Here is a 144,179-nt window from a genome sequence, read left to right as displayed (position 1 = left end):
CGGTGTGATATATGATAAGAATGCTCTGACAAATAGATTGTTTTCTTCCTTTCGGCTGTTAACACGTGTTTAGAAAGGTACTCGTGGTACACGCGGTTCATTATAATTTGTATCAACGTTAGTGTATTTACAAGAAGGGTAATGAATTTGGCATTCTTCTATATCTCTTGCTGTGGCAAACGTCTACTATGCGGAAGACAGGCGCTACATATCCAGAAGAGTGCACGATTGGCTTTGTTGGTAGAGCGTATTTAAATGTCACTAGAGAGCGCAATAAAAACAAATTGCAGAAATCATACGATTCTGTCTCCTCAATATTAATTGCGCTCTATATTAAAAATGAACTCATGCCGCAAATAAAATTCCTTGCTACAAAACCGGCTACAAGACGCTCTTGAGGATTCCCAGTGTTTTGCAGAAAACATAGGCACAGTTTACCGCTGCCGAACAAACATTCATTGTACACAGTATGTCCGCTCAACTGTTTCCTCCCTGAGCGCCTTTTTACAAGAAAAAAAAAACATAGGGTAACGTATAACTGCTAGCGAAGGATGCGTAAAGAAATCGTAGATATTTACCACTTAAAACGCCTTCCTGTCGATTCCATGGTGGGGAAACACAACCTAGATCATTGGCTCGGGCTCCTGTCGGGCCCGAGCTCCAGTCGGGCCTGCCCAGGCCGGGTAGGGAATATCTTTTATCGGGTTCGGGCCGGGCACGGGTCCCACTTTCAGTTTCCGGACCGGGTTCGGCGGTAAATTTGAACGAGTGGCGGGCTCGGGCCGTGCCTGGGCTGGGAATCACCGCCCGTGCAGTGCTCTAAGTGAGGGTGAGGAGTTATGTGAGGGCGAGCAGGAGGGGACAGAGCAGATCGCGTACAGCATAGGGATGTATTGTATAGTACAGGAAAGGAAGATCAGTGTGAGGAGGAGGGACAGCAGTAGGGGAGAGGATAAAAATAGCACAGCTATATTTAGCATCGCATAGAAAGAGGAAAAAAAAGGAATTGAGGTTGAGCAGGAGTGATGTGATGGTGATGGAAAGGAGGATGTATATGATGGTATAGCAAGGAATGGGACAGGAAGCAAAGGTGAAGAGCAGTGATGCGGGGCTAAGGGAGAAGGAATAGAGGGGAGGCAGCAGCGTTTAGAGAAAACGAGTGTAGGGGGCAGAAGGGTTGGAGGTTGCAGATGCGCTAGGCAAGGTGGCCAGCTGCGCTATTTTCTCTGTATTCACGGCAATAGCGCGTAGCTACCTCAATTCCTTTCCTGCTGCTATTGCAGCACGTAAAACAGCTTGTTCGTGCCCTACGCGAGCGCGCTAACACCAGGGGATCAGGGGGACGAAGAGGAGACGACGCGACGCGGATATGACAGCTGGCAACATGAAAATAATGACATGCATGTCATGTACACACGCCACGCTCATGGTGCGCTCGCGGCCGGTTCGCTAGCTTGACATACACCTAAATTGATATAGCGTGACGTGATTGTGCGACGAACATAAATGACATATAGTAACATGAAAATAACGACATGTATGTCATTTACGACATGGAGCCTGGTGCACTCGCGTCCGGTTCTCTAAGTTGATATCATACGAAGATTGGTATAGCGTGACGTGACTGTATGACGTACATAAATGACAGCCGGTAACATGGAAACAATGAATGACATGCGTGTAATGTACGGCATGCTTTACATGCCACGCTCATGGTGCGCTGGCGGGCATTTCGCAAGCTTGACATGCCGATTTTCTTTTCTTTCTTTTTTTTTTGCTTTTCACTCCACTTTTCAAGCGACGCAATGTGCAGAAGGTCATCTACAGGTGCATAAGCGACGATAAGGGCTCGCAAAGAGAGAGAACATCAGTATTACTTACCATTTTTGTTCGTGACTGTGCCGAGCACGCAGGGTGCCCATCATCTGCTTGGTAATGCACAGCGGCACGCTCCCTTGAGTCGACAGGCCGTCGCGATTATCGCATATCACATCCAGCGGCGAGAACACAGTGAGGCTGCAGGCACAAAACGCGCACACACGACCGACACAGCTGATCACTTGAGAAGTGGCGTTCACAAGGCCTAGCCGGCCTAGCTACGACGATCGCGCCGCCGCGGGAACGACTCCCTCCTCGCGTTTCTTTCTTTTTTTCTGTTTTTTTTCTTCGCGCGCGCATGCGGCGCGAAGCTTTGTCCCATTTCACTTCGGTAGCGCCTCGTCTGGCTTGCTTTTGACCTGGCGGGGGCGGGCCGCAGTAGGCTACAGCCGCCAAGGCCAAAGGGCTTCCTCGCTTCCTCTCCAGCCGTTCGGAGGGTCGCGTATATCTCTTTCTCTGGGCGATCTGTGCAAGGGATTTTTAGTGCGCTGAAGCATGCCACCTCTATCTTTTACTTCTTTCCCCCGCACAGCTGCATACATGCCCGCCAGCATTGAGTGCATTATGGAAAGCTTCGGAAAAAAAAAGAAAAAACATGCCAGAGGAAATGAGATGGGAGTTTTTTGTTCTTGGAACTCCATTCGACGAATGGCGTCAGATAGTGAATCTACCTCCTTTCTTCCACATAATTCCTTAACGAAGTAAAATTGAGGACGCAGAACTTTATTACACCCACCTCATTACACCCTAAGGGAATACTGTCCAGATGAAGGTAGTATTAAGGAGGATTGTAGCCCTTAAAACGCCCAATTCGGCTAGTTTGCGTTTGCAGTGCATGCTCCGCCTGGTTTGGTTTAGTTGCCAAGATGACACTGGTTATGAGAGACGCATTAGAGGACGGATCCAATAATTTTGACCACGTGGGGTTCAACAATGGGAACAGTCATTGCACAGTACACGGGCAACTAGCACACATCCTGCATCGAAATGCGAATGCCGCGGAAGGGATCGAACCCGCGTCTTTCGGGACAGCAGACAAGCAACTTAACAACTGTACCGCCGAGGCGGACAGGAACATGCGGACCACTATAGGCACCCATCACTGACCAGAGGGCCAGATGTAGCTCTTATTTGACGTCTCAGTGTCGCCGCCATCGGTCACCAGGTACATTAAGAAAATTAGACATTCGAAGAACACATGTACGTGCTGAAGCATCTCTTTTCTATGCACCTTTTCAGTGAAGGCTGCTTGGGTGCCGCCATTTTTGCTCTCCGGGGTGTTGTAAGAATGTTGCTCTCCGGGGTGTTGTTTAGCTGCTTCTTGCAATAAGTTTGCCCTGGCGCTGCTGTCGCATACCCGAAACTCCCTGGCACCACTTACCAGCAAATGCACACACTGCCGTGTCACTGAAATCGCGCGGATTTCGCATTTCGGCGCACGCCGCGGTGCTGTACGAATTGCTCGCCCCACCGAAAAAAAAAGGGACACGCGGCGCGCACAACCGTAAATTCGTGCAGGACACGTTCGACCAGCGAGCACTCACCTTGTTTTTGATGGTTTTACATTCCTCAGCCAACAGGACGTCGTTGCTGTCTGGGCGTTGAGCGAGACGCCTCACCTTTACTGTAAGGGTGCTGCGTCAAGGCTAACAAATCAAGAAAACTCCAGTCGAACTCCCTAAACCAGATACCAGAGCGAGAAACAAGAAAGAGCAATGAAAAGGACGAAGCGCGACGTTTATATTCCACTTAAGAGCCTTTAACGGCGCCCACCGATAGCGTACGATGAACGTTTGTTTGACTTGGGTAGACTTTAAAGTGATAGAAGACTGTTGTGTAGCGATTATCTGCCATCTTAATGGCACAAACGAGTGATCTGACCATCATTGTGGTTGTCACCTCTAGCGACTCATGTGTTGCGCTGCCAAGCTCTTGGCACAACAATTGAACAATTCGTGTCCCATATGCTTTCTTTGGCCTAATATATTGTTCGATGCATTCGGTTGTGTCTAACAAAGGCACGAGCCCCTTCGAAAAATTCTTTTTACTGAGCACGTGGATGAACGCCCAATTCTCGGCACGGACGAAAGAAACAGGAGGGAGCTTTGCGCAATGAGGAAGAAAGAAAAAAAGAAAGAAAGCAAGAAAGAAAGAAAGGGAAGAAATAAAGTAAGAAAGAAAGAAGGAAGGAAGGAAGGAAGGAAGGAAGGAAGGAAAGATTGAAAGAAAGAAAGAAAGAAAGAAAGAGAGAGAGAAAGAAAGAAAGAAGAAGGAATCTAGTAAAACTCACCGAAAGAATCTTACACATTCGGATAGACAATTGGTTGAATGACAACATGACCTTGAGCCCATGCCAAATTGGAATCAGGCGTGGTTGCTCCATTTGGTGTGCGCACGTCGACCTAGAAAGTAGAATACAACTTGCCCGATATGAGAAACAATATTGCGCTTTAGTAACATTAGATATAACAAAAGCTTACGACAGTGAGGAGCATGTGAAACTCATACATTCACTCCAGAACTTAGGTCTGCCACAATACTTTGTAGCGTGGATCTATGCATTCTTAAGTGATAGAGAATTTTATTCTCGCCATCCGGTGTGGCTTCTTCAAAATATAAACAAACGAGAGGTCTCCCACAAGGGTCTGTATCGTCACCGCTATTGTTTAATATTCTGCTATGTACCATTCCCATACAACAGGATGTACAGGTGTACGTGTATGCCGATGACATCGCATTGTTTGACACATCAGCAGACATTCACACATTATACCAAATTCTGCAGACATATATGAACAGACTGGAAACGTGGCTGGAGGCCATTAACGTATCACTCAATATCAATAAAAATTCGGCAGATCCCACGTACCCTGGGAGTCGGTGTTATGCGAAGCATGCGGCGGGAAGGTGACTGTGGCGTAATTTTTTTTACTGAGCGACAAGTTACAAAATGACGCTATAGATCTGTATAAATTTCATACGCACATATATATGTTCAAGAGCCGCATATGTGTTATATAACCAGTTGTTTACGGTTCGGTAACACTGCCAACGGCAAAGTGAGTATTACCAGCACCAGAAGCGGTAAGCTGATATGTAGTGCTTATATTTGTCCCTTATGATGGATAACGCACGCACGTTTCACGAGCCCGTATGCATGTGTGGAACAATTTCTTGACAGTTCTTGAACAGGGTCACCATCTCCGTGATCAGTGAGCACCAGCAGCTGGTCATGACTTGTTATAGGATCCGGTCGTTATCGCGGTGACGAGGGGTCCACGTGTAGTGAAATATGAGGTATAGTACAGCTGTTGGAATTCATGGATGCGTCTTGCATTTTGTCGACAAATTGTCTGTCGATAGAGCCGGCGACATCTCGGAACCCGAAGTCACCCTTCGCGTAGGTTAGGTATTGGCCGTCGAGGCTTATAGGCGAGGATAGTGCTACGTAGACCAACATTAGTGGATGGCGCTTGTCGTATTCGTACACTTCCTGGGCGTATGTGGCCTACGTAGTCTAGTCTACAAAGCGGCTGTCAATCAATCTGGCATCATCCTCGGTTAGCATAAGGCCATAGCCCAGCCTCGTAAGAAATGACTGCGTCGTTCTCGCGGACTAAGTGCACTTTACGGTGCGGTGATGTGGATATCAAACGTAACTTTCATTCATGTATTCGTCCGGGGTCGAGCAATGCTTAAATATAGCTTGCGGAATCATAGGAATACAAATGTAATGTATATTAGACTGCTACAAAAGCGGAGCCAACACTGGAGCCACAGACTTTAATCTGATATGATGCCTGTATCGTAGCAGTACACATCGTAGGAGTATCACGTATTGTTCATTGCTTTTCTGTAAAATTAGATAGCAAGCACCACAAGCACAATTGACGCGTTGCATCGATATTACGCCTGCGTAGGCTGTTTTTCCAAACCAGTTTATAGACCTGTCGTGACTCTGTGGTAGAATACCTGACTGCCACGCAGAATGCTTGGGTTCGATTCCTGCTGGGATCGTAATTTTCATTCTTTCCATTCGTTCGGTCAACGCTGCCGATGTTGGTTTTTCTTAACGCTCTCGCATTTAAGCTACCAATGTCTGTTCACCCCGTTCCTGGGTAGATATAAACTGTCAATCACCTGTGGCGCATACCCGTAAACCGCGGCCTGTAATAAACGGGTATGTGCCACACGGGTCCAGTGGAAAGGGTTTGACGACGTACGCGACAGGACTTTCATGTTATCAATGCAATGACCCGACAGTCATATTCGTCAAATCCTCTTACCCTCCCATGCAAATTTTGGTCTACACCAAGTTAAGGAGGCGATTATGAGAGCACCCAGACGTAGGCGGCTAGATAGATAGATAGATAGATAGATAGATACGTAGATAGAAACGCTCAAAGTGCCAGAGGTTCGCTAAGAAATGCTTCGCATTTAAAAGTGCAATCGTAGTGTTCACACAAAGTGTTCCAGTGCAAATTTCTTTTCTTTACCGACAAGACAGCATACCCCAGGTAGAGGCAGTTAGGTATTTAGGGGTCACCTACACCGAAAAACTTAACTCGAGTCCCCATATAGAAAACATGGCTGTTAAGGGAGCACGCGCAGCAGGTATGCTACGCAGGCTGAGCAACAAGCGCGCAGGTTTACGCAGAGCTGTGCTTATTATGATATATTGTATGTAACTTTCGACCGATATTAGAATTCGGCTGCGTTTTGTTTTCTGGTGCTCCAGCCTACAAAGTTCGACCACTCGTTCTTCTAGAACGTGAATCATTACGATTATGCCATGGGCTTCCTAAATTTGTCGCAAACAATATTTTATACGAAGAATCACGACTGCCCTCTCTTATCAAAGGGTTTCATATCATATGCTTTAATACGCGCGAGTACCGCTGGCATGTCAACATTCCAGCCTGTCAGGCTGGCGTATATACGTCATTCGGGAGGTTGACATTCAACTGGACGCGTATTGTGCTGCTGCCTTATTGTGCTGCTTCTCGGTGACATCATGCATAAGAGCGTGTAGGTAACCAATTCCGCAATCTTGAAGTAAATTTATCGCTTCATAAGCCCCGGTGCCCGTAGGCCCAGGTTTACAGACGCAATTCCGACCTTAGATTCTGTCTGCTTTTTCGTTTGCAGTCATCAGTGGCACATGCAGTAAGTACTTCCCGGTGTTTCTATCAAATACACTTTGCTCGAAGTTCAGAAGAAAACGGCCTATCGTGAACGTCTAAAATGATTCGTTCTGGTCGAACATGGTGGGCCTCACATTATATGCAATATTTAGACAGGGCTAATGATTCTGTGTCAGGGCGGATTTTTGCCGCGACCATGGTTCACGAGAATACCATCAACACAAAGAAGTGATTTAATGCGTAGCATAGGGACTGAATGTAAAGATCGATGCCGTAATTGATGCTGCTACCCGTGTCAATGCATAAAATCCATACAAATCACACTCTCGTACTTTCCAGCGGATAAAACGTAAGTGAGCATGCGTGCTATTCGAGCATTGCTTTGGAAGCGTGGTGTATTTTTAGTTAGCTTTGTGAATGAAAGCACGATATAAAATATACATTCTCATCAACGTTGAGAAATACGTCACAGATTCTGACAGCACAGGAACAAATCGTGAAACGGATTCGATGGGGAACCTTAGCAGTTAGGGCTCTCGCAGCAGTTACATACAACGAAATTTTGTGAAATTGTGAAGTTAACGCAAGAGATTTCAAATATTATTGAAGCGAAAAAATTCTACATGCAGGGCGCACACGAATGTAGTAGAAGGATAACTTCAATGCCTTTTCAAATAATGGAGCAGTTTCATTTCTTTTTGCCATTATTACCGAATGCATGCCAAAACTACTCCAAGATCGGTTGAGGTGTTCTTTCAGGGCAAGGGTAGCGACATGAGTGGTAGAGTGTTGATAAATCAGATACATGTGCCCTGTGCGTAATTAAGCTGCAAAAAACTTGGAGGACGCTTGAGCTTCGCTTTCGAGAGTGGATTGCGACACCTTTAACAGACCGTGTTCGTATCGCCTTCCCAAGCACTAGCCTCGTTTCGCTTCTCGCTAAAGATGGAAACCGACCCGCAAGGAAAGTGAACGCCTTGCGGTTCCAATATATATATGCATGCGGCGAAACCGAAGACGGCCAAACGGCGTAGAAATGCTGTTTAAAGGCCAACTCCGGCGATTTTTCGAGGTCGATGGATCTCAGTGAAATTCGCTGGGTACGTTCCTTTGCGCGTTTCCGTCATTCATGCCAAATTACAGGCTTGAGACATGCGCAGATTGTTTGCAAATGAATTTTAAAGATTGTCTGCAAACGCCCTCCTGGCCTCCCACAATTATTGGCAACATTGCGTCTGTGACGTCAATGTTGGCAAGGCGGCGGAAGTGACGCAGCCGAGGGCACCGCTAATTTGGCGCTTAGGCCGCTACAGCGAGCGTCTGCTGTGCACAAGGCGACAGACAGCGTTGGTTTGGCCGGCGCTTCGCTGGTCGTCCCGGCTGTCACACTTTTCATACTCCGCGCCGGCGTGACCGGCATGCCTTGCACGACTTCCGGTTCGTTCGTAACAACGTCTACGTCATACGTAGACAGTACACTCGGCTGGGTTTCGGTTTCGGTGTTGCGCTTTCTTGCTTATTTAAAATTATTCTCGAATTTGCCGAGTATTTCTGCTATCGGGCCCGTAACAGGAGCGTCTCGGGAACATAAAAGCACCATTACTTTGACATGGCCAAAAAATCGCCGGAGTTGGCCTTTAAGCGCGCGGCCTTGGGCCCTTTGCGCCATTTCGCGGGTGGTGTGTCAAGCCACTGAAGAACCTCCGAGATGTGGTAACAGCCAACGCTAAATGGAGTATATAACTTGCTCGCCGTTAGTATGCTAGAGGATGTATGCGTGATGGCGGAGTGGTTAAAAGGCATCAAGCCAGGGAGCAAGGGGTCGCAGGTTCGTATACGTGGTCGCACTCGAACAGAATATTTTTTACTAATGCTTTAGTTGCATCGACCTCGAATTTTCGCTGACACACAATGCTGCTTTTTTGGTCACAACCAAAGACAACACCGACACCGCAATTTCTGCGAAACGACCTCCTGAACGCTCTCGCGTTAAAATAGCATGTTCCATGTCAGAACTTTGCGTTCGGTCGTGAGAAATTACCTCAGCCTATTGACTTCGCATCTTTTATCTCCATATTTCCAGTACAGTTCGTGGAAGATTATCGCATTTCGCGACATTCAATCCCTTCACTTGTTTCCTGTTAGCTCTCGATCTGCATCACACCTAGTCACGTAGCTTCGGTTTGCTTTTACGCCGACAGTGCAACTGCTTGTAATGTTTTTTTCGTGATTTATCGAAGATGTGTCCCGCAAACAGACGCTCAGCGAGAGCTTTCTCACTGCTTCAGAAAAGTTCTACGATCTGTTGAATAGTATAACCCAGTTCAGCGGTAACGCACAGCGTGCCAGTTTCCCAGAGCTACATTGACGTCAAGTGACGGATGTTGCAGGTTTATCTGAGTTTCGGAGTATAGCGAAGAGAGTACGTAAACTAAAGTGTGCGTGGCGATTGGCATGACCAACAAACTATTGGCGCATAGTAAGCCTAGCCCCGCGAGTTCCTTTAGCATAATGATTGTTTGAGTGCATTTAAAGAACATGGGCGAAAGGTGAGTGTTGTTTTTTCTACCGACGTTCTTTTGTTTTCAGCATTTTTAAGCTCACGCCCACATTATTACGTAAAAGCGTGCAGATCACATTTAGATTCGCTGCCATTTGGAGTACATCGTAGGCAAGGAAATCGGTTCTGTCAGTCGGTAATGGTCATAAATGTAGACAATGTGATGAAAAATCGAATATCGATTGGTAGGGCCGCTTATGGACACATCGAGGCATCGGATGACGTCGATAGATGAAAAGCGGCCGTATCGTCGTATCGCTGGGAACGGTCTTCTCGGAAAGCACTGGACGTAAGAGGTTCGGTTTTAATGATCGGTTAATTGACGACTATACTGTCCGTGCTATCGTTATCTTGTGCTGTATGCGTTATAAACACATATTTTACTATTCGTATTTTCCAGGGATGATTCCGACATGAAAAAGGCCATCTTTGTCACCTGCGCCACCTGCTGCCTACTTTTGCTGATCGGGCTTGCCGTGTTCCTTTTGGCGCAATCAGATAACCGTGAGTCGATACGTGTGAAACCTGATACAATCAATGCCTTTCGGTAACTGCATCTCGGATTTCGTATCAACCTTTGACGAGTTGCAGGTAATATTCAAAGCCACTTGCCGCCAGGCGATGTTAGAATAGGTTACCGATATATTTGCGGTGGCTCTGGCTGGTGGTGATCGCTAAGTATGCGTCGCTTGAGAACGCCTCTTTTCCATTGCTTTCCGGCGCGCATTTTTTTAAATTAGCATGCCAGCCCACGACGCTCAGAAGGTTCCTTAACGTTGATATCGATTAGATGAGAAAGGGATTATGTTGCGTTTTGCATTACTGGAGTCAAGCCCTACCTGAAATAATGTGCGGCGAACGAGCGAAACCATTGATGCCAAGGCTACGGAATGTCATAGGAATGTGCGAGAGGTCTTGAGAAGTTTCCGACAGAAAACGTTGAGACTTGCGGCGCGCGATACAGATGTGTAACAGATTGTAGCCGCTCAAACTCAGCCACGTGCACACCAAAAAAAACACATTAGAGGCCATCTACAATTGTTGTATTCAGTGCGTATAACACTGCTATGAATGAACCTTTGACTCTTTGAAAGTGCCGCTAGTCGATCAGTTGCTGTAAGGTATGCTAAGCATCATTCACAGCCGCGCCGGATAGAACGCTGTGTTCGATCCAGAGCGACCGTACCCCATCAAACGCCATTCTTACACAGTGTACCCAGCTTCAAAGCTGTGTGCACATAGTAATGTTCACCGTTTACGGCAAAGGTCAACGCGCCCAACCAATGCACCCAGGAACGAGGCTAAAAATGCACACAGCGAACGCCGGGGCCTCACTTGTACGCTCGTGGCCATTACCCAGGCCATCGGGAAGTCCTGCGTGCAGATCACAGAGGCCACGTTACCCCTGGGACCTAGCATACTTCTAACGTCGCTGGTGCTGATAAGCATGCGAAAACACATCTCGCATCTCGACTAATCTATATGAGTGAAACGGTTCAGGGTACGTTAAACTAAAAGGTTCATAGCACGCTTCGCTTGCAGCGTACGCAATGTATTGTGCACAGCGTACGCCCAACGAGAAGTGTCTGTTATATCCCGTCTAACGAGACATATGACGGTGGTGTAACTTTCGTATTTTGGTAAGTCCTATCTGCAACTCCAAATATCTTCTTCCGAACATCTGGCTCCGCAGAGCCAGAAGTTCGGGAGAACATAGAGCTTTGAAGAGATGAAAAAATGCATCCAATCGCGGGCATTGCAGCGGTGGTAGGACAGTACGACCGCAATACGCCGCATGTCGGCCTCATCTTGACGTTTACTTTTTGTGTGCAGTTGAGGAAGAGGAGGAAGTGGACGTCCCTAAAGCGGGAGGATCTCCGCGCGGTGGTGGCGGTCCCTCAAGTCCACCTTCGAGTCGGCCAAGTGTGACACAGGCACCTGGTGAGTATTTGTCGTCTCAAAATTTGACAGGCGCTTCCCCAATAAAAGGAGTACCCCAGAGCTCTGGTTGTGCCCACTGTTGACGTGTTCAGTCTCAACTGCCTACTAGTGGCCTTAACCAGCAACAAAAATAAACGAACCTAATTAGTTCAGGGAAGCTTGCACATGCCTTAATAAAGCTGCAGAGAACTTTTATATTGCTGGTGCATTTATTTAGGAGGTTAATATGGCTCCAGGCAAGTTTAAGAGCCCGACGTTTCGGGACCGATTCCGTCCCTTCCTCAGGGGTGACTGGTTTGGTCAATGGAAGCTTCTCCCCGACTTGTTCCACCGCGGCTCCGGATTTCCCTTTCCTTCACGTTTCGGAGGCCGTGAACGTAAACCGAGGGCATTGTTCCCAGGGACCGGTTCACATTTGCCGGCGTGTTTTGAATGTGCCACGACTCGAGCAAGAGCCTCCTTCCCAGATTCCTTTCTGTTTCCAGAACAGAAGCGCCGTCGAAGTCGATCTTATGGTCGTGCTTTTCACAGTGCTCTGCAAGAGCGCTGCGTTGCATTTCCATCTCCCTGACGTCGTTCTTATGTTGGCGTATTTTTGTGTGCAGTTGAGGAAGAGGAGGAAGTGGACGTCCTTAAAGCAGGAGGATCTCCGCGCGGTGGTGGCGGTCCCTCAAGTTCACCTTCGAGTCGGCCAAGTATGACACAGGCACCTGGTGAGTATTTGTCGTCTCAAAATTTGACAGGCGCTGATGATGATGGTTTTGCAAACATTTGATTTCTGTTGCCATTTAACTGAAAATTATTGGAAAAATTGCCCGATTTCCCATTTTAACATTCAAATTAAGACTGTGAATGTACGCGCATACGTTACACAAAGCAGATGTACTGTAGCCCTGAAACGTGCTTTACGCTTTGAAAGGCGTATATTTTTAAATACGAAGCCTTGCTTAGCTAACCTAACGCGATTCCGCCGTTTCTATCTACCTATCGATATATCTATCCGCCTACGTCTAGGCGCTCTCCTGGTCGTCTTCATATTTTTTATTCTACCGAAATTGGCATGGCAGGGGATCAGTGTATGAAGAATATGGTTCGCTGGTCATGACAAAAATAACGCAAAATATCCGTCGCGTACGTCATGAAATTCTTTGCCTCAGTCACGTGTGGAACATATCTGCCTACCACAGTTCATGGTATGCGGGTATGCGCCACAGGTGATTCACACTCCCAATCAACACAGTAGCAGCAAACACACATCGAAAATTCCGGCATATCCCGTGCATTGCGGAACACAGCAAGCGGCTTCATTGCACAGGCGGCGGCGCGGCCACATGACCGTACTCAGCGATGCGTAGGCCGCATCACACTACGCCGGCTGCCAGACACCGAATGCACACAGAAGAGCAGCCGCATCGGCAACCTCTGCGTTGCGCATATCAATTAGAATAACGGAGACATGGTGCTCGCCGCTATCTACTTGAGCCCAAAACCGCAAGAGGCGTCAGTCCAGCGGTTCTTATCAACCTACCTTATCGATTACGGAAAAGCGCGGTCGGCGCTCCCTAAAATAACCCTGCCGAGAGGACCATACCTCTCATCATTGCTGGTGACTTCAACATTGATTTTCAAAACCCAAGAACGCCTGGCTCATACACTACAATTAACACGTTTTCGATGTGGACGGGCATCACAAGACTCCGTTCCCACGTCCAAGACAGGACGCATTATAAACCATTTCTTCCTAAGAGGCTTCAGAGTTTCCAACAGCTGTGCGTGTTCCACGTTTTCAACAGCCTCATACTTCCCCAGGCATAGACCCCTCGTCACCGCGATCACGAACGGATCCTATAACAAGTCCTCTCCGGCTGCTGGTGCTCACTGATCACGGTGAAGATGACCTTGTTCAAAAACTGTGAAGAACCCCTTCCACGCACGCACACTGCTTCGTGAAACGTGCGTGTGTTCTCCCACATAACGAACAGCTGTAAACACTGCATATCGGCGTACTGCTTCTGGTGTCGGTAGTAGCCTTGTCGCTGTGGCTGTTGGCACTGTCACGCAAGTGTAAACAACTCTTCATATAACCTACATGCGACTCTTCAACATGAAACATTCCTACATGTTTTAGCGTCATTCCGTGTGGTTTCGCTCTCCAAAAAATTACGCCACAGTCACCTTCCCGCGGCATGCTTCCCATAACATCGATAACCACGCCCCGTGAGATCTGCCGAATATGTTATCCGAATAAATCTTCTAACTCTTACAGGAACACCACCAACGACAGTTGAGCCCACCCTTCCGCTACCTCCTGTGCCGTAGCCTCCTACGGGAACAATTACGTCAAGGCCAGAAACGCCTGCACCATCCCATGCGACAAGGACTCTTACAACTCCAACCGCAAGCAGACCTACGCCAAGTCCGCCGACAAGGCGGCCTGCGTCTCCTAAAACACGCGCGACGCCGCCTACAACACGGCCTGCACCTTATACAACGAGGCCTACGCCTCCTACAATTCGGCCTACACCTGCTACAACGCGGCCGGCGCCTACTACTACAAGGCGGTCTACGCCTACAACAAAGCGACCCACTACTACTATTACTACTACTACTACTACTACTACTACTACTACTACTACTACTACTACTACTACTACTACTACTACAAGGCGGCCGACACCTACCACAAAGGGGCCCACTCCTACTACTACAAAGCGACCTACGACAACGGCAACTCCAACGACAACAACCCCAGGTAAGTCAGAGATTACGCTTTGCACTGTCAGCACGCTCTACGATGCTTTTATAGGCACTTTAAGCTACGAAGATGCTAGCTGCTGTGGTTGCTTGACGGTTGAAATTGACTTCAGAGTTACTCAATAGCACCACGAGTACAAATGAGCAGGTGAAATACGCAGACAAGGCTCGGCACGCAGACGCGATGTGGCATGTGTAGGTTTAAGGGTTTGAAAGATCAGCGGTGATTACGGCTGGCGTTTATAGGGTGATATCTCTTCCGCGTCTATGAGTAAATCCTGAATTTAGATTAGCGCTGCGTCCTGTTAGTTTTCTTTACCTTGTCCTGTGACCTTCTTCCGCTAATTTGTCATGTCTGAAGTCAAATGGCATCAAATAGACCAATTCGCATTTCAAATACGTCTCAGATGTCGCGCTGCTGCTAAGATAGAGTATGCGGATTGGATTTGAGGCAGCATCGATGACGATGTAATTCGAAAACGCCGTTTTGCTGAGATTTATGTGCTCTCTAAAAAACTTCATGTGGTTAAAAAAATATTTGGGGGTTCGCTACGGCGGCGGACCAAAATATATATATCAAACAATCGCGTTCCCATTTGCTAAGCATATACTATGCGCTATTTCATACGCTATTTGCTCTGAACAACGGTGTTTGTAAACATCGATAGCTAATAAAGGAGATCTGTAGCGCCATCATTAGTCCGTTTTTGTTGGTCATGCTTCCATCCCAGATGTGCTTCTGCAGAACTGCCGTGGCAACAATATTAGATGCGAAGTATCTTAAGGCCGAGCTCAATCCGGTGGTGGTGGTGTGCGGCGTCACCACCCTTACTGCGCATGCGCATACCCTCTCCACTTTCCATCTCACCTTCCCCTCTCCACTTTCTCTCGCCACTATCCCCTCCACTTCCCCTCTCCAATTTCTCTCTCAACCTTCCCTCTCCCCTTCCCCTCTCCCCTTCCCCTCCTCCCTTCCCCTCCCCACTTTCCCTCTCCACTGTCCCTCTCCACATTTCCTCTCCACTTACCCTCTCCACTTTTACTCTTTCGACTTTCTCTCTCCCATCCCCCTCTCGCATACCCCTCTCCCTCCCCCTTTCCACTCTTCCTCTGAAACGCGGGCTAGACATGCCGAAATTCTCTCCTGCGCAACGCCGCGATGAGCTCGAGCGCATGCGCGTCCCCTCCCCTTCTCTCTCCTCTCCTACGCTGCCTCCCTCTCGCTCGCCTCTCGACCGCGTTCCCCGCTCGCCCTGTGAGAATTAACGGCCACGCTAGATGGAAGATACGACGCGCGTAGCGTCCCCCTTCGCGTTCCACGACGCGAGGTCGGTAGCATGCCCAACGAACGCCAACGGAACGCGATCGTGCAAGTGCTCCGGCTTCGCATCGCCTCATGGTCCCCTTTAGCGGGAGATGGTGTAATTTTTATTAGCTAGACGAAGCTAGCAATGGGAACGAACGCAGAGCTTCAATGCTAGCAATTAGGAGGGTGATCCGCCTTCAATACGGCATTCAGTTGAAGTACAGAAAATACTCGCTGTCAGCATCACGTGAAACCGGGAATGTTATCTATGGTGAAACATGTTTCTCCGGTATGGAATCACCGCGGCGCTGTATGACTACCTTAACGTCGTTGTGATGATGTTAAGAGCCGCGCAAATAGGACAGCTGCACAAGCTGTAGAAAAATATTGGCGGGCTATGAACTAACAGTAGAGGTTTTACTTGCAATGAAAAAGTGACACGGTCTGTTATGCATGTGCCCCTAAGGCAACTCGAAGGCGAAAGCCATCTTCTCAGACGACTGTGTACTTTTGATCCTCCCTGTGTGTATTCATCATGGCGTCATTATGACGTCAGAACGACGGCATAACGATGTAATGTTCTGTGATTACGATGATGACGCCATCACATGACACGATTGCTTGGTGAAAGGTGGGTCCATCGCGAAGGCAGTGCAAAACCACGTTAGGCGCTGAAAGCTTTCGGAGGGGCGAGGACTAGGACCAACACATCGACTGAGAAGAAGAAGATGGCTTTCGCCTTCAAGTAGCCTTAGGGGAATGCATGAGCGGCCCTGTGAGTCTTTTTAACGCGCTCTGAGCTACTTCCGCACGAATTGGCAGAGGGCACTTTCGTCCCGGTTGTCCGAGGTCAGTAGCACTCCGAGGATACCTCCAACATGACACAGCTAAAGCTATAGCCTTAAAGAGGACGATCCGTTGGCGTTCGCCCCTGCACACTATGCGTGAACTTTATCGTACTTTCCAAGGACGTTGCTCCCAGAGCCTTTACTAAGGAGACATTTCCTGTGAGAACTGCTGCAGGAGCCAGCTTAGCACCAGCTCCTCCCAGTTCTCTTTCGTTGCAGTAGCAGTTATGCCCCAAGTTTATTCGATAACATTTTGCTAAAAGTACGCGTTGAATCTTTATAGGATTCAAACATTTATCAGTAGGAGGGCTATTTTCTGCAAGAAACGCCGAGCTTCATAATAAGTGCTTGTATAATACTTCAACGAACCGCTTCCGGGATGGGACTGACACTTTAAATGCAAACCGCTCGTTGCCTACGGCACGTGGCCGCTGAACGGCCCTGGCAGAATGTAAGCTCAGCAGCTCTTGTCTACAACTTCAAGGTATGTGACTAAATGATCGATTACGAGAGTAGTTTAAGAACAATTGCCGGGGTATCACGCCAAAACTACGGTATGAATATGAGAGGTGTCGTTTTGGAGGGTTCCGCGAAATTCGACCGCCTGGAGTTCGTTAACGTGGACCTAAATCTAAGTACACGTGCCTCTAGCATTTTGCCTCAATCGAAATGCGACCGCTGCGGCGTCGCTTCGATCCCGCAACCTTTGGGTCACCACCGTAGCGCCATAAACACTAGACCACCACGGCGTGTCGACGGCGGTTTGGTAATAGATAACGATACACCCCCGGGAGGAGATGCCTCTTCGTGCCATGGTTCATGCAGAACACCGGCTATAGCGTTTGTTTATTTATGCATCTATTGTTACATAAACCAGCATTCGTTCCAAGAGCAGAATAGCCGGGGGGATATACACGTATATTGCACATTTGTGAATGCAAATACAACACTCAATCTCACAGAAAGCGAACAACGCTGTGTAAGCAGGTGAGCAAAACTAACATCATACCGGTCACCGTTCATGGACGCGCTAAGTACATTGACCGGGCACGTTACCCATTGTGAACGCTCAAGGCGTTTGTGATATCATCAAAAGAGAAGCAACTGAAGCAAGCGAAGAAAAGGAGAGTGACGAAAGTTTTCTATAAAAAAGACAACGCATCCACGACCGACGCAGTAAATCGCTGAGGCAGGCACCGCACAAGGGGCTATTCTGAATACTGTGAAACACTCCGCTCTACAGAAAGCCCGCATGACATAAAAAAAGACATACACATGGGAATGGACTAGTGATCGGAGAAAAAGAAGTCGCGAATGAATTATCTCATAGAAACAAGCGTTGGGCTAGTCTTTTCTTCTGCGATGCCCAAGGTCGCACGATCGAATCCCTGCTGTGGCTGCTGAATGACCATGGCTGCGAATTGCTTGAGGCCCGTGTGGCTATATTTTGGCCCATGTCAAAGAACCCCTGGAGGTGGAAATTATGCGAGCCCGCCATTACGGCCTCTCTCGTAATCATGTCGTGGTTTTGTGATATAAAGCCCCACAAATTATTCTTTCGGAAAACGAAGAAACCACGCCTTGCTGCCTTTCCACCGTGAGGCATGCGTATCGGGGCACAACAAAAGCCTATGGCCACGCCATTTTGTAGTTTTCAGGCTTCTGCGCGGAGTCAAGGAAGCAATTTAAATGCTAGACCTCAGTAAGCTTCTCAGTAGCTCGTATTCAGGGAACGACATTTTTCTTCATGGTTGACCTTCATCATGCTCTTCTAGGCGCACCCGCTAGATGGCGATCGCTCAGTTGGAATACGAGTACTTACAGACAGAGGTCGATCGGCCTCGTAACACTGGGCTCAAGACAAGAGTTCTCCATATGCAGCTCAACTCTAACCAATTCCGATAACATCGATTTCCACAGTGCGTGGAATCCGCCGGGATTTTTTCTCAGCCTTGTTTAGCGGCTCCGCTAACTTCTTTTACAGCGTAAGGAACCTGTTTTGAGCTCACAACAACAGCCGATTTTGGCGGGCATCTTGTCCGTTGCAGCTGTGGCGCACCAAGGTACAAAACAACAACACCAGCTCTAATGTTGCCTCAATCTCGGCACCACTAATGCATTGCTGCGCAAATTGTTTAAAAAGTCAGACGTTATGGATTCATCCCTTTAGAAAAAACACACACAATTGAACGGGCACTTGAGGTTGAACGGCACAAACATAAAGCTTATTGCTGCGAAGCGTAGAAGGGCATGTTATTATTGAGGTGACACATATCACATGGGGCTGCGCGACTGTCTAGCATGTCGCTTCGGTTTTCGTTTTATGCTACGAAGAGGCGATTCTTGACACGAAGCCTCTCGTACCATCTTGTCGGTGTCACTTTGGTCGCAACTTGTACCTTTCACACTCCAAAGCACCCTATCTCGTCGTGTTATTTGGTTGGCCATGTAGCTTTGTAGAATTACTTGAACAGATAGTGTCGTGGAGGCGCTACGATAATATAAGAGGAAGTAAAAGATTGGCAACACCGAGTGCATTTTTCTGCGTGGCTTGAACGTGGTTGGGATATTTTAGCTTTCGGTTCACCGTTTTCCGACATTGGAATTTTGAAATGGCGAGGATGAGGAAAGGGGGCGGGCTTTAGGGGAGGGGTGCACCGGGCGTAGGTGGTTTCACCGTGTGAAGTGATTGCTGTATTAACACAGATATAGCACCCTTCGTATCGCAATAAAATGAGAAACATTACGCGCGATAAACGCGAGAGACCGGAATAGTTACGTACAACGGCATATTCGCAACTTGGAAAAGATAAGGAAGCGCCTTTAAACATTTTGGTAAAGCAACAATGGCATCACGCAATCATAAAGAGCATTGGATGCAAGTATAGAATGAAAAAACGTGAACCATCAGCTTGTGTTTTAAAGTAGAACTATAAAAACTCCTGGAAATCCTTGGCCTTCCGTGCGGCCGCAGTTTCGCTACAGAAAAAAATACCAGTCGCGAGGACGTGTACGATAAGGAAACAACTAGGCATCTAATCAGGTCGCACATAGCTACGGTTGTCCATGGTTGAACGTCTTAACGAAGTGGAAACTCGTGGCGGAAGTGAACTGGCTATGCAGTCGCTTACAGGCTGCAGTTTTCTGGTCATCACAATGGAGGGAGTGCAGCAGCTCCAGCAGGCCACACGCTCTCTCTGCGTCCGAGGAGCCCGGTGAGAGAAGATAGGTCATAAGTGCCTCTAAGAAGAGGTGCGAACGTAGGGAGGTTGAGGGCTTGGAGGCAAGGCTTAGCGGATGTGTCGTGGCCGCAAGATAACGTGAATAGGCGCATCTTGGAGGCGCACGCCAGCTTCCCAGCTCGCGTGCCCGTGGTCTTCGAACGGTCTGGCTCTATGGCGGGTGGGTAGGCGTGAGCCATTATAAGAGATAGCGAGGCTAAGAAGAGAGCTTACCATGGAGTCAGCAAGGAAAGGGAACAACGCTTGGATGCTGTCGGACCGTTAGTATCTGCATTCCCGGAGGCCAGTATGCACACTCCAGGAGGCGGGGAGGAAAATGCGGTGATGTCGCAGCCACGAAAAAGTCGAAGGAACAAACGGAAGGTAAAGATCACTGTCTATAACCATTTCACTGCGAATAGCCAGATAACTTGAGCAACGACACATGCACAAGTCCTGAGAATCCAGAGTGTACTCGTTGTGCCTCTTTGCATCACTTCCTGTCGCTCGCGAGGCAACTCCTGTAAAAAATAATGCGGGTTTGACCCGCCGTGTATGGAGAGACCATAGAAGCAAATAATTATACCTTGTAGTGAAATGTTTAACAACAAAGCAAACGCATGCTTGCATATCAGCGTCAGCACCAGCGCAGCCATGGAGAGTGAGCGTGCCATGTGTGCGCGCTATTTGAGAGAAGAATAAGTTCAGGAGCTCTTGACTAATCTGACTGCCAATAAAATGGATAATTATTGCCTCGGCGACCCTTAATATTTCGGTAAATATTTAATAAATTGTTATTTAAAAATAGTTATGTCGTTAGTTATTTCATTGTTTTTAAAGCGTTCTACGTTTTGTTTGACGACATAATCCTGCAGAAAGGTGTTCACATGTTCTTAACAGAAACCAACTGCATTGCTCTCAGAAAGTTTTCGCATAAGGTGCCGAAAAAAACGGCATGGGGTGGGGTACAGTGCCGAAAAAAAAACCCGGCCGTGAAATGGATAAGGAAGGGATTTGGATGCGGAGACCTAGAGCCCCTTGCAACCAGGAGCAGTTGTGGAAGTAAGAAAATAAAAAAAAAACAAGGGCATCCGTCAAAGAACGTTAGCTTCTATTGTACACACGAGACTGACAAATTGGTCGCGCTCCTTGGAGACTTTGCGAACAAAGGGCGCATTAGAACAACATGGACGCATGGACACATGCAAACAAGATCATTGCCACTGGAGACAAGGAAAACTTCCTGCAGTAATGAATACAAATATGGCCAGAGGTAAATTACTCTTGAAATAAAAAAGGACTGCTCTAAATTCATCAAGGGTTTCTTCTATTAGCCAAATTTGCCAGTGGCAAGTCTTAAAACGCAGAAAAGTCACAACATGCAGGTGTTTATGCCGTAAGGTTAATCAAATAACCCAGGTGTCGAATGAATTGAGTAACCGGGAAGCCAACGTTTTTTTTATAACGTTTGACGCAACCGATATTAGCGGCAAGCGCAAGAAGTTCGCGGCCCAGATGGAGAAGTAATGGTGAAGTAACCTTGAAACATGTTTGACGATCGAGCCCAAATCAATAGAGCCACTATCGCACCGGTCCATAAAGAGACTAGTTGCAGAACTTGGCGTAAGAAGTGTTACTTATTTAGGAGTTTTAAATACATTGATCCCTACAGCTCGCAGGAAGGGCGTCAGACGAGGGTTTTAGTTGCCCCTCCATCTTCAAAGTGACATTGTTTTCTGACATTACGTTTGCTATGTGTTCGGCTTCTTGTTTTTGTGTTCGGAAGAAAAAAGAACACGCGAGTTGCCGAGTTTCTTGCGGCATTTGGTAGCGTAAAGATCAGTGAGACAATCGCAGAGCGTCGTGGCTTCAGCGATGTCTTTTTACCGGCGGACGATCGCAGAAGTGGGAACTTAACTCCGACTGTTTGGAAAAGAAGCTAATGAGGAAATATTTGCCCACGATTAACGGTATTGCCTAATCCGAAATGGGAGCGCAGCTGTACGCGTGTTGTCATTTGACGATATATTAAGGAAAAGAATTTGAGAAAGACATCTATGTACGTACCGTTACAGGCTTTACTCTTTATTTCTTCATTGAACCACTGTATTTTAGGAATGTATCTTTTAAATGCGAAGCATTTCTTAGCGAACCTAAGACAATTCTAGAGTATCTATCTATCTATCTATCTATCTATCCATCTATCTATCTATCTATCTATCTATCTATCTATCTATCTATCTATCTATCTATCTATCTATCTATCTATCTATCTATCTATCTATCTATCTATCTATCTATCTATCTATCTATCTATCTATCTATCTATCTATCTATCTATCTATCTATCTATCTATCTATCTATCTATCTATCTATCTATCTATCTATCTATCTATCTAGCCGCCTATGTCTAGGTGCTCTCGTGATCACCTCCTTAACGTGGTGTAGAACAAAGTCGGCATGCAAGGGTAACAGGATTTGGCGAACATGAGTGTCTGGTCATAACATGAATAACGTGAAAAGCCTGTGGCGTACGTCGTCAAACCTTTTCCTCCGGATATGTGCGGCACATACCCGTTAATTACCACGGGCCGCAGCATACGGGTATGCGCCACAGGTGATTGATATCTACCCAGGAACGCCGAAAACAGACACTAGAAATTTAAATGCGAGAACTTTAAGAAAAATCCACATCGGCAGAGTTGACCCCACGAAGGCAAAGAATAAAAGTTAGGATTCCAGTAGGAATCGAAGCCAAGCATTCTGCGTGGCAGTCAGGTGTTCTACCACAGAGCCACGCCAGGTCTAGAAACGGCTTTGAAAATGCACCTATGTAGGCTTAATGTTGGTGCAACGGGAATTGTGGTTGTCGTGATGGCTATTTATTTTAATGACAAAGTAATAAACACTACATATCTACTCCTACGATACAGGCGTCATGTAAGGTTAACGTCTGTGGTTCCAATGTTGGATCCGCTTTTATAGCAGTTTAATAAACATGACATTTGTATACCTATTATTTAGGAAACTATATTCTAGCCTTGGTCGCCCCCGGCGGAATACGCTAACGAGTGTTACGTATGATATTCACACCATCGCGCCGTGGAGTGCACTTCGTTTCGACAATAATGACGTATGTGCTCTAACGTAAGTGCTGACGGTATGTCAGACCATAGCGAATTGGTTTCTTGGTTTCCTTTTCACCCAGTTATCATTTAAACGCAAGTGATGTCGAGGTGCGTGGTAAGCCCACTATGTGCACACAACTACTACACTTACAAAAAGACGTCGATCTACCTCATAACGCTTCCCTCAAAGCCAAAAATACAACATAGAACTACTCCCCGACTGCTTCGCATTAAAGCGATTCCCACTAGGCGTGGGATCTGGCGAATTTTTTCAGTTCTTTGCATTTGCTTGTTTCTTGATTTGTGCTTTGTTTTGTTTCTCCTTGGGCGGAGCCAGCTGTAGTTACAGACAACTTTCTATTATAGGTATATTTCATATTCCTTATTTTATTCAGCTTTTTATTGCATGCCTCAATTGTTCTTTGTTTTTTTTCTTTTTTTCCCATTTAGGCGGTGCGAACTCGCCGGCTGGACTCGTGATATTACCCGGGTTATTTTTTAGCAATCAAAATATACGCGATATCTGTCAAATACTGGGGCCTGTTTCTATGACTTCGCTTGCAAAACAACCTCATCAAAAAAGAGAAAAGAATAAAACTATAGATTGCTCAATTTCAATAGCTACCCCCTTTTATTTAATATTCAGGTACCAACTTTGATACAGTCGTCTTAACAAGTGCTGTTTGGATGTTAATTAAATTAAATATACGTTCCAGCAGAATACGAAAGCATCGCATGCCTAGATCCAGGTGCAAATCAAGGAAGCCATGGCTGTTGAAATAATCCGGAATAGGCTAACCTGCTGCAATTTATAGTGACATAGTAGCTTTATATTTTAAATTAAACCCGAAAAGTTTCTTATCCGAAGCAGTACTGCTTCGATGCAGCCGTGTATAAAAACTAGAAGTTCATATGCTTTGAATTATGTCATAAGTGCGATGGACGGAAGCAGCATCGATTTAAATTCGGACTATAACAAAGAAGGCGCGCGTGTTGGCATCCTGACCTTTTTAGCAAAACATCTAGACCGCAGCTGCCTCGAATCCAGCATTGACTTGGCAGCAAGACATCATCCTTCGAACTTCGATGCAGAGATTTTACTTTACAATACGGAATACAGAATCGGGGACTTTTTTTAACACGAAAGTGTTTTATGCCGGGGTCCACCAAGACTTCAGTGACGTATTTCCGTCACGGAAATGACGTCGAAAAAAATATACACGATCAGATGGCAAAGAAAAAAAGTCCCGTCAACGGGCATCGAACCCACGACCGCTCGGTCCGCTACAACAGATGCCGGGCACGCTATCCACTGCGCAACGGTCACAGACATGAAGGCTTTACAAACGCGCCTTTTATATCTACCACTCTCCCGGTCGGCGGGGGGGGTGTTGCCCTCTGGGAGCAGTAAAGTAAAGTAATTCGTCATTACTGTGGCCTCCGCGATTAGCACCTGCAACGCGTTACACGCCCCTCCCATTCGGCGCGTGTTTAATAAAGTTCTTTGTCAATGCGTTAAGACACCGCGAGGTGGCGACCTTAGCCAAGCGTCGTAAAAGCGTCGGCCTCGCTCATAGCTCTGCGACGCGCGCCTGCCTCACCTGGCTGTAACACCGCGTTCCCCACTCACGCACTCGCCCCTATACTCGCGGACAACTTTTCTTGGCAATGAAGCGAAGGCTACAGAGCCACAACGCACGTATCCTGCCCGTAATGAATGTCGTCCCACAATTGCGTTCGTATTTTCTGCGTGAGATATATAAAATACTCCTTCATATTCTACATGTAGCTTTTTGAGACGGAATGCAGCGCACGCAAGCGAGATATTTGCATTTCTTTTATTTTATACGTTGTCACTTTGCGTTTTTGCGTGCGTGATAAAAGTCACGCCAATTACCCGCACGTTAGACGCTGGCAGCGTTTGCGTCGAAATGCAACGCTAGACATCACTTTCGACGGCGTTACGAGACGCTCGCCAAACCGGACTACTTCGCATAGCAGTACATGTGCAGACGCTCTACCCCCGTGCTTTCCCTTCATTGCCAAGAAAAGTTGTCCGTGAGTATAGAAAAATCGCGGCCGGGATACCGGGGCGGCACGACGCGCTTTGTGTTTCCCTCTAGTCCGGTCGTGATGTTCAATCACATTTTACATGCCGCGGGATGGCGACCAAGTTCTGCGTCCAATATGCGAAGCTCTTCTGGCTATCACACCTAGTCCTCCGTTTACGCTTTCACAGTTAACTACTACAGCTAACACAAGGGTTTGTTTATTCATTTAGGAGGGACGTTAGTCGTCAGGATGGAGATGTATCACCGATCATCAAAGTGGGAACGTCCTTGTTAAACAGTGCTATAGCTGCCAGACGTCAACATGCTGTCACTAATCCCGTTAATCGGGTTGGCGATCGCCGGGCGGATTCTAAGGGCTGGCGTCACGGCCCTCCGAAAACGCACCACGAAAGCGCGGACAATTTAGGGTTGGTCCTTTGGTGCGCCAGCGAACGCCGGTTGTTGTCCAAAGACCGAGTCAGAGCCGAGAGTCGATAACACAAACGAAAACGAAATATATTCTCAGTTAAGGCAATACAAATAACACTAACACGTGCACACTCGGCTGGTACCAGTTACAACTTCACAATATAATTCAGATGGTGTTTACACAACGGGAGCTAAACGAACAGATCACACGCTACAAATGCAGTCGCATGCATTACAACTATTCAATGACCGTTAAAGTCTTGAATATACAATGGCGTATCCAGTCCGCAATACTTGGACGGTAATCGAATGCTTCTCTTCAAGGAAACACTCACGCCAGCTCCAGCGTTGATCGTCGTAGCTCAACCGTCGTCGTGACTTGTCACGGCTCACACGGTGTCGTCATCGGATTCTTCCAAATCGACGATCGACTGACCGCACACCATCATAAACACGTCTTCTTTGGCTAACGGAGCCACACGTCGCATAACTTCACCATCACCGGGCCACTCCTTCACTGACCTGTCTCACTGACTTCACTACTTCTCGACTGACTCCCTCACTGACTGCACTACTACCGATTGCACGCTTTTATCCCTTCTCCCCCGGGTTCTAGAAGCGTCGGGATGTTTCTTCTGCGTGCAGTACAGCTAAGCCTGGGGAAAGGGCGAGAGCTTTCTCGTAGGTTCGAATCGCGGCGGCATCACGCATTTGAGCCACGCACACGCAGTACAAACCTGTCTTCACACATATCAAACGAAACGTCTTTGAGAGGGTAATAACTTGAACGCCGTCACTTGGCCTAGTGACGTGATCACTAGTGACTCGCGTGACGTCATCACGCCTGACACCCACGCAAGCACTCTCTAACCTGCATTCATGCATATCAAATGAAACGTCTTCGAGAGGGTAATAACTTGAACGCTGTCACTCGACCTAGTGACGCGATCACTAGTGACTCACGTGACGTCATCACGCCTAACACCCACGCAGGCACTCTCTAACCTGCCTTCATGCATATCAAACGAAACGTCTTCGAGAGGGTAATAACTTGATCGCTGTCACTCGGCCTAGTGACGGGATCACTAGTGACTCGCGTGATGTCATCACGCCTGACATTCACGCAAGCACTCTCTAACCTACCTTCATGCATATCAAACGAAACGTCGTTGAGAGAGTAATCACTTGAAGGCCGTCGCAGGCAGCGTCTGCTAGTAGAAAACTGACTGATCGCGCTGCACAGCCGTTCACCGGCCAACCCGTATATTTAGGCACCGGATCGCGCGTTTCGAATTCAGTCAAGGGCGTCTTCACATGGCTTTCGCTTGACTTGACGCTTTTCTTGACTCGAGTAGATGCGATGGAAACAACAGTACCTTCAACCAGTAGTGGGGTACAACCCAACATCAGCGTCCCACCACTCGTTGAAGGCAACGCTTCTTCTTCATTCAATAAATAAGAATAATAAAGGCGAAATAACAATTAAGCATTTCCAAACCATACTCAATTACGCAACATTCACCCGAAACCGTCACCACTATGCGACCCATTTACTCCAGCTCGTCGTGTGGGAAGATGTGGGCGGCTTTCTTGTTGCTTCTCGTATTTCGAAGTATGCCTTGGAAACGCCGGCAGCCAGGCCGCACTACAGTGAACGAACAGGCGTTCACCACCAAACAGGCACGCTTATTCCAAGCCCACTAACCTATAAAAAACGGCGTGGCTTAGAAGGTAGAAAGAAAGGCATGAGTCAGGCACAGCGTTCAACGGCGCATCAGCAAATGGTCACCTGCAATTAGCAATAGTATGTATCTCAAGTACGAGGACTGCCCTCTATTACAACGGATTTGTTTCACAGGATAACCAGATGAAATATTATTTGAGCCGAAGGAGTGGTTGACAAATCCTTTTGCAGCATGTTTTGAAACAGGCAGACCGTGCGTCTTATACTTGATTATGTATATACAGTGTTATGACTTACCTGGCATGTTATCGCAATTGCCGAAGCAAAGATGATGCCCGGTTAAAACACCCACCCGACCTTAAGAAACAATTGTTGTTCTTATAACGTCGAGCTTGTTAAATCGGTTATGAAATGGGTGATGAAAGAGAACCGGGGCAAGTCCGTGGAAAACGAAATTTATCATTATACAGGCAAAGCAGTTTTCATAAACACGCAGCCGTACTTGTGCTGCTGAGCAGTGTTTCACATATCAAGGCAGTCGAGGGCAGCTTGTACGAAAGTGTAATTGTGCCTATCATAAGCGGCACAGTCCACACGCTGGATGTGCTGCATAGAGTGCCCCGCGGCCTCAACCAGCAGAGCACGGCGATGTTCTTTCTTGGAGATCCCTCCCGGTGTCGTGAGGAGATCATCCCTCCGCTCGATTAGAAAGCCCTTCACACCTGCCTTGAACTTTGAGAAAAGCTCCTCAATTGGATTGAAGAATGGGCTGTATGGCGGTAGCCACTTGACTGTGTGGTCGCTTGCCGCGAGGACAGCCTGTTCGGCGCGGCGGTGCGCTGGTGCGTTGTCAAACAGGAACACTGCCTGCATTCCCGGTTCCTGCTGAGAAACTTTTCTCGACACTTCTGCGAGAAAGTCGTTGAAGACAGCCCAGTGGGCCTTGTCCGCAATTGTCCAATGGACAAGGCCGTTCGCCGACATGCAGGCTATAACATTTACATGCGCCCCCTTTGCGCTAGTTGACAAACGGCACGCTGGAGCACCTCGTTTCGCCCTTCCGAAACTGCGCGAGCACCATACGTTGAAGTTGGTCTCGTCGATGTAGTTGATATGCATGAATGCAGGTTAGAGAGTGCTTGCGTGGGTGTCAGGCGTGATGACGTCACGCGAGTCACTAGTGCCCACGTCACTAGGCCGAGTGACGGCGTTCAAGTTATTACCCTCTCAACGACGTTTCATTTGATATGCATGAAGACAGGTTAGGACAGCGCGTACGTGGGTGTTAGGCGTGATGACGTCACGCGAGTCACTAGTGATCACGTCACTAGGCCAAGTGACGGCGTTCAAGTTATTACCCTCTCAAAGACGTTTCGTTTGATATGTGTGAAGACAGGTTTGTACTGCGTGTGCGTGGCTCAAATGCGTGATGACGTCACGCGAGTCACTAGTGATCACATCACTAGGCCGAGTGACAGCCTTCGAGTTATTACCCTCTCGAAGACGTTTCGTTTGATATGCATGAAGACAGGTTAGGACAGCGCGCGCGTGGGTGTTAGGCGTGATGACGTCACGCGAGTCACTAGCGATCACGTCACTAGGCCAAGTGACGGCGTTCAAGTTATTACCCTCTCAAAGACGTTTCGTTTGATATGTATGAAGACAGGTTTGTACTGCGTGTGCGTGGCTCAAATGCGTGATGACGTCACGCGAGTCACTAGTGATCACATCACTAGGCCGAGTGACGGCCTTCAAGTTATTACCCTCTCAATGACGTTTCGTTCGATATGCATGAAGACAGGTCAGGACAGGGCGTGCGTGGGTGTTAGGCGTGATGACGTCACGCGAATCACTAGTGATCAAGTCACCAGGCCGAGTGACAGCGTTCAAGTTATTACCCTCTCAAAGGCGTTTCGTTTGATATGTATGAAGACAGGTTTGTACTGCGCGTGCGTGGCTCAAATGCGTGATGACGTCACGCGAGTCACTAGTGATCACATCACTAGGCCGAGTGACAGCGTTCAAGTTATTACCCTCTCGAAGACGTTTCGTTTGATAAGCATGAATGCAGGTTAGAGAGTGTTTGCGTGGGTGTCAGGCGTGATGACGTCACGCGAGTCACTAGTGATCAGGTCACTAGGCCGAGTGACGGCGTTCAAGTTGTTACTCTCTCAACGACGTTTCGTTTGATATGCATGAAGGCAGGTTAGAGAGTGCTTGCGTGTGTGTTAGGCGTGATAACGTCACGCGAGTCACTAGTGATCAGGTCACTAGCTGAGTAACAGCGTTCAAGTTATTACCTTCTCAAAGACGTTTCGTTCGATATGTATGAAGACTGGATTGTACTGCGCGTGCGTGGCTCAAATGCGTGATGACGTCACGCGAGTCACTAGTGATCACATCACTAGGCCGAGTGACAGCGTTCAAGTTATTACCCTCTCAACGACGTTTCGTTTGATATGCATGAAGGCAGGTTAGAGAGTGCTTGCGTGAATGTCAGGCGTGATGACATCACGCGAGTCACTAGTGATCCCGTCACTAGGCCGAGTGACAGCGTTCAAGTTATTACCCTCTCGAAGACGTTTCGTTTGATATGCATGAAGGCAGGTTAGAGAGTGCCTGCGTGGGTGTTAGGCGTGATGACGTCACGGGAGTCACTAGTGATGCCCTCACTAGGCCGAGTGACAGCGTTCAAGTTATTACCCTCTCGAAGACGTTTCGTTTGATATGCATGAATGCAGGTTAGAGAGTGCTTGCGTGGGTGTCAGGCGTGATGACGTCACGCGAGTCACTAGTGCTCACGTCACTAGCCCGAGTGACGGCGTTCAAGTTATTACCCTCTGAAGGACGTTTCGTTTGATATGCATGAAGACAGGTTAGGACAGCGCGTGCGTGGCTCAAATGCGTGATGACGTCACGCGAGTCACTAGTGATCACATCACTAGGCCGGGTGACAGCGTTCGAGTTATTACCCTCTCGAAGACGTTTCGTTTGATATGCATGAAGGCAGGTTAGAGAGTGCTTGCGTGAATGTCAGGCGTGATGACGTCACGCGAGTCAATAGTGATCAGGTCACTAGGCCGAGTGACGGCGTTCAAATTATTACCCTCTCAACGGCGTTTCGTTTCATTTGCATGAAGACACGTTAGGACAGCGCGTGCGTGGGTGTTAGGCGTGATGACGTCATGCGAGTCACTAGTGATCACGTCACTAGGCCGAGTGACGGCGTTGAAGTTATTACCCTATCAAAGACGTTTCGTTTGATATGCATGAAGGCAGGTTAGAGAGTGCTTGCGTGGTTTTAGGCGTGATGACGTCACGCGAGTCACTAGTGATCACATCACTAGGCCAAGTGACAGGGTTCAAGTCATTACTCTCTCAAAGACGTTTCGTTTGATATGCATGACGGAAGGTTAAGACAGCGCGTGCGTGGGTGACATGCGTGATGACGTCACCTGAGTCACTAGTGACCAGATCATAGGCCTGGGCAATAGGTATGAAGTTATTACTGCGTGGACGGCCTTTCCTTTGATATACATGTCGAAGGTGTGAATAGTGCGTACGCGGGTGATAGGCGTGATGAAGTCGCGCGAGTCACATTGTGTCACTAGTGACTCATTCATTGTTTATTCTACGCATCTTGATAATATTTCCTCTTAAATTCACTCCGAAGCTATTCACTCCATGGATTCCCGAAAATTCTGGGTCGCTTTAAGGTCGCGATGTCGTCAGGATTAAATTCGCTGGCGTCTGGATTAAATCGGCTGGCGGTTGGATTAATTTCAGTGGCACTTGGATTAAAATGAATGGCACCTGGATTAATTTGAGTGGCGGCTGGATTAAATTGACTGGCGCCTAGATTGATTTGGCTGGCGCTTGGATTAAATTGAGCGGGAAAACCTGTAGAAACATCCAGGCCTTGCCGGGCGTTTGATCGCGTTGACGGCGTCTGGCTCGAGTGGGTGAGGAGGATGCGGCGCGCCGGCGTCTTTTGATGCTTGTTTTTTCGTCTTTTGCGCTTCTTGGGCGAGCGGTTCGCGCCGTTCTGTCTCGTAGCCGCGGCCTCGCGCGCGGAAACTCACTTGTGGAAACTCACTTATATCAACCTACAGTAAACATTTAGTGACTTCTGTAAGGGCATGCTTTACTTTCGTGTTATTCCGATTTTATGACGGAGGCATCAACCATATTTTTAGGGGCGAAGCTCCTTAAAGCGGCACCCGTTCGTCCCCGTCGTAGTGCGTAACCAGTCTTAACGCTAGTACCAGATCTTGACCTCCAAGGTGGTGCCGGTGGCAGATTTCACCTGTGCGTCGTTGAAAAATAAAAAATTCGCAGCGTGCGCGTTAACTAAAAGCCGGCTTCTTCTGTCTCTCATTCCCATTAGCAGCCATTGTTTACCTCCAAGGTAGTGCCTGGTGAGATTTCTCCTGTGCGTCATTAAACAATAAAAATTTTGTTCAAAACGCCGTTGATTGATGAAACATCTGGCGTCTTTCGTTGGTATACCAACGAAAGACGCCAGATGTTTCTCCTCTCCTAGTCTTGATAAAGCCGCGACAGTGATCGAAATGTTTGCGTATGTGTTTGAGCCAGCACTGGAATTATTCAGTGCCATTCCGGTCAAGTTGATCTTGAAGGACGGTACGGTACCGGTTTTCTGCAAGGCCCGGACGGTGGCTTTCGCTTTGCGAGACGCCGTTACGCAAGAGTTACAGTCCTTCGTAGAAAGCGGAGTGCTAGTCCCCATTCAGCAGAGCGACTGGGCAATGCCCCTGGTAGTAGTTCCGAAACCAAATGGTAAGGTCCGCATCTGCGGTGATTACAAAGTGACCGTGAATCTTCGCCTCCGGACTGACCAGTTCAAGGATTGAGGAATTAAACTGAAAGATCGGTAACTTATCTGGGTCATGTTATTGAAGAAGAGGGGTCAGGCCTTCGAACGAGAAGAGGCACTGGCGGTGTTGTTCGGGGTAAGCAAGTTCTACAAATATTTGTTCGGCAGAAAGTTTTCTGTATACTCAGACCACTAACCATTGCTTGGCATATTTGGACAGAACAAGCTGGTTCTTGCTATGTTAGCGGCACGCGTGCAGCGTTGGGCCTTATTACTGGCTGCATACAACTACCAGTGGCAACCTTGACAGTGACGTGGACGCACTGTCAAGGTTGCCGCTTCCAGAGCAGGGGGAGGAACCGGAGGAAGTGCACTTTTCCGTCTTTGATGAAGTTCCGCTGTCCGCCAGACAGATCAGGATTGCAACGCTGAAAGACAAAGTGATGTCTAAGGTCCTGTTATTCACAACAAACGGGTGGCCATCAAATGTAGCACACGAGACGGTAATGGCATAATTTAGGCGACGCAGTGAACTTTCTGTGGAACAGGAGTGTGTAACGTGGGGAAATCGGGTAATTATGCCAGTGTCCTTGCGACAAAATATTCTTCAATGCTGCATGAAGGTCACCTAGGCATCCCACGAATGAAAATGTTATCCCGAAGCCATGTATGGTGGCCCGGCTTAACTCAAGAGATTGAGCAAAAAGTGACTGCGTGTGTCACGTGTCAGCTGGCCCAAAATTCAGGATCCAGAGTTCCGCTGTTATCTTGGGGATGGCCTGCACGCAGGTGGCAGCGAGTACATCTCGACTTTGCATATCGTGACCAACACCCAGGCAGTACACAACGTCGGGCTAATATTGGTTTTACGGAGGCTGTGCGCGGCCCCACCTCGGGCCAGCATTGCTAGCCTGGCGCCGATATCGGCGGAGCCGTTGACTTTTGCCGGCGAAATTGGGCCGATTTTGCCGCCTTTCAGCCGATGCTGGGCTTTCACCGCAACATTGTGCCGAGTTTCCCGCCGTTGTGCCGTCTTTCCACCGATATCCGCCTAGCCGGTTTCTTTCACCGGCGACATTGGGCCGTGTTTTCCGGCGTTCTGCCGTCTTTCCGCCGATATCGGCTTAGCCGATTTCTTTCACCAGTGTACGATTCCGGTAGCTGACAGATGCTAGGCGCGTCTACACAAGTGACTCTGAGCCATGATGACCGAACGAATGCTCATTGCTTCATTCCCCTCAACCATATATAGAAAGCATGGCGCGTAGCGCCCTCTACATCTCTCCCCCGAGATATGCACACAACAAAAACACGACACATCACAAGTCAAGTCTTTTCGGAGTCTTAACTCGGCGACCAAATCTGGTGACTTGCGCTCCGCATTCATTGGAGACTTGTGGCGTGGAGTTCGCTCGTAGTTAAGTCCGAATAGGGCACTAGATGCACCCTATTACGCACAAGCACCGCGGTTGGTGTTTCCACGACGTACGAGCGGGGCTTCGAGGCTGGGCTGAGAACGCACGCCGTTTCCTTGATATCTCGAACCCACACCGTGTCCCCCGGCTCCAGCGGAGGAAGGACGGTCGCAGCACGACGGCGATCAAAGTCTTTCTTCTGTCGCCTTCTTACGTCCTCGTCTTGGCACTTGACAACGTCAGGCGCAGGCCACTTCGGTTCCAGGCAATCCGCTGGCTTGAGAAGCCTGGTTCGCAGGCTGCGGCCCATGAGTAGCTGCGCTGGGCTAAACCCTGTGACGCCTGCAGTGTCTCTCTAAGACAGAAGTGCCAGAAAAGGATCATCTGCTTTCTCGAACATTTCTTTGACCGTGCGCACCATCCTTTCTACTTCCCCGTTAGACTGCGGGTAGTTTGGACTCGAGGTGATGTGCTGGAAGCCATAGTGCTTCGCAAAAGCTGCAAATGCGTGTGAAGCGAACTGCGGTCCATTGTCGCTTCGTACAACTGCGGGGATGCCGAAACGAGCGAAAATGCTTTTGATAGCATTGATAACCGCCTCAGAGTTCGTGCTTCGCATGTAGATGACTTCAGGGTAGCGAGAACGATAATCAACTACTAAGTAGGTAGTTGTGTCCTCTGTGACTAAATAAGTCCATTTCCTACTTCTTGCCATGGTTGCGCTGGAGTTTTCGTTACAACCAATGGCTCACTTCGTTGCGCTCGTGTGGCTGCGCACTGCCTGCAGCGACTGACTCTGTCCCGTATTTGCTGCGAAAGTCCGTACCACCACACGGAATCCTGTGCTCTCAGCCGGCATCGGTTAATTCCCTGGTGGCCTTCATGGATAAGTTCGAGCGTATCCTTTTGCAGCGAAGTCGGGATGACAAAGCGATTGCCTTTTAGCAGGACGCCGTTGCACAAAGAGAGATCGCCTCGATGGTTCCAGTATTTCTTGATGTGCTTCGGAAGCCTGTCTCGACGAGGCCAGCCCTGGGTGCAGTATTTGACGAGCTGGTTGCATTCACCATCCTGTTCTTGGTGCATGCGGACATCATCTGCAGTAACCAGCTTCGTGTCAGTGATCGCTGCAACTTGGAATTCGAGAACTCTTCTACCACATCCACTAGGCTGATCGACGGCTTCTCGTCTGGAGCCCTTGAAAGAGTATCCGCAGTGGCTAGCTGTTTGCCCGGAACGTAGACCACGTTGAATTGGTATCGCATAAGTTTGATACGGAACCGTTGAATACGTGGAGGCATCGTGTCCAAGTCAGCGTTTCCAAGCAGTGTCACCAGTGGCTGGTGGTCGGTTTCCACCGTGAAGTGTAGGCCTCGCACGTACTGGTCAAAGCGGTGCACTGCCCATGCTACCGCCAACGCTTGTTTTTCTGTTTGGCTGTAGCGTTGTTCTGCATCGGTTAACGACCGTGATGCAAGCGCTACCGCGCGTCGCTCCCCCGATGGTTGTTCTTGCAGAAGAACAGTTCCCAATCCAAATGAGCTCGCGTCGCATGAGACAATGGTATTACGACCGGGATGATACTTCGCCACGCAGAGGTCCGAGGTGAGCATCTCCTTGACCCGATTAAAAGCGGTCTCTTGAAGCGGTCCCCATTGCCATGCATTTTGCTCGCCCAGCAAGGCGCGAATAGGGGCGGTTGCCTGCGAAAGGTTGGGCAGAAAGCGACCAATATGATTAACCATGCCGAGGAAGCGTCTAACACCAGCAACGTCCTTGGGTGGCTCCAAGTTGCGTTGGGCTTCGAGTTTGCTGGGACTCGGCGAGATACCGTCGGCATCGATGATCACACCAAGAAACTCTACTTTGTCTTGACCGAAGCAGCATTTCGACTTGTTGAGTTTAATTCCGGCTCTCCTCAGACGTTCAAGAACCCCCACAAGTCGCTTGTCGTGCTCTTCTCGGTCTTTTCCAAAAACCAGGATGTCGTCGATCATGTTGACGACATTGGGTTGTCCTTCGAGAATGCGAGCCATTTCTCGCTGAAAGTACTCCGGTGCCGAGGTCAGGCCGAAAGGTAGACGACAGTAGCAGTAGCGTCCGAATGGCGTGATGAATGTGGTGTACTCTTGGCATTCTTGGGACAATCGCACGTGGTGAAATCCTGCTGTCGCGTCGAGTTTAGGGAACACCTTTGCGTCGCCCAGTTGCCCGAGAACCCATTCGACCGTTGGAAGCACGTGCCTTTCACGGAGAACTTCCTTGTTGAGCTTTGTCAAGTCCACACATATTCGGATGCCGCCTGATGCCTTCGGTACTGCGACCAGACCTGCACACCACAGCGTCGGCTTCGTAATGCGCCTGATGACGCCTTGTTTTTCCATCTGGTCCAGCTCTTGCTTCACCTGGTCGTACAGAGGAATGGGAATTCTGCGAGGTACACTGAGCACAAATGGCTTGGCATTTGGCTTGAGCCTAATAGTGTACTCCTCCCCTACGGTACCAAGTCCCTCGAAGATATCATGGCTAAGGGTGCCGTCGCTTGAAGAGCTGGCTCGCTTTTCAGGTCGCTGTGCGGCGTCGATGAATTTCACCCCTCCTAATGCGAGTATAGCAGGGTAGCCTAGCAGAGACGTAGACTGCGAAGGCATGACATACACTGGCTGTACGCAGGTGCGGCTCTTCCACTCCAACGTAGCTCTGAATTGGCCAGACACATTTAAAGGATAATTTCCAGGACCTGTTAGATGAGCCTCCGGTTTTTCGAGTTGAGACGGTACTCCCGGAAAAGTGCTTGGAACGACGGCAACTTCCGCTCCTGAGTCGACTTTGAACTTGAGCGGGACGCCGTTCACGTGAACCCAAACGAACTTGGCGTTTGCTTCACGACTGGTCTTGACAGCATGCATCTCGATGGCATGTGACTGTCGGCTGTGCGAACGCTGCTTGGCTAAGCAAACTGCTTCAAAGTGCCCTTTCTTTTTGCAAAAATTGCAAACGGCTTTCTTGGCAGGACAAAATTCCCGCTGATGCACTTCATGTCCACAGAAGTGACACGATCCGTGCGTCGCATCAGAAAAAGGGGTTTCTCTTGATGCTGACGTTCGCTTATGGTATTGCCTTTTCGCTGGATTGTGCTTCGCTGCATCAACGGCAACTGGTCCAGATAACTGGTCTGCGCGTTCACGTTTTTCTCTTTCGGCATCTTTGTGCAGCCGTGCATGCAGGAGCGCTTTGTCCAGCGTCAAGTCAGAGGTGCGGCAGAGTTGTTCTGATAACCTGCTGTCCAACAAGCCGACGATAAATCGGTCTCGAACGAGCCTGTCCTCGACGGACGCTGAGCCATAGTTGCATCTTTTGACCATGTTTCGCAACGCAGAATAAAAAGCATCGACGCTTTCGTCTGCTTGCTGCGGCCGCTTGTGAAAACGATAACTCTCATGAACTTCGTTTAGCGGGTGAACAAAATGCGAGGTGAACTTGCTCTTCACAACGCTGTACGACAGAGCTTCTTCGGCCGTCTAGTTGAAAGACGCTAGCACGCGTCGAGCTTGAACACCCATGCAGTAAAGAAGCGTTCGTACCCGAACCTCGTCGGTGGCTCGGTGCATTCCTGTAGCATAGGCATAGTCCTCGAACTGCTCAATCCGGGGTTTTCCGGGCGTGGGTTCGAATCCCACTTCTGACACCATGTACGATTCCGGTAGCTGACAGACGCTAGGCGCGTCTACACAAGTGACTCTGAGCCATGATGACCGAACGAATGCTCATTGCTTTATTCCCCTCAACCATATATAGAAAGCATGGCGCGTAGCGCCCTCTACAACCAGCAACATTGGGCCGAGTTTGCCGGCGTTTTGCTGTTCTTCCGCCGACATCGGCCTAGCCCATGGCTCTCACCGGCAACATTGGGCCGAGTTAGCCGCCGTTTTGCCGTACTTTCGCCGACATCGGCCGGCCCGATGGTTTTCACCGGCAACATTCGGCCGAGCATGCCGTCATTCTGCCGTGCTTCAGGTGACATCGGCGGAGCCGATGGCTTATCGGCGATGTTGGAACTTTCTTGTCTCCCTTCAGACAGTTATACATGCCCTGTTGAGAACCGTCCTCCTGCGTCACGGCGCTCCAAAAGTCCTCGTCACCGACAGAGGTACGGCTTTTACGGCAGAGCTAACGCAAACCATCTTGAAATAGAACCACACAAGTCACCGACGGACTTCACCCGCAGGCGAATGGCCTCACCGAGCGGCTAAATGAAACCCTCGCCGACATGCTGGCAATGTACTGTACGTCGAACACATGACACGGGACACCATAATATCTTCCGCACATAACCTTAAGTTAACACGGCAGTGTAAGAAACGGCGCACATTTGACGCCGTTCAAACTAGTTCACGGAAGCCCCTCAACGACGCTTCTGTACTTCTGTTTTGTAAATGTTTTTGCCACTGGTCGGCCGACTTCACTAATGTATGCAGCACCTAAATTCACCCAAACATTCCCGCACGAATGCTTTTAGCGGAAGGAGTTTTATGTGAATACTAATTCTGTGCATAAAGCGAGCCTGTCATCATATTTATAGCGCTATATCTTTTTAGCCGCTGAATGTGTGGTGCGAGCGCTCATATACTACACGGACCGTTTCCGATCTCTGTGTTTCCACATATTTACTCACGCGCGTGTTTGGGTCAAGCGTAACACGCGCATTTGCTTCAGTGATGTCACATAATTTTACTATATGAAAGTAGTAAAAAGCTCAACAAGGCGTGTTGCTGAGCTAGTTGGTTCATTACTTGAGAAAAATAGATATGGTGCAAAAAAGACCGGGCGAAGTGACGACACGTTTTGTCGTTTGAATGTTTCCAAATCAACTAGCCCACTGACCATCTTTAACGAACTGACAAACACGTGCTTGCCACGTGTTTGACAGTTCGTATTTGCACTTCGTTGCCGTCCATTTTGTGACATACATATCTTTTTCAAGTAAAAATCACGCTCAACGATTGCTTCCCACGTGCTTTCAGAAACAGTCGCATAAAACTATTATTATTGCACGTGAAATACGATGAAAAATGCTGCTCCAATGAGGTGTACGCAAAGTTTTCATGTAGCGACATGTGGCAACAAGTGATGCATTGAAAATTCGACGAACGCCTTTCTCAAACGGCATGCCCATAGACATGCTGGGGGGATCGCACACCGTTGTGCTAGGCTCAGCCGTGCTTTCCCTTTCCCTCGTTCAGCGTCATTGTCGCGAAACGTGCTTGACCAGGCACGGTATTGTAGCTGCGGGAGCAGGTTTTGTTCCCTCCGACCAGCAAAATTCTTCAATAAGTGCGGTGTGTGGACATAAGTGGTGGAAAGTCAAAATCGTGCACGAGACGAATATGCGGCAGTATTCCGGCATTGTTTTCGGCAGAGATCACCGCAGCGAGAAACGAGTGGCTCCCTGCTTCCATGTTGAACTCGCTCACCTCATATAAGGCCACGTGTTCACAACTGTTACGTTTCGTCAGTTTTTTGTTCTCTTCTTATCGCGTATTTTCTATTGACCATCGTGTTTTGTGTATTCTGATATGGTGCGCTTGCATTTTTTTATTTTTTATTTGCTCGTGTTTTTAGCGATCCAACGGGTACACGTGAGTGGTTTTTATGCACCATTCTTTTCTGTTACAATCTTACCTTTAGATTAGGAATGCGTACGTGTCTGTCTTGTTTAGATGTAGAGTTCATGGGATCTTGTGGTACCGCTCGCAACGTTTTTCGCGTCGCGTGCAGCAGTTTATCCATCTTTTTGGCCCTTAAGTTATCATTGAAAAAATTGCAATTTCCGCTTAAAGGATAACGCGAATTTAGTTGCCAGTCATGTGTTGGGAATGCCTACCGTTCCTTGGTGAAATTAATAAACGTCGGGGTGGGGGGGGGGGGTGCTCCTGTGCTCGTAATTAGCTCACGCGTATACACAATCTTCTAGTCTAGTTGCCACTCTTAACTCGCTTTTTCGGCAAGCCGCCTAACATTATCTTTCTTTTCTTCGGGTCCGTCATTAATCCTACTTTAATGCTGCTTTCGTTTACATCTCCAGAATTTTTTTCGTGATTCGGCACCGGCGTTACTGAAAAGCGCGATATCGTCCGCAAAACGTAAGTAGCTAAGATATTCTTCGTTAATCCTTATTCTTATTTTTGCGCGTTCTAGTTCTTTCAATATTTATAGTGAATGTGCCGCGCATAACGTTTAGGAGATTGTAACTTTCGCATAGGCGTGCGCACTGGCCGGCCCCTGTAGTCACCTGAGAAGAGGTGGGCGCAAGGTCTGCCAAACACATTGACTTAATAGGGAGGGGGGGGGCGCCACGATGAACATTAGGCCCCCTCCCCCCACCCCCCTCTGAAGTGGAACCCTGCTCACGCCTATGATTTTGCGCCTGATCCCATTCTCGATTAGGACTGTGCTGTTTTTTTTGAGGAATACGGTGGCTGTGGGGTTGTCTTAGATGTTGGCTACGGTATCTGTAGATGTTTAGATATGCCTTTATGGCATAATTATTTCGGAACTGCTGGCGTGTGTTCATATCTGTGAATAAATTTGTGTTTATCACCTTGCAAACGTGTTGCTCCTTAATTTCTCAGGCGCATGCACAGTTGGTGCAGCAGACCTTTCATCAATTTAGTTGCGTTAGAGACAATATTGACTTTCGTTCTCGGCCTTGCGCGGTTCGACAGAATTGTGGGTCTTAATCGCACACTAAGACGTCAGTGGAGCAGTCGTTCTAATTAGGAAGCATTTTTCGAATATGGCACCAATGGTAGTTGATGAATGCCGTTGGGCCGCGAATAGTATATTTTAGCGCTGCTGACTTACAGTACAGAAACCACAGTTATACCGGACTGCCGTGGTTGGCACGCAGCCATTTTACTTTATAACACGTGTATCAGCCTGCCTGAACAAGTTATTTTACGCATCGAGCAACCATCGCCGGTGTCACCATATAAACTAGCTACGTGCGGACCACGACGGTACAGTACTACCGTACTTAACGCACGGGAAGCCACCACTGCTAAAACATAATAATGGGTGTAAACGGTCACGCCAGCGGCTACCCGACGTCGGCGGGGCCGACACCATGCCAGCATCGGCTAGCATACATAGGCCCAATGACGGCTTGCCATCATTGGCTGAATAACGGCAAGCCCGTCTCGGATCGACGCTGGCTAGCCCACGTCAGCCCGGAGTCGGTAAGCCCGCATCGGCCCAACGGCGGCTAGCCAACGTCGGGCCGATGCGGGTGAAAGTAGCGCGAGTGTGATTTGCCGACGTGGGGCCAATATTGCTGCCGTCATTCGCCGACGTTGGGCCAAGATCGGTCCAAAGGTGGCGTGCTGCCTGGGCAGTGGTTTCTTGTGTTGGTGGACGCTCATTTGATATTGCTGGAAGTTTTTGCTATGAAATCAACTAACAGTGAAAAAAAGACGGTGGAAAAGCTGCGTAGTGTGTTTGCTGTCTATGGTTACCGGAAGAAATAGTCACGGACATTGGTACATGGTTTACTTCGCTCTGCTTTGAGAGTTTTTTGAAACGTAATAGAATCCGCCATACAAAGACCCCTCTTTACCATCCTGCCTCAAATGGCACTGCTGACAGAAAGTGATTGAGTGACAGAGTCACGCCGCTTCCTAGTCATTAGGGCGCGGCTTCCGCAAGGCAGCGGCTACGCGTGCAACGGACTAGTTACATAAACATAACAAAAGAAGCGCGCGTTGCAATATATTCTGTTCGTTTAGAAAATATGGAGCCAATTCGGAGCGATATGGGCTGTTGTATGGAAAAGCAGTAAGCCGCTACCGACCTACCCCACCCGAGAGTACTGGGAAGCTTACGTGCCGGTAAGCTTGGTACCACCTCCAAGACCAACAGGCATTGGTGGCTAGAGCACGAGCCACCGCGGAAGCTACAGGGATCCCGGACTACGGATCCCTCCTAGTGTTTGTGGGGGGCGTGCCCACCCGGCTCACCCCAAGTATAACTCTAAGTGTAAATAGGTAAATAAATGTTTTCCACCGCCACCACCCCGGAATAGTCATAGAGGTGGAAACGAGAGGTCTGTCCAATTATGTTTTATGAAGGTGTGGTTGGTTGGTTGAAAAAACTTTATTTGGGTCCTGCAAGGCGCGCGTCAGCGCGCAGCGGGCGACTCCCACGTCGGGACCGTCAGACCAAGCCTGCCGGCCGCTCCGCGGGCCTGCTGGACGGCCCAGAGCTGGTCAGCCAGGAGGGAGCTGCGGAGGGCCGCCTCCCACCTGGCCGAAGCAGTATCGGGGTTAGTGTGCGTTGCCTTGCACTCCCAGAGCATATGCGCTAGCGTGGCTACGTCTCCGCATGCGGGGCAAGCGTCATTGGGGAATACCTCGGGACGCGCCTGCCACATACAACGAAATAATGAAGGTGTGGTTGTTCAGAAAAAATAGACATGGGTAAAAATAGAGTATGTACTTTGTGCTGCACCTGAGGAGAAGGGTTACCTGTCCCAGTGTCGCTGCAATTCAGCGAAACCAGCAAGTGATGGGGACTACTTGCGGGTTTTAAGGAATGTAGATACCAAAAGGTACGGATGAATATTTCGAGGACCCCCGCGTAGAGGCAGGAGACCTCTGTGTGACGACATAAAGAATAACCTTAGAGCAACATCACGTTGACTACCAAAGTGGTGACCTTATTACACCGACGCACCCTCTGCTACATTTAAAGGGCCCCTCACCAGGCCACATAGCAAATTTTAGTTAGACGCTGGAAGTTGTTGTGTGCCGCATGAAGAGCAGTATGCCGCAAGAATTTTTCAAATCGGTTCATTACGAGCTGAGAAAAACAATAATTTGTAGCGGCGCGAAACCATGATGCGAGGAGGCGAGTTTCAAACCCTTGCCACTCGCCCCGTGTAGCCTTCGCAAGCCAAATCCCTTCCCTGACCTCTTCACTTGACACATACGCATGAACACGTCATGCGCATGCATGGTCACGTGCGCATGACGTGCCCGAGCCAGCCCGAGCACGCGAGCGGCGTTGCACGGCCGCTACCTTTGTTTTTATGTAGCGGCGGTGGGCGTTTTGTCGACGTTCTCTGTGGTGTACTGCCTGTTTTTGCGGGACGGGCATGAAAGTTGAGACATTTGTACGGGCACGAGAGTGGCGGTATCATGAGCGAGTGCCGCATTAACGTTTACTTGGACACGGTAGAATAAATGAGCATAATGAGTGCTCGAACGCGCCAGAACATTGCTTTCGTTTCCAGGGCTGGCGTCTGCTCGATGCGCTAACCGCAGGGACACGAACGCATGGGAAAAGGAGGCACATTAGCCCCGCATCTCGCTGCAATTCACGAAAAAAAATGAAGAAGACGCACACATTCCCTTTGTGTGTCTCATTATTTCTTTCAAGTTTTATTAATCTATTCAAGCAACAAATTACACAAACTACACATGTCGTGTCAAATAATTATCGCAGTGTCACGTGCTACTGTTGGCGACGTCAGAGCACAGTCGTCTACGTAGAGGAGCGACGTCACAGCACTACCATCTACGTAGGGCCATTTTCTCATGTACGTCATCCCCTCATTCTCTAAAGCGCGCGCCCGCGAGAGGAAGGGCAAGCAGCGTTCGCCTTGAAATTTGACCCTTTTCTGCGGCGCGTAGCGTTGCAAATTTTGGCAGACGTGATCGTGAACGCCCAGTGTATGCATTGCGCTCGTTAGCTCAAAATTGTCAAACCTGGTGAGGGGCCCTTTAACACGTGTCCCACTGCTTCGCGGCACCAGTTTTACCGAAACACGCACCTGCTTCTCCCGGCAGCGAGAACACGTCGTCGTAGCTATGGGCGTGGGGGAAATACGGTCATGAGGGTCAGCTTGGACGCCAGGAAGAGCAGGTGCAAAGCCATTTCGTTTATGGTAATTGGCATCAGCACGTAAATGTTTTCATGCTACGCATCGTCGCAGTCATCATAATCGCCGTAGACATTGCTAACGTCACGCCTTTTACATATCTTATTTGAAGTTTTTTTGCTAGTGGTTTTCGCGATAAGTCTGGAAGGGAGCCATGCATCTTTTCTAGTCATCACAATTCAAATAAAATTGATAGTCCGACCCGAAAGTCGCGGAATCGAATGTCGGCCGCGGCGGCCGCATTCGATTCCGGAAAATGCTCGACACTCGTGTACTTACATTTAAGTGCGCGTTAAAAAACCCTAGGGGTTCTCTTATGGCGTCTCTTATGCAGGTAAAACTTGATCTCGCAAAACCAGATGTGACAAAGTTCTCGATCTAGCGAAGAAATTTCCATTCGCTAGCAAAACCTCATAGGGCTGACTGCTATCATCAAGCCAAATTAACGAACTACATTGGCCGGCAAACCTTCAATAACATATTTTGCCTGAAATACCTGAGTAAAAAAAGCGTGATTTCCATCAAAATTTGCAGAGCCGGATACATCTTCGAGCGTGCACTCTAATGCTATGGAACTAAAACATCTTCGAGCCCTACTGACGGTCTTGTAGTTTTAGTTTGACGAGGCCGTACGCCTCGCCCATGCATGCAGCAATGGATGCGGCAGTCGATAACGCTCTTACGTACTAGATGTTACTGCGGGTGGCAGTCGTTGGTTTCGTCATTTCATACCACTAGTCGTCTCCTTGCAACTTTCTGGCTCGGCCTGCTCGCGCAGTCACTGCATTCGTTCTCCATGCCTCGGCATATCGTTCGCCTGTCATTGCTTGACGTACCTATCTTTCTGGCCTGCATCGCCCGCACATGCTGCGCCCTATGTCTAGCCGACATGGGAGGCTTCATGTTAGGGCCGCCCTCGCGAACGTTTTACATGCGCAGGTGTAGGTAGGTGGCAAGAACCATGTCTTGGTAGCTTTTGGGTGTAGCACGGAGCAGGAATTCTTGATGAGGAAAAAGTGCGTTCGCACGGGCGTCCTAATAAATAAAGCCGCGCAATCGGGCACAGCACTGACGCGCCCCCTGTCGTTCGAGTCCGCCAGCGGAGAGGAAAAAATCGCGCACTCCGACGAAGCTCGCTGATTCAAGGTCATTCGGCGCCGATTCGCCGTTCGCGCTTTACGCCCATGTGGGGATGTTTCTTATGCGTTCTCGCCGGCTCCATAATTTTCGGTAAATAATGAAAAAAATGGCACAACATATAGGAAAATTACTTGAGCGAAATATCTTGTAGAACGCAAAATCTATAATTTTTGGTAACGTCAACTCGATTGGTAGGTATAACTTTAAACACGAACGCCTTAGATGCCTCATCAAACGCGAAAATTTACCGTCAGCGTCCCGCGTCCGCGGCGTCAACACGAGTTATGTAAAAGATCATCATCCCGTGATGATGTCACATATGCCAAAATCTCTGACGTCATGACGTGACGTCATCATATGACATCATCTCTTTACGTTGCCTCCGTGGTCGGCGGTCCGGTCACGAATGTTGTGCAAAACCAGCTGACGAGCAGAAATCTTGTAATGCCTCCGACCAACTCCGGATAGTGTGCTGGGCCATGGGGGTCGCCGAATCGCAAAGACTTTCGGCCACCTAGAGCGGCCCGAGGGCCCATCGGCTTCCTCTTCCCTGAACCCATCCCCCCCCCTCACCTGACCCAATTCATGGCGTTAATAAAGTTGTATCCTTCTCCTCCTCCGATCCTGGAAGCAGTGCAAAACCGCGTTAGGTGCAGAAAGCTTCTGAACGGGGTTGGGGCAGGACAGACCCATCAACTTAAGAAGAAGATGGCTTTCGCCTTCGAGTCGTCTTGCTCTAATGCATAAGGGACCCTGTGAGTTTTTTCAACGAATGTTGGTACTTACTCTCAGAGAAGTGCTTCTCGCAAACGTAGTCGCGAGGCGTGAGCTCTCGATCTTCCCTTCGTATGGTAGAGTGTACTAGAATATTTTGAGTGGCGCAACCGAAGGCGGCGCCCCTTGCAAACCGGTGTCCACTCTTTTGAAGAAAGTAGCGGCGGCGCTGGCGGCGCATAATTTTTAGGGAGCTATATGACCGGCCGTTTTAGGGTGATGTCAGCCTTTGACCCACTACATGCCGCCAACGCACCACCGCCCGCCAAAACAGTGTTGCCAGACAGCAACGACGCGATGGGAGCGGCGGCTGGCCCCAATATGGCGGCGCACAGAAAACTATGCATCTTGGTGCCCGCACTGCGTCTACTCACGGTTGCGTTTAGTTCTCGACAATATGGCGTCGTGCGTTGCGGTAGCGTGTTAAATGCTGCCGGTGAAGCCCTGGATGCTGCGTTCCGCTCTGCACTAACCAAAACAGAAGGGGCGTGCGAATGTTCCGTTTCCCAGCGAGCCCTGGCCGACGACAACTCTGGCTGGATCAAGTGAAACGGGACGGCTGGGAGAGTGCGTCCCGTATTTGCTCTCTGAATACTGCGTATTTCGTTGACTATTTTTTGCTGCAGCACATGTTATATGTCTTTCACGGTGTTCGCGAATGCGTAGATAACCGAAGTTATCGTTGCTGCGTCCACGCATTGCGAGTAGGAAGCCTACAAACGGGACGCGTCCGCGCGTTCGTACGGAGACGCGCTCGCTAGTCTGAGCTGTTGCCTCCCTAGCGTGAGTTCGCGTCAGCGTAACCTCAGTATTATGTCGCCATAGGGCCCCTTATGCCTTTGCCGAAGATGACAAGAAATAGAGAGCCTTCTCATTTCGCTCGATTATATTGATCCTTACCCCGGAAGCTTTCTGCACCTAACGTGCTTTTGCATTGCCTCCGCGATCATAGGCTTGCAACTTTTTATTTTCAACTCTCGTTGTTAAGCATTGCCTCCGAGATGGGCACACGTTTCACCAAGCGACGATGGCGTGTGATGACGTCATCGTGTGAGGTCATGCGATGTACTCATCATGAAACGTTATGATCACGTCACAAATTTCGGAGCTCTATGACTTCATGATGATGTCACACGATCGGCTCCTTGATGACATAGGTTGACATTCAGGTCATGCGACTTTCGATGCGCCGTCGGCTCGCATGCATTCACCTATCCAGCAAGTAACCTCTGGCCTACCTTTATTCCGTTTTCTTGAATAATTTTTGTTGACACCGCCGCCGACAGTGTGTGGCAATATCATCATACGTGTTACGTCACAGTGATTCTCATGATGATGTCATACTTTGGTGTCATACACCATGGTATTGCTAATTGATGTATCACTCGTGTTGACGCCGACGCTGGACGCCAACGACGGGTACATTTCGCGTGGGATGCATCTAAGGCTTTAGCCTGGAAAAGGGCATTTGAATACACGGCAAGTCACTGCTAACCGTGCAGATCACGAGTAACGCTTGTGGAGAGCAAGAGTGCTTCGCGTAGCTGGAGGGGGCGGCGGCTGGCCCCAATATGGCGGCGCACAGAAAACTATGCTGAATTTGGTGGAAGCTGGCAACAGCGTGTCCCATTGCACGCTGGTTTTGGCTGAGTTTCTTGAAGGCACTTATTAAGATGTCTCCACCCCAAAAACGGCCGGTCATGTAGGCTCCCTAATAATCTTGAACACGGCCGGGGACGCGACACGCGCAAATGAGGAACGCGCGCGTCTCCCGTCTTCCCCGGCCGCGCCGAGGAAAGTTGGCATGTTCTGAATCGCTTGCATTCGCGTCTGCGAGTTGCGCCGCGCATCAGTGACCTAAATGCAATAAAAAAAAGAACAGCGTTTACATCACTGCCACGCGCCCGGGTACAATACTGTGCACGCCCGCATGAACCAAGGCCACAAGATATCCCTTTTTAAAGCTCCACTATCACATCCTCACAGATTCGTACGAAGCGGTAACTGAACTAACGGCGCCAACGACTGAAGATGCTGTAGCCAACGACACCAGAAGAAAGCTCAAAAGAATTCAAGACATCGGGACAAATGTTGAAATTCTCTGGATACCGGGGCACACTTGCACGGACGGGGGAAACGCAGCCGCTCATGCGGTCGCCGCTCAAGCGGGTGGGCTTGATCAGATATACAATTCCCCACACCATAGTTCCTCGCCACACCCGGAAGACCAAAATCCCTATATTAAGATCTGGGCAGAAGGCTCTCCTAGCAGAGCACTGATGCATTACATTCGCACTAAAATGAAAGCAGACAGCAAAAACTGACTATTAGAAGCTACACCGAGGCGCATACTAAATGACAAGGTGGGTTTACTCGTCAACAAGAAATCTTTTTAAACAATGTTATGGCTAACTCTGCATACACACCACACATACTAGACAAATGGCAGCAAGCTACCCGACCATCGAGTGAAAATATTTCTACGCGATGCACACACTGTCAGAGGCTGTGCCGAGCAGATTTAGAACATCTCATTTGGACATGCGCAGCTTTCTCAAAAGGCAGACGTCACATTGAACACCTGCTGCACGCCGCCATGACAGCTCTAGGTAACTTAATAAAGTCTGACCATGAAGCCCAAAAAGCTCTCGCAACATACGGTAGTCAAAGTGGCCTGTTTCGAGTTGTGTAGGAGAGGTCGACTGATTCGTGCGAGGACGTGACGTTAACATGACATCACCCTTTAATCCCCTTACCCCTTTCCCTCCTTATCCCCAACAGCGACCAAGAGTCGTTATTTTATTTCAATAAATGTCACATTCATTCATTCATTCAATTTTGTGTGTCTCGATGGGCGGAGAAAGCGCGCATCAAGGTACCCTACTCCCAATCATAAAGACAACCTGTGTGGTAAAGAAATATGTGCCGACTTGACAAGTCCCTTGGTGCCGATTGCGCTGTGTGTGAATATCAGTTTGAGTCTCACTTCATCGAGAGAGACTACGTGCATGTAAATAATTAACGGAGCGGAAGTTCGAGTGCCGAGAGAAAAGCCACCTATTCGACCTGAAGCGGTGCCGACAATTTTACCGAATGCACCGTCACATCTCTCCAAGGAAACACCGGCGCCGCGGCCTCGGACAAAACGGCGTCAGGTTGCGTCTGACGATCACAGTGAAAGGAAACGACGTCGCATCGAGCAGGGCAATGCATCGTCGTCCGACGAATGTTTAACAGTCGCTACTGCGAACGAAGGCGGTGAAGTGTAAAGTGAAACGGCGGGTGCTGTCGTAGGCTTTGCTTCTGAGCAAGCCGCCTCCGTTGACGAGCTGCACAATTTCGCCGTCATTCACGTCGTGGATAGTGCTTGAATTCCCTGAGCTTAACGGTGTATACGTTGCGTGCAAGTTGAAGCAATGCTTAGAGCAAATTTCAAGAAACGGCAGGTTCATAACAGCGTTTTCTAGAACTACATTATTGTCGCGCTTCACCACAGCACGACACAGTACAATCACTCGGTGCGTCATAAAAAAAACAATAAAAAAATAAGCCGTGTATCTGTGTACGAACGGTACGAACACAACCGATGAGCGAAGCTCCTTAGAAATGGAACGCAAACGACCATGTACGTTTTGAAACTGTTTAACTCCGCCGCGCGCCTTGTTTTTTGTGCAACGCGCGCCGAACGCCGCGCGCGCCTTTCTTTATTTTTTTCTCGTCGCGCTTAGCGTTTTATTGTCTTTTTGCGCCAGCGCCGCATCTATGTTGCAGAGAAACTCGAGTCTGCCAGGGGCTCGCACGGAGGATATTAGTTGTAGCCGGCACGTTAATGTAGTTCAGTTGCAATGGAGCGCTCTTTTTGTTCTATCTCGCCGCCTCTGAAACGCACCGCCAAGCAGCCGCCGGCGATGCCGGGGACGCTTTCAAGAGTAGTCGACTGCAGCGCCGCCGCTATTTTCTACACAAAATGGGCCGCTCCACGGCAGCCGGTTGCGCCACTCAAAATATTCTAGTACACTCTACGTACGGCACGAGCCCACGCTTCCAACCTCACCGGGTAGCTAGAAACTTTGAAGGCTGCGTACCCATTCCTTGCACGATGCGTATCCACTCTTGCAGTTCGGCACGACACATTTCCGCCCGATCCTAAAGGAGCACTTGTGGAAATCTTTAATGTACTGTCCTTTCTTAACGGAGCAATACCCCTTTCTACGTGCCTTTGCTGCGGCATGAGAAGCGCGCGAAAAGTTCGAGAAGTCAGCGCCGCCGCCACAACGTGGAATCAAGCCACTGAGCGCGCTAAAGAGACAGAAAGCCTCTAAATCGCGAAGGAATGCGCGACATCTTGCCCGCGCGAATTGGGAACTGTCCCTCCCAAGGCCATCTACGCAAACGTGCGCACAACGTGCGAGCTAGGAGTGAGGCGCTTATGCCTGCGGCAGACGTTCTCTCCTCAGGGGACACAACTAGCAGCTCGTTTCAAGCGCTGTACGTCCTATAATTCGGGCAGTATCTATTAATAACTGCAGTTAAAATAGCTGTCACATCTGTAAATTGATGTGACAGAGAGAAATCTGACAAATTTTACAATGTGCCAGGCGGTATCACGATTTTTATCTGTCGCGTCAATGGACCAGAACACAGCGAATTCCATGCGCATCGCCATATTTGCATCGCGCGTCGCGCCATCTATCGCACACGTGACAAAACAACACGCGCGGGCTGCCACGCCAGCAGACGCTACACAGAGCAAACGTGAAACTTCCGAAACTCAGCCCGTCGGAGAGCGTGTTTCGCGTCTTTTCTAGCCTGGACATTTTCGCTGATTTTATTGGAACATCAAGAACATCTTCCTCATGCAAGTCCACAATGTATACAGTATGTGCTGAGTGGGCTGCGGAAGCAACCTCGTCAGATACGTACGCTGTTACATTTGTAAAAAAAAACGTTCTCGCTGTAGTACGCGTTAACCGTAATTGCAGTGCAGCTCACGAAAGAGTGAAATGATGTTTTGTTGCCCCATATTACAAGTTGTGCGCAAATTTTTGTGAAAGCTCATCATTTCAGCATGCATCGCGTAATAATTAGAGTACGCTTTACGGGTAGTTTCGTGGAACGTAATTTTTGTTTCATGGGTGCTCTTACAATAATGTGTCTTGCTCATAAAAGCGTGCTATCAGAGAGTATAAACTGAAGTATCGTTCAGCGATCCCTTTTGGAAGCTACCTGCGCTATTTTATTCTTGTAACGATGGTGCTTTACGAGCGAAACTGTGCTACTCTTAGTTAAGCCGGTTAGCTACGCCTGCGACGTAGAGGACACTGGCGCGAGTACTGTTTACTTACGTGCCAATATATGTATTATGTGCAGCTGGGTGCCTCGTGTCGAAATAAATTTGGGGACATCAAACACTGAAATGAAAGCACGAAATACTGGCCAGCTGTTGAGGAGCACCGTGCCATTTATTACCTTTTGAAGACGAAATCTCGAAGGCGTGGATGCCATCAAAAGCACTAAAGCTTAATACTACGTTGAAACTGGCAAAGCATGCTGATTGCTTGTGCTTGAAAGCACTACCTTGCACTAGATTTTCGTCAAAGGAAACGCTCAAAGGTATGAAGTGCACCCCCACACAAAGCTCACGCCTGCCTTCAACCCAGATGCGTGTCACACAAATTAGGTTCGCAAAATGAAATAGGTGGGCATCACACTGCAGAATACACGCTGTTAGTGTACTTACTCGCGCATTTTCACTCGGCTCCTAGTTTTTTTGCTTGAATCACAGTTATCCACTCGCGGCGAAGCTGAAAACACCGCACCGGCACTATTTCCGTGGCGCGTCGTAATTGTCGCAGACAACGCTAATATCCTCTTGTTGCGCAGCTTGTTTTGGCATCCAAAGACGACGCAGTAGTGCCCAGACGAGCTCTTATACGCAGAAGCGGCGTGAACGGGTACTTTTTCGCACTTTAAAGCCTCAGAACTGCAGCTTGCCCTGTTTACTTGGTGCAGCCCGCGCGCGCCTTGGCAGCCCCGGTCAGCCCGGCGTCTGGGTGCGAGAGTATCCGCTCGGCTCGCCAGCAGCCTGGGTGCGAGACAGGCGTGCTCTGGTGTACAGAAGAGCACGTAAACGATGGCAACGCGACGGCGGCGTCATCTGTCGTGCTGCGGCGAAAACCAGGTTTCCACCGTGACGCTATTGCGTCACCCTCGCGTGCTGCGGCGGCCGAGCAGTTTCTCCTCCTCAAATATTTTTATTGCGATAGCAATTATATGGACAGTCTCGGCTGGATTTCGCCGTCGCCGTCGCCGTCATGTACCGTATATGTATAAGTATGTGTATATATATATATAAAAGCCCCAAAGAAAAATGATTCAGAAAAATGCTTCCGAAGCGCGGAATCGAACTAGGGACCTCTTCCTCCGCAGCGAGTGGCGCTAGCCACTACGCCACGAAACGCAGATCCTCCACGTAGGTAACGGTAAGCGTTATATACACACCCTTTACCGCTGGACGGACTCGGAGATGGCTGCGCTTATAAGTGTTTCTTCATTACCAGCGAGATGGCGTTAGGAGCGCGACAGGCGCATTTAAAAGTCGTCGGCAAGCTCGCTCGCTTCTTATACTTGCGCAGGGAGAACTTTGCCCTTCCGCTGTCTGCTCGCGCGGTTTTCTTGTGCTGAGTGGAAGAGGGATGTTTCACGCTTTCACCGTGATGTCCGCGCTCATGTTACGGAGCGCACGAAAGCCACTCGAGCTGAAGGGACGCCGCTAAACGAACAAACAGAAGATGAGCGCGAACTATCAAGTGTCACAGCTCGACACTTGAGGCACGCTAGTTTCCTTCGCTGCTTCGGCCGCCTTTGCAACAGGAGCGTTGTTCAAACTGAGAGTATCCATTGGCGAGCCTCACTTCATATAGCATTAGTTTCTTGCTGTCGCATTCATTGCTTCGGCCTTGCGGCGAAACTGTGACGTTTTTTCTTCGTGGGCTGTAGCAACTTTACAATTTCACATCTCGATGAGACAAAAAAGCTCTTTCTAGATCCGAGCGTCCGTTTCTTTCTAATTCGAGTGTCCCAATTACTTCGTTGGATCGAGTTTCAGCTGCAATCATAGCAAGGTTTTGGGACGTCAAATCCGAGAAAATAATACAAGCTGTAGTCTGTTTCGTGTCATGTTACCATCTACATTGATGTCTAAACTCCTATAAATCAAAAGGTACGGCTTGTAGCCTACCATGTTACAGCAGTAAGACGTGTTTAGAATCAAATATGAGCGATTTAGAGTGTTCTACTCTACTATGGGACAGTTGTTACCTTGATACCGAACGCTACCTGAAGCGGTTGGGCAGCGCTGACGGAGCGAACTAGAACACAATTTCACTCATTGGTCTTCATTTTCAGCCGCACCGGTGGCTCAAGCTTCTTTGGCATGTATTAAATGAAAGTACGCACTGCATCGCAAAACGTATCCCATAGTAGCAAGAAAGAAGGCTAGTTTCTTCGAGAAATGCCAAATTTTATTTGAAACTCTTTATTGCTGTCGTAACAAACGGCTACAGGTATGTTACTACCACTAGAAACGGTATCCGCTTGTCGCGCTTGGAACGGGGCCCCTTGCTGACACAGGGAAATTTTGCTTCATAACCGCAGCTAGTTATAGAAAATATGTGGCGTTTTTGATGTCTTTACTTCTCTCTTGTTGTCCGTGTTTGCACGCCCTTTCTCTTTAACGAGAAATTATGTGCAGCTGGAACAAATGGACATACAACGAAGACACTGAAAGGACATATACTGTTTCTGCGTCTTCCTTTTGGCATCACTTCTTCGGGCTATGTATATATACTTCAGTCAACCGCGACTATATCGAACACGGGTGAGTAAAACTATGCTTTTTATCAGACAATTTTCGACTGTGCCTAACATCAGCGCAAATAATATTTACTGCGAAATTGAACAAAAAGTACACCATCTCCCAATAAGGGAACCATCTGGGGATGCGAAGCAGCTCATGGGTCGACCTAAAGTTCCGTGACTGCTGAGAGAGTGCAAGAGGGAGAGGCCACAGCGTCTTACCCAGCCCCTTACACAGGCCCGAACACGCTAGCTCGTGCCAGCAGACATGATTCTCGAGCGGACGTTCGCCAAGGGACGGACACATCCCTGAGCAAAAGTAGCTTCGCATCTCAAAATTCAGCCCCGTAGACTTCGAGAAAGCCGTCGAAACAGCGAAGCTGATGCCCCCTTCGTCAGGCTCTTGTATTTCCATGGCTTTGTTTGCAGGTATTTTTGTATATTTCAAAGTTTTAACGCGACAGCTTTAAAGAGCTTGTTTCACGGAAACCGCCACCAAGCACTGGGTTGCGCGCTGTGCGCGGTGGCGGCTCTGAACCGACGCAGGCGTTCGGCGACGCATTCGCATCGGCGCTTTGCTCACATCAGCATCACTAGATTTCAACGCAGGATGTATACCGAGTTTTGAATGTGCTGGCTGGAATCCCATGCTGAGTTCGCAGTTGTTAGCTGCACGAGAAAAGCCAATGTTGCATTGCTCTGTCAGTGTCGTCGGTCGCTTAGAACTTGTTGTGTGTGCAGCCTTTGTTTGTGCGCGGGTTGGACAGTGAGAGACCAAACTGTGAGGAGTGGCGCCTGGGAAGGCTTGTGTGCCCCATTGTTGTGGATACTACGACTCTCTTCTGACAACTACGACTGTGACCGTGAGTGTTGCTTTCCGCAGTCTTTTCATGCTCTTTAAGTGTGCTTACAATCCGATTGGCATAAGAAAGAAAGCTAGCTTCTTGCTGATCATTTACGGGGTTAATATCACACGATGAACACAGTCTCCGGATAGTATCATTATGCGGCATCTTAAGCTTCATCGAATTTCTGAAGAATCTGTATGCATGAGGGGAAATGGTGAACAAAGGGCTAGAAAAAACGAACAAATCTGGGGGATAACGGCTGGCATTATTCAAAACGAGATCAACTTGACTCTTCCAGAATTTCAGCACCTCCAAATGCCATTCTCGCAACTCGCATGCAAAATGTTCGCCGCTTACTTGCTCTAGTAACGTCGACACCAATCTCAGTAGATGACGGGCTTTCAGAAGGCGCCGCGCTGATATCCTTGCGAGTCTGTTCGATGATCTCTAGCACTCTCTTCAAATCTCTTACGTCACATATCTTTTCAGGAACTAGCACATCACCACAATTTCTCACGACAGTTTCACCAAAAAATACTTGAATGCGAAGGTCAGTAGACACAATTACCGAAGTGCGGATGGTTGGAGCAGAATGGAGAGCCAAGTCCTAATAGTAAACCTTGGAGTCCTTGTGGATTACAGTCCAGAAGTCTGAATGCTCAAATCCTGGCAAGGCTTTGAGCAAGTCCGCAAAACTACTGAGCTTATTTTCGGTTTCCTCTTCTGCTTGCGTTTGCAGCGAAAGCATTATTGCATTGTGCAAACAAGCGGCTTCCAATCGCGCTCTTTTCACATCCGGTGCTTCCCGAACGCATGGTTGCGGACGCGATAAGCAGGCAGGGCAGTTGGGAAACAAGCTCGGCACTGCAGTTTGCTTCAGACGACTGTTCTTCAGGGTGACTTCGACAACTTTTCCTGTCTTGACGTCTGTGTAAGATGTTGTCTTCAAGTAATCCGATGGCAAGAAATGCTTTTCACAGAGCTGAAACAAAATAAAAAGGTGTTAGAAACATGAGCTCGACCAAAACGCAGAACAAGCGTGCCGACAAGTGCGGAATTCCCATCTAGCGTGCAACCATCAACGGATACTTTGGACACTATGCTAACGAAATCGATATATCTGAAAACCCTGATAAACAACACAGAGAAGGAATGCTTACCACTGTGTACTTCGTTGGCAAGAAGTCCTTCCGGGGAACAGCTCTGGTCCACGCTGCCCGCATAATTGGGTCTGAAGGAAATCTGTGCGTTCGTACACTTGGCCCTCCGTCATAATTTGACGTGCAGTTTGGTTCACAGCAACAGCCGGGCATCGTTGCGCTTCAGTGGATGACCATGGGAATGATTAACCACACGCACGCGACAGATAGCAAGCGCGTATGTGATGCAGCATGCTCTACCACGGCTGCTCTGGAAAGACGCGCGCGTTCCTTCTACGGAACGCGCGCGTCTTTTCAGTCTGGCCGTGGCTCTACATGCGGCCGCTGTAGTGTTGCAGCCAAGGAGAAAACTTTTTTTCGCAACGCGGCGCGCGTTTGTTGCGTTCACGACGCGGCGCGCGTCGCTTTGACTGCCTCCCCCCTCCCCCATCTACCGCTGTCATCTCACTGTCGTGTCGTATTGACGATTGGAGGAGCTGATTCGGAGGCCTTGATATTTTTTCGAAGTGGCTTTGGGCTACCGGTCCGGCGCGATGCGCTTTGCGTTTCCCTCTAGTCCGGCCGTGGTGATCAATCACATTTTAGATGCGAAGTATCTTAAGGCGGAGCTCAATCCGGTAGTGGTGGTGGTGGTGTGCGGCGTGACCACCCTTACTGCGCATGCGCATACCCTCCCCGCACACCTCCTCTCCACTCCCCCTCACCATTCCCCCTATCCTCCACCCTCTCCCCTTTCGTCTCTCCACTTCTCCTCTCCCATACCCCTCTCCACTTCCCCTCCCCCTTTCCACTGGTCCTCTGAAACGCGGGCTAGACATGCCGAAATTCTCTCCTGCGCAACGCCGCGGTGAGCTCGAGCGCATGCGCATCCTCTCCCCTTCTCTCTCCTCTCCTACGCTGCCCCCCTCTCGCCCGCCTGTCGACCGCGTTCCCCGCTCGCCCTGTGAGAATTAACGGCCAGGCTAGATGGAAGATACGACGCGCGTAGCGTCCCTCTTGGCGTTCCACGACGCGAGGTCGTAGCATGCCCAACGAACGCCAACGGAACGCGATCGTGCAAGTCAGAGCCGTATATTCCTTCGGAGAATTCGGCGGAGGGGCGGAGCCAACAACCATCCAAATTTAGCGGCGGCGCTGTCCGCCATTTTGTGCCGCGGCACTGTAAGCTCGCGTTGGCGTGCGCCCGCAACGCTCCGTCTCTGGCGAACCCTTTCTTCAGCGAGTTAAAGGGCTGATATACTCCAGCGTAACGTCGACGCGCGCGCACGCTCGGCACAGTGACGCTACGCTAACAAACGTGCAGCACTCTATAGGCCAATGCGCGATGACGCGCCCAGCGTCCGTCAACGCGCCCCGGCTGCAGCCGGCGCGAGATGCGACATGCTGCATTCCACGCCGGCGACGTTATTCAGACTGAACTACGTCTGTGTCTCTACGTGAAGAAGGGACGCCGAGTGCGCTCAATTGCGCATGAGTCAAGGCGACGTAGTGCGTCGCGCAAGTGGGAGTATAAAGTGCTCTGTTTTCGCGTCAACGTAACGTGACGAACCTAGCGTCGCCAACTCCCGCCGCCGCGGGCTGACGCGAACGCACGTCGGAGTATAACAGCCTTTAGAGCAGCCTACTGCGCTGCAAGCCCCCATTGCGACGTCCGCGCAGGTCCACGATGTTCCACGCAGCCGACACGTGCACGAACAGCAGCAAAGACACACCAGGTCGGTCACAGACATAGGTCGGCACTGTAAGAGAATACTCACTCACACTCACTCACCCCAATATTTTCAGCCTTCGCACTCACTCACGTTCATACTCACGCCTACTCACACTCATAGGCACTCACTCACGTTCATACTCACGCCTACTCACACTCATAGGCACTCACTCACGTTCATACTCACGCCTACTCACACTCATAGGCACTCACTCACGTTCATACTCACGCCTACTCACACTCATAGGCACTCACTCACGTTCATACTCACGCCTACTCACACTCATAGGCCACTCACTCACGCTACTCACCTCTAGCACTACCTCACGCCTACTCACACTCATAGGCACTCACCTCACGTTCATACTCACGCCCACTCACACTCATAAGCATTCACTCACGTTCGTACTCACGCCTACTCACGCTCATAAACACTCACTCACGTTCATACTCACGCCTACTCACACTCATAGGCTCTCACTCACGTTCATACTCACGCCTACTCACACTCATAGACACTCACTCACGTTCATACTCACGCTTACTCACACTCATATGCTCTCACTCACGTTCATACTCACGCTTACTCACACTCATATGCTCTCACTCACGTTCATACTCACGCCCACTCACACTTATAAGCATTCACTCACGTTCATACTCACGCCCACTCACACTCATAGACACTCACTCACGTTCATACTCACGCCTACTCACACTCATAGGCTCTCACTCACGTTCATACTCACGCCCACTCAGACTCATAGGCACTCACTCACGTTCATACTCACGCCTACTCACACTCATAAGCATTCACTCACGTTCATACTGACACCTACTCACACTCATAGGCATTCGCTCACGTTCATACTCACACCTGCTCACACTCATAGACACTCACTCACGTTCATACTGACGCCTACTCACACTCATAGACACTCACTCACGTTCATACTCACGCCTACTCACACTCATAGGCACTCACTCAGTTCATACTCAAGCCTAGTCACACTCATAGACACACCCATTCACGTTCATACTCACACCTACTCGCACTCATAGGCACTCACTCACGTTCATACTCACGCCTACTCACACTCATGAGTGCTCACTCACGTTCACACTCACGTCCACTCACACTCATGACTACTCACTCATACTCACACTCACAACGTTCAAATGAGTGTGAGTGAGTGAGTGAGTGCACTCATGAGTGAGTGTGCCGAGCTATGGATCTTTTTTGTAGTCGTTGAGTGAGACCGTTTGGGACGAACTGGTGACGTTGAGTCCCAGCGAACGTGGAAGTTCTCAATATTGTTAGGGTGGAGTCCGCGTGCGTTCACTTGGAGAAAAATCTGATGCTTCTAAGTCCACGTGAATCCGGCTGAGGAAACCTCTATTTAGCCTGAAGGTGAGTGAGCTTGGCTGAATAGTGTTTTAGCGAGTTTGAGACCAAGTGAGCCCATAAGAAGCAGCATATTTTTTGAGTGAACGAGTGAGTGTGTGCCATAAACTTTGCCGACCCCTGACACACATTCCTTGGTGCTTTTAACTTACCTTCATACTAACCTCAACTCTCACTCCTGAGTACTTACATTCAAAGTCATGCCGACTACCACTCAAAGACACACACCATGGTTCCTCAATCACTCAGTTTTATTTACCTACCCACACTAACCGATACGTCCATAATAAGGTCTACTCCCACTAATGGCGCTAACTCATGTTGATACAGTCATACTCAATTACAGGCATACTCACAGTCATACATTCGCACTTATATCCATATCTACTCACGCTCACAGGTCGTGTTCACACTCAATTATCACTCTCCCAGAACTCATGTTCACACTCGCGTATACTCACACACATCGGTAATCACTCATCCTCATACTCTCGTCTACTCTCATTCATCGGCTCTCACTTTCATACTCACACTACTCGCACATTTAGGTACACACTCACTTTCATACTTACTCCACTCACCCTCATTGGTGCTCACCCACTTGCATACTCTTTTATATTCACACTCATCGGGGCTCACTTACGTTCATTCTCATTTCCACTCACAGCCGTCGATACACACATTCACCGGCACTCACTCACGTTCATACTCATGTATACTCACACTCATCAGCACTCACTCACGTTCGTACTCACTTCTACTCACACTCATGAGTACCCACTCACGTTCATACTATGCCTACTCACACTAATCAGTACTCACTCACGCTCACTATCGCCTACTCGCACTCACTGGTACTCACTCACGTTCATAGGTCTACTCACGCTCACGAGCACTCAGTCACTGTTATACTCACGCCAACTCACACTCATCGGTAGTCACTCACGTTCATAGTCGCGTCCTCTTACCTTCGTCGATACTTACATTCATACTCACGTCTATTCACTTTCATGAGAGCTCACCCACGTTCACACTCACGTCTACTCACAGTCATCGGTAATCACTCACGTTATACTCATGGCAACATACAGTCGATACTCACATTCATTCTCAGGTCCGCTCACTCTCGCCAATACTTACTCACATACAGCTCCCTTCTACTCACACTCAAGAGTACTCACTCACGCTCATACTCACGCCTACTCACACTACTCGCACTCATTGGTACTCACTCCCGTTTATACTCACGTCTACTCACACTCATGAGTACTCACTCACGTTCACACTCACGCCTACTCACACTCATGAGTGCTTACTCACGTTCACGTCCACTCACACTCACGAGTACTCACTTTCATACGCCTACTCACAATCATGAGCACTCACTCACGTTCATACTTATACCTACTCACACTCATGAGTGCTCACTCACGTTCATACTCATGACTACTCACTCTCATGAGCACTCACTCATGTTCATACCTATTCCTTAAGTTTCAGCGCAAGGAGACACAAACACGAGCAAGAAGGGACGAGGACATACCTACTCACACTAATTACTCACTCGCGTTCAAACTCACGACTACTGACACTCATGAGCACTCACTCACGTACATACTCACGCCTACTCACCCTCATGAGCGCTCACTGACGTTAACACTCACGTCCACTCACACTCATGAGCACTCACTCACGTTCATATTCATTCCTACTCGCACTCATGAGTACTCACTCACGTCCACTCCCACTCATGAGCACTCACTCACGTTCATACTCATACCTACTCACACTCATGAGTACTCACACACGTTCATACTCACATCTACTCACCCTCGTGAGTGCTCACTCACGTTCACACTCACGTCCACTCTCACTCATGAGTCCTCACTCACGTTCACACTCACGTCCACTCTCACTCATGAGTCCTCACTCACGTTCACACTCACGCCAACTCACACTCATGAGTACTCACTCACGTTCACACTCACGCCAACTCACCCTCGTGAATGCTCACTCACGTTCACACTCACGTCCACTCACACTCATGAGCACTCACTCACGTTCATACTCACGTCCACTCACACTCATGAGCACTCACTCACGTTCATACTCACGCCTACTCACCCTCATGAGTGCTCACTCACGTTCACACTCACGTCCACTCACACTCATGAGCACTCACTCACGTTCATACTCACAACTACTCACACTCATGAGTACTCACTCACGTTCATACTCACGCCTACTCACCCTCATGAGTCCTCATTCACGTTCACACTCACATCTACTCACACTCATGAGTACGCACTCACGTTCACACTCACGCCTACTCACACTCATGAGTGCTCACTCACGTTCACACTGACGTCCACTCACACTCATGAGCACTCACTCATACTCACACTCACAACGTTCAAATGAGTGTGAGTGAGTGTGAGTGAGTGCACTCATGAGTGAGTGTGCCGAGCTATGGTCACAGAGGAAGCATAAATGCCGACAGCGACGTCACGGCTACAGCATCACGAGAAACCTCGGCACGAAATGGCGTCGGCGGCGCGGAAGCGCGCTGTTGGCAGACTGGCGGCGAGATCAAAAGAGCGCCGAACTCTCCCTCTGGTGCAAGTGCTCCGGCTTCGCATCGGCTCATGGTCCCCTTTAGCGGGAGATGTGTAATTTTAACGCGATAGCGTTAAAGAGCTCGTATCGCAGAAATTCCGCCGTCGGCGTCGGCGCCGGCACCGTTGGTTGTGAGCGAAAGATCACCATCTTGTCCGTGACCGAAAGATCGAAAAAGCTGCAAATAAAATAAATAATAAAAATTTGGGTCCGAGTGACAATCGAACCCAGGCCGTCTGCGTGGCAAGCAGGTGTTCTACCACACAGCCACGCCTCTGCTTGGAGCTGCACTGAAAGTAACTTTGATGCTTCCCAAAAATACGCGTCCTCTATACAGGTGGCACAGTAAGACATGTAATATGGCAGTAATATTGCGTGGTACAAGCGTACATTGCCATCGGGCGTCACACCATGTCAATATCATAACGACTTGGTGGTTTAAAGACAGCCACCCATTACAAAAGGCACACACATTACTGCGCGTATTCCCTTAAGACCACGTAGTGGGTGCATCGCAGCTTCGAAAAAGGTTCTCGCGCATAATTGCTCCTGGTTTAAAGCATGCTACCCATTACATAAGGCACACACCTCATTGCGCGCATTCTGTTAAACACTCGTAGTGTTCGAAGTGCGCACTAGGGGCAGGATATTGCTATCGCGTTCAACTCTTAAAGGCGAAGCTTAAGCGTCCCCCAATTTTTAACATGTCGCGGGATGGCGACCAAGTTGCGCATTCAATAAGCGACGCTCTTCTAGCTATCACACCTCGTTCTCTGGTTACGCTTTCACCGTTAACTATACTACAGCTACCACAAGGGTTTGTTTAATCATTTAACATGGACGTTAGTCGTCAGGATGGAGATGTACCACCAATCAGCAAAGTGGGTGCATCCACGTTTAACGGTGCTATAGCTGGCAGACATCAATATACATTGTGCAAACTCTCTTATATCAATGTACAGTGAACATTCAGTTACTTCTGTAAAGGCACGCTTTAACTTCGTGTTATTCCGATTCCTATGACGGTTTTTTGGAGTATCTGAATGCTCTCTGGGGAAATGAACTGTGAACGTCTCCTTTAGATGGACACACCGAGAATAGCTCTCCGGAAGTTGCATCTTTGCCTCTTTCAGAAGTCTCACGAGCATTGCCTGGCCTAAACTCCGCGGCGTCCTCCAGCCTTAAAGGCGACAACGCCACTAACTGTATAGGATATACGTGGAACCTTAGACCTAGTAGATTCTGCATAGATAAATAACACAGATAAGTAATACATATCGATGAGTTAGTACACTTTTTTACTCTCGTTTTTACAAGAGTGAATCGACAAATAAAAGTAGAGGTAAAGGCGAGAACGAAACCAATGTAAAAGGCGTCGGATTATTTAATTCTTGCAACGGACGAACTCTTTACAGCGGAGACGACGCAGCTCTCCAGAAGAAAGGCGAGCCCTCTTCCACAATTTTTGTATATTTTTCTTACTGCCATAACAATTATATCAACACTCTCGACCTTTTTTCACCGTTACCGTACTGTTCCGTATCAAGTCCAAATCGACAACATCGCTGCGCGCATCGTATGTTGTACCAACCCGCGACTAAAAGCTCGCGAGCCCTGGCGAGGTACACTGCTGAAGCAGAGATGAAATAAGCTGGCCTTCTCTGTCGCATGGAGGGCGCATGCGATAACATTCACCCGCGTGCAATGACTGCCGTCAATTGCTCTTCAACCAGAAAGGAAATGCCCCGCCCGTCTTTCGCTGGGCGATGGAGCATGAAGGGACGCCGGGGTAATGGGGGGCGGCGTGGCTCGAGCAGCAACTGTGAACTCTGACTACGCGGTTGCTATGTCGGCGGACATGAACTAACGGCTTCTATACCCTTCTACGCGCTGTAATTTCACCGCTTCGTGCTGTGTCCACTGATACGAGAAATTGGACGAAAACCGCTTCTCTCCCGGGAGCGGCCATATTCCCATGCACCAGCGTTTTACAGAGTTACGCGAGATCGGACCAAAAAGAGTTGGCTGCTAACCTTAGTTCGTATAACATTACGGCATGTTGCTGTCGCAATCACTGCTTCGCCTTTGGGTGAAACAGATTTTTTCGAAAATTGAAAGGACACAATTTCTGCCCACCATCTCTGGAATCTACGCCTCCGCCCCCCCCCCTCCCCCTGCGCCACGCCCCCGCCGATCCGCTCAACCCCGCGCCGTTCGCACGCCGCCGCCGGAGGTGGAAACACCGGCGCACCGCCGCCGGCGATTTTGCGACCGGCGCACAGGTCTACGTCAATGATTATTAGCCGAATGCACGTACGTCTGCAAATTTTAGTGATCACGAAAACATACAACAGTCATCGGCGTGCGCAACGCTGTGTTCAGATTGAAATATACGAATGCATATTACTGACTTAAATGGACACTGATCACATCATTCATTCTGAGTATATGGACACGAACTAGGATGAAAGCCGCCAAACGTCCATGATTTGAAGATTTTGAACAATTATCGGAGCACCAAGTAGATTATTCTGGGGCCTGCATTCAGGTTGTATTGCTTAGCAACAGCGCAATTAAACGGCGTGTTCCCATAATAACAATTGTTGTGGTCTCTTGCGTCCTGTGATATTGAGGGACGCAGCAGTGGAGAGTTGCGGAATATCTGATAACATAGGTTTCTTTAACCTGGTCCTAAATCTAAGCACATGGGCCTCTAGCGTTTAGCCTCCATCGAAGCGCGGCTCCCGGTAGCCGAAATTCGGTATCGAGACCTTCTCGTTCAGCAGTCTAGCACCATAACCACTGGACCACCACGGCGGGTCAGCGTCATGTTCACAGCGTTAATAGTGACAGTTCGCGTGCTCGAAACCGTGTTGCTGCCGCGGGGCTAATTTTACTCCTTCTAATTTTAACACGAAAGTGTTTTATGCCGGGGTCCGCCAAGACTTCAGTGACGTATTTCCGTCACGGAATTGACGTCGAAAAAATATACAAGATCAGATGGCAAAGAAAAAGAGTTCCGTCAACGGGCATCGAACCCACGACCACTCGGTGTGCAACAACAGATGCCGGGTACGCTATGAACTGCGCCACGGTCACATACCCTAGAGGCTTTACAAACGCGCCTTTTATATCTACCACTCTCCCGGTCGGCGGTGTGGTGTTGCCCTCTGGGAGCGGTAATGTAATGTAATTCGTCAGTACTGTGGCATCCGCGATTAGCACCTGCAACGCGTTACAGGTCCCTCCCATTCGGTGTGTTTTCAATAGAAGTTCAATTTTGCCAATGCCTTAACACACCGCGAGGTGGCGACATTAGCCAAGCGTCGTTAGAGCTACTGTATATGCTACCTTTAGGTAGCAGAGTTGCGCCTCTGATAGAACTCGCCGCTCGCGCCACCATTCGCCCAGCGCGCTCACGTGCGCAAAAAGCATCCGTTTTAGGGAAAGCCAACTTCACGGCCGCGTGGTTGCTGGCGATCGCCGCGCAACCACCGCTGTATCAAGCGAAATCAAGCCGTCCGACGAAGCGCAACACGGTCCGGCTGAGTTCGAATTGGTTGTCGTTGTTGTGTTCTGCTAAAAATCGAACGGGACAAAACGCCAAAAATATGCGCGAGTGAGTGTGTGAAGGAGGCTATGTGTGTGAATATGATCCTTACAGGTTTATCAAAACAGCATGATTCATTCCGAGCACTGTGCGGCATAAAATTTGAAGCATGACCGAGTGTTTATTATATGCCACATCTACCTAGACGTACGCGAAATTCTCGTTAGCTTGCGCTATTTGTAACTCACAGTGATAATTTTAGCACTGGTCTTCCCGAGCTATTCACACAATATTTTGAAGCGCTGCATCAAAACCTACGTGAAACGAAAAATTAGGCTGGATTTAATCGGTACAGAATCGTGACCGTCGCACTTTTTCTATTTGCCATTTAAAACAAAAATATTACTGGCGATAGTGTTCCATCTCAACCTGTTTCATTTCCACCTGTTCCATCTCAAATTATTGTTTCTCCGAGCTTCCGATTCTTTTTTTTTCTTCGAATCTAAAGTCACTGCGCCAGCGACGCGTTATGAACGAACGAGAAAGTACACGGAGCCGCTGGTCCGAGACGACAGCAGCAACAACAGCAGCCGTGTCGGCTCCTACATTCCAGAGAGGTGGCTTTCCTGCTTAGCGTGGATGCCACGGAGGGCAAGATCGCGGACCTATGCGCAACTCTGCTACCTAAAGGTAGCACTAAGCGTCGTAAAACCGTCGGCATCGCTCATAGCTCTGCGACGCGCGCCTGCCTCATCGGGCTGTAACACCAAGTTCCTTGCTCACGCGCTCGCCCCTAGAAAAATCTCGGCCGGGCTACCGGGGCGAAAGACGCGCTTTGCGTTTCCCTCAGGTCCGGCCGTGGTGTTCGATCACGTTTTAACATTCCGCGGGATGGCGACCAAGTTCTGCGTCCAATATGCGACGCTCTTCTGGCTATTCCACCTAGTTCTCTGACTACGCTTTCACCTTTAATTACTACAGCTACCACGAGGGTTTGTTTAATCATTTAGCAGGGACGTTAGTCGTCGAGATGGAGATGTAGCACCAATCATAAAAGCGGGCACATCCACGTTAAACGGTGCTATAGCTGCCAGACATCAATATGTATTGTGCAAACTCTCTTATATCAATGTACAGTAAACATTCAGCTGTTTCTATAATGGTACGCTTTACTTTCGTGTTATTCCGATTCCTATGACGGATGGATCAACCATGTTTTTCTTACTACTGCGACGCACCGCTGTGTTTTGATTCTCGATGTTTTCTAACCGAATGTTTCAGATCGAAATTGATGCATGAAGGCTTCCGATCAGTTAGTAAACATAATCGGCACACTATTTTTCCTGCATACGCACATGTAATGTTTCCTTTTTGTAGCAGCACATTGGATCAGCCTGGTCAATACCGCCTGAAGCAAAGAAAGCTTTCCATGAACGTTCTGGGGTGGTTACAACCTAAGATAGAAATAGTCATTCAGGAAACTGCTACTACTGACCTAAACCTCTATAAAAAAGTCGTGCGAGATGGTTTCATTTCAAGAGTGTGGCCATTCCCTCTGATAATGCAGCTACTATGTGTTTTAGGAAATAGTTTTCTGGTTTCCTTTTAAGATTCTCGTTTGGCTGATCACTGCTGATCTTATTATCTCTGGGAAAATTGCCGGACGCACAGGCTTCCGAACCAGAACCAGCGACACAGTTGTATATCTATACCGCAAAATCAGCTATGCACATCATCCTGCTTGATATACTTGAAGCTAAGTAACAGCTTAGATTAAAGACATAAACCGTCAGTGGTGGTCGTCCATGACGTTTCACAACATCTAGTGTGAGTATTATAGCTTTTGTAAACGAGGAGAAGGAATGGCATCACTCCCCAGGGTATCGAAGGGGGTTGTTTGACATAGCAAGTGTGCAGATTAATGAATGAGGCGGCTCCATTGGACATTTCCACTGTACTGCAATGTGTAGAAGTTACTCGAATTAGGTTACGTTATTAAAGACGATAGTCTTTCTTGGGATACTTAATCGGAGAAATTTTGGTCTGTCTGTCTTTCTCTTTGTCGGCACGTCACTCGATTCAGCCACTCGGCCAAAGTTGAACCACTTGCCCAAGGGCCACCAATCTTGAACTGGTACGGCTGTTCATACTTGTGTACGCTGTCGGTCAAGAAGTAAATATCACGTATATCTGAGGCGCAACATCACTAGGTAAGTATTAGGTGGTGTGTTCCTTTAATAGAAAATGCATACGTACGTAATTCTAGATACCCTAGTTTCTTAACCTGCGCTAAAGGGGGTCGAGCGCCGCCTCCGGATAATAAAGTTCTTTGCTTGCCTGCCTGCCTGCCTGCTGAAGATGCGACTGCGCTGAAACTTGCCTTCCACCGTGCCCTCTGCACGAGCTCATTGTTGTGTTTCGGTTTCGGTTCTGAATTTCACTGTACGAATGCCATGGGGCGCCGCTCTAGCATTCCTGTTTTACCCAGGCGACGTGTAAATAAAAGAGTCTGTGGAGAGTACTCGTTGAGTGCGAACGTTTCTTCTGCTTCAGCGCTTCGCGCCAAACCGCGGGGGCTGGCTGGCGTCCCCGCCGGTCGCGTTGGACACCGCCGGTCTTCGCCTGCTGCTGCGCCGGGACTACCAGCCCGCAACGCAGCACTCATGTTTCCCGACGTATTGCTAGATGGCGTCCATATCTCACGCAGCGCCACTTCTATCGTATTTAGACGACATTTGCAGCGAAGCACACAGCTACGCGGCCAATTTTTTTAGGGGCGAAGCGCCTTAAGGCGGCACCCGTTCGTCCCTTGTAGTTGTCGTAGTCGTAGTGCGTAACCAGTCGTAACGCTAGTACCAGATCTTGACCTCCAAGGTGGTGCCGGTGCGAGATTTTTCCTGTGTGTTGTTCAACAATAAAAAATTCGCAGCATGCGCGATAACTAAAAGCCGAGTTCTTCTGTCTCTCATTCCCCATTAGCAGCCATTGGCATGTTCCAGTAGGAAACGTTAGTAGAAGTAGAAGTGTAAGTGTTAGCTAAAAGCCGACTTCTTCTGTCTCTCATTCCCATTAGCAGTCATTGTTTACCTCCAAGGTAGTGCCTGGTGAGATTTCTCCTGTGCGTGATTAAACAATAAATTTTTTTTTTCAAAACGCCGTTGATTGATGAAATAAACGAACGAAAGATGCCGCATGTTTTCTAAAAGCAAAGCGAAAGAACGCCAGATGTTTCTAAAGCAAAACGAAAAGACGCCAGCTGCTTAACGAAAGACGCCAGATGTTTTCTAAAGCAATGGTTTTCTAAGCAATGAAAATTCACAGCGTACATGTAAAATTAAAGTGAGCTGCAAGTCGTCATAACTCATCGAAGCTTTAGTATAAACGCGCCCGATCTCACGTCGGTGATGATGTACTGGGCAGAATTCACGGAAGATTCACGGTTTACCGATGAACCTCCGCAGCTTCGCCCACACATCATCATTCACTCCGTGGATATGCTGTGATTTTTAAACTACCTTACCACTGTCCCATAGTAGTGGGGCCATTACTGATAACTAGAACCTTGCTTCCATGTTGAAGAAGTTACTCGAAAACGCTCGCACGTTTACAGGGCCGCTCACCAGGTCTGAGCATCTTAACGCGATAGCGTTATAGAGCTCGTGTCGCAGAAATTCCGGTGACGGCGTCGATGGTTGTGAGCGAAAAGCAATCATCTTGTCCGTGACCAAAAAGTCGAAAGATATGCAAATAAAACAAAATTCGCCAGATCCCACGTACCGTGCGAATCGATGTTATCCGAAGCATGTGCGGGATGGTGACTCTGGCGTAATTTTTCACATTGAGCGAAACGTTACGGAATGACGCTAGATAAATGTAGAAGTGGTATACGCACACTCATATGTTGAAAAGTCGCATATGTATTATATAACCAGTTGTTTACACTTGCGTAACGATGCCAGCAGCAATACGGGCGTTACCAACACCAGCCGCGGTTAGCTGATATCAAGTGCTTATATTCTTCAATACTGGTTAGCCCGAATCCGAACAGGAGAAAGAAGGAACACAGATGAACAGGGCAGGCGTTACTCGCCACTGAGATTCGTTTAGGAAAGTTTCCCCAGATATATGGTACGCAGCCGAGTGGCATGCGCAGGCGCACTGCACGTGCGGTATACAGTCACAGTTGCAGTTGTTACAGTTGCGTTACAGCGGTTATGCTTATACTTGTCCGTTATGACGGAGAACGCACGCACGTTTCACGAACCTGTGTGTATGTGTAGGAGGGTTCTTGACAGTCCTTCAACAAGGTAAGCATCACCGTGATCACTGAGCACTAGCAGCTGCACCGGATTTGTTATCGTATCCGTTCGTGATCGCGCTACGAGGGGTCTAAGTGTAGTGATGTCCGAGGTATAGTGCAGATGATTGCAGTTGCGGACCACGTGGACGAGTGGATGGTAGTTGAGCGTCTTCCAATGGTGTTCTGTCTTAAGCTCTGTCACTTTCTTTGCGTCGGCCACGGTGGTGTAGCGGTTACGGTGCTCAGCTGCTGACCCGAAGGTCGCGGGTTCGTGGTAGTGACGTAGAAGAAGCAATGTCCCTATGTAGTAGTCGGTGCGTTGTCATGGCTCCTCTAGGAGCCATGTCAACGGCATGGTGTCGTTATTGGTGTTGCGTTGCCGCCCCAAGTGGCACGTGACACTGCAAGATTATTCGAGGCAACATATGTAATTCGTTTAAACTGTTGCTTGAATTGGTGAATTGGACAAATAAGCCTATACGCAGCTTTCCTTTCACTGCGAACACAATGCCGAGCTGAATATGACGTCACTGAGGGGAGGACGTCATGTCGGGTACACTGAGAACTTCATTATGATAAACACAAACAGTAAAATTTCGCATATAGGACAACCATCATGCCTACAGATGAATTCTTAGAGCGGTTTTTCCATAGATAATTACATAGATAATAAATAAACACGAAAATACTTCTTCAGCCGTAAGTACATAGCATATTCACGCACCAAGAAGAAGCACTGGGGCCAGGATAGAAAGCTGGTCCACTTAAGTTCCGAATCGAGACTTCGCAGACAGCATATTCTACAACTGTTTACTCCTCATTGGGCAAACGAATCAGTTCTTGCCTTCTCGAATACTCCGAAAACGTGTCCGTCCTGAAATAAAGCATTTGAAAACTAAGAATTCCAACGATACAAATTACGCAGTCGCATGAGGCAAACGTAGTTTCGTCGTCTCGGCTCAGTACAAGCTGCGATACATTAAGCAGTTTTAGAATAGCGTATACGCGAAGTTAGCGTTCGCGGCCCGCTATTTCCGTCACTTAACGGGAGCCCACAAGCGGTTAGCGTACGACGCATGCGCATTTGCACGAAAAGCCAGCACAAAGCTTTGCGTACGCTATTCTAAAATTGCCCATTGAGTCTCAGAAACGCGTATTTAAACTATGGCGAGTGATAAACAGGCAAAAAAAGCAAAACACACTTCCATCACGCAGTCATGTCAAAGACGCAACAGTTAAACTATGAGTCTCAAGTGCCTTAGCATGGAGGAAGGAATACTAAGGAGAGGCCCTATCCTATTTCAATGCATTGCGAAAAGTGTGGCGGAAGTGACGTCAGATTTATGGGGCAAACAAACCGGTATGGGGCAAACAAAACAGCAGACGCCCCGCGGCGTGCTCTCCGCGGTGGTTAGCTTCTGCGCAGATTTGTAGTCCCGGCGTAAACTTAGCGCGTATTGTACGGTTGGCACGCAGTAAAATGTTGTAAGCAGACGTTTACAAGGCTGTTCGTGCGTGGCAAGCCCGAGCGCGGCGTGCTGAGATTCTTCGTGAAGCGTTTTTATGCAACAGTACAGAATACCGGTACGTGCCGTGATCAAAAACGTTCAGCCCCTGCATCATCGTATTCGAACTCACCTAACAGTGCCTTACGCGTTCTGCTGGGCGTTAGGCCTTCCCTTTCTCGTAGCCCGATTTCCCGATCTGTTGCCGGATTAGCGGTTCTTTGTTCGTGTATATGGAGTGAGCGTAGTAGCTATTCGGCGCAACGCCAACCTATAGTTGACGTAACTTCACGTCGAAAAGAGGACACCGCTGTATTGTATACGTGATCATGCACGTAAAGTTTGTAATTCCAGTACGCACACAACAACAAGCACTCAGCGAGCGCACACCGCACAATACATACATCACGTAGTCCGATAACAACAACATAAGTTTATTGCCCTTTCGTTGAACGACACAGCCTCTAAAAACGTACGATGCCTTCGGCGCATGTTATGTACGGCGCGTCAGACGCCAAAAACAAAAGTGCACGTGTGTTCTGAGTTGACACAATGAGTAAGAAGCAACAGAGCGCACATCCGAGAACTTCGCATGCAAATACCATGCATTAGTGATCAGCAATGAAGCGAACGGGTACGTACACATGAAAAGTGACACCCGGTACTTTCCGCAGTGCACGCGATTTGCACCGGGTATACGCAACCATACGCAACAGCTGGGCATTGCGTAGCTTTCCTAAAGAACGCACACAAGGAGCAGCATGCGTGAATCGACTGCGCCGCGGCGCCGCTTGCACGGCGAAAAAAAAAAAAGCTCGAATCGCGCATGCGCTTGCAAACGACACAGCGGAAATCGCGAAATGTTTCGAGCTCCTTCGCTAGGAGGCGATGCGGGTGTTTGCGATGTGGAGGCTTCACGAATGTGACGTCAGGGCCTCTCCTTATGTTTCCTTCCTCCATGTGCCTTAGTTTCACTGCTTCCAGGAACAGCGATATTACCTGCAACATCGTGCTCCTCACGATTCAGCCATTTTTAAAACAGCAACTGTGTTGTCCAACTGCAACTCGTATATGTGTGGCTGCGAACGCAAGCCGCATGCTCACCTTTAGTATTTCGGAACATGGAAGGATATTTCGGAACTCGGCCGGTCTTGAAGTATCCGTGCACCGTTGCATGATGTGCGAATGGTGCGTGCCGTTAACCGCCACCTCGGCAAGAGTGCACAACACGCAAACACCGTAAAAACTGCACACGCCGGCCAAAGCTCGCTTCATGTAACGTAATATCACGAAACTTCATATCAAGGCAGGTGACTAGGACGGGCGGCGGCGGAGCACGGCTGACTTAACGACCACTCCGATAAATCTCAAGAGCGCAAAATGACCCGCCAACCACAACGGGAGACTTGCAGGTGTCACCCAAGCATAGCCTGCCTGCACGGTCAGCCTGGCGCCCGCGCTCCACTCGCTTCGTGCTACAACGGAACTATCGAGGAATTCAAAACTAGCATCGCGCCGCGTGCGCGGCCGGCGCGGGGCGCACGGCTTTGTCGTCCCGGAGGCCGGCCCGCCAGGCTGCCATTGGCTGCTTTAATTTTGCAATCTTCATCGACCCTAGCGCCAATTCTGCCTTCAGTTAGTGCCCCTTTTAAGCGGCCGCTCAACTAGCAAAATATTCAAGATGGTGGCGATGGCGTAATTATTTGGGACGCTCGAGCGGCAGTCTTTCCGGGTATTGGCCAAAGCTTGCGGCTCTACTTCAGTGCTCCAAATGTTTCTTAATATATTAAAACAAAACTCTGAAAAATTCGTGACCAATTACACTATGCGAATGTGGATGGCGAGCGAAGCGAAGTGGATGGCGGCGATTGCATTCCCGCCGCTGTTCGCGCCGTTGGTGGTCCTACGCTTCCTATTCCTCGGGCGTGCTTGGGACACGCGGCCGTCAACGTAGGAGCGAGAATGACCCCCCCCCCCCCCCCCCCCCGGCAGACGCGCACACGATTTGCTGCGAGAGTGAAGCTTCGTCACAAATGTGTACAGCTCACTCGCTATCATCCCACAGGGCGTTGAAGTCCTGCGTAGTTGTGGTCATGCCGGTAGCCAGGGTGCGGGAGGCGGGGGATTTTTATGACACATGGTGTTTTATCGAACACAAATAATGGAAATAGGCGTTTTTCTCACATAGTCAAGGCTTTCAGAAAGTGCCCCCCCCCCCAGAAAAAAATTCCTGGCTACGGGCCTGGTTGTAGCAGTTGTTTCCTCTGACCATGGCTGATATCCAATGCAGTGGATTGGCCGAGTAGTTGACGGATTTTGCCCCTATGTTTTCTAGGGTAGCATTCCTACATGTTATAGTCAATTAATATATTTATTTGAGTTGGTAATTATTCGCAAAGAAATACCTAAAGTCGGGATTGTTTAAGACGATTTTGTTTCAGTCTCGAAGGACAAATTCCTCAATGGTAGAAGAAAACATCTCTGCGGGTGCATCTCATGGTAGTGACCTCAAACGAAGGAATAGTAGTTGTGACTTCTGACTCGTCGTCGTTGCCTTCCTCTATGATGGTCTTGCCTACATCCATAATGAGGTCGAACACACGATAGAGCAATTTCTTTATTTTCAGTGGTCCAGTGGACAATAGTGGGGCTCATCCAATTTCAGTGGCACATATCTGCTCTTTCTGCGGCACAACCCTGCTAGGGGTGCGGAACGTCTGCAGATCTTGCCCCCGTTGTGCGGAGGTAGCTAATTACAGCACATGCTCAGGCGATGCCCCTCGTTACTGGGCAGCGGTCACGCCAACCAAACCTAGCGATCAAGCGAATTAATCAAAAGCCCCAACAACGGCGATCAGCTTTGGTCCGTCCAGAGAGCCCACGATGCGGCGGCCGAGCTTAGCCTGCCCGTCCCAACGTGGTAGGAGCCCAAAGCGCGCTAGTCGCCACTCTCGGGACTACCAATAATGTTTCGCCAACCAAACCTGCTAGAGGTTTTCTATTGAGTAGGTAATTATTGACTATAAAACTGTTCACCAACTTAACATACGTTGACATTTCTTGTTACTCTAAGGGTCGATGCGACCGCTACTCCACCTGCAGTTTTCGCTCAGCCTTGGTAGCTACTGTTGCTTCCTTTTTTTTTTACAGTAAAGGCTTTTCATGATGATGTCAATTTTCTGTTGAGTAGGTAAGTTTTCTCTCCGTTACGGATAGCTTAAATATGCACAGCTTTCCCGTAGAACACTTCGCACTCTCTGAGGTGTTCTTTTGTCTCACAACAATAATCGTCATGTGGCTTCTTGCGTTTCCTTTCATAAAACGTCACGCAATATCCACTAAGTGAATGATGGTAGAGGACCTTGCTCGGAGATGATCGGGTAACCCTCTATCGTCATATAAAGACGTGACCACGTTCTTGTATATGTACACATTATATACAAAATGTTTATTAATTTACGAGCGGCGACAAGCGACCGCGCTGCGTAGGGTGCGCGAGGCTGCGCCGCCACTGGAGTAGCGGTAGCGAAGTGCACTGAGTGAGCTCCCGGCGAAGAGAAAGGAAGCGCGCCAAACCAAGCGCTCTGTCCGGGCGCGGCCCTCTAGCGGTCACCTATCTAACGAGAGCACGCGCCGAGTATGCAGCGGAATGTGCTGCGCCGCCTGAACGGCGGCGCGCCATCTGGTGAGCACGCTTGAATCACCGGAGAGAGCACAGCAGCGTACACTCAAGCCAAAAGAGAGCAATGGGCGTATAGGGGTTCCTCCTTTGAGGGAGCAAGTGCACTGCCACTCCTAAAAGGAGCAACGGCAAGGGGACGAACCGTTGCTCTCCTTTCAGTTGCTCCTTCAGGGGATGAACGGTTAGTCCCCCCATTTGCTCCTTGAGGACTAACTGTTACTCCTTCCTGATGCTCTTCAACGGAGCAAGGGATGCTCCTTCCCGTTACTCCTTAGTTTGTTCTTCGACCAAAAAAAATTCGTTTTTGATTGACTTATAGCGCATATTGAGGTTTATAGAGATATTTGTTTGGGTGTACAGATGATATACAGATATCTCATTCATAAATAAATTTAAGAAAATTTGCAACAAACACACAGGATTCGAACTCGCGACCACTTAATCGCGACGCGCGTATGCTAACCACTAAGCGACCACACGCTACGGCCCCGTCTGAAAGGAAACGGGGTTATGTAGGTACCCCCGGGTCGTTGCGCGTTCTGACACGTTATTGAAATGAGCATAGGCGTGCAGAAGCAGTGGTGATGTTCGAAAGAGAATCGAAAGCAACAGTGTAAACATCTGAAAACGTCAGGGTAATGAGTCTCTCGCTAAAACACAGGCTCTGCCAGAGCTCCCATTTGCGCTAGCTAAAAGGCCAGTAATTTCTTTTTTTTTTCTTTCTTGGGCGGAGGTGTGTTTTTTCTTTGTTATTATTAATATCGTTATTGATAATATTATATTTTTTTTGTCTTTGCGGAAGAGTCACCTCCCCTTGAAAAGACAACACAGCTCGAGCTGATAAGGTCCATTTGCTCTGAGATTAAACACAAAGTCTAACTACCGGACCCGATTGCGGTAGCTGTCCCCCCGCCAAAATCAGCCAGCGTTAGCTCGCTGTCAGTCTTTCTGCGCATCGCGATAAAAGTGTTCGTTGCGTGATCTCTTCTGCAACACTGCAGTCGGGGCTTTTGCGGATTTGTATTGGAGACGGCCGTTCAGCATAAAACCGCAGATGTAAAGTCTATCCACTGTGTACTTCTCTCAACCGCTTCTTTGTCGTGAAGTATATACGGAGTCTCGCGAACCTTCGTTTTTATTGCCTAATTCTCACGATATATTTATGCCAAATGTTATACGCAAACACGCCATTTAACTCGCGACGACAGCAGCTTCAGGTGCTGGCATTCTAGTGCAACCATGCCTTTTATTACGAAATTTAGCTTGTATTAAGGGCTTTTAGCTTTACGTTACCTTGATATGAGTTGCCAGAAGGAATCTGCGGATGCGTGGGCCTTTACAGAACGTGAACTACTCGCCGGATTGGCTTTTCATTTACGGCCCTATCTCGCAAATCCACCTTCGTTCGCGGCTACTCGCGATACCCGCTTTGCCAAGGCTGCAGCCGCCGAGTAAAAATAAGCCGAAGTGCGAGCGCCAATTGCGATCACTTTGTTTCAGCGGCTAGAGTCACTAGACTGAGCTATAAATAGAATTCCGAAGCCGTAAAAACGTGAGAAGCCTTAACATAAATACCCCGAGAGGCTGAATAGGTGACGCCATCTAGCGGGAACGAGATGAACCAGGCAAGCAAAAAATGGTTACTGAAGAAACATCGTGCGTTCTACTTCTGGTGTAAATGCCTTGCCGCGGCATAATTACGAAAGAGTTATCTTTTTAATCATTTTTCCCTCAAAAACACTAGGGGAAAACAAACGTGCCCATACTATGGTTGCACGAGGCGTCACAAGATGGTGACACCATCGTCGGATAACCCGGTATTCTACACCCCTTTGGGTAATTTGCGTATACCGGGGTACTGTACACGCTAAAAACCCCTCGTGATTTTGCCGCAGTGGTGATACAAACTTATCTAAATTGAATATAATGAAATGCAGTTATCATCACCATTACATGCTTTATTCAAACGTATCTGTTTACGTACTTACGTAAACGTTTACGTACGGGGAGCTAAAACTTTTCTAAAACATGTGTTCCGGTAACACGGTAACGTTAAATAGTATACGTAAAAGCAAATGTCCCTATTAGCGTGTGTATCTCTCTGTTCAGTTTAAAAAAAGTAGTTTCCTTACGCTTGCCCGCAAGAAAATTTGGTCCATGCATCGACCGATACAGGGTGCGTCCTGCAGGAGAGCAACGGTTGCGCGCCGAGAGCAAATGTTAACGTTCGTCCTTCTGTTGCTCCCTTCCAACCTAGCACTAAACGGTTACTCCCCCAACTTGAGAGATGTCAGCCATCTTGTTCCAGTTGGTCTTTTTGTGGAGTAACAGTTGGCCTTTAGGACTAAAACCCGCAGTTACTCTCATTTTTTTCATTTTTGGCTTAGAGTGTAGAGTTACTGCATATGCGACCTTTAGGTAGCAGAGTTGCGCATCTGTGTTCAAAACGCCGCTACAACCATGCGTTGCGGGGAAGCTGGCGCTGGGGCCCATTTTTGTATTTCTCGATGGAGCCGCTGCAGCGAACTGGATTGACTCTAGTCATTCACATTAAAGTAAATCACCAGTCTTCGACACGCCAAACATGTCGACCGGTGACCCGGTAGGCATGTCGCCTGCAAAAACGGAGTCAGTCTTCGCGACATAGCCGTGGTTGCTAGCCAGACCTATGCGCAACTCTGCTACCCAAACGTAGCATATACAGTAACTCTAACGCAGCGCTCCTCTATCGTCTTTCGACGACATTTGCAGCGAAGCACGCAAATACGCGGCCAATTTTTTATGTGCCATGAGACCTCGCATGAATCGCGGCTTAATAATAATTCTTCTTAGGGTTTTACGACAAAAAACCAGGATATGTTTATCTGGAACGCCATAGGGGGACGTTTCGGACGCTTCGACAACCTGGGTCCTTTTAAAGACAGCCCCGTCTCTTCACTCTTTCCAAGCACAACTAAAAAATTGCTTCATATCAATTCATAATGCAATAGTCATTTGTAGTCATTATTTTCATATATGTTCTTATTCTCACTTATACATATTACAGAATGAATTCCTGTTCCTTTATTTACATCGCATTATCGTGTCAGTCATGTTTTTATTCTTTAGTAACGGTGACCATTGCCTATGAAAGCACATTCTGTCTTGAGAAGTTTTCTTGTGTTTTTGATGACTAAATATTCCCTTCTCATGCTGTTGCCATTTAGAGTTTTTGACGGTATAATGCCGTTAGGGACCCTTTAACAATTTTGTTGGGTTCCTAAAAGTGTAAATACATGTAGCACAAAAATAATGAAATAAACTTCAAACTTGAAACTTCAAACTTCAAACGAGTAACCCAAATAAAAATAGGCGGGCCTCGATCATTGCGCTTTCATCGAAAAGGGGCCGCCGTGGCTGGGTTAGCAGTCGATTACATTAACCACGAGACCACCGCGAGGGGTTGCCCACCCAATAGGTACACGGTTTAGAGTACGATATACTCAACCGCGATAGAGCCGTAAGCTGTCCCTATTATGAAAAGTGTTATAACTAAATTAGCAACAACGCGATTGAAAGTACTACAAGCACTCTATTGGAATGGCCTGCATGCGCCTTTCCCAAACATCCAAATCTGAGTTTGACGCGGCCGCAAAGTGAAAAAGAATATTCTAGCCTTCGCTCTCAATTGGAAGAGTTAGGGTATTGTCCCACAACATTCATCATCACCCACATATCACCCACCTACATACCACCACGTTCCCAGAACTTTCTGGTAAGGAACAGCATACCCTTTTAGAGCAGCACATAGAATTCTAAGAGGATATTGGCGCCCGCCTAGTTTTAGGAGCTGGCTCGCCAAGCTTCTTATGCTCGCACCTTGTCAAACGCGCCGTATCCGCTAGTTCTCATTGCTCCCGCTAGAGACGCAGCTGTGCTCTCTCCGGTGATTCAAGCGCACTCACTAAATGGCGCGCCGCCGCACATTCCGCTGCACACTCGGCGCGTGCTCTCGTTAGACAGGTGACCGTTAGAGGGCCGCGCCCGTATACAGCGCTTGCTCTCGGCGCGATTCCTTTCTCTTCGCCGAGAAAGTTTCTCTTCTGTAACCTCCCTTCTAAAGTATTCTAACACGTTATAAAACCTCTGAATTCATGGTCAATTCCCCGCAGTGGGTGTGAGCCATAGTAGTAGGCGAACAAGAACAAGAACAAGCTGACTCAGTGCACTTCGCTACCGCTACTCCAGAGGCGGCGACAGCGGCGAGGGTTCGCGCAGCCTGAGCAGCGCAGTCGCTTGTCGCCGCTCGTAAATAATGAACATTGTGTTTATCCCTTCAGTCACGAATTATGATTTATGATGCACTGTGTGCAAATACATCAAATTTGCATGGCATAATTTCAAGGCACTTAGTGTTACATTTCAAGAAAAAACATGAAGGAATGTGTTGTTTTGTGTCAGTTTCAGCAATAATGTTAATTATCGTGTAATAAATATCTAATTATTCTTCAATCAGTCAGCTTCAATTCTTGCATAAAAGAAACCAACTAGCCCGCTCCCACACCTCACCAACTATTAGGCCCAAAATGCATGCACAGTTTGTTTTTGGGTTGTATGCTTTTCGGGCGAAGAAAAAAAATGCTCTTGACGTCGGTCCTGGAACGTCGCACGTCGAACGATCGTCGAACATGGTAGTGTCTCCAGCAAAGTGATCATCTGCAGCAATAAGCTGCATACGAAGTTAAATAACTGCTAGTGGTCCACTCAGGAAGCTGCTCGAATGTGCACACTAAGTTTCAGGCCATTTGAAGAAACACGCGGTCCGTGATGCGAGTCCGAAGTTGAAGTGTGCATTTGTGCACACCGTGACTGAAAGGGTTATGATGTGTATATATACAACAACGTGGTCACGTCTTTATATAACGTAGAGGGTTACCCGATCATCTCTGAGCAAGCTCCTCTAACATCATTCACTTGGTGGTTATGGCGTGACTTTTTACGAAAGGAAACGCGAGAAGCCACATGACGATTATTGTTGCGAGACAAAAGAACACCTCAGAGAGGGCTAAGTGTTCTACGGGGAAGCTGTGTATAATTAAGCTATCCGTAACTCAGAGAAAACTTACCTACTCAACACAAAACTGACATAATCATGGAAAGCCTTTACTTTCAAATTAAAGTAAGCAACAGTAGCTACCAAGGCTGAGCGAAAACTGCAGGTGGAGTAGTGGTCGAATCGACCCTTAGAGTAACAAGAAATGTCAACGTATGTTAACTTGGCGAACAGTTCTATAGTCAATAATTTCTTAATAGAAAACCCCTAGTATGGTTCGTTGGCAAAACTGAGAATGGCGAGAGTAGTCCTGAGAGTGGCGACTAGCGCGCGTTGGGCTCCTACCACGTTGGGACGGGCAGGCTAATCTCAGCCGCCGCATCGTGGGCTCTCTGGACGGACGAAAGCTGATCCCCGTTGTTGGGGCTTCTGATTAATTGGCTTGATCGCTAGGCTTGGTTGGCTTTATCGCTGCCCAGTAACGAGGGGCATCGCCTGAGCATGTGCTGTAATTAGCTACCTCCGCACAACGGGGGCAAGATCTGCAGACGTTTCGCACCCCTAGCAGGGTTGTTACACAGAAATAGCAGCGCCCCGCCACGGTGGTCTAGTGGTTATGGCGCTCGACTGCTGACCCGAAGGTCGCGGGATCGAATCCCGGCCGGGGCGGCTGCATTTTCGATGGAGGCGAAAATGTCTGAGGCCCGTGTACTTAGATTTAGGTGCACGTTAAAGAAACTCAGGTGGTCAAAATTTCCGGAGCCCTCCACTACGGCGTCTCTCATAATCATATGGTGGTTTTGGGACGTTAAACCCCAGATATTATTATTATTATTATTATTAGAAATAGCAGCTATGTGCCACTTAAATATGGCGAACCCCCCACTGTCCACTGGAGCACTCAAAATGAAGAAATTGCTCTATCGAGTGTTCGACCTCATTATGGACGTAGCCAAGACCATCATAGAGCAAGACGACGACAACGAATCACAAGTCACAACTACTATTCTTTCCTTTGAGGCCACTGCTATGAGATGCACCCGCAGAGATGTTTTCTTCTCCCATTGAGGAATTTCTCAATTTCTCAATTTTTCCAAATAATTACGCCATTGCCACCATCTTGAATATTTTGCTAGTTCAGCGGCCGCTTAAAGGTGCAGTAACTGAAGACGGAATTGGCGCTAGGGTCGATGAAGATTCAAACTGAAGCAGCCAATGGCAGCCTGGCGGGCCCGCCTCCGCGCCGACAACGCCGTGCGCCCCGCGCCGGCCGCGCGCGCGCCGCGACGCTAGTTTTGAATTCCTCGAAAGTTCCATTGTAGCACGAAGCGAGTGGAGCGCGGGCGCCAGGCTGGCCGTGCAGGCAGGCTATGCTTGGGTGACACCTGCATGTCCCCCGTTGTGGTTGGCGGGTCATTTTTCGCTCTTGAGACTTATCGGAGTGTTCGCTATGTCAGCTGTGTTCCGCCGCCGCCCGTCCCCAGTCACCTGCCTTGAAATGAAGTTTCGTTATGTTACGTTACATGAAGCGAGCTTTGGCCGGCCTCTGCAGTTTCTGCGGTGTTTGCGTGTTGTGCGCTCTTGCCGCCGTGGTGGTTAACGGCACGCACCATTCGCGCACCATGCAACGGTGCACGGATGCTTCGAGACCGGCCGAGTTCCGCAATATTCTTCCATTTTTCCGAAAAAACTAAAAGGTGAGCATGCGGCTTGCGTTCGCAGCCACACATATACACGTTGCAGTTGGACAAAAACAGTTGCTGTTCTTTTAAAATGTGGCTGAATCGTGAACACCACGATGTTGCAGTTAATATCGCTGTTCCTGGAAGCAGTGAAATATAAAGCACTTGAGACTCATCGTATAACTGTTGCGTCTATGACATGACTGCGTTATGGAAGTGCGTTTTGCTTTTTTTTGCCTGTTTATCACTCGCCATAGTTCAAATTCGCGTTTCTGAGGCTCAATAGGCAATTTTAGAATAGCGTACGCAAAACCTCGTGCTGGCTTTTCGTGCACATGCGCATGCGTCGTATGCTAACCGCTTGTGGGCTCCCGTTAAGTGACGGAAATAGCGGGCCGCAAACGCTAACTTTTTGTGTACGCTATTTTAAAACTGCTTAATATTTTGCAGCTTGCACTGAGCCGAGACGACGAAAGTACGTTTGCCTCATGCGACTGCGTAATTTGTATCGTTGGAATTCTTAGTTTTCAATTGCTTTATTTCATGACGGAAACGTTTTCGGAGTATTCGAGAAGGCAAAAATTGATGCGTTTGCCCCAGGAGGGTTAAACAGTTGTAGAATATGCTCTCTGCGAAGTCTCTATCCGCAACTCAAGTGGACCAGCTTTCTATCCTTGCTCTAGTGCTTCTTCTCGGTGCGTGAATATGCTATGTACTTACGGCGGAAGAAGTACTTTTCGTGTTTATTTATTATCTCTGTAATTATCTATGGAAAAACCGCTCTAACAATTCATCTGTAGGCATGATGCTTGTCCTATATGCGAAATTTTACTGTTTGTGTTTATCACAATGAAGTGCTCAAAGCACCCGACATGCCGTCATACCCTCAGTGACGTTATATTCAGCTAGGCATTGTGTTCGCGGTGAAAAAAAAAAGCTGCGTATAGGCTTATTTCACCAATTCACCAGTTCAAGCAACAGTTTGCACGAATTACATATGTCGCCTAGAATAACTTGGCAGTGTCCCGTGCCACTGTGGGCGGCGACGAAACACCAATAACACCACCATGCCGTTGACATGGCTCCTAGAGGAGCCATGACAACGCACCGACTGCTACATAGGGACATTGCTTCTTCTACGTCACTACCACGAACCCGCGACCTTCGGGTCAGCAGCTGAGCACCGTAACGGCTACACCACCGTGGCCGACGCAAAGAAAGTGACAGAGCTTAAGACAGAACACCATTGGAAGACGCTCAACTACCATCCACTCGTCCACGTGGTCCGCAACTGCAATCATCTGCACTATACCTCGGACATCACTACACTTAGACCCCTCGTAGCGCGATCACGAACGGATACGATAACAAGTCCGGTGCAGCTGCTGGTGCTCAGGGATCACGGTGATGCTTACCTTGTTCAAGGACTGTCAAGAACCCTCCTACACATACACACAGGTTCGTGAAACGTGCGTGCGTTCTCCGTCATAACGGACATCTATAAACATAAATGTAACGCAACTGTAACAACTGCAACTGTGACTGTATACCGTACGTGCAGTGCGCCTGCGCGTGCCACTCGGCTGCGTACCATATATCTGGGGAAACTTTCCTAAACGAAGCTCAGTGGCGAGTAACGCCTGCCCTGTCCATCTGTGTTCCTTCTTTCTCCTGTTAGGATTCGGGCTAACCAGTATTGAAGAATATAAGCACTAGATATCAGCTAACCACGTCTGGTGTTGGTTACGACCGTGTTTCTGTTGGCATCGTTACGCAACTGTAAACAGCTGGTTATATAATACATATGCGACTCTTCAACATATGAGTGTGCGCATACCACTTCTACATTTATCTAGCGTCATTCCGTAACGTTTCGCTCAATGTGAAAAATTACGCCACAGTCACCATCCCGCGCATGCTTCGGATAACATCGATTCCCACGGTACGTGGGATCTGGCGAATTTTGTTTTATTTGCATCTCTTTCGACTTTTCGGTTACGGACAAGGTGATGTTTTTTCGCTCACAAGCATCGACGCCGTCACCGGAATTTCTGCGAAACGAGCCCTATAACCGTATCGCGTTAAAATGCTCAAACCTGGTGAGGGGCCCTTGTTTTAAACGTGCGAGCGTTTTCGAGTAACTTCTTCAACATGAAAGCAAGGTTCTAGTGATATATAATGGCCCCACTACTATGGGACAGTGGTAAGGTAGTTTAAGAATAACGTAACCTATTTGAAGCAAGTTCTACTCAAAGACATGGATTCGAAACTGATCATTGCCAATGGAGCCGCCTCGTTCACGTAATCTGCACACTTGCTATGTGAAACAACCCCCTTCGATACACTGGGGAGTCTTGTCATTCCTTCTCCTCGTTTACAAAAGCTATGATACTCACACTAGATGTTGTAAAACGTCCTGGACGACCACCACTCGCGGTTTATGTCTTCTATCTAAGTTGGTACTTATCTACAAGTATATCAAGCAGGATGATGTGCATAGCTGATTTTGTGGTACACTCACAGATGTAGAGAGAGTACTGCAAGAGTAGAGAGACTGTATTACTCTCGCCAGAGTTCTTTAACGCCGTGCGGGAGTAGTGGAGAGTTAGCCGCGGAACTTAGTCTTTCCTTGAAGCAGAGTAAAAGAGACCGGGAACTTTATGCTACTCAGATAGAGTTCCCAATCCACGGAACTCCCGCCCTGAAGTAGCGTGAACAGGGTCGGGAACTCCCTTCTAAGCAGACAGAGTACAAACTAGAGTGAGCTTCTGGCCGACGCCGCACAGCGATATATAACTGTCTCTTAACCATAATCCTCCAGACGTAGACGCCACAGATGTCACTTTAATGTGCAGGTTAATCGGATAGCTTTCAGTAATAACAAAAGAAAGTGTTTCTTTTGGTTTCTGAAACGCCGACAGAGACAGCTTCGAAGCCTCGAACATTGGCAACTTCTAACGCATCGCCAACTTACATTACGACACAAACTAATTGCCACTAGAATAAAGTAGACACTAAAGCATTATTGGAATAAAAAAAAGAGCCGTGAAAAAAAAAAGCGTCTGGAAGGAGGTATCGAACCTGCCACCTTCAGATTCTCAGCCGAGGTATCTACCACTACGCCACGCTCCATTTTTCTTCTTCTATTTCCGGTTGTACATCACTTTTTATGGCGATAGTTATGTGTTGGAGCATAACTAATATTACTCGTATATGGAACAATCGAGAGTGCGTACCGTAATGATATAACGTGAATCACTGTTGTGGCGCCACGAAGTGCGCCAAAAAGGCAAGAAACGCCAAGAAAGAATAACGCGCTCAATTTTGTATTTTCAGACCTTGTTTTGGGGTCCTTTAAAAAGACAGGGCGTGCAGACACGGACAGAAGAGAATAGTCAAGACACCACAAATGCCGCTACACAACGAAAAAGCGCACAGCTGCGGAAAAGAAGGCAGGCACAAATACTTATCTGCACAATCCCTGGCAAGAGGCGATACCAATCAATCATGTGCGTGTGGTTGCCTACGTGAGATATAAGTGTTCACTCTCATGACTTCTCTCTTGTGCCCATGTTTTCACGTCCTGGGTTTTTAACATGACTATCTACCATCTAGCTCAGCTATCTGTTATTCTAAGTTTTTCATTGTCTTTACTTCTGCATTTATTTATCGATTTACTCGAGTAAAAATAAAAGCAAAAAACTGTAGCAACGCATCGGTATATATATATTACTTATCTATTTTATTTATCTACGCAGAGTGTACTAAGTCCAAGACGCCCCGAATATGCTATACAGCGAGTGGCGTCGTCGCCCTTTAAGGCTAGAGATGTCCACAGTCCATTTCGCCAGAGAGCATTCCGTTACTCAAAAAAATTCGGCAGATCTCACGTACCGTGGGAGTCGATATTATGCGAAGCATGCGGCGGGTAGGTGACTGTGGCGTAAGTTTTTTACATAGCGACACGTTATAAAATGACGCTAAAAAGATTTGTATAAATTTTATGCGCGCACATATATATGTTGAAGAGCCGCATATGTGTTACATAACCAGCTATTTACGGTTGGTTAACGCTTCCAATGGCAACGTGGGTATTACCAACACCGGAAGCGGTAAGCTGATATGTAGTGCTCATACGTGTCCCGAAAAGGCACGCATGTTTCACGAACCCGTGTGCATGTGTGCAAGAAGTTCTTGACAGTTCTTGAACAAGGGCATCACCACCGTGATCAGTGAGAACCAGCAGCTGGTCATGAATTGTTATAAGATCCGGTCTTGATCGTGGTGACGAGGGGTCCATGTGTAGTGAAGTATGTGGTACAGTAGAGCTATTGGAATTCGTGGATGCCTCTGTCATTGTGTCGACAAATTGTCTGTCGACAGAGCCGGCGACGTGTCGGAACCTGAAGCCACCCTTCGCGTTGGTGAGGTTATAGGCCGTCGAGGCTGGTAGGCCTGGATAGTGGTACGTAGACCAACATCAGTGGATGGTGTTTGTCGTATTCGTAGACTATACCTGGGCGTAAGTGGCCTACGTAGCCTCGTCTACCAAGCGGCTGTCAGTCAATCTGGCATCGTCCTCGGTCAGCATGAGGCCATCGCACAGCCTCGTAAGAAATGAAGATCGTAAGAAATGCTGCGTCGTTCTGGCGTTCCAAGTGTACTTTACGGTGCGATGATGTGAATATCATACGTAACTTTCGTTGTTGTATTCCTCCGGGGTCGAGCAATGCTTCAATATAGCTTGCTGAATAATAGAAATGCAAACATATAGTTTATTAGACTGCTATAAAAGCGGAGCCAACACTCGAACTACAGACGTTAATCTGATATGACGCCTGTATCGTAGGAGTACACATCGTAGGAGTATCATGCAATGTTTATTGCTTTCTTGTAAAATTATATAGCCAGCACCACAGCCACAACTGACGTTGCACCGTTATTACGCCTGCGTAGGCTGTTTTTCCAAACCACTTTACAGACCTGGCGTGGCTCAGTGGTAGAATACCTGGTAGAATACCTGATACGTGTCCCGAGAACGTACACACGTTTCACGAACCCGTGTTCATGCGTGGAAGAAGTTCTTGACAGTTCTTGAACAATTAAGGGCATCATCACCGTAATCAGTGAGCACCAGCAGCTGGTCATGACTTGTTATAGGATCCGGTCCTGATGGTGGTGACGAGGGGTCCATGTGTAGTGAGGTAAGTGGTATAGTAGAGCTGTTGAAACTCGTGGATGCCTCAGTCATTTCGTCGACAAAATGTCGACTTGCTACCCTGTAGTGATTGATGGGAACGTCATACCTTCTGTAACTCACCGCAAGTTTCTCGCAGTTATCGTCGACCGTGATTAATCTTGGTCGAAGCACATCTTTGCACTAAGAAAAAACTAGACAGCTTTGTCCATGTCATTTGCCATATGTCTGAAAAAACGTGGGGCCATCGAAGTCATCTGTACTACAGTTATACCAGGCATTTTTTGTTGGATACCTCCGCCACTGTGCTGATGTTCTTTCTCGTGTTCGCACATCTGCTGACCGTACACTGAGGGTGCTCAGGCACGGGCCCACAGAATTTGCGTAGCAGTACCTCGATGTACTTCTACATGGGGTGCTATTACAGAAGCACGTGCTTGTCCAGCTCGCGTTCATCTTCAACACGAGCCACTGCGAGTACATCTGAGGTTATTGACAAGCCACCGAGACCATCCACTGAGAGACATTATTAACACATGGCCCAATGCTGCACACTCGGAACCTGTGGTGTCGCAACAAGATCTGCTGCCCTCGAAGTATGCACCACAGGCGACTCCCAGAATACATCTCTGGACGATGCCTAAGCCAATCGTGCGACTCTCGATTCCGGGGATACCAAAGAAGTAAAAAATACCAACCGCTGGACATAAGCATTTAGCTTTATTGTACATTACCTATATGTACGGATATACGGTGCATATTTTGCTGATGGGTCTGTCTCGCAGACCTCCTCAGCAGCAGCTTTCACGGCACCTCACATGGACATCAGGAAACCCTTCAAGAGAGCGCATCGGACATCATCTACTGCGGCAGAGCTCACCGGCGTCCGACAAGCTGCCCCCTACATAGTACAACACAGTCCCGCGAAATGGACATTATTTTGCGACTCAAAGCCGGCACTTCAACTTATCAGCAATTACGTGAAGCAAGGAACCGTATACAATCTTCTGGTGTGCGACATAATGAATATGTTAATTGAGGCGTCTCAATCTGGGCATACCATTGCATTGCAATGGATTCTCAGTCATTGTGGCATATCTGGGAACGAGCAAGCTGATGCAGAAGCTAAAATAGCGCACACTAACGGCGAAATCATATCAATTCAATTTTACCGACATGATATCAACGGCTTGCTGTCTAAGTCTATGAAAACATATATGACACGCTTATGGAATGACCCTAATTATCGCCAAGAGCGTCTTTAGAGACTTGACTATGGTCGTACTTTTCGGCTTCCATTCCAGTTGAGAAGAGACCACGAAAAATTACTACATAGATTGCGGCTGGGTGTTGCATATACACGAAGATACCCTTGCAAGATTGGGCAGGACAGGAAGCCTAACTGCAGTGTGTGTCACGCGTCTGAGACTGTTCACCACATCCTGTGCGTGTGCCCTCAATACGCGACCAAAAGACAATCACTCAAGTGCGTCGTAGGTCGTCTGGACTCCCGACCATTTTCGGAGGAGAAGCTTTTGTGTGCTTTTGAACATGCAGACCAGGCCCAACGAAGTTTAAAGTGCCTCTTGAGATTTCTCAGCGATACATCTTTAGATGCTCGTCTTTAGAGCATGGTGCGGTATAAAGACTTTCGCGCGTGTCCTGTCCCCGTGCAAGACAGTGTGTACAGTGACTCATTGTGCCATACCATAGTCACCTATCATCACACCTCCTTTTTTCTCTTTCTTTCTCCTTTCCCCTTAGCCCCGTGAGAAGTGGCAGGTTAGAAACCCGCTTTTAAGGGCGACCTCTCCTCCTTCTTGTCATTAAACATCTCCTTTTTCTTCGTCATCTACCGAGGAGCAGCGAGAACAGACATTGGTAATTTATATGCGAGAGCGTTAAGTAAAACAGACAGCGGCCACGTTGAGCCCACCAATGGAAATAATAACAATTTGGATCACAGCAGGAATTGAACGCAATAATTCTGCGTGACGAACAGGTATTCTACCACAGAGCGACGCCAGGTTTATGAACTAGTTTGAAAAACACTCTGTGCAGGTGTGATGTCGGTGCTGCGTCAGTTGCGGTTGTGGTGCTGGCCCTCTAATTTTAAAAGAGATAAATAAACACTACATATGTACTGCTATGATACAGGCGTCATATCAGATTAACGTGTGTGGTTCTAGTGTTGGCTCCGCTTTTATACCAGTCTAATAAACAATTTGCTTGTATTCATATGATTCAGCAAGCTATATTGAAGCATTGTTCGACCCCGGAGGAATACACTGAAGAAAGTTGCGTATAATATTTAGATGACTGCACCATAAAGTGCTCTGAGTTTTGACAATACTGACCTATGCAGTCCAACGTGAGGGCTGATGTTACGTCGGACTATAAATAACCCTTTAAACCCTAAATCTAGGTACACCGACGGCAAGCATTTTCGCCTCCATCGAAAATGAAGCCGCCGCAGCCGGCATGCGATCCCGCGACCTTCGGGTCTGACTACACCATGAGCTTTGCATGCTTACAAGGAATACCGTAACTAATTTTGACAAAGAACAAAAGACCTAAAGCTACTTTATTTGAATTCTGTAGACTAGAAAAGAGGTGTGGCTCCTTTTCTAGACTAATCTTGATAACCACCAGCACAAACTTCAAATAAGAGCTGCAAACGGCGTGACGTTGGAAATGCGAACGGCGAATATGATGACTGTGACAACGCGTAGCATGACAACGTTGACGCGTCCGATTACAAATATCGTAAACGAAATGGTTTTCCACAAGCCCTTTCTGGCGTCCAAGCTGACCCTCACAGCCGGATTTATCCGACTCCGATAGCTACGACGACGTGTTCTCGCTGCCGGGAGACGCAGCTGCGTGTTTCGGCAGAACTGGTGCCGCAAAGCGGTGACGCACGTGCTAAATTTTGCAGACGCAATGTCGATTTGCTAATGTCACCGCTTTCGTACCTCACGTCATGTTGCTCTCACGTGGTTCCTTATGTCGCCACACAAAGGCCTCCTACCTCTGCGCGGGAGTCCTAGAAACATTCATCCGATCCATTTGGTGTCTCAGTCCTTTAAACCCGCAAGTATTCCCCATCGCATGCTGGCACGCCTGAATTCCAGCGACATTGGGACAGCTAACCCTTTTCACAAGTAGAGTGTATTGTACATATTCTAAATCGCCTCCATTTTTTTCCTGAACAACCGAAATTTGATAGAACATAACTGTAAATACTTTCATAACTGTCGTTTCCACCTCCACGGCATCTTCGGGACGGCATACTGCTCTTAAATACAACGACCCATGGTGCTCTAAATCACCTCTGTATTGTATAAACACACAGAATATACGGTGCAGTTATTCATTGCAGCTCTGTTCGAAACAAAGCTTACCCCTCTTGTCCAGTACGGTGTGTTGTGTTCTAGATCCTCTCACTCTCTTCTAAACGATACTCATGCTACTGTTTTCGTGAACACTGTACATGGTGCTATGAATCCAACACACTTTTTTAAACACGCGGTGCGTCATGAATGTAGTGTTTACTTCATATTATCGCAGAGAATTAGTGATAATTTTGTGATTGTTACTCTTTATTTGCGATAACTTGGTGATAAAAACAGCAACGCTCCCGCCAACATTAACACTCTTCGCCCGCATTCAGATGAGGGGAAAAAAATGGCCGGATCGTACACATACCTGTAGATGGTAATAGACGTAAAGAAACTTTTTACGTCAACTTATATTGCAGTACTCACGATTCTAGCTGTTTTTCATAACCGCAACGCCTTGTTGCACTGCATCACATCCTCGAGTGAGCACACTTTTGCGGTCGGCACCAAGGTTCATGGAACAGCGAAGACGCGCTTGTTCCGCGCGACGCTTCTTTGGGCCGGAGTGTCGTCCACTCTGAGCGCTCTGTCTGAACCCATTTTGCCGGTGCGCCGTAACGCGCTTATTCTAATTCTCGCGCTTAGCAGAAGCTATCGTTACCGGAGTATTGCGCTTGTTTCCCTTTCACCAAGAACATTTTACTGGCTACACACCGCGATGGTCTAGTCATTATGGTGTTCAACTGCTGACCCGATGGTCGCGCGGTGAATTCACGGCCGCGGCTTTAGCATCTCCCTATTTTCCCTCACTGCGGTGGTCTGGTGGTTATGGCACTCGACAGCTGACCCGACGGTAGCGGGATTGAGTCCCGGCCGCGGCGGCTGCATTTCAATGGAGGCGAAATGATAGAAGCCCGTGTACATAGATTTAGGTGCAAATTAAAGGGATGCTTAAGCACTTAAAAAAAAGTTTGGAGCCTATAAGGACATTTATAACCCTGCTGAATGCGAAGAGCGTAGTGAGTTCTCAAAAGTGAACGCAAATAGCCCTTTTTGGCGAAAAACAAAAGCTGTGGCCACAGGGCTTTTTGAGATGCTTAACGAACGCGGTGACATCATCCTCGGTATACCGCGTTATCTGCAACCGCAGCACTGCTGAAGCGTGGCCTCCTCGATTAGTTCATGCAACAGCACGTCACGAGTCAGCCACGGAGGCCACGGTTAAAGATGCGAGCAACGCTTGTTCAGGTAGCGCTCAGCTGTTTGTCGTTATTCCCAATACCGTAATTCAGCTGCAGAACTGTCAGCTTCACTATATTTACTTGAGCCTTCGTCACATAAACAGCGCTCTGGCAGTGAGCGGCGGAAACATTCTGTCGGAGTGCGACATGGCTCCGCCAAAGGGACCGAAGATGACGTATTCATGTTAAATATACAGGGCGTGCAAACATGGGCACAAGAGTCTTGACTTCTTTCTTGTGTCCGTGTTTGTACGCCCTGTCTCTTTAATATGAATACTTACCAACTAGATCAGCTCTCTGTTATCTTAAGATGGCGTAGGTTTCCACGCCAAAACTTTCGCAACTCGCGAGGGCGAAGCAAGACGAACTTTTCTTTCGCGCATTCTAATGATCCTGCTGCAACAACCGCGGAAGGGATTACGACATCGTCGACAATTTTGTCGGTCCTTGCTAACCACGAAGTTTCACCAAATTGTAAAACCTATTAACCTTACATTTAAGAACACCAGATAGTCAAAATTTCCGGAGCCCTCCACTACGCCGTGCCTCAAAATCTTATAGTGATTTCGCTTTCTGACATACCTATTGCCCCCGCCACGGCGGTCTAGTGGTTATGGCGCTCGATAGCTGACCTGAAGGTCGTGGTATCGAATCCCGGCCGCGGCGGCTGCATTTTCGATGGAGGCGAAAATGTCTGAAGCCAGTGTACTTAGATTTAGGTGCACATTAAAGTACCCCAGGTGCAGTGCTGGGCAGTATCGAAGATACATGTATCTTAGATACTATCTTCGATACACTTTGGGTATCTTGTATCTGTATCGTGATACGTCTCGCAAGATGAGTATCTGTATCTGTATTTCCGATGCATTCAATAATGTATCGTGTATCTTAAGATACAAGATACTCCTATAGGAACACCACCCTACGAAACAATAATCGCTGGCTCAACTCCGCTTCTCAAACTGGTACTGGTGCCACTAAACCGTCTGAATAAAACTAAGGGCAGTGACATATTTTTATCTTTCTCGAAAGAGTCCACCTGTGAGGGCAGGCGATGAGGAGTGCGCGTCCGTTTTGGTTGAGCAGAGTAACATGACAGCGCTCGCGCAGTCTCGACAGAGCAAGCGCGCGAACGTCTATGCTTAGCTCACGTGCCTTTCGTTTTCTCGATTATTTTTTCTTTTTACTTCTGCCAGTGCCATGACACTTACCCTTATCCACTTTCCAGCGCCGCGTACCACAACGCGTGCGGCGATTATCGCGCAAATTTTGATGCCGCTCTCCTGCGCGGTGCTTCGTTACGAAATCTGAAGCATAGGGTTGCTTTGCGTCTCGTGGCTTTCACGCATCCGCGATTTCAAGGATTTTGTGGATGTAAGTTCGACTTACATGCGATTGACTTATGTGCAAATAAGATCCTAACTATAGCACCATTAGTACCGATGCTAGATCTAATAGAGCAAGCGTTTACCTAACAGAAGATATCTTCGTGTACCCTATCTTTTTCTGCCTGCTGTCGACCGAGTCCCGGCCGCGGCGGTCGCATTTTCGATTGAGGCGAAAATACTTGAGTACCGTGTACTTCGATTTAGGTGCACGTTAAAGAACTCCAGGCGGCCAAAATTTCCGGAGCCCTTCACTACGGCGTTCTTCATAATCGTATCGTGGTTTTGGGATGTTACACCCTAACAATTATTATTATTATCTTCCTGCTATCTTTATTCAAAGAGTTTTTGAACTCATAATTTGATTGTTAACACAAGTGCTTTCTTAGTTGTCCTTCTCTTGCATCCCGTACATTACATATAGGGCTCCGAAATTTTTTTTTCCGGTCTGGTCACAGCAGTATGTCTCTTGTAACGTGCTGCCAAAATAAGCTCTCTGCTTTATTCTTACCTTGAACTGTCTGCTTTATGTCTGCTACTGTTTACACATTTATATATCACTTGAGTTTACTGTTCTGCCAAGGCGATTTTGAAAACAAATATGTGATTATGTGGGCGCACACTGAGTATACAGTACCAAACATCCTGCTTACTGCTTAGTAAAACAGTGAAATTGAGTTGGCACTATAATAATGGAAATAATTAGGAGCCATCTTAAAGTCGTTAGGAAGGGGATTCGAGAAACATTGCTATACTAAATTATCCGTTTTTTTTTTCATGAGCGCCCTAACGATCCGTTTCAGTCAATTTTTCATAGGCACTAAATCTTTTTATTGTCTTATGTTAACAGGTAAATTGACGATAATTCATGTTCAATTGCCATAGCTATTAGGGGTGCCGCCTCCATCGTGTTTCAATACTTATTCACAATGAATGTTTGATACAGAACGGCTTTTCTATTTTATTTACGTATATTTGTTTTTCGTTTTCAGGCCTCCCTAATATTTTTTGCTATTACTAATCGCCAGATAATTGGAGCTATAAGTGGCAATAGCGTGAATAGCAGCGGTGTCCTGCGAAGATTTGTGCAACTGTACTGCCACGCACTCTTATTTCTTTATTTTGGTGTGATCGGGTTTAAACCACAAAAGAAATATTAGCAGCGCTCGGCTCAAGCTGCGCCGTGATGTTTCGAAATTTTCGCGGTTATTTCAGATTGATCCTTTAAGATTACGCGCAAATCCCAGCCGCGGCGGCCATATTTCGATGGAGGCGAAATGCTAGAGGCCGGTGTACTTAGATTTAGGTGCACGCTAAAGAACCCCAGGTGGTCGAAGTTTCCGGAGCCCTCCGCTACAGCGTCCATCTTAATCATATCGTGGTTTGTGATGCGAAAGCGCAACAATTGTTATTAAAATTATGCGCAGGACGCGACCACTCTAGTTCATTCGGGAGCCTACGCGAGCACCAGCGGTAACGCTGGAAGGTTCGATTGCTGATGTATAAAAGACTACGCGTTCCGCCGATGACCACAATACCGAAGGCCGGCGACTTGTCGCTATCAATGTACAGCGTGCTTTGCTTGTACTTTGAGTTACTTGGTTTTCTGGGCACAAGCTTGCCCAGTGAGCAGCTTAGTCTCTACCAGAGTGACTGTCGCCTTCTTCATCGTCACCAACACGTGACAATACAATAGGTATTAGGCATTTATGGGGTGCAGATGTTCTCTCGTTGAAGAAAATTGTTAAAAGATTGCACGTTAATGAGTACATTGATAACGAACACTTTACGCCAGCAGATAGGTAGAATATGAAAAGTCACTGCAGTTTTATGAGCTCTACATATACACAATGCGTCACGAGCAATCTCGCTAGCAGCGTTGTTGCTGCTGTACACCGGTGATTCGGTGTTGCGTGAACGGTATTTAACAGAAAAGGTAAAACTCCACACTGGTATTTGCGCCATCGTGCGAAGGCTTCTTATTGAAGTTATTGTGATTAGATGGCGACCCGCTAACTGGTCGGCAAGCTGAGCAGCGACTCCCATCAATTACAAAAATGCGAAGCAAGAGCCGCTGTCAGTGAAGGGCTGCCCTGTTAAGCAGCCACAACCCAATAACAAACCCCAATAAGTTCTGTCGGAAGTAAACTAATGCACTTTGAGCAAGAAGGACAAAACTTTTGAGAGTACTAACAGACATTTCATTAGGATGAAACAAAATTGGTCACATTAAAGAAATTTTCAAGAAAACCTTTTCGTGCATAGGCGGTCGCTACTACGTTATGGGGGTCTATAAAAACAAATTGGCGAATGTATCGAAGTATCTTAAGATACAATTGACAAGTATCGTATCGGATACAATTATTGCGGTAGTATCTTGTATCTGTATCTCCAATACTTTTTGCCTGAGTATCTTGTATCGTATCGCGATACAATTTCAAAGTATCTTTGCCCAGCCCTGCCCAGGTGGTTGAAATTTCCGGAGGATTCCACTACCCCCGATATTAATATTAACATACCTATCGTCACGTAGTTGTGCCAGATAGCCTTGCAGTTGCGATCGTCCTAATGCCGAACAATTCTCGCCGAATGCGGATTAAACCCCACCAGCGATTCCGTGGGTGACGACAATGCAATAATACCTAAAGCAGCGCTGGAGGAAATCACGGTCGCCCCGATCTCACGCAACATCCACCTCGTCCACAACGAAGGGCGAAGAACGGCGAGGGCCAAGTCCCCACTGAAACAACTCGGCAATAACGGCGCACCCGCACGCTTCGTCGATGCGGCCGCGCACAAGGACGGCAAGAAATACGCACTCGCACTCACTCGGATCGGTAACCAACTGCGCTACTGTCATAACCGCGAAACCAGAAATTGCAGAACAAGTCGCCATAGCCCTCTCCCTAATCGACGATCGATGTGGGGAGGTGTACAGTGACTCGAAAACCGCAATCAAGGCATTTCAAAGAAGTCGCATCCCTAATCAAGTGGCCCGTATTCTTAATCTTCGTGAGAATAGCGTGTTTCACACCTGCGCAATTTACTGGTTCCCCGCACACGTCGGCTCGATCGAGGGAGTTGCCCTCAACCACAACGAGTCCGCCCACGAAGCGGCGCGCGCGTTAACTGACCGCACCACTCACCTTACGGGCGACGACCCGACAACCGACTTCGACGGGGCACACAAAGATTCTCCAAGCACGTACAACGAGGTCACCAAATATTATTACATGGCCAAAAGAGAGTTTCCAGCTCCTCATCCCAAACTCAATAGAGTTCAGGTGGTCTCGCTACGATTATTACAGACACACTTGTACCCGTCACTCGCATACTTTAACGAAATCTACCCGCATAAGTACCCTGAAGCTTCCTGCACCGCATGTGGTCAGGAGGTCGCTACCCTAGCTCACATGCTCTTGGAGTGCGGGTCGCTAGGCCCGACCTACAGCAAGCCCAGATGGGAAGCAATGCTGCACAGCCCGAAGTCGCAAGACCAAATCCTGGCCGTCCGATACGCCCGTGACAAGGCCCACAGGCTAGACCTCTCGGCCCCACGTGGGAATAGCAGGGTGGGCGCGGGGGACGCTCTTCCCCACGTCTGTAACGGACCACAACAAAGTTGTTATCTCTCTCTCTCTCTCACGTGGTTCTTACCATGATGAAGGCGGAAATCAGACCAATCAGGCTAAGACAACGTTTTTAGGAGCGAAGCTCCTTAGGGTGTGGGCCGTTCCCCACTCTGTAGTAGTATGTAGCCACCTCGCCCGATCGGCAACGGAGCGAGGACCCTGCCGTACGAGAGTTAAATCACACTAAAGGACATGCTCTGCGGGCGATATACTCTAGTGAGCTTTCAACTTTTTGTCTTAACGTACATGATAAAGAAATTAGTTCTACGAAAAACGCAAAGCACACCTTGAGCAAGATGTTTGGTTTTGGGACGCTAAATGAGACCATGAGGCGATGCGAAGCCGGAGCACTTGCACGATCGCGTTCCGTTGGCTTTCGTTTGGCATGCTACCGATCTAGAGTCCTGGAACGCGAAGAGGAACGCTACGCGCGTCGTGTCTTCCCTCTAGCCTTGCCGTTAATTCTCACAGGGCGAGCGGGGAACGCGGTCGCTCTTGGCGCGCTTTCTCTTTCGCTCGGGAGCGGGCACTTTCCCTGCATTTCACCGATCACAAAGCGGTGATAACGAAGGGAACACGTAAAGCAACAGTACAATAAAAGTTTGATGTTTAATATATACACGGTCTTTCACACTTTTTGTGTCATGTACTGGGCGAATTTCGCGGAAGAGTTTCACGGTTTGCCGATGATTCCCTCCGGAGCTTAGCCCCACTCTTCATCATTCACCCCGTGGATACGCTGATTTTTTTCGAACGAGCGTGTGCCCAGCAAAACCAAGTAACACGCACTGTACAACAACAACAACGGCGAGCACATATAGACGTTGGTCGTATATTGTGAGCTTCGCTGAAACGCGTCGCCTTTTACACATGCAGAATCGACCATCCCAGAGCTGCCGTTGGCGCCCGCGTGAGTTCCAGCATAAGCTCCACTACTCGCTTAGCGCACGTTACCTTATCAGAAAAGTCTAAAACAATCACGGATGTTCCGAGACATTTCGGCGTGGCCTGCGTCGTGCGGTGTTCCCGCGTGTAATAGGCCGGTCACATGAAAATAAAAAAAATGAAACGCTCGTGTTGAACTATTGGTCATGGTGGTGACATGTTGTTACGAATTGTTAACCCACTGTTTTCCCGTATTGCGCTAGCATGAATCCCGTCCTATTCCATGATGCCTTATTCTACATTTCAAGCAGCTTAATGCAATGAAAAAAAAAAAACTGCTGGAAAAAGCTATTCCTGCGTAGGACATTTCTTACATGAAATAACGCCCTACTGATACATTGATACATACTGTATACATCATCTCAGTCAGCTTGTTTGTGCCCGCAGAAGTTCGCGTATTGAAAAAAAAAAAGAAACTGCTACAAAACACTGGAATATTTACTGGTTTAGTGTCTCCCTGATTTAAACGTCGTAGGAGGAGCAACTGTGAACTTAGATTCTGAGGGCGCTGTGATGATCGCTAACGCGCATGCTATCACGGCAGGCGCCAGCGAACGGCTCGCATAAACTTCAGCGCGCTGCGCTCTCAACACGAAGAGACTGCGAAATTCGCATCTCTCCCTGGAGCGGCCGTATTCTCTTACACCAGCGTTTTGCAGAGTAACGCGAGACAAGATCCTAAACAATTAGCTGCCACTCTTACTAAGTAAACATTGAGTAACGAAAGATGGAGAACATATTTGTGTGACCGGTACTGCTCTTGATCACAACCTTGATGCGTTCTTAACCAACTTTTCGTGTGCGCGCTATCTTGAAGTGAACTTTTGAAGCTGTGACCAAAAACCAAAAGAAAGGTTACAAAGAAATGGGAATGATTTCAACAAAATTGAAGGTCATGTAGAAGATGGACGAGCTAGCTCAAATAAAATACACCGCAATCTGAGACATACAGGCGTAAGTTTAATAAGCAAAGTAGTGAGGCAGAGTGGTGTCAATGTCGACCATGGTGCCCGATGAGATTGTCAATACCGTGCTGCTCCAGGACGAAGCAAGAGATTTAAGCAACCTCCACAGAATGTGAGTAGGTTCCTCGTCGTCTTTAATGTAGGTCTGTATAAGTACTGCGATGTCTGTCCACTACAGCGACTCTCTCACAATCGCGGCACTAGCCACCATATTCCTTTTCCACGTAGCAGCAAAAGCACCGGAAACGCGTATCTTTCTATGAAATAGAAACAAATGAGTGAAATAGAGAGAGATTGCTACAGTTATGTGCATTAACCAAATAACGAGAACTGTCAAAGCGTTCATTTTGTGTATTTCTTATTTTACAATGACCGAGGGTCCAGAAGGTCACAGAAAACGAAACGCTAAATAAATAAATCTGTTGGTGACCCTAATCTTTGACTAGCGTGCCTGGTAATAGCACTCGTACGGCGGCGTTCATATAAGCTGATGTATTTCTGGAGTTAAGCTTGTGTTTCGCGCACTGCCTTAGCGGATCTCAGATTCCAAGTAGAAAGCAGCGTGGTTGATATGTTCTGCCCCAGGGGCTCAACGCCCCCAGATGCTCGCAATAGTTTGGGGTACTGCGTCAATTCAATTTTAATAACTATACTACATCGAATTGGCCCTCTCCTTATGTTAATGTATCCTCCGATATCTTATGTATCCAAATATCCTTCACATGAACCAGAACCAAAAATTTGTATTTCTTAACGCAGCTGCTATGGCTTACACATTTTGGTGTTGGGGCGGCGGAGGCATAATTCGCGAAAATCACGCTGTCGGCGAGTGTACAGAAATATGATATAAAAACACGGAAGTTGTAGGTGCCTTGTCTCCAATGTAGCTGGTTATCCTACCCGGTAGAAAGAGCATTCAATAATGCCTGCACAACTTTTGGGCCTGGAAACCGGAGCGCCTGTGGTTGCCTTCTTTTATAGGATGTACCTTCTTTTCATTCGACACTTCGGCTCCATGTATGTAGTGCTGCATGGATACCTTTCAAGGTTATGGAACAAACACATCACTTACAATATCGACGCTGTGAAGAAATAATGTAGGAAACGTCATTGATCCCAGCGTAATAGGAATTGGTATAACACGAAAGTAAATTCCATAAAGAATTAGTTTATTGTTTTCTGTACAATTACATAAGGGAGCATTCACAATGTCTATTGGTGTTTGGCAGCTATTGTCCTCGACATCTTCAGTTGTTATTCAGCCCTCGTGTGTGTCCGTTGCCATTGGTCCTCCTTTCGGGGCGCGTGGCCCACATAGCGAAAATCTATTCAGTTATAAACTCGCCCAGCGTGCCGTTTTAATTCAGTTGTCCTGTACTATTCACTTCCCTATGAAGTTAAAAAAATAGTGCGCCTAAGTTGTTCTTAATGTGTTGCACTGTCCACAAGATTTTGGAGCTTTTTGTGCACCGCACGTCGTTTTTCACTGCCCCCGTGATCCGCCCACCTTTGGTCAAACGACTATTTCATGGGATGAATTCATAGTGGCGTCACAATGACGTCACAATAAGGTCACATATTGTGTCGATATGTGATGCCATGATGACGTCATCACATGGTTTTGATTATATTTTTTACTCGTCTTGACGCCGCTGGCGCTGTCGGTCACTGTGCGCGTTCGTTGAGGCATCTAAGGCTTTCGAATAAATGCTCTGAATCGTAACAGACTTTTTAATAAAAACAAGCATTTGGTACAAGTTTTAGGATGGTATATGGACGTAAAGTTCGTTAAAGACAGCTGACCAGTCTCCTAAAGAAGAGTACATCATTGCATAATTCGTGAAAAGTTTTAACGGCAGAGTTGTTTGGCTTCAAGTGGCGCCATTGTCGCCAGCGCAAAACTCGGCGGGAATGCGTCACAGAAAGCGGGTATGACATGCAGCTGCTATAGAATACCATAGAAATACATAGTAGAGTATAGCAAGAGGGTGGGAAAGGAAAGTGAGGGGGAGTGATGAAAAGGTGAGAGGGAAGAAGAAAAACAGGAGAGGGTAAAGCATGACATAGCCTTGTATGGTGCAGTTTAGCAAGGGGATTGGAAAGAAAGGGAAGCGAGGACTGTTGACGTACAGGTGAGGAGCAGGGAACGAAGGAGGCTATTGATTAAACCATAGCATAACCATGTACAGTATAGTACAGCAAAGGGTGGGAAAGAGAACTGAGCGTGCGGAGTAGGGAGAGAAGGAGCAAGGACTGCATAGAAAGAGATGAAGAAAGAAACAAAGAAGGGGACCACGAAGGTGTAGAAAGATATAAAGAAAGAAGGAAAAGGACGAACATGAAAACACAACTCAATCTTTGTACACCACGCGCTAGCGCTTGTTCGCCAGCTCCGCCGCCGGCTCAGATTTCGCAGGCAAGGAACTGGCTTTAATTATTTTTTTAGGATGAACGCATTTTCAACACGCATTTCTGCGGTCTGGGTTTCAATGCATATAACGCTCCTAGAGGAAAGAACTCATTCTTTCAAATAGTCTCCCCTGTATTCTAAGCGATGTCAAAATTTTTTCTTAGCAATTTCAGTGAGCAATGAGTGTGAACTTTTCATATATGAACGAAATGTTGCCGGCAACTACGCTTAGCGAAACAACTGAAGCAATGATGGTTGCAGCATCGTAAATATAAAATAGAAAAAATAATAACTATTCGTTAATAAGAAATTATTCTTGTTATACAAAAATGAACCCCTATTTGACAAACTAAAAGTAATTTTCCTGAATTTACGTGCTGAAACTACAATCTCAATATCTGAGATTACTATTGAGAACACGCTACAATACATTTTTGACCACCTAGGATTGCTTATTGCGCAATAGAAGTGAGATATGCGAGCGTAATTAGTGTGTTTCACAAAATACCTCTTAGAATAAAAACAGCGCTAAACGCGGGACGAGAAGAGGACACATAGCCGGCGCAATTCTCGTCCCGTGTTTAGCACTGTTTTTATTCTTCGTTTACTATGCAGCACCAACAACCCCAATCAAGCACATTGTTGAGCTATTTCTAGATGTTATCTGAAATCTAGAGCGAAACTCGCAGTTTCATTCATACAAAAGAGAAGCGAATCTCGTCTGAAATCAAACATAAGCGCTAAACGCCAACCAATAAAACACGATGGCGTGAAGTCATCGAACAATCAGTTATCCGGTCTAGTAAAGCTAACCTAAAGATACCTATGTAAATGCGCATTTCTTTGGTTTTTTAGCTTACTCATTAAGAGAATATATATGATGGCATAATCGCACTATTTCAATTTAGGTTGAAGAAGTAAGAATATTTGCACAGCGTGAGACAGTGACAAATCGATATTACGGTATGCAACTCGCACTAATAATAATATAAGGCACGGGTGTCCCGGAAAAAGGTTTAAACGTAAACAGTTACCATATCGAGACAGTTCTGCTTCTGTGTGTTCACAAAAAGGTAAAATACGGCATTACAATATATAGCGTGACCTTTCGTCTGTCTCTAGAGTCCGCCAGAAACCGGAATGCGTTGCTCTGGGTGTACGAAAAAAAAGTCACAGTTTCGCCGCAACGGCGAAGCAATGAATGCGAGAGCAATAAATTGGAATGTAACGCGCAGAACAGAAAGCAGCTCGAAATTACCAGCGCGCCGCTCCAGCCCAAATGACGCACGAAAAGTGCGCAAACTATCATGCATCACAGTTCGACACTTGAAGCGCACTGCTCAAGCATAAAGCAGGACGTACGAAACGAACGAACAGGTACACACAGGAAGAGCGCGAACTGTCACAGTTGTTACTTATTTCTGTTTGAACAGCGCGCTCCTTTCGCAAACGCGGCCGCTGCAGGGAGCGAAGGGACCTTCGTACGCTCTGTGACTTCAGCGCGGACATCGCGGGGAAAGCACTAGACATTAGTGATGCAGAACTATCGGTAAATTGACTATCGATAGTATCGATAGTTTCTTTGAAACTATCGATGGTGTAAACAAACTATTCATAATACTACTATCGACAAACTATCGATAGTCCAACTGGTTGTACCATCGGTAATATTACTAGCGATATTACTGCCAGGCGCGTTAATTGCTTTATTCTGATGTATTCGGGTTTCACCCACAGACTGTTAGCAGCGTTTGACGCAGACCACGCGATTGTTTAGGATATTCGCGATTGTTTGAGATCATTTTGTTAAGATTATGCACCAGACGCGAATATTCAAGTTTATTGGAGAGCTTACGCGGGCACCAGCGATAACGCTGGAAGGTTCGATGACTGATGTATAAAAGACGAAGCGTTCCACCGATTATCAGATTACTCGACGGCCGGCAACTGTTCTCGCCGCAATTAGTGCTCAGCGTGTATCACTTGCATATTGAGTTAAGTTCGACCAAATAAAGAGCTTCATATTTCACAGTCTTGCTGCAGCATTCTTCACCGTCACAACCACGTGACAAACTATCCATAGAGGTGCGGATAACAATGCTGTTGCGGGCTGGCCGAATTGCCCAAAATATTCGCGATAGCCTACCATTAGCTTCGCTTAACTTATGAGCAAATTGTTGTCGAGAGAAATTATTTCTGCTGTGAAAATGGCGGCACATTTCGATCAATAAATTCATATTCAAAAGCAACCAGTTACAACTTACAATTAAGAAACTTAGTTTGTGATAATTTTTGTTTTGAAATCATACAATGCATGCTATGTAAGTTTGAAGCCGCTCAGTTCCACCCCAAGTACCGGCTTCCTTTCCGCTACAGCTGAATATTTTGACTTTATGATCATGTCAGCGAAGCACTCTGGTGAAGAACACAAGCATGTCAACTTTCTTGCCCTTCAGCCTGCTCCTCCGGCTCCACTATGTACCACGCGCGCGGGGAACCAAGTTTATTCTGCAATGAGTTCGCGCTGTTGATTTTATACTATCGATAGTACTTACTATCGATAGAGCTATCGATAGTATTTTTTACCATCGATAGTTCGATAGTGACTCAGCTATCGATAGTATCGATAGTACCATCGATAGTTCTGCATCACTACTAGACATACAATCCCCCTCTCCACCCCCCCGGTCACCCCCTTTTTTCTTCGAAATAAGCGCAGGGAGGCGACCACGCCCTGTAGGGCACAGAGCAACGGCGTTCACCGGAGCGGGACGACGATCTTTCAATACGCCACGTGCGCACGTCGCACCATCTATGTGGTGACTAAGAAAGCATGAAGAAGTAAATGGTCTATATAAATAGCTCGCCGTCAGCAGGCTGAAAGACGGTGCTGTTCGTGGCCTAACCGTCTAGCGCCGGGCTCTGCGAAGCGAGAGGTCCTCATTCGATTCCGCGCGTCGAAAAGTGTTTCTCAATTATTCTTCTTGGTGTCTTATATATATATATATATATATATATATATATATATATATATATATATATATATATATATATATATATATATATATATATCATCAGCCTGTATACGCCCAATGCAGGGCAAAGGCCTCTCTCTTGTTCCGCCAATGAACCCGACCCTGTGATTTCTGCTGCAACGTTATACCTATAAGCTTCTTAATCTCATCTACCCACCTAATTTTTTGTCTTCCCCTCACGCGTTTGCCACCTCTTGGAATCCAGTCAGTTACCCTTAATTACCACCGGTTATCTTGCCGACGTGCTACGTGCCCGGCCCATATCCATTTCTTCTTACTGATTTCAACTACGATATCCTTAACCCCCTTTGTTCCCTGGCCCATTCTGCTCTCTTCCTGTCTCTTATGGTTACACCTATCATTTTCCTTTCCATCGCTCGCTGCGTCGTCCTCAATTTAGGTTGAACCCTCTTTGTAACTCTCCAGGTTTCTGCTCCGTAGGTAAGTACCGGTAAGATGCAGCTGTTATATACCTTCCTCTTGAGGGATAGTGGTAGGCTACCATTCATGATTTGATAATGCTTGCCAAATGAGCCCAATCCCATCCTTATGCTTCTAGTTATTTCACTCTCATGGTTCGGCGCCGCGGTTACTACCTGTCCTAAGTAGACGTACTCCTTTACAACTTCCAGTGTCTCGCCACCTATCGCAAAGCCCTCTTCTCGGCCAAGATTGTGCCACATCACTTTAGTTTTATGCATATTATGCATATGTGTGTGTTTGTATATATATATATATATATATATATATATATATATATATAGTTGAAGGAGTGGTTGCCTTTGGTTGCCGTATAAGTATGAGAGGTGGCACTTCAAGAAAACTTCATTTATTACGTCGACGTTTCGGTCAGAGCCTGACCTTTCTCAAGACGAAATGTTCGTGCATATTTCCGTGTTTATATGGACATCAAATGAGAGGGGAAGGAGGTGACAGAGAGAGAGAAGGAGCGGGAGGGAGAAAAAGTTTGCTTAGGGCCCATCAGGAGCGAGGAGTAACACGCCACCGCCGGCAGCGGAGTGCTTCGCGACAGAGCTTATACTTATGCGGCGGCTATTACTCATCGTTAAAATTCGTCGCTCTATTCTGTCCCGTAGTGCTGGACGAAGAGCCGGCTCGAGTTAAAAACAGCCGGTGTGCGATTCAAACAGGCTGACCGGAGAAAAAAAGGAAAAAAAGGAAAAAAAAAGGGGGGGGGGGTTAAGTGGGTGTCGGTGAGCACTGTTGACGCCGCGTATTGTACTTTTGGGCCATGCCGAAGGAGTCTTGTATACCATCTGACTTGTTGCCGAGCCTGCTCGTTTGTCTGATAAACGACGCCCGCTTCCAAAGCGAGAACGAACACGTTGAGTGACATTAGCGACTTCCGGTCAAGGATCTACAGAACGGGAAAAAAAAAAAAAAAATAGAGGTAGGAGCAAGAAGGAAGAGGGAGGGCGGGCTTCCACTTAGATTGAAAGATTGCTGCTCTTTCCAAGCGCTGTACAATACAAAGCAGGGGAAGGTAAAAGACGGCACACATGAAAGGGTGAAAAACACTGCAGGTACGATCACCGAAGGCATTGGCTTACACATGCATCTTTGCTGCGTATTTTGTTGGGTTGATGTTAGTTTCATTTAAAGTACTATTTGCGCTTTAAGGCACGTAAAACAGGAAGAGCACCCGGATGTTCATTTATTCCATGTTCAACGGTGTTGAATTTGTGTATTAAGTATGCTTCACGCTGTTCACGTTCTCTCTGAGAGCGGAAAGTTCCTTGGAGTAGTGTTACTTTAATGGAATCGAAACTGTGACCTTCTGACTTAATATGTTTGGAAAGGGGAAGGTTCGGTAGTGTGTTCACATGCGAGCGGTGGTTGTTGAATCTGATTCGAAAAGGTGTATCAGTTTGTCCAACGTATTGTTTAGCGCAGATTCCACATTCTAACAGGTAGACAACGTTTGGGGAGTCGCAGTTAAGGTCACCATGTATGGTGTGTGTAAAATTACCATGCGTACTTTCAGCTATCGTCGTTGTTTGCATGTGCTTGCACACCTGACATCTACTTTTCCCGCAGGGATGGCAGCCAACTTGTCCTGTTCTTTTTGTTTTAGAGTGTACTACATAGTCCCTCACATTTTTCGGGCGTCTGTATACCACCCGCGGCGGGACAGTGAAGAGCTTTTTGAGGCGGTCGCTTTGTTCAATGATATTGAAATGCTTTTTGAGAATTTTGTTAACATTCGGCGCGTTACTAGTGAATGTAAGAATTAGGTTGCTTCGTTCCCCTTTACTTTCTTTTTTCTGATTGTGTAGGATTTGGTGGCGGTTCAGATTCGCTGCTTTTTTATTGCGTCGTCGATGATTGGAGGTGGATAATGCTGCTTTATAAGGACGTTACGTAGACGGTCCGTGTTCTCTTTGAAGTCCTTTGTCTCAGAGCATATTCTCCTAAATCGGTGTGCCTGGGAGTATGGGATGCTGGTTTTGCAATGCCGCGGATGACAGCTCTTGAAGTGGAGGTATTGTTGCGCGTCTGTAGGCTTCCTGTAAACACTAGTTACCAGTTTACCCCCTTCCACCCTTACGTTAACATCAAGAAAGTTAATTTCAGTTCTGAACTGAAATTAACTTTCTTGATGTTAACGTAAGGGTGGAAGGGGGTAAACTGGTAACTAGTGTTTACAGGAAGCCTACAGACGCGCAACAATACCTCCACTTCAAGAGCTGTCATCCGCGGCATTGCAAAACCAGCATCCCATACTCCCAGGCACACCGATTTAGGAGAATATGCTCTGAGACAAAGGACTTCAAAGAGAACACGGACCGTCTACGTAACGTCCTTATAAAGCAGCATTATCCACCTCCAATCATCGACGACGCAATAAAAAAGCAGCGAATCTGAACCGCCACCAAATCCTACACAATCAGAAAAAAGAAAGTAAAGGGGAACGAAGCAACCTAATTCTTACATTCACTAGTAACGCGCCGAATGTTAACAAAATTCTCAAAAAGCATTTCAATATCATTGAACAAAGCGACCGCCTCAAAAAGCTCTTCACTGTCCCGCCGCGGGTGGTATACAGACGCCCGAAAAATGTGAGGGACTATGTAGTACACTCTAAAACAAAAAGAACAGGACAAGTTGGCTGCCATCCCTGCGGGAAAAGTAGATGTCAGGTGTGCAAGCACATGCAAACAACGACGATAGCTGAAAGTACGCATGGTAATTTTACACACACCATACATGGTGACCTTAACTGCGACTCCCCAAACGTTGTCTACCTGTTAGAATGTGGAATCTGCGCTAAACAATACGTTGGACAAACTGATACACCTTTTCGAATCAGATTCAACAACCACCGCTCGCATGTGAACACACTACCGAACCTTCCCCTTTCCAAACATATTAAGTCAGAAGGTCACAGTTTCGATTCCATTAAAGTAACACTACTCCAAGGAACTTTCCGCTCTCAGAGAGAACGTGAACAGCGTGAAGCATACTTAATACACAAATTCAACACCGTTGAACATGGAATAAATGAACATCCGGGTGCTCTTCCTGTTTTACGTGCCTTAAAGCGCAAATAGTACTTTAAATGAAACTAACATCAACCCAACAAAATACGCAGCAAAGATGCATGTGTAAGCCAATGCCTTCGGTGATCGTACCTGCAGTGTTTTTCACCCTTTCATGTGTGCCGTCTTTTACCTTCCCCTGCTTTGTATTGTACAGCGCTTGGAAAGAGCAGCAATCTTTCAATCTAAGTGGAAGCCCGCCCTCCCTCTTCCTTCTTGCTCCTACCTCTATTTTTTTTTTCCCCCGTTCTGTAGATCCTTGACCGGAAGTCGCTAATGTCACTCAACGTGTTCGTTCTCGCTTTGGAAGCGGGCGTCGTTTATCAGACAAACGAGCAGGCTCGGCAACAAGTCAGATGGTATACAAGACTCCTTCGGCATGGCCCAAAAGTACAATACGCGGCGTCAACAGTGCTCACCGACACCCACTTAACCCCCCCCCCCTTTTTTTTTCCTTTTTTTCCTTTTTTTCTCCGGTCAGCCTGTTTGAATCGCACACCGGCTGTTTTTAACTCGAGCCGGCTCTTCGTCCAGCACTACGGGACAGAATAGAGCGACGAATTTTAACGATGAGTAATAGCCGCCGCATAAGTATAAGCTCTGTCGCGAAGCACTCCGCTGCCGGCGGTGGCGTGGTACTCCTCGCTCCTGATGGGCCCTAAGCAAACTTTTTCTCCCTCCCGCTCCTTCTCTCTCTCTGTCACCTCCTTCCCCTCTCATTTGATGTCCATACAAACACGGAAATATGCACGAACATTTCGTCTTGAGAAAGGTCAGGCTCTGACCGAAACGTCGACGTAATAAATGAAGTTTTCTTGAAGTGCCACCTCTCATATATATATATATATATATATATATATATATATATATATATATATATATATATATATATATATATATATATATATATATATATATATATATATATATATGTGTATATTATAAAGAGGTTTATTAGCGGCGACGATACTCGACGATACAGCGACAGTCAAGGCGGGGCCGACTCTCAGCGCGAGCTGCGTTCTCTTCGAGCCGAAGAGGGCGACCCACTAGAAGGTACTCGAGAGGACGACCCATTACCAAGTTCGAACGCTTCGCTACAATTACCCCCGGGTAGGAAAAGGGAGCCACCTGGCGACCAAGCAACTAGTCACTATGAGGGGGTCGTGGTAGGGCTTCAGGTGCTCCACGTTGACAATGTCGCGTCCTCGACGGCGCATGTCCGAAGACGGTTCTATGGGTTCGATGAGGTAGTTGACCGGGGATGTGTATTCGACGACATGGTAGGGGCCTTCGTATTTGGGCAGTAGTTTGGTAGAGAGGCCAGTTGCAGTGGTAGGGACAGAGAGCCAAACGAGCGCTCCAGGGAGGAACGTGGGCGCAGAAGTGGTGTTGTCACCGCGAATGCTCTTCTGCCGCTCTTGGTTATGCGTAGTAAAGGTCTTGGAGAGCCCACGACACTCCTCAGCAAGTCTGGCTGTGGCAGAAATAGGCGCACATTCAGAGCGATCCGGCTTGTATGGAAGTATCGTGTCCATGGTGTGCGACGGGTGCCTTCCGTACAGTAAGAAGAAGGGTGAAAAACCAGTAGTGCTCTGAGGGGCGGTGTTATAGGCGTAGGTGACGAAGGGCAGAATGGCATCCCAATTGGTGTGATCGGCGGCGACGTACATCGAGAGCATGTCGCCGAGCGTGCGGTTAAAGCGTTCGGTTAGGCCATTCGTCTGCGGGTGGTAAGCAGTAGTTTTGCGGTGAACACCATGGCACTCTTTGAGAATGGCTTCCACGACTTCCGACAAGAAGACACGGCCTCGATCGCTGAGAAGCTCTTGGGGTGGTCCGTGACGCAGTATGAATCGGTGTAGTAGGAAGGAGGCAGCATCGCGCGCTGTAGCCGCTGGGAGGGCGGCGGTTTCGGCGTATCGCGTTAGATGGTCAACAGCGACGATGGCCCAGCGGTTACCAGCCGAAGTCAGAGGAAGTGGTCCGTACAAATCTATGCCCACGCGCCCAAACGGACGGTTAGGGCAAGGTAATGGTTGTAGACCTGGTAGCGACACGTGCGTTGCAGCTTTTCGGCGTTGGCAATCGAGGCAGGAGCGAACGAACTTCTGCACGTAGCGGTACATCCCTCGCCAGAAGTATCGTTGTCGAATGCGGTGGTAAGTTTTGGATACTCCAGAGTGCGCGCATTGCGGGTCAGAGTGGAAGGCCTCGCATATTTCAGAACACAGACTGCGGGGTATCACTAGTAGCCACTGGCGGCCGTCGACGTCCTAATTGCGTCGGTGCAGTAAGTCGTCGCGAACGGCGAAATGGTGGGCTTGACGACGCAACGCGCGAGTGGATGGTGTTGCGGACGGATCAGTGAGCAAGTCGATCAGCGAGGTGATCCATTTATCCTTGCGCTGTTCGGTAGCGATGGTGTGAACGTCGATTGAAGCAACAGCTATGTGAGATACTGAGCAAGGGGCATTGTCGTCAGGCAAGGGAGAGCGCGAGAGGGCGTCGGCGTCAGCATGCTGGCGTCCGTTGCGGTACAGCACTCGGATGTCGTAGTCTTGCAGGCGAAGTGCCCAGCGGGCGAGACGGCCTGAGGGATCCTTGAGTGACGACAGCCAGCTTAGTGCATGATGGTCGGTGACGACATCAAATGGGTGGCCATACAAATAAGGTCGAAACTTTGTAAGGGCCCAGATGATCGCCAGGCACTCTTTTTCCGTGACCGTGTAATTGGTCTCGGCTCTGGTAAGCGTACGGCTTGCGTATGCCACGACATATTCGGGGAACCCTGGTTTGCGCTGCGCAAGGACAGCGCCGAGGCCTACACCGCTGGCATCCGTGTGTACCTCCGTTGGGGCCGTAGGATCGTAGTGGCGTAGTATGGGAGGATACGTCAACAAACGACGGAGCTTTGCGAACGCGTCGTCACACTCGGACGACCACGACTTTAGGGGTCCGTTACCTCCAAGGAGCTTCGTCAGCGGTGGTATGATGGTGGCAAAGTTTCGTATGAAGCGTCGAAAGTACGAACACAGTCCTACGAAACTGCGCAGTTCTTTGACGGACGTAGGTTTGGGAAATTCGGCCACGGCCCGAAGCTTGGTCGGATCGGGAAGGATTCCGTTCTTGGACACGACGTAGCCGAGGATTGTCAGCTGCCGTGCTGCAAAGCGGCACTTCTTCAGATTCAGTTGGAGGCCGGCGTTGCGCAAACGCGTCAAAACATGCCGCAGACGTTGGAGATGCGTGGAGAAGTCCGGAGCGAAAACCACGACGTCGTCCAGGTAACACAAGCACGTGTGCCATTTCAAGTTGCGCAGAACGGTGTCCATCATGCGCTCGAAGGTCGCGGGCGCATTACACAGACCAAACGGCATGACCTTGAACTCGTACAAGCCGTCGGGCGTGACAAAGGCTGTCTTCGGTCGAGCGTCATCCGCCATGGGCACTTGCCAGTACCCCGAGCGCAGATCAAGAGATGAAAAGAATTGGACTCCTTGCAGGCTGTCAATCGCGTCGTCGATTCGCGGCAGCGGATAAACATCCTTGCGAGTGATCGTGTTTAGCCGTCGGTAGTCCACACAGAACCGCACGGAACCGTCCTTCTTCGCAACGAGAATAACGGGAGACGCCCATGGGCTGTCCGAGGGCCGAATAACGTCGCGTCGAAGCATATCGTCGACCTGCTCATTAATGACCCGACGTTCTGCGGGAGACACGCGATATGGACGTTGCCGCAGTGGTGGTTGGGCGCCGGTGTCGATGCGATGCGTAACAGCGGAAGTGCGGCGAAGAGAAGTTTGCCCGATATCAAAAGAAGAACGACATTCTTCCAGCAGGCACAGAAGTTGGGAACGCTGGACCGATGTGAGGTTGTCAGCAACACATCAGCAGGTGACGAATCGGACGTGGAAACAGCACTGAGCGTACGGGAACTGGGACAGTGCGTGTCGTTGGGTGCGTCCATAAATTGTGCGTCTTCGAGGGGTTCCACTCTGCCGAGACATTCCCCTCGCACCAACGTAACAATGAACGGGGATGGGTTGGTCACAAAAATATCCGTGTCGCCCTGAGTGATTTCCACGGTCGCAAACGGCACCAGCAAGCCTTTCCTAGTGAAAACGCGGTCACATGGAGAAAGGAGTGCAACGGCGTCGCAGAGACTGGTGCAATAGACTGACACAGCCGTTGACGAATTTGCAGGAACTGTGATGTCGTCTTTGACGAATACCTTGGTCGCAGCCGATGAACTGTCTGCCGGCGTCAAATCTGAGAATGGTGAGAGCTCTATTTCGGCTGGTGCGCAATGAATGACGGCGTCGTGGCGGGCGAGAAAATCCCATCCCAGGATGACGTCGTGAGAGCATGAAGAAATTATAATGAATTCGACGGCGTACAGAGCGTCCTGAATGATGACGCGGGCGGTGCATACCGCCGTCGGGTGAATACTTTGGGCGCTGGCTGTACGGAGGGAGAGCCCGGAAAGTGGCGTCGTCACTTTTCGTAGCAGGCGGCTTAGTTTAGCGTCCATAACGGATACGGGGGCTCCAGTATCGATAAGGGCAGAGGCGCGAACACCGTCCACAAAAACGTCTATCACGTTCGATGGGCTTCGCTGAGGGCTTTCGCAGTTCGATTGCGTCGCAGCCCTTGCCTCGTGGACTGCGACGACTAGTTTTCCTGATCGCGTGGGACCGGATGTGGCCGCATCGGTGACAGCGAGCGGCGTCGTGGTGACTGTGAACGGCGGGTAGATGCAGCTGGGCGAGACGTCGGCGACGGAGGCGTAGGTGGGTCGTAATATGGGCGGTTCGACTGGCTGGTGGCAGGCGACACGTCTCTAGGCGGCTGCACGCGATTGCAATAGCGCGCCACGTGGCCGGCGTAACCACATGCGAAGGATATGGGGCGATTGTCAGGTGTTCGCCATCGGTTCGCTGGGGCAAGGCCCGCCCATGGTGCAGTACGGGATTGACGGGGCGGCAACTGATAGGACTGCATGGTGGGCTGCAGTCGTGGCCTGTCCGTGACGTCGGCATAGGTTACCGGTACATCCGCTTCAAAAGAGTGAGGTCGAGCGGAGGCTTCGGCGTAAATGTGTTGGGCAGCCGTAGCGATTGGTGGGGGCGTTCTTGCGACAACTTGGGCGTAGCTCAAAGGTGCAGGAGCCGGATGATGCTGGTGGTACTCGGGCATGACCTCCGCGATTTCCTGCTCGATTGCTCGACGGAGGGGAGGCAGAAGGGTGCGCGACGGCTGTTGAGCGTACCGAGGGCGAGCAAAGTCCAGCAGAGAGAACTGGCGCGCGATTTCCTCGCGCACGAATGTCTTCATCTCTGCGAGCAACGCGGAGTGGTCGGGTACGGTCGACAAGCCAGCGAGCTCGGCGTCGCGTGATGGAGAGCGACGGGTCATCGAACACTGCCGGCGCAGCTCCTCATAGCTTTGGCAGAGCGTTATGACCTCTGCCACTGCACTGGGGTTCTTGGCGAGGAGCATGGTGAAGGCGTCGTCGTCGATGCCTTTCATGATGTGCCTGATCCTGTCACACTCGGACATGGTGGCGTCGGCTTTCTTACAGAAATCGAGGACGTCTTCAATGTAACTGGTGAAGGATTCGCCGGCCTGCTGAGCGCGTTCACGTAAGCGCTGTTCGGCCTGCAGCTTAAGGGGTATTCAGACGGGGGAGGAATGCTCGGGAGAGACGGGGGGATTGCGTATCACGTGACCGCGACGTCACGGATTAGCGAGTGGGCGTGACCCCCCCGCGCCTCCTCGGAGGAGACGGGGACGTTTTCCCCGAAAGGACAAACGATCCCCCTGCGGTGGGGGATGTGGCGGAATTTCGGGCTCTTGTTTGGCCACATTGTTGCACTTGCTCCTGCAGAGAGCGGCTAGAGCGGCAGTGGGTGTCCAGTCTGCAGCTGGATGGTCGTCTGCAGCTCGTCGTCAGCAGCTCGTCAAACGGGTGGTGCAAGCCACCAGAGTTGTCTAGTAACACTGGTCTCCCCCTCCGTTTGCCTCGTCCGTGTGAGTGGGGGGCATTTGTGGAGACTTCTCCTCGCGAGCTGACGTCACTAGGCTCCGCCTTTACCCCCCGAGCATTTCTCCCCCGTCTGAATACCCCTTTACGAACGGCAGGGCGGCCAAACACGTTGATAATGGCGGTCTTGAATTCGGACCACGTCGTAAAATCGGATGCGTGGTTGTTGTACCACAGGCCCGCCACACCCGCGACGTAGAAAACCAGCTTAGTCAATTTTCCTGCTTCGTCCCATTTATTGGGGACACTCACGCGCTCGTAAATCGCGAGCCAGTCCTCCACGTCGGTACCATCGGCGCCAGTGAAGAAGGGAGGGACGCGAATACGAGGGACACCAGGACATGAGGTCGGTGCGGGCGGGGGCGTTTGCTGGGAGCCGTCTTGAGGCATGGTAGGCGGCAGGGTACGGGATCGAAGAGCCAGGGGCATCGAATGAGGGCCGAGGTTGTTGTGAAGGCCCAGCACTCTCCACCAAATTATAAAGATGTTTATTAGCGGCGACGATACTCGACGATACAGCGACAGTCAAGGCGGGGCCGACTCTCAGCGCGGGCTGCGTTCTCTTCGAGCCGAAGAGGGCGACCCACTAGAAGGTGCTCGAGAGGACGACCCATTACCAAGTTCGAACGCTTCGCTACAATATATATATATATATATATACGGTGCATGACGGCGGCTAGGGGCACGGCAGAAGTCAGCCGAGACTGTCCATATAATTGCTATCGCCATAAGAGCGTGTTGCGCCTCACCGGGATTAATTTATTCGGTGCAATTAGAAATTCTTTAGGGCCCGTCTTTTTTTTTCTCTGCCGCATCATGTCACGTAACACGACCGAGTGAAAGAAATTAACGAGTGTGTCATCGGGTATCGTCAATGCCGAAAGAAAGAGCGACGTACGCGGCTCAGGAGAGATTATTGGCGCGTCTTGAAGCAAGGAATGCCAGCGTGGCCAGGACAGGATATCGATTCCGGGCGCTTCCGAGGGAGTGAGACACGGAGCAGGGTGGTGGCCTTGGAGCGTAATGCAGCGTCGATTCGGACAGAGTTTGTTAAACGATCCCTGATAGGCACTTCACGCATAGCGCCGGGCTCCTGAACAAAAAAAAAAACGACCGCTTGTCCCGACTCACACGTTGCCGTCAAAAGTTCCTTTTCGCGTTGTGAACCAAGACAGAATCAGACATATTGACTTCTAGACAGCGCCAAAGAAGGTACAAATTCTTGCCTGCTGCGAGGTTGTCACCGCGTCCTGCACACCCTCACGCTCTTAATATTGCCACGGCCTTTCTTATTATCATTTTGCTGCATTCAGTTTTTGCCCGCAAAGACTGTCAGCAACGCTTAGCGCAAACCGCGCCTCATTGTTCGAGAAGCTTCACGAGTATTGTAGATCATTTTGTTAAGATTGCGCGCGAGACGCGAACACTCGAGCTTATTCTAGAGATTGCGCAACGACCAGCGATATCGCTGGAAAGTTCGATAGCGCCTGCATAAAAGCCGACGCGCTTCACCGCTTGTCAGTTGATCGACGGTCGACGCTCTATTCGCCGCTATCAGTGTATTGCTTTTCAGTTTCCCGGCCACAAGTTCGGCCAAATAAAGAGTTTCATCTCTGACGTGCTGAGTGCTGCCTTCGTCAACGTCACGACCACGTGACATCTGGTGGAGGTGCTGGATGTGGACGCCAATACGTCGACGGGGACTTAGTGAGAAGCTTCTTCGACGATACTTCGGACCGTACAGAGTACTTCGACGCCTCGGCGCACTCGACTACGAGGTTGTCCCTGAAGGCATTACGAACTCTCAGCGGCGCCGTGCACGACCTGAAGTCGTCCATGTCGTGCGCCTCAAACCATATTACGCCCGTTAGCGAATCTGAGGACTGTGATTTTGCTTTGTTATTGTACTTTCTTGCTTGTGCTTATTGTTTATTGTACTTTGTTTTTGTTATTTATTGTTGCATGCATTGGCCTGTTCTGTTTTAAGCATCGGGACGATGCTTTTTCAGAGGGGGCATTGTCACGGGCGTTTCTTATTATCATTTTGCTGTATTCAGTTTTTGCCCGCGAAGACTGTCAGCAACGCTTAGCGCAAACCGCGCCTCATTGTTCGAGAAGCTTCACGAGTATTGTAGATCATTTTGTTAAGATTGCGCGCGAGACGCGAACACTCGAGCTTATTCTAGAGATTGCGCAACAACCAGCGATATCGCTGGAAAGTTCGATGGCGCCTGCATAAAAGCCGACGCGCTTCACCGCTTGTCAGTTGATCGACGGTCGACGCTCTATTCGCCGCTATCAGTGTATTGCTTTTCAGTTTCCCGGCCACAAGTTCGGCCAAATAAAGAGTTTCATCTCTGACGTGCTGAGTGCTGCCTTCGTCAACGTCACGACCACGTGACATCTGGTGGAGGTGCTGGATATGGACGCCAATACGTCGACGGGGACTTAGTGAGAAGCTTCTTCGACGATACTTCGGACCGTACAGAGTACTTCGACGCCTCGGCGCACTCGACTACGAGGTTGTCCCTGACGGCATTACGAACTCTCAGCGGCGCCGTGCACGACCTGAAGTCGTCCATGTCGTACGCCTCAAACCATATTACGCCCGTTAGCGAATCTGAGGACTGTGATTTTGCTTTGTTATTGTACTTTCTTGCTTGTGCTTATTGTTTATTGTACTTTGTTCTTGTTATTTATTGATGCATGCATTGGCCTGTTCTGTTTTAAGCATCGGGACGATGCTTTTTCAGAGGGGGGCATTGCCACGGGCGTTTCTTATTATCATTTTGCTGTATTCAGTTTTTGCCCACAAAGACTGTCAGCAACGCTTAGCGCAAACCGCGCCTCATTGTTCGAGAAGCTTCACGAGTATTGTAGATCATTTTGTTAAGATTGCGCGCGAGACGCGAACACTCGAGCTTATTCTAGAGATTGCGCAACAACCAGCGATATCGCTGGAAAGTTCGATAGCGCCTGTATAAAAGCCGACGCGCTTCACCGCTTGTCAGTTGATCGACGGTCGACGCTCTATTCGCCGCTATCAGTGTATTGCTTTTCAGTTTCCCGGCCACAAGTTCGGCCAAATAAAGAGTTTCATCTCTGACGTGCTGAGTGCTGCCTTCGTCAACGTCACGACCACGTGACATCTGGTGGAGGTGCTGGATATGGACGCCAATACGTCGACGGGGACTTAGTGAGAAGCTTCTTCGACGATACTTCGGACCGTACAGAGTACTTCGACGCCTCGGCGCACTCGACTACGAGGTTGTCCCTGACGGCATTACGAACTCTCAGCGGCGCCGTGCACGACCTGAAGTCGTCCATGTCGTACGCCTCAAACCATATTACGCCCGTTAGCGAATCTGAGGACTGTGATTTTGCTTTGTTATTGTACTTTCTTGCTTGTGCTTATTGTTTATTGTACTTTGTTCTTGTTATTTATTGATGCATGCATTGGCCTGTTCTGTTTTAAGCATCGGGACGATGCTTTTTCAGAGGGGGGCATTGCCACGGGCGTTTCTTATTATCATTTTGCTGTATTCAGTTTTTGCCCACAAAGACTGTCAGCAACGCTTAGCGCAAACCGCGCCTCATTGTTCGAGAAGCTTCACGAGTATTGTAGATCATTTTGTTAAGATTGCGCGCGAGACGCGAACACTCGAGCTTATTCTAGAGATTGCGCAACAACCAGCGATATCGCTGGAAAGTTCGATAGCGCCTGTATAAAAGCCGACGCGCTTCACCGCTTGTCAGTTGATCGACGGTCGACGCTCTATTCGCCGCTATCATTGTATTGCTTTTCAGTTTCCCGGCCACAAGTTCGGCCAAATAAAGAGTTTCATCTCTGACGTGCTGAGCGCTGCCTTCGTCAACGTCACGACCACGTGACAATATGTTACTACCTAAAGGACCACTTATATCCAGGAAACTAGAACGAAAGTGCCCGTTTCCTGGCTATAGCTAGTACTTAACGCGGCATCTTATTAAGCGTGTACAGCGACTTATTCTGAGCGGCGTAAGTATTTTTTTCTGTTGATGATTGTTGACATGTCTATACATGTCAAAGCCCATAAAGCTTAGCAGTGCCTCCTACCCGGAAACGGTAAACAGCAGACATTAACGATTAAAAAAATTCGGCAGATCCCACGCACTGTGGGAATCGATGTAATGCGAAGCAGCCAGCAAAGAGCTTCATACATCGCATTGTTTGTCCTCACAGCCAAATGAAATCATTCATGCCATGGCATCTAGTCCACCATATATCGCATGTTTGCCATGCACGCATGGATGCACAATCTAGTATACACCATGCCAATGAAACGCATATTCTAGTATATACAATGCATGACCTGTCGCTTATGTTCATCACGCACTCGTGTCGTGCCATACTAATTTTGGTATATCTCCAGTTAACAAAACGGCCGGAAGCACACTATGACAGTGGCATGTAAATCATACCGTACCTGACATGCATAACATGATTCGCATGTTAAGACCTCTCATTTATGTTCGTCATACAGTCACATCGCGCAATATCAGTTTTAGTGTATATCAAACGAGCGAAATGGCCGCGAGCACCGCCACGGTGGTCTAGTGGTTATGGCGCTCGACTGCTGACCCGAAGGTCGCGGGATCGAATCCCGTTCGCGGCGGCTGCATTTTCGGTGGAGGCGAAAATGTTTGAGGCCCGTGTACTTAGATTTAGGTGCACGTTAAAGAACCCCAGGTGGTCGAAATTTCCGGAGCCCTCCACTACGGCGTCTCTCATAATCATATGGTGGTTTTGGGACGTTACACCACAGATATTATTATTATGAAATGGCCGCGAGTGCACCACGAGTATAGCATGTAAATCATGCCATACATGACATGCATGCCATGATTTTCATGTTAACACCTTTCATTTACGTTCGTCAGACAGTCGCGTCGCGCATTACCGATTTTGGTGTATATCAAGCTAGCGAAATGGCCGCGAATGACCATGAGCGCGGCATGTAAATCATGACATACATAACATCATGTCACGTTTTTTATGTTACCACCTGTTATTCATGTTCGTCATACAGTCGCGTCGCGGAATACCAATTTTGGTATATACCAAGCTAGGAAAACGGCCCCGAATGTATCATGAGTGTGGCTTGCAAATCATGTCGTACATGACCTGCATGTCATGTTGCCATGTTACCACCTCTCATTTACGTTCTTCATGCAGTCGCGTCGCGCAATACCAATTTTGGTGTATATCGCGCAAGCGAAACGGGCACGAATGTGCCATGACCATGACATGTAAATCATGCCGTACATGTCATGCATGTCATGATTGTCATGTTACCATGTCTCATTTACGTTCGTCATACAGTCGCTGCGCGTAATACCAATTTTGCTGTACATCAAGCTAGTGAAGCGGCCGCGAATGCATCATGAGCGTGGCATGTAAATCATGACATACATGGCATGCATGTCATGGTTTTCATCTTACCAACTGTTATTCATGTTCTTCATACAGTCACTTCGCGCAATACCAATTTTGGTGTATATCGATCTACTGAAACGGCCGCTAGCGCACCATGAGCGTGGCATGTAAATCAGGTTGTACATGACTTGCATGTCATGACTTTCATGTTACCACCTCTCCCTTACGTTCGTCATACGGCCGTGTCGCGCAATACCAATTTTGGTGTATATCATGCAAGCGAAACGGCCGCAAATGCACCATGAGCGTGACATGTAAATCATGACATACATGTCATGGATGTCATGATTTTCATGCTACGACCTGTTTTTCATGTTGTTCATACAGTCACATAGAACAATACCAATTTTGATGTATATCAATCTAGCGAAACGACCGCGAGTGCGCCATGAGCGCGGCATGTAAATCGTGTCATACATGACATGCATGTCATGATTTTCATGTTACCACGTGTCAGTTATGTTCGTCATACAGAAATGTCTCGTCATACCAGTTTTCGTATATATCCCTTCATTTAAACAACCGCGAGCGCCCAGAGACCATGTCATGTAAATGATGCTGCACATGACATGCGCGTCATGATTTGCATGTTAAGACCAGTCATTATGTTCGTCATGAATTCTTGTCACGCCGTACCAATTTTGGTGTATATGAAATTGACGGAACGGCCGCAAGAGCCTAAGATCGTGGAATGTAAATCATGCTGTTCATGACATTCGTGTCATGATTTTCATGATATAACCTGTCATTTATGTTCGTAATAAGGCCATGTTATGGCACACCAATTTTGGTATACATCCGATTAGCGAAACGGCCAGGAGAGCACAAAGTCGTAGGCGGATAGATAGATAGATAGATAGATAGATAGATAGATAGATAGATAGATAGATAGATAGATAGATAGATAGATAGATAGATAGATACGCTCAAAGTCGCAGAAGTTCGCTAATAAATGCTTCGCATTTAAAAGCGAGAAGAGGAGCGATTATGTGATATCTCTTTCGTGGTGCGGCGTTCGCACTGGCTGTCCAAGTCGCAGCTCCCTAAAAAGATTTGCATATTGCCGCTATCAGAATTGCCATTAGATGCCCGACTACCAGCTGATGCTACGCAGTCTGATGACAGAAAAGACCAGGCCATGAAAACAAGCGCGCATACAGAAGCTCCTCGTTTACCACGCATTTTGTAGCGTTAGCTACACTGGCCTAGCCGAGTCAGTTTCGCGTAGATACTCAAGAGCCGGTCTGCGCATGCGCGAGGATCAGTGATGTCACGCACCGGAGCCGGCAACTCCCGCGCACTGCGCCGCCGCCGCCGCCGCCGCCGCCGGTCTGCTCTTTCCAGAGGAGTGAGGTCGTAGACTTGGCAGACGATTTGGCGCCGGCGCTCGCGCAGCTATTCACCTTCGCTTTGCAGTCGCCGTCTGACACTGCGCTGGAGCTGCTTGATAGCGCCTCTGACTGGCGTTTGCCAGTGTGGTATAGCCATGGAGAAGGAGAGCGCAAACGCTGCTCAACGGCGCAAAGAGCGGAGAAGCGTAACTCATCGGATCCCGAAGTAGTTGCCTGGCAAAAGAAATGTACATGTGCCACATAATATGTATACCATGTGTGTGTCATTCGAGTAGCAGTAAGCACGATAATCGAGCTAATCCTAGACAATCAGGAAAGCTAACAACAATAAGCTGAACCTTTGCTAACGCTAGGTTATCCTGGCATAGCCGAGCTAAGCCACTGCAACATTTTTTTTTCAATTATTCTTGAAAACTCCCATTCTAAGAATATTATTCAGTTGCACTTCTTTGTTTCTTTTCATGGCCTGGTCAGAAACCATAATTATGGGGCGCGGATATTAACCATACTCAGCAATTCGGGACATCGCTTTTAGTTTACCATTTTTCACACCACGTGGCGTACAGACCTTGAAGGTTCAAAATTCGCGCGATGAATCCGACAGCGTAGCGCCCACAAAGACAGACGAGAATATCGGCACGGTTTTTTTGCAGATCGAACCGTTTCGCCCTCGTGACTATTGCGAAGACCTCACCGTCTACGTCACTGACGACGCGTCGTCTTGGGATTTATGAGCGTGGCGTCGTCACCGTCACTTTAAAGGGCCATTTTCCTGTTGCTCAGTGAAGGCCCTCTGCGCCCTTCGGGCGCGGAAAACTAATCGTGGCTTCGCCCTCGCTTCGCGAGTGCGGCCATTTCGCTAACGCTCAATGGCCGGTTGGCAGGGTCTCCGTCACGCGCTACCGGCCGCTGTCGCGGCCACGCGCTGTTTACCCCACGCGCCTGCCCCGATGGGGCAGGTGCGCCATGCGCGTCCGTGCCAGCGTCCGTGGTGTGCCCGTGTCACTGGGGCGCACGTAACCCACGAGTCGTTTCGCGCTTCTCTGGTAACAGACTAATGCAACACCAAACAATACCCTGCCGGAATAAAAAAGAAAAAAAAAACAGCACAGCAGCGAGGTTCGAACCAACTTCCTCGCAGTTTCGAGCACTGCACGTTAACCGCTGCGCCACTACGGCAAATCGGTCGGTTTCGCACGGAAAGCCTGAAAAACGCGCCCGACAATAACGTGACGCGTCGTCAGTGACGTAGACGGTGACGTTGTCGCAATAGTCATGTGGGCCAAACGGTTCGAGCTGCAAAAAAAGCGTCCTCGACAATATCGGCTTTCACCACCGAGCGCAAAGCGGCAATCGCCGACTGATAACGACAACTCATACGAGGAGCGGGCGAGTGCTCAACAGTGAATTGGCAGTTTTGTATCACAGTGGCTCGTTCTTTCATCGAGGCGACGGAATGTGGAAAGGGCGTCCTTCCCTTTCTCTCGTCTCCGGCCCCTTTAATATTTTTCGTCCGATCTTACTGCGATTGGTCTCCCTGGTTCCTTTTAATGTTGGCGAGAATGCCTTTGGTCGCTGTAGTGTTTTGAATTCGTGAAGCTAATTTTGAGAAATACTACAATTTTAATTACGAGGGTCGCGTTGTTCCAGAATATGCATGCTCTGGATTGTTTTTCCTAATTTTCTTGGCGTCATTTTACAAACACACGATATTGCACAATTGGGTACAAGCGCCAAGCCACGTGTTACAGTCGCTGACAGACACTTCGTTTTATAGAGCTGAATAAGCACGCATTTGTTTAAAAACTGAATATTGTTCAGTAACCTACTTCTTTAAAGCATTTTATTTAGGGCATTTAGTTTTAACCACATTGCTTTCGTTTCTCAAGCTCACAATGAAATGGGCTTCAAAAAATTTATTTTCTCAAACACTCGGCAAGCTACAGAGCCGAATCTCGCGTTTCTTAGTGTTTCGTAAAATACAATAAACGCGAATAGACTGTTGTACACACCACCCAGAGACCCACCTCGTTGGCACAGTGGATATATGCTGGTGTGCATATTTGTTCGAAGTCGTACATTGAAACCGCGCCGTCGCGGCCAGTACGAACAAGACCAAAAAAAAAAAAAGCGCAGCCTGCACGTCGCGCAACGCTGGCACGTTACCCGTGATGCCAAGTTCTTGCTAGACAGGCTAAGTTTTAGGGGCGAAGCTCCTCTTAGTCTAACCTTGTCACGTCTCCGTTGTCCGGCGTAACCACCTTTGCAAACTGCCCACTACTTCGTCTTTGCAAACATTCCACTACGACCCATCACCGATCCTTTGGCAACTGCCCACTACTTCGTCTTTGCAAACATCCCACTACGACCTATCACCGATCGATCACTTCACCGACCTTAAAGCCGTTATAATGAAGGGGGGAACGGAAGCCACGTCTAGCTGCCACTTACGATTAATAAAATTTTTGTATAAATATATACAGTGTTCGTCACGTCTTTGATGATGTACTGGGCTATCGCTTTGACAACTGCTGGGCGAAACCACTGAAGATTTCACGGTGTAACCATGATTGCTTCAGGAGCTTCGCCCAAGCTCTTCATCATTCACCCGTGGATATGCTGTGAATTTTTTGTTATTTGTACTAACTATTGTTAGGCATGGCTACCCTACTCCAGTATCCGCCGGTTCATACTAATAAACAGCGCGAAAGAAACGAAAAACAAAAAGCAAAAACTACACAAGACAAGCGCCCCTTTTGTTTCTCGTTCTTATTCAGCCCGTTCCCCACACTACCTACGCACGTGTCACGCAATTTTGACGGGAACGTGCAACGTGCTGTCTGTTACGTGATGTTGTGATTTTAATCACGTTCTTTGCGGGAACCTATCACGCGGCCGGTTATTGCTATTTTAGTCATGTTAACAGCTGTTCCCTGATGTTTGTTACGTGATTTTATTCATTCGACCAGCTGTCACGTGATGTTACGTAATTTTTCGTCCCGTGGATACGTTACACGATGCAAAGAGATTTTAGTCACATGACTATAGCTGTTACTTGGTTTTGGCTGGAAACATGCCACGTAGGTTGATGTCACGTGGTTTCAGCGGTAACATGTCCCGTGATTAGTGGTTACGTGATCTCAGTCGAGTGAATAGTTACGTGATTTTATTCGCGTGACAAGTTTTTGCGTTATGTTACGTGCTTTTAGTCACGTAAATGTGTTTTACATATTTTGGCGGGACATATGTCTGACTGCCTGTTTTGCGATCTAACGTGGTTTTGCTCCCGTGATTAGATGTTACGTAGTTTTTAGTCATGGCACTAGTAGATATAACGTGATTTTGGAAACGCGACTGAATGTTACTTGTTGTCACGGGATTTTTAATCACGTTAGTAGTTGTTACGTTTTGTTTCGTGATTTCAGTCACGTGACTACTTACGGAATAATACTTGAATTCAGTCCTCTTGGAACTCTGTACTTCCGTGTCGCTTATTTCTTGCGTTCCTCGCACGTTAAGAGCTTCTTGCGGGGTTCTTTTGAAGCAGGTCACCATCTACTTATCGCTGTCCACCTGGCGCTGCTATGAAGAGGAACTGGAGAGCATTATGCCTAAGAGAAAGGTTCCAAAACTTAAAAAGATCACAGTTTCACCGCAAGGGCGACGCAATGAATGCGATAGCTACAGATTGTTGTTAAACCAAGTAGGACTGCCAGCTAACTCTTTTGGATCCAATCTAGCGTAACTTTGCAAAACGATGGTGTTTGAGAATGCGGCCGCTCCAGGAATAGATGCGGATTTCGCACAGCATCTTCGGATTGAAAGCGCAGCATGTAGAAGGACATACGAGCCGTCCACTGATGCCTGCCGAGATAGCACGTGCGTCAGCGATTGCGTTAAACCCCAGATACTACTACTCAGCGATTGCGACCGTGCCCTTAGAATCAAAGTTCATATTGACTGCGCTAACGACCCCCCCCCCTCCCCGTCCTTTCATACTCATTCAAGGCGGGTGGGGCGCTTCCTATCTGCTTGAGCAGCATTCGACGGCAGGCGTCGCACGCGGGGTGATGTCATTGTATGGCCCTCCGAGCGCCGTCGTTAGGCCGGCTCGTTTTATCTCTGTTTCGGCCACGTTAGTTACGCCCTCTCGCGCGCTTTTACCCGTGGATAGAACATACGATGCTTGGGGGGACCTTATCGATGTAGTCTTTAGACGGAACATGAGGGCGACGGTAAAAACCCGTCGCCCGAAACCCTATAGATGCTATCGCAATGAAAAATGACGAATAAGCGAACTTGGGCTTTCTCGCTTGGGAAAAGGCCTGGATGGGCCAGTTTTCTGAAAGGCATGGCGCAATTGCTGCTACTAACAGGATAATTATCCAATTAGGGCGCATTAGCGTAGTTCTAAACCAGGGTTTTTGGGAAGAGAATCTTTGGAAACGCAAAATTTTAATGTAACATAACCTTCTCCTATTGACTCAGGGTGCATTACAATGTCAAACTCACGCGTTTAATGATGGCAGAGCACATTTTCTGACCAGAAAAGGTTTCGAAGAAGAGAGTCGGCTCCGTGTGGTGTGATTGGGTGTGAATGCTCGCTGTGTAGTATAATGCATTTGCGGCAGACTGCCGCTGCAGCACCGACGCTATCAGTGGCCTAGGCATTATTACAATATAGCCTACCACCGCTTAGACATCAACACTTCGGGCACATTCATACAGTAGAATCCAACATTTACAGAGCGGCTTCGAGATCCACCAAAATAGCGCATTTCGCTCTAGTCGGTTGCAGACCAAATTTTGCCGCTGTGGCCGTGAGGATCATTTACCTCTGATCAATCATTGTGGCTGCAGAACAGTGACCAACAATGGCACAAGAAATCACGAAAATTGTGAATACGCCATGGGAGATAATTGAGCGCCTTCCAGTCGAGGGATCATCAGGGATATCATCATGAAACAGCGCACACACAAACATACAAAAGAAGAAGGAAGAACAGACGACACGCTGGTTTATGATGGATTTCGACCAACTCGCCCAAATAGTTACTTTACATTAGGATATGCCACGAATGCATGCGAGTGCACCCATATACATGGCGTAGCGCTAGCAGTAACATTTAGCCAGACCCGTGTATCGTATACTACGTCCCTATATGCAAGCGATCTGAACGACGCCGACTTTCGGCGGTGGGGATTTTCGTTCGCAGTAGTATTGATCGAAATCAACGTAGCCTTCGCGCCGTGCAGGATGCGTGTAGCGACGTGTTGTTCGTTTACACAAAACAAGTTTTTAAACGAAGCTTGTATGGACTGACCTGTGAAGCTGGTGAAAAAACCACCCTCACGCACGCCTGGCCTGCAGCAAAGAAATAGCAAATAAAACAAAATAAACTTCCTTTCCGAGGTTGGATCCTGGGTCCCCCAGGTCCGAAACCGAATGCTTTGGACGCCAGGCCACGAGCCCATGCTTGGCCAATGGGTGATTCCACGAGAGATCGAACATACCTGTCCAGACGATATTTTTGTTTTGCTTGAGTTTTGTATATGTTATGTGGGCACATTCAAAGTGCCCGGAACCGAAAATTTTATTTTCAAGAAGCGCTCCCAGCGCGCCAAAAAAATATTTGATGGTGGCGGCGCGGGCCTCTTGTTTTTGGTCACTGCAATGTTTTCGGATTTCACGGCCAAATTTAACGCGAACTATAAATGATATGTCGCAAAATTTTGCTGCTTTTAATACGCATTACTGAGAATTACGTCCATGATTTTTTATGCCTTCCTCAAAAGGAGAAAAAATGTGAAAAAATGGCAAACCTGGCCGATATCAATAAAGTGTGCTAAGTTTGAGGCGCCTTGGCGCCTTTCATATTTCAAACAGGAACCTGAAAACCGTGTAAAATATAGAAGAGAGCATTTACTACATTTATACGGAAGGTAATTTTGCTACGCACAGCGTAAAAAAAGAAAAGAATAGTTATATGAGCGAGTTTTTCGAAAAAAGTTCATTTTCAAAAAATAAAAAAAAAACTCCGGTCTCAATTTTGACGAAATTTTTTTATCGAAGAGCGCTTATGTCAGTAAAAACACCGTCTTAATATTTATGTCCTCATTTGCTTTGTTCACGAGATTTAACGGGCCAAAGTAACCCTTGCTCTGTGTGCTCACTTTATTGCGATTGATGGTGGTCATCAGCTTGCATTGCACGTAAATCCACAGTTTTAATTATTCTGCTGCAGCAAAACTTTGCTCTGGTGGCTTTTTGTCAAAAAAATGTGTTCTCAGATTTTATTTGTGTCTAGCGTGTGCGAAAGTGGGCTGCTGCCACCCTCTAAAGGGCTAACGTGTACACAGTTTGCAGCCTACAACCTCGCCTACAAGCATCAGAGGAAAGGTGGGCGCGCCTGTTCAAGATATCAATCGCTTCTTCTTCCTGCAGAAATGCTTGGTCTACCTCATCGTGGTTAGATGTAGACAGGTTTTGCTTGAGGAGCGTAGAGCAATGCAAGCAGACCTCGCAGGTGTCGCGAAGATCCTTAGCCTATATGGCAGTAGCTTCTGGAGGCAGGCAACAACAAAAAGTGCCAAGAAAAAAATTGCGCAATTAAAATGTTTTTCTCAGCAATCATCTTTTTGTGAATGCGTAAATAATCGGCACAGAATACTCGGACATGGGGTGCAGTGATCACAACTAGACCAAGTCGAAACATTTATACTGAGCAGCACCGCACACATTCTCTCACTTCTGCGCTGCTGCCATGAATGAGTTTCCAGAACTGCTCACGGTTTCACATTTTATGACAAAGGGCGTCTAAACGCTTTGGGCTGTGATAGTTAAATTGTGGGCCACACTCGTTGTCAAAACTAAGGATAATGGTCACTGGCAGAGGTCACTGGCGCCACCAGTGACCTCTGCTGTGCTCGACGTGGGAAAGCATTTTGGTAGAGTGCCAACAAAACATCATCAATTGCGCAGCTTCGGCGGCTTCGGCCACTTGTGGCTTAATCATGCCGCACCGCACGTTTTCTAGCTGCTGAAACGCTGAGGTAAAGCTCGAGATGATACAGGAAGACGTTATCTGCGACGCCGAAAACATGTGATAGCGGGAAGTGAAATAAACGGCTCGGAAATGATTGAGCTAACTTTGCACAAATGTTGTTTAGGCACTATATGCGTCGAATGGGGAAGATGGTTAAAGCGTACAATGCACGTAATGGAAAGGAAGCAAGCAGGCAGTGAGAAAACAACAGCACAACTGCTTCGCTGTATACAGATGCTTTGTTTGGTGTGCAAGGAGAGTTTAAAAAATTCACATAAACCATGTGCTCGCGGTGTCTCGCATGCTTCTGATTAGCGAATACTGGCGGGGTAAGTTGAAGTTTTAAGCCGCAAACTGCGTACTTGCGAGCCCTTTAGAGAACGGCAGCAGCCCACCCCCCGCACACGCCAGACCCACATAAAGTCTGAGAATACATTTGTCTTGACGACAAGGCAGCAGAGCAAAGTTTTACTGCAGGAAAATGATTAAAACTGTGGATTTACGTGCAATGCAAGCTGATGACCACCATCAATCGCAATGAAGTGAGCACACAGAGCAAGTGTTTTTCGTGTTCCTGTTTTGCGCTGAACATGGCGAGAAGGGTTACTTTGGCCCGTTAAATCTCGTGAACAAAGCAAATGAGGACATAAATATTAAGACGGTGTTTTCACTGACTTAAGCGCTCTTCGATAAAAAACTTTCGTCAAAATTGAGACCGGAGTTTTTTTATTTTATTTTTTGAAAATGAACTTTTTTTGAAAAAACTCGCTCATATAACTATTTTTTCTTTTTTTGTGCTGCGCGTAGGAAACTTACTTTCCGTATAAATGTTACAAAGGCTTCTCTATATATTTGACACTGTTTTCAAGTTTCTGATTGAAATAGGAAAGGCGCCAAGGCGCCTCCAACTTAGCACACTTTTTACAGCGAAAGCTGTTATGAGATCATTTCACCGGCCGTTTCTGGCGCCGTAGTTGTCCGCCGCCGCCGCCGCCGCTGCCGCCGCCGCCGCCGCCGCCGCCGGTGTCCGTAACCAGTACCGCTCGAAATAAGAAAAAAAACGAAATAAGAAAAAATTCAAGGATGGTACGAGGTTCGAACCTGGGCCCTCTGCGTGGGAGCCCAGTATTCAACCTCTGAGCCATGCCGGTGCTTGAAAGTGCTTTGCAAAAAGGTCCTATACAGGCTTCATGTCAGGAAGGAACCACATTAGCATATGCAATATAGCGTGCTAGAAGAGTAAAATAAGCACCAAGCGTCGCACAACGCGAATTCTTTAAGCAGTCGTCACACAATCCGAATTGCGCAACGAGCAGGTTGTTGAATGCTTCCAACCCATTACAAAGGGCTCTGCCATAATTCTTCGTTGTCATCAGGCACAGCATCACCAAAGTGCGCATAATGCCTTACATTTGTTTGGCAGGTACCACGGCTCTCCGTAAAATGACGAAAAATGGCAGTGACTGCTGCCCTACTTCTCATAAATTACAATGATTTATAGCGTACTGGGTTCCTCGCAAGTGCACTTGTATTGGTTGCCAAGGAAGCCCATAAGCGCATGATCCATTTCCTCGGGGTCGCAGTAAAATTACAATGGTTTAGAGCGTAGTGGTTTCCTCGCAAGTGCACTTGTATGGGTTGCCAAGGAAGCCCATAAGCGCATGATCCATTTCCTCGGGGTCTCAGTAAAATTACAATTGTTTATAGCGTAGTGGGTTCCTCGCAAGTGCACTTGTATTGGTAGCCAAGGAAGCCCACAAGCGCATGATCCATTTCCTCGGGGTCTCTGTAAAGTTCTCCCCCCCCCGTCTCTGTCTCACGTCAACGTATGTTATACAGCATGACGAGAGAGGGAAATAGCGAGCGCGGGTGTCACCCGAAGCAAATTACATAACTGGTGGGCCGTTTAAAGCTTCCAACCCATTACAAAGGGATGAGCCTTAATTCTTCATCGTCATGAGTCGTCGCGTCAACAAAGTGCACATAATGCCTTACCGACGTGTAGCTGGTGCCTCGCTTCTCCGCAGAATGAAAAATAATGGCTTAGTAGGCGCTTCCCAACTTCACAAAAATTGTGATTTATGACGTAGTGGGTACCTTTCTATTGTACTTGTATTGTAGCCCCAAGAGAGCTTACGACGGGCTCTAGAATCGCCGCTCTTCCAGCTTTCGCTGTGACTGTGCTGCGGTTTCAGCGCAGGCCTGGCATTTTTTTATTTCGGCCATGTTTGCCATTTTTTCACATTTTTTTTTGCTTTTGAGGACGGCATAAAAAAGCATGGACGTAATTTACAGTAATGCGTATTAAAAGCAGCAAAAAATGTTTCGACATATCATTTATAGTTCGCGTTAAATTTGGCCGTGAAATCCGAAAACATTGCAGTGACCAAAAACAGGAGGCCCGCGCCGCCACCTTCAAATATTTTTTTGGCGCGCTGGGAGCGTTTCTTGGAAATAAAATTTTCGGTTCCGGGCACTTTGAATGTGCCCACATAACATATAAAAAACGCAAGCAAAACAATAATATCGTCCGGACAGGCATGTTCGATCTCTCGTGGAATCACCCCAATGTGAACTGAACACAGGCCGCCAGGCTCTTGAACAGCTCCACCAGAGATGGGATCATCCCTCACACCATTTACTGGTTCCCCGCGTATATCGGCTCAGTAAAGGGTGTTGCCCTGAACCCGAATGAGTAAGCCCACACAGCAGCGCGCACGCTCACCGACCGCGCTGCTCTCGACACGGGCGATGGCTCCAGCGCCGACGACACAGGATGTGACACTCCAACCACACACAACGAGATTACCAAGTATTATTACATGGCGAGGCGGGCTTTCCTGATCACACATGCAAAACTCAATCGAGCACAGGCAGTCTCGTTGCGGTTACTTCAAACCCATTCGTACTCATCCTTAGCACACTTAAATAAAATTTGTCACACAAATTCCCCGACGCCGCCTGCACGGCTTGCGGGCAGGCCGCTACACTAGCTCACATGCTTTGGGAGTGCGGGTCGCTCGGCCCGACTTACAGCAAGGCCGAGTGGGATGCGCTTTTGCGCAGCTCAAACCTACAGGATCAAATCCTGGCTGTCCAGTGCGCCCGCGACAGGGCAGTTAGGCTAGACCTGCCGGTCCCAACGTGGAAGTAGCCGGGTGGCGCGGGGCAACCTCTGCGTCTGCACTGGACTCTTAATAAAGTTGTACACTCTCTCACAGAAGCACATGAACAAGTTCTACCGAAGATGCAAAAAAAGAAGAAAACAATCGCGAAGCAATTCGCCTGCTGTGGGCGCTTCATTGCAATATTTCATGTTGGCGGACTAAAACCGATCTGCTGGACAACGCGTAAGGTCGATATCAGAAATTCCGTATTTCGGCAAAATTTCGCCTTCCAGAAAAGCGAATTCCTCGACCGCGTTTCCGCGATCGCGTGATGGTTCTTTCGTGGGGCCGTTCTACTGGTTGACGAACGCTGGAAAGAACATGAGAGACGCCACGCGGATATGCTAGCCACCATAACGCCGACTCAGTCCGAGAGAGAGAGAGAGAGAAAAATTTTATTAGCAAACAGTGTTCCGGGGACGGCCGCTACCTATGAAGAATTAAATAAATACACCATCTTCCGCTAAAGGGGACCATGAGGCGATGCGAAGCCGGAGCACTTGCACGATCGCGTTCCGTTGGCGTTCATTGGGCATGCTATCGACCTCGCGTCGTGGAACGCGAAGAGGGACGCTACGCGCGTCGTATCTTCCATCTAGCCTGGCCGTTAATTCGGACAGGGCGAGCGGGGAACGCGGTCGACAGGTGCGCAGCGTAGGAGAGGAGAGAGAAGGGGAGAGGACGCGCATGCGCTCGAGCTCATCGCGGCGTTGCGCAGGAGAGAATTTCGGCATGTCTAGCCAGCGTTTGAGAGGAAGACTGGAAAGGGGGAGGGGAGAGGGGAAGTGGATAGGGGTATGGGAGAGGGGGAGGGGGAGGGTATATGGAGAGTGGGAGGGGAGAGGAGGTGTGTGGAGAGGGTATGCGCATGCGCAGTAAGGGCGGTCACGGCGCACACCACCACCACCACCACCACCACCGGATTGAGCTCCGCCTTAAGATACTTCGCATCTAAAAATAAAGAAAATTCGTCCGTCATACACGCCCACGCCAAGCTTAGCTTGCCCCATTTCCGCGATTGGGGAAGGGCTCCTGAATTTTTACCCTTTCACAAGATTTTCGTGGTTATGCCTGCACGTAGCTATGCCTGCACTATCAGAAATTCCTGCGCTGTCGCGCAATCTTTACCAAAGAAAACGTGTCATGAAACTTGTCAAAAGGTATGTACAGTGCAAAAAAAATGTCGTGTGCGGTATTGCTTTCACATATGAAAAGGAATACATAGGCACAAGGGCTCGTCGCCTCAATGTTCGCATTCGCGAATATGAGAGCATCAGAGAATATGCGCATTCCCTAAAGAAGGCCTCGTACTCGTACTTAGCGACGCACTGCAAGGAGTGCACCTGGGAGGGAAAACGTTTTGACAGAATAACTGAGAAGCATAAAAGCGAACTACAATAAAAATATTGAACCCTTTTGCATTAGGAAAGAAAGCAATAGGTGTGTCAGCCAGGCTTCTGTTCTGCTAATAGATTCAGAATTTGCTGTTTGGATGTAACATGACTCAGTGCCTATCTTTTCTTGTTATTCGGCGGTTTAACACGTGCTTCCCTGCTGTATGCAATCGTTTATATTTACAGTCGTCCGTTGATTCACATTGTTTGTAATAATAATGATGGTTTGTGCTGACGTGCCTTCATGTGATGCATGCATGCGAACGTTATTTCCGAAATAAAAATTTTCAGTTGCTAGTAAGCGCTCCGTCGGGTGTTCTTTCTGAGTCTTCGTGTATGCTGTGCTTGTTTCATCATCAACCTTTTTCAACATGCCCAACTGGCAGTCGTCCTAAATGGCTTCACTGCCCTCCACAACTAAATGTGTCCTAACGTTTCCAGTCTTAGGTGCAGAAATACTTTCAAGTATAAACAATCATGTGCTAGAGACAATGGAGTCCAGAACAAAAGCCTTGGACGCGTCGGTGGGTTTTTATTTATCTCTTTCGCAGTCCACTGCCGACACGTTGAGATTCCGTGGTCATCCGACTCTGAGAATTTAGAAAAAAATATGCTCCTCTGTGTAGCCCCAGAGCCCCACTCGAGAAGCAAAGACATTCTTTATTGTACAATACTACGGCAAACAGCTGAGCAAAGCTGTTGCCGGCGCTTCCTTGCACAGAGGACGCCATTTCTACAGGGAAATCTCTTATGAGATCACAACAAGGGCCGTTCTTGGCGCCGTAGTTGTCCGCCGCCGCCGCCGGTGTCCGTATTCACTATCGCTCGAAATAAGAAAAAATATCCGGGATGGAACGAGACACGAACCTGGGCAATCTGCGTGGGAGCCCAGAGTTCTACCCCAGAGTCATGCCGTTTTTCTTTTCTTTCATGGTATTTATCACACTGAGTATTACAGTGCACAGTAAGAGCACAAATAAAGCAAGCAAAAGTACAATCACATAGCGACATTAAGCGCTCAAGTGTTACTAAGGACACACTCGATGGCTAACACAACGTGCAGTAGAACGGTGAGAGTTCTTCACATCGTGTTATACTGGAAAGGTGGTGAGGCCGAGCACCTCACGAAGAGGGGGTACCAGTCCGGTCTAAAGTCCGTCTCGTCATAAATGTCCTTTAGCTGAATAGTCATGCGAATGAAGTGCATGCTTGAAGAAATGGTGGGTTCTGCGTTACGGTCCTGCATACGTGTCTTCCATAAGATATGCATACCCATGAGGAAAAACATATCATATGGCACTTCATCAAGCGATGTTGGTATAAGATAACGTATGGTGTGAGAATTGATGACAAAACTCTTATTCAGTGCTCTCTGAAGGACATCACACAACAGAATAGCGTCTTTGCAGCTAAAAAGGCAATGTTCTATTGTTTCCTGCACATCACACACACGGCAGTTAACAGAAGAAACAAAAATACCTTTTTCTTTTCAAGCATGTGTTTACCGGAAGTGTTTCAGAGTCGAGTTTATAGAAAAATGTTTTATTGCGATAGCAATTATATGGACAGTCTCGGCTGGAAAATGTCCGTCCCCGTCGCCGTCATTCACCGTATATGTATAAGTATGCATATACATAGAAAGGCCACAAAGAAAAGTAATTAAGAAATTCTTTCCGACGCGCGGAATCGAACGGGCGACCTCTCGCTTTGCAGCCCGCCGCGTTAGACGTTAGGCCACGGCAGCACCGTCTCTCAGCCTGCTAACGGCGAGCTATTTATATACACCATGCAATTCAGCATGCTTTCTTAGTGGCCACATAGATGGCGCGACGTGCGCGCGTGTTGCGCGCTTTAAAGATCGTCGCCCCGCCCCTGCGAATGTCGTTGCTGTTCGCTCTACAGGGCGTCGTCGCTTTCGTGCGCTTATCTCAAGGAAAGAAGGGGCGGCGGGTGGGGTGCTTCGCTTCGCTCGCTTACGCACGCTGCAGCGGCCGCGTTTGCGAAAGAAGCGCGCTGTTGAAACAGAAATAGGTAACAACTGTGACAATTAGTTCGCCCTCGTCTTGTGTGTACCTGTTCGTTTGTTTCGTGCGTCCTGCTTTATGGTTGAGCAGTGCGCTTTAAGTGTCGAGCTGTGACGCATTAGTTCGCGCTCGTCCTGTGTGCGTTCTTTCCGTGCGTCCTTTGGGCTCGAGCGATGCGCTGGCAATTTCGAGCTGCTTTCCGTTGTTCGCGTTACATTACAATTTATTGCTATCGCAATCATTGCTTCGCCGTTCCGGCGAAACTGTGACTTTTTTAATTAGGAGGAATATACATTTTGTGCACACGTTTCAACACATCGCGGCCTGAAAGATCGGAGTACAATGAACGGTACAACGGAGGCGGGAAGAGCATAGTTAGTAAATCCTTATATAGTACCTTGCGCGAGACTGTGTACAGGTATTCCGTGCAAAAGCGATAGAAAATGCCTTGCAAAAAGACCCTTTACAGGCTTGCTGTCGGGAAAGAACCACATTAACATATGTAATGCAGTGTGGTAGAAGAGTAAAATAACAAGCAAGAGTCACACAATGCGAATTTTGCAATGAGAGGTTGCTGAATGCTTCCAACCAATTTCAAGGGGATCCGCCATTACTTCTTCATCGTCATCAGCCACAGCATCCACAAAGTGAACATAATGTCTTACAGGTATTTAGCGGGTACCGCGGTTCTCCGCAGAATGACGAAAAATTGCATAGTGGCTACTCCACTTCTTCAAAAAATTATGATGATTTATAGCGTAGTGGGTTCCTCGCAGTACACCTCTATTGGTTGCCATGGAAGCCCATCAGGCTCCCATAATCCATTTCCTCAAGGTCTCAATAACGTTAATTCCCCCTCTTTCAATCTTTCTCTCGTTAACGTTTGTTATAAAGCGTGATGGGAGAGTTTAATAACGACCGGGCGTCAGACAATGCGAATTACGTAACTAGTGGGTCTTTTAAAGCTTCCAACCCATTACAAAGGGCTCAGCCACAATTCTTCATCATCATCAACCGTCGCATCAACAAAGTGCATATGATGCATTACATAGGGTACCTCGCTTCTCCGCAGAATGACGAGTAATGTCGTGGTGGGTGCTTCCCAACTTTTGGATTTCTGGCGTAGTGGGTACGTTGCTAATGTACTTGTATAAGTAGCCACAAGAGTGCTTATAATGGTCTCTAGAAATGCCGCTCTTCAAGCTTTCGCTGTGACTATAGTGTACTAGAACAATTTCCTAGTGACGCGTCCGGGAAGGAGCGCGCGTGCCCGTTTGTGTAGACGCCACCAGGTGCCGCCGCTGCGCATTTTTCTAGTAGACCGGCCGCTGTCTCCCGGTGCGTTTGACGTTGTCCGAGTTTGTAGGCGTTCCTTATGCAACGGATTCTTTTATTACAGCACAAAAAGACTGTATTTACTGTAGTATAGTGTAAAGAAAGTTTCTGAAAACCACGTCAACACGCTAGTATCGACAACGTCGTCTGCTAGCGTAAAGGCTGCAGACCGGCGGATTCATTGCAGTTCGGGACATCGCCTCAGCAGTATGTATTCGCAACTTTTATCATACATTGCACAAACCCAGCATGTATGAACCTATTTTTCTTCTATGGCGCAATATCTATCACATTTAAATCGCGTGCTGGTCACAAACTACATAAAAGTGCACAGCAACGTCTGCGCTGCGTTCCTATGCCAGAAGGCGTACAAATAAATAAAGGCCTCGACAGACGCGCATTGATTGTGATAAAATTTTTGTACTTTGTTATCGGTTACAGAACGGCATCTAAACAAAATTATTCTGGCGCGTCCGAACCGGCCCAAACCAGCCCGAACCGCCTCGGCGACTAGAAAAAGGCGCAGCAACGCCACAAGTGGCGTCTACTGGCGTTTGCTTCAACCAGCCTATTGTCCCTCCCTCGAGGACGGGCCACTAGGAGAATATTCTAGTACACTATAGCTGTGACTGTGCTGCGCTATCCGCGCAGGCCTGGCGCTTTTTGCTTTGAGTACATTTTTAAAAAAAATTTACTGCACCATCTTTTGCAGCGAATGATAACGCAGCAAACTGAATCACAGCAGGATAACTGCTTTCACCCCAAACGCTTCATTGAGCGTGGACGAGCACAGCTCGTCTTCTGCAGGAGTGGCAGATGCCGTTAAAATGAGCCCAGCTTGTCTAGAGAAGGGAAGGGGAAATCGCGATAGCGATCAGTGGCTCGTTTCCCCGAAATTGCGGTGTTGCTGTTGTTGGCGTCATCTTTGGCTGTGAGCAAAAAATCAGCCTTTTCAGTGAGCGAAAAATCCAGAAAGAGGCAAATAACTAAATAAATAAAAATGTCGGCTCAAGTGACAATCGATCCCAGGCCTTCTGCAACCCAAGCGGGTGTTCTACCACAGAAGCACACCGTTCCTTGAAACTTCTTGAGATATAAACACTATATGAATGTCACGTATTGGCCACAGCGTCTTACCCAGCCCCGTACACAGGCCCGAACGCGCTAACGCGTGCCAGTGCGTTCTGTCAAGGCTACAACGCGTTGGTTCATCGCGCATCTGCAGAATCTCGTTCCCCGGCGTCATCACATGGTTGCTGAGAGAGTGTAAGGCGGAGAGGCCACAGCGTCTTACCCAGCCCTTTGCACAGTCCCGAACGTGCTAGCGCGTGTCAGCACACATGGTTTTGTCTGCGTTACGCCAAGCTAGGACAGCACACGGCAGCCCGGGCCCCTAAAGTGCTCTGCACGTATCATCATCAAGGCGGTCAAAGAACAAGAGGATGAACACCTCTCCTTGGGGAGAGCGCTCAGATGGCTATGCTAGGTGGTAGAAAGCTGACTGTGTGCGATGGGCGCTTGACGCTGTCTGCGACGCTGTCTTCAGCTAAGCTGTTTCTAGAGCGCAGCACTTAGGTGCCTGTTTCTGCGTTGAGCAGCGTCACCATTGGCGTCGCAGGCGTCTGCGTAACCGACAGAGCGAACAAGGACGAAAGAGACCGAACGTGGAGTCGGTCGATGCCGCGAGCCACTCAACCTTGTTTTAGGGGCGAAGCTCCTTAAGGCGGCACCCGTTCGTCCCTCGTAGTCGTAGTCGTAGTGCGTAACCAGTCTTACGCTTTGACCTCCAAGGTGGTGCCGGTGGGAGATTTTTCTTGTGCGTTGTTGAACAATAAAAAATTCGCAGCGTGCGCGTTAACTAAAAGCCGAATTCTTCTGTCTCAATCCGCATTAGCAGCCATTGGCATGTTCTAGTAGAAGACGTTAGTAGAAGTAGAAGTGTAAGTGTTAGCTAAAAGCCGACTTCTTCTGTCTCTCATTCCCATTAGCAGCCATTGTTTACCTCCAAGGTAGTGCCTGGTAAGATTTCTCCTGTGCGTGATTAAATAATAAAAATTTTGTTCAAAACGACGTTGATTGATGAAATAAACCAACGAAAGACGCCAGATGTTTTGTAAAAGCAAAACGAAAGAACGCCACATGTTTCTAAAGCAAAACGAAAAGACGCCAGCTGCTTAACGAAAGACGCCAGATGTTTTCTAAAGCAATGGTTTTCTAAACAATGAAAACTCACAGCGTACATGTAAAATTAAAGTGAGCTGCAAGTCGTCATAACTCATCGAACCTTTAGTATAAACGCGCCCGATCTCACGTCGGTGATGATGTACTGCGCAGAATTCACAGAAGATTCACGGTTTACCGATGAACCTCCGCAGCTTCGCCCACTCATCATAATTCACTCCGTGGATATGCTGTGATTTTTTTCAGGGGCGAAGCTCCTTAAAGCGGCACCCGTTCGTCCCCGTCGTAGTGCGTAACCAGTCTTAACGCTAGTACCAGGTCTTGACCTCCGGGTGGTGCCGGTGGGAGATTTCTCCTGTGCGTTGTTGAACAATAAAAAATTCGCAGCCTGCGCGATAACTAAAAGCCGAATTCTTCTGTCTCTCATTCCCATTAGCAGCCATTGTTTACCTCCAAGGTAGTGCCTGGTAAGATTTCTCCTGTGCGTGATTAAACAATAAATTTCTTTTTTGAAAACGCCATTGATTGATGAAATAAAACAACGAAAGACGCCAGATGTTTTCCAAAAGCAAAACTAAAAGACGCCAGATGTTTCTAAAGGAAAACGAAAAGACGCCAGCTGCTTAACGAAAGACGCCAGATGTTTTCTAAAGCAATGGTTTTCTAAACAATGAAAATTCACAGCGTACATGTAAAATTAAAGTGAGCTGCAAGTCGTCATAACGCTCATCGAACCTTCAGTAAAAACGCGCCCGATCTCACGTCGGTGATGACGTCCTGGGCAGAATTCACGGAAGATTCACGGTTTACCGATGAACCTCCGCAGCTTCGCCCACTCATAATCATTCACTCCGTGGATATAGGCACCCGGCAATGCAGTTTCCGAGATACGATGGTAGCGCCAGAAAACACAGCCTAGCGAGTAGAAGCAGCAAAATCGAGTGTCTATCTTCCACATCCTCCATGTTCAGAAACGCTCCTAAACTTGAACGTGACTTGCCACAGCCTCAATGCAGTGCGTTTGAAACGTGTTTGTAGCGTTTGTGCTGCCTTGGCACAGCCTGAAAAGAGCGCGTTCTAAACGCGTTTGTGCTGCATTGGAGGTGGTGGCAACATCCCTGAGGTGATTACGAACGCACGTAGGAAGCGTTCGTTGAAAGAGGCGCCCAAAAGGGAGACACTTCAGCGCGTCGATGTGTCCAGCGAGCATTTCATTTTCTTGGTATCCCTGGCGGCTGGTGCCCTCAACAATTAGGCGTTCGATAAGAGCTCCATCGCGCCCTCTGGTCAGTGACGGGTGCCTATCAAGGAGGTTTAAAAAAATTTGCTGGAGTGGCGATTATTGCGCAAGAGTGAAGCCGTGCCCACCAAAAGATGGTGGCTGCGGCCGCCATCTTAGTAGGGGCACGATAAATCATCGGCGTTTGGCGAAAGAAAGCGAGCGTTTTCCACGCACGCCAGACGAGTTTAATATGGCAACTTTTACGGGTCAGATACTGCTCCAAGCGTGTCTTTCTGTTACTAGTTTTCAACAGTAAGCCTCAAAGTCATGGCAAATTTTATTGGAGATCAATCGCCAATACTCCACTCGACGGGTTACTTTTGTCGGCAACAACTATCTTTTATTTTATAATTAACGTAGTACTTATACTAACAGATCAAAGCCATTTGATCTCTTAGTAGGTACCACCAGAAAAGGGGACGTTTCCGAGCTCTTTGGTGGGCAAAAGCTGGCTTCACTTGTGCTGGCAAGGCATTGCGAGAGCTTCCACTCCAGAATTTTTTTAACCTCCTTGGTGCCTATGCTGTTATTTTTTTTAGATTCCAAGCAGCTTATGGCGGAGATCATTCCGGTGGTGTGCGGCGGCGTGACCACCCTTACTGCGCTTGCGCAAGCCCACTCCACCCACCTGCACTCCAATGCTCATCCTTCTCTCCACTACCCCTCCTGCTCTCCATTCCCCCTCTCGCGTGCCTCATTCTCTCCTGCGACGAGCAGGCAGCAGCGACGCCTCCGGCGCCTTGAAGTGGCACGAGGGGCCGATGGCCAATTCTTCCATTACGCCTCCCCCCCCCCCCCCAACAACACACAACAGGCTGTCGGCACCCTGCGCGTCTCGTCTCCACCCAGGCGTCCATGCTGGCGCGTGTCCTTGATGTCACCATCAAGCTCCAAAGAACAGCATATTCTCTCCGTGTGTAAGGCCAGCACCTGAGGAGGCATTCGTAAGGCCTCCTCATTGGATGGGGTGCGGAGTAGACACAGGACTTCAGACAACCAACCCAGACTATCGAAGTGAAACCGCTGCCAGGCTTCGCTGCTAGCCGGCATCACGATGGCAACACTGAGATCGTTTGTGTTATCGTTACTAGCGCATCATCACTCAGTGTCTGGGGCGTGCATGCAGGAGCGCTGAACACGTCATAATACTGCCATGTTTAAAGCAAGAGCGTTTTAAGCGCACGTGAAACGAGGACAGAAGACCTAAGATTTTGACACGTTCTCTTGTGCTTTTAAATGTGATGCTGTTCAAGAAAAATTCAGTTGTGAGTTAAGCGCTCTCCTCTCAAAATCTGAGTTCTTCTGTCGCAGGCTGCTGAACGCACCGTTGAGCTTTCGTACGCTGTTCGCCCACGAAATAACATAACTTCTACCTAACGTGCGCAATTCATACTGCGCTCAAAAACCTTTGCATACCAAGCTATCGATTGAGCACCACATCTCGAGCTTGAAATTTTAGGTCACTGCTCCTTTAATATAACAATTGTTGGGGCTTTACGACCCAAAACAACGATAATGTTTTTAGGGACGCCGTAGTGGAGGGCTCGGGCAATTTAAACCACCAGGCTTTCTTTAACGTGCATCTAAATCTAAGTGGGCGGGTCTCAAGCATTTTCGCCTGCACCGAAAATGTGGCTGCCATGGCAGGAATTCAATCCGGCAGCCTTCGGGTCAGCATTCTAGCACAATAACCACTAGGCCATGTGTTCTCAAACTGCATTCCGCGGAACCCAGGGGTTCGTGAATCACGTCGTAGGGTTACTCGAGCGGCGAAAACGAATGCAACCAACTCTCGTTTTACCCCCAATAGCAACTAATTTATTTACTTAGACACGCAAGAATTCATTGCATTTTGCATTTAACGAAGCTATCGCAGAGGCATCCGCACATAGGGTGTCTGCGCGTAGCGAGATACCTACGTCGTAGCAGCACTAAAAGATTGTCGTCTAGTGCTTGCCATAAAACTTGCACGATTTGCGGAGCCGTGATGACAGAACGCGCGGAGCACTGGTAATTCGCGCTCGTTAACGTTCGAGCCCGTTAAGACAACATTAGCGGCACCGCGACGCTTTATTTGTAGCTCATGGCGCGTCGGCGTTCCCGTGGCACCGTTATCATACATGATGATTTCTCACTGCTCTATGTCGTTCTAGGAATCCAGACGTGCAACGAGTGATTTGATATGCGTAAGGGGTGCCTCTTCATGCCGGCTGTGGGCTACACGATCATTTAGGCGTAGCTTAAGACCGGTGCGTGTATCTGTCGACGACCGTTTCGCTGTGCGACTGGCATGCCTTCTTTTTTTTTTGTTTTACGAAAAATAAAACTGGCCTATGTACATCCGGAACTTCGTTGGCGTAAACACATTGCTTACGATGCTCGGTGCTTGAAGCACACTGTGCATGGTCGGCGGGCGCTTCACTCGACTCGCGGAGCTGTGCGGGGGGATATCGCAAGTCTATGTATTATCGGGAGTTCTACTGCAAGGGCGCTGGCCTTCGAAATTAAAGAATAGAGACCAGGCCAAGGCGGGCAATGTCAATACCGCGGCTGCGCGCATCGAAAGGCGTTATGACCCCCCGCCCTCCTCTCGCGCTTTTTATTGTCGCGCTTTTGATTGTCTTTATACTCAAGAAAAATTAAGTGGTACCGTGGTACTCACGAAAAGCCACTGGGATTCCCCACGGCCAGAAAATTTGGGAAAGCCCTCATTGGACCACCCTCGCGGGTGTGTAATATTGTGCATTCCGAAGGGACGTAAAAAGTTGTTTTATTCAATCGAGCCGTTTTACATGCGATGAAGAAACCCCACAAAGCTGGAATTATAGAACTGAAAATTCTACGTGAAGAGAACAAACCATTTCCTAAGTTTTGTTGCATTGTGTGCGCCCGCATGCGCATAGCATAGGTCTAGCTAATCACTAGCACCACCTCCGGTGGCCGTTACGACAGCACAACTTATGGTGAAGAGGAGGGTAAGGAGAGTGAGGGTGAAGACGAAGGCCAGGTGGGGTGGAACGCCACCGGCTCCGTTGTTTCCTCATTCTTCGCAGCGCAAGTGCGTAGCTGCACCGCACCCCCCCCACCCTTTTTTTTTCTTTCTGCTTTGTCACTAATCCCGTTAATCGGGTTGGCAATCGCCGGGCGGATTCTAAGGGCTGGCGTCAAGGCCCTCCGAAAACGCACCACGAAAGCGCGGACAATTTAGAGTTGGTCCTTTGGTGCGCCAGCGAACGCCGGTTGTGGTCCAAAGACCGAGTCAGAGCCGAGGGTCGATAACACAAACGAAAACGAAATATATTCTCAGTTAAGGCAATACAAATAATACAAACACATGCACAGTCGGCTGGTACCCGTTACAGCTTCACAATATAATTCAGATGGTGTTTACCCGACGGGAGCTAAACAAACAGATCACACGCTACAGATGCAATCGCATGCATTACAACTATTCAATGACAGTTAAAGTCCTGGATAGATAATGGCGTATCCAGTCCACAATACTTGGACGGTAATCGAATGCTTCTCTTCAAGGAAACACTCACGCCAGCTCCAGCGTTGATCGTCGTAGCTCAACCGTCGTCGTGACTTGTCAAGGCTCACGCGGCGTCGTCATCGGATTCTTCCAGATCCACGACCGACTGACCGCACACCATCATAAACACGTCTTCTTTGGCTAACGAAGCCACACTTCGCATAACTTCACCACCACCGGGCCGACTGACTCGCTCCTGTCTCGACTCTCTCACTGACTTCTCGACCCCTTTCACTGACTGCACTCCACTACTCACTTTTTTGACTACTCGTCGTAGCACGCTTTTATCCCTTCTCCCCCGGTTTCTAGAAGCGTCGGGAGTGTTCTCCGCCGCGTAGTACAGCTAAGCCTGGAGAAAGGGCGAGAGCTTTCTCGTAGGTTCGAATCGCGGCGGCGTCATCGGCGATGCGTCACCCTTCTCTTCCAGATGTTTCCAGGCATTGCTGGGCGTTTGATCGCGTCGTCTGCGCCTGGTTCGATTGGGTGAGGAGGATGCGGCGCGCCGGCGTCTTTTGTTGCTTGTTTTTTCGTCTTTTCGCGCTTCTTGGGCGAGCGCTTCGCGCCGTTCTGTCGCGCAGCTGCTTGAAAGCGGCCGCGCGCGCGCTTTATAACACGCTAATTTGTGACATGCTTGTTTTTCTTTTTGCACAGAGAAAGGCACGCTGTAAGCCATATAATCAGTATCAAGGCGGCCGTCGCAAGCTACCGCCTCCTATATTTTGAAAAAAGTAGAGTACGTGGTGTACAGTCGAAGCATGCTGTTAAATTGTGTCATGGTGAAGCGCTCTCATCGCTCTTATAGTAACGCCTCCCGCCATGATGCGCAGGCGTACAGCGTTGCACTACGCGATCTCCGATGTGTTTGTATCAGTGATAATGAGGAACCGGAAATGCCGTCCATATACGCAAAGCACTTTACGAAATGCGTCATTTCTGTCATGTAATGTAGGCGATCGTACTTTTGCCCTCAAGCTGGTGGTTTTGCTGAAAATTACCAGGTGGCCGGCATCAATGTGGCTATCGCAATGAGAGAGATCAGTTTGGACTGGTGGTCTCAATGGCGTACAATACAAATCCTTTCCACGTTATCGCATGCGGACAGCGAAATGTTTTGGAACGCATCTGTGTGTTTCTTCTAATTGCGAAGGTACATTGAGCGTTTCGATCTACGTATCTATCTATCTAGCTGCCTGCCTGGGTGCTCTTGTTATCGCCTGCTTAGCTTGGTGTGAACCAAAATTGGCATGGGAGGGTAAGAGGGTCTGACGAATACGAACTTCTAGTCATGACATGGATAACGTGAAAATCCTGTCGCGTACGTCGTCAAACCCTTCACTCCACACACGTGTGGCACGTACCCGTATATCATGGGCACGTACGCTGGTATGCGCCACAGTTGATTGACAGTTTGTATTTTCCTAGGAACGGCGAGAACATACATTGGTAATTTAAATGCAAGAGCGCAAAAAAACTAACATCGACAGTGTTTACCCGATGAATGCAAAGAATGTAAACTAGGATCGCAGCAGTAATCGAACCCAAGCATTCGGCGTGGCAGTCTGATATTCTGCCACAGTCACAACATATCCTGAAACTGTATGGCAAAATACCTTTTGGAGGAGTAATGTGGGTGCAACGCCAATTGTGGGAGAAGTGCTAGCTGTCTAATTTTATAACAAAGCATTAAACGTTACATATGCTCTCCTATGATGCAGGCGTCATGCCAGGTTAACGTCAAGTGAGGTGAAGTGTTGGTTCCGCTTTTAAAGTAGTCTATTAAACATTACATTTGTGCTTCTATGATTCAGCAAGCTATATTGAAGCGCTAATGAAAGTAACGTATGATATTCGCATCATCGCAACCTAAAGTGCCCTTCGTTTCGGTAATGCTGACGTCTGTGCTCTAAAGTCAGTGCTGCAGTTACGTCATACCATGGGTTACCCTTTAAACACCAGTGTAGTTGACGTCCCCGGTAAATTCAAGATATGCGCACAACTACTACGCTTACAAAAGCAAGTCAGTCCACATCGTAACGCTTGGTTAAACGCCACGAAATGCAGCAAGGACAACTACTCGCTCATTGCTTCGCATGAAACCGGTTCCCACACGGTGTGAGATTTGCCGATGTTTTTTCCCTTTGATAAGTACTTATGAATTTATGAAAAATCGCTGAAACTCGCTTACAAAGTTCGAAGTGTGCCTGCTTCAACCCATCGGCGCCATCGTTGTTAAGGGGGCGAGAAAGCCCGAAATCAATGCCGGAAAGCCGCAAACAGCAAAAACACGAAAATTCCTCATGGGATAAGCTTTCTCGCAATGCAAGAACAATATATTCAACATAAAAAGAAAAGAAATATCTATTAGGTTTTACCTTTATGCTACGTGATCTAGAAAGAATTACTTTCAACGACTACATGCAGCAGCGCAGTGAAAAAGTGTACGCTCCGGCTCGGTTGTGTTGGCTGTGCTGACACAGATAGCTTTCGCGAGGTATAAAACAAAGGGTAAACCATTTAGTGTGTTTTCAGCATCCAACACGCACAACAGGTGGCAAGTACCGAGTGGCAGCCCACGAAGACCGCGCCTGTCTTCGTCGGTTTTCACGCTGTCCTTGTCTTGTACGTTAGATGCTGAAATGGAATATACAAACATTGCCAAGCTTACGCTATTTCATTTCAAACACTGTGTATGTACATTGTTGCGGCGCTGCGGTAAGCCGCCCCTCTTGTCGAGGAACTTAAACAGTACGGTTGTCATCAAGCGTTTTCCTAATTATTTTTTAAAGGAAAGTGGTGGTCGATATACAGCACTGCGTGCTCTACTGTGGGAGTGCAGTATGCTGCCCCGTATACAGATGAAACTCGAGAGAGACATATCAATGGAGCCACATGAGTAGCAGCGACAAATGTCTGGTCTTCACTTTCAGCAGTAGCTGTGACGCGAGTTTCTTGCATAATTTTGTTCTGAAATTATGCGCTAATTATGTAAGTACTCCAAACTATTGCAAGGAACTCAGCTATTTTCCGTAAGAAACGCAAAACCATAAATAAAATTTTAGATTTTTACGGGTAGACGCAGCTAAAATTATAGGACTACCACCGCAAACGCTTTGCGCTTCCGCCCGTGAGCTGTTGCAGCGCCTCCTTTATTTTTTCTGTGCCTGTTGCGTCACGCCAGTTCCCATTGCTCCACGATTGGCGGTCCGTTTCTTCGAGTGACCACGTGGTGGCGTC

Source organism: Rhipicephalus sanguineus, chromosome 9 (assembly GCF_013339695.2).
Source record: "Rhipicephalus sanguineus isolate Rsan-2018 chromosome 9, BIME_Rsan_1.4, whole genome shotgun sequence".
NCBI classification, from domain to species: Eukaryota; Metazoa; Arthropoda; class Arachnida; order Ixodida; family Ixodidae; genus Rhipicephalus; species Rhipicephalus sanguineus.
The sequence above is the reverse complement of the archived record's forward strand: the minus strand, read 5'-3'. Positions refer to the sequence as shown.